The sequence below is a fragment of the Neomonachus schauinslandi genome, chromosome 6, assembly GCF_002201575.2.
Source record: "Neomonachus schauinslandi chromosome 6, ASM220157v2, whole genome shotgun sequence".
Taxonomy (NCBI): domain Eukaryota; kingdom Metazoa; phylum Chordata; class Mammalia; order Carnivora; family Phocidae; genus Neomonachus; species Neomonachus schauinslandi.
This window is the reverse complement of record NC_058408.1, coordinates 71,008,534-71,152,712: the sequence shown is the minus strand read 5'-3', so window position 1 is coordinate 71,152,712 and position 144,179 is coordinate 71,008,534. Positions and strand designations below refer to the sequence as shown.

Below are 144,179 nucleotides of genomic sequence, written 5' to 3'. Positions count from 1 at the left end.
GAGGGAAAATAACCTAGCATATATTCCTCAGACATTGTTGCTATGCAAAACTTACACAATCCTGTACTTAGCCATTGTCATAAACTTGATTATACTTATAAAATTTTATTTGGGAAATTAACTTTTCACAGAAATGCACATAAAGTTATCAATAATACTGTAAATTAACAACTGAAATTTAAAGTACCAGTAGAACAGGAAAGACAGGGGATTTTTCTTAAGTAATCAGGACATGTGCAGGTTTTTCCAGATCCAAGCTCTTTCTTATTTATACATTCCCCTCAACTAATGGGTCTGGGTTCATCATTATTTAAAAGCTAAATCTTCAGCTTGACACACACTGGAAAAGAAAAGTGAAACTGGGGGACAAATCTGACTCTGAAAATTGCTGACACGGCCATGCATTTGGTCAACGTGACGAATTAGGGAGATGATTTCCCAATGATTACCTTTTCCCTCTCACTGAAACCATATTGACATAGAAAACATTTTTTTTTCAAAATACATTTCAATTTTTTTTAAAGATTTTATTTATGTATTTAAGAGAGAGAGAGTGAGACAAGAGAGCACAAGAGCGGGGTGAGGGGCAGATGGAGAAGCAGACTCCCCGTGGAGCAGGGAGCCCAATGCGGGACTCGATCCCAGGACCCTGGCATCATGACCTGAGCCGAAGTCAGACGCTTAACCGACTGAGCCAACCAGGAGCCCCTACATTTCAATTTTAAATGAAAAATATGAAAAACTGTTTTTTGCCATTGTAAAAACTCTGAAAATCTTCTCTGTCACTGTACACATATCATTTGGTTGTATCAATTCACAACACTCTAAAAATACTTTTTCATATTCAGAGGGTTTTTTGTTTTTATATTCACAGCTCAATGCTTTCAAAATGAAAGCTTTAATTATTCTTTTTTTTTAAAGATTTTATTTATTTATTTGGGAGAGAGAATGAGAGAGAGAGAGCATGAGAGGGGGGAGGGTCAGAGGGAGAAGCAGACTCCCTGCCGAGCAGGGAGCCCAATGCGGGACTCGATCCTGGGACTCCAGGATCATGACCTGAGCTGAAGGCAGTCGCTTAACCAACTGAGCCACCCAGGCGCCCCAGGCTTTAATTATTCTTTACCAAGTGATGCACATAGAATAGAAGTCAGCCCAAGTATCTCACCTGCTCATCATTCATGTACTTTTTAAATAAATTCTAAACAAACTTAGGATCAATGAAGGTAAATTATATTGAGAAATAACAATTAATAAGCAACAGAAATAACTGAACATTTTTCAAAATAGACTGCCTGAGAATTCTGTTAAATGACATACACAGAAAAACACTCGTCACTGTTTCAAACACTGCTATTTCCCTACTTTTGTTTACTTATTTTTTAATTTTTATTTATTTAAATTCAAGTTAGTTAATGTATTATGTATTATTAGTTTCAGGAGTAGAATTTAGTCATTCATCAGTTGCATATAACACCTAGTGCTCATTCCATCACATGCTCTCCTTAATGTCCATCACCCAGTTACCCCATCCCCCACCCTCCTCCCCTCCAGCAACCCTCAGTTTGTTTTTTATGATTAAGAGTCTCTATGGTTTGTCTCCCTTTCTGATTTTATCTTATTTTTCCTTCACTTCCCCTATGTTCGTCTGCTTTCTTAAATTCCACATATGAGTGAAATCATATGGCATTTGTCTTGCTATTTCCCTTCTTGAACACAACTAATCAAATGAGATTTTTATTCTTAAGCTGTTGTAAAAAATTAAAAAGGAAAATTCGTATTTGGGATGAGATTCTGTTTCTTAACAGTCTTTTTAATATTAGGGTGTACTTTGAATTGTGTCACAAGTGCAAAATACACAGATTTTTAAAAATGCTTTCTGCCATGATCAATGTGGTTTCCTAAAATCCTGTAGGAAGGAGCACTTCTCCCTCTTTATGAAGAGGCTTCAGACACCTTTTTTGCTACTTAGGACACCAGGCTTCCAGGATAACAACTTTTTAAAACAGCACGAGTGTTTCCCTTTTGCAGGTGAAAATACGGGAGCACAGAAACAGGAAATTTACTGTTCCTGGTCATGCAGCTAAGGAAGAGGATCGGTCTCCAGTGCAATCTGGATGACTCCAGCGGCCAATCCTATCCTTGTTGCAAACCATGGAGTCAAATGCATATTAAATATAGTAGTAGGGAGTTAACAGAATTGTAGGAACCAAGTGAAAATAATACAGAGAATGGGGATATAAATGAGAAAAACAATGGAAATCAAGAGAGAAGGTTATGATAGTGTGCATCAGTATTTTTTTTGCCATGGATTCTATTTCTGGGACAGACCCTTATTTGGGTTTGGTGAACATTCCTCCCCAAATCTAGGGCCAAGTAGCTTTGTGTGAGCCAATTTCCATGTAAGGAATATGCGTAGCATCTTGACCCAGGACCCTGTCAGTCATATACCTCCTTCACTCAGATTTGGAGATCAGTGGGCTGATCAAAGCAAGGTAAAATGAACCTGGGAAAATCAAGTCTTTGTTGAAATGTTCACTTGCTTTTCCTGCCATATTTAGAACATATGTTGTGGAAAACTCTGGGCACCTTGCTGAGCCTCTGAAAACAGAATGAAAAGGCGGGGAACCAAGAGAGGGATCTCTGTGACACCACGTGACCTCCATTTCTGCCTGCGTGGAAATCCTGATTGACTTTTGGGTGTTTCAATTGTGGGAATGCTCTACTTTTTGTGAAAGTCATTTTGGATCTTTCCTATGTAAATGACGGCCAAAGCTTACATTTTGTTGATTCCCTCCATTTATATCTCAGAAACCGAGTCTCATTCAGGACAGTGAGATTCCAGGCAGCAATACTCCCTCATAGTCTATCCTCTGACTTTGTTTTCATCACCCCTACAATCACTCCCCATCCTGGTAGAAATACTGAAGGAGCTTAGATTAAAATCCACGTTGGGAGGAAGTCGCCGCTGACTAACTGCCGTGTGTGTCGCCTGTCAGATCTACCTGACATGCACACATACAGTTTTCTTAGGATTAGCAGACCATAAAGAAGTAGTATCTTCTCTGTTTCCAGTGTGGCTTTATGTCCTGGCTTGTTCAGGGCAGTTTTAATCTGCACTTGTTTTTCTTGAAAAATTGCTAATAGTGCCTCATCTTTCCCTCACAAGATGGTTCCTGGTTTCACGAGAAATTATGGACTCACACGATCACTGATAGTTCACTGCGACATTAAATCATTACACTATTAATGACAGCCATGTTTTAATTTCTGTCGGATATATGTATCTAAAGTTCACAACACTGCTTCCTCTTATGTGTATTACACATTGACACTCTCAGGATATTCTCTGTGGCAAAACTTTAGATTAATCTATTCATTCAAAATATCACAAAATTTTATCTTAATATAAAACTTCAAATATATTTCAACTTAAGTCAGATACAATTTTATTTTCTTTATTTTCAAATGCGGTGAATGTAAATAGTGTCACAAGTTTTTCAAGAACAGTGTGCAGTAAAATTTTGAGAAAATTATATTAAGATGATTTTTATTTTATAAGACGAACATTAGTCATCAAATGCCTCAGTTTCCAGTTAACAGAATCTAAGTCACAGGTCCACAGTGAGAAAACCAAGGAGCTGAAGAACTATTCCTCGGGATCACATTCCCAATCTCTCTCAGAATGTTGGGCCCAGCAATCCTGATATTCCAGACATGCGTGTGCACACACACACACACACACGTGTGCACACACACGAGTACACACATGCGTGGCTTTCCTAGAATTTTAGGAACTCCTAGGCAGCTATTCTGATTCATTAACTGCTGTTCTCTTTTAAACTCTCCAATGTATTTACAGGATGGCATGCTATGATGGACCACGTGGGTACTGCCAGTTCAGTCTTATACTACATTATGTATCAGAAATAAAACCACAGGTTAGGGGCCCCTGGGTGGCTCAGTGGGTTAAGCATCTGCCTTCGGCTCAGGTCATGATCCCAGAGTCCTGGGATCAAGCCCCACATTGGGCATCAGGCTCCCTGTTCAGCGGGGAGTCCGCTTCACCCTCTGCACCCACCCCATCCCGCCCCACCCCCCACTCATGCACACTCACTCTCTCTCTTGCAAAAATAAATAAAATCTTAAAAAAACAAAACAAAACAGGTTATTAGTTTTTCTCTTTATAGCTACTTACCACTAAGAGCCTGGCTCCTTGTGAAATCCCTCAAGCATACTGATCACACTCCTGGTGACTTATAACAATGGTGCCAAACAAGAAGCAACCATCTTACAGCTTCCCAAACCACAGAACTGTGTCCACAAACTCCCCCTGATCTGAACCAAAAGAGATAACAGTATCATTACATATTTTCTTCTCTTAATTTCAATGCAAAAGCCTTTCTCCCTCTCCTTCCCCCACCCCACTCTGTTTTTAAAACATTTTTCGTTTGTACAATTTATTTTTGTAGCATGAGATGGGGATCTAACCTCCTCCTCTTATTAAAAAAAATAGCCATGGGGCACCTGGGTGGCTCAGTCAGTTAAGCAGCTGCTTTTGACTTGGGTCGTGATCCCGGGGTCCTGGGATCGAGTCCTTCATTGGGCTCCCTGCTCAGCGGGGAGTCTGCTTCTCCCTCTCCCTCTGCACCTCCTCCCACTTGTTCTCTCCATCTCTCTGTCAAATAAATAAAATATTTTTAAAAAGTAGCTAGTTTTCCAAACATCTTTCACTAAATTATATATATTTCCTATGGATATGAAAACATTTTATATATATTTGACTTTGTGTCATCGTTCAGTTAGATACACATTTTTATATCTCAAAAGATGAGCATTTTTCCTTCAAATTTTGTTTTACATATTCCTCACTGAGTTTTACTTTTCTAAATAAAAATTTAGAATTTATGAATTATAAAAGAAATTCCATCTGGTATGAACAAAATATTCACAGTAGCAGCATAATTCACAACAGCGAAAAACTGGAAACCAGCCCATCAGCAAGAGATACATTCATATGATGTGATGTTTCTCATAGTATCAACACCTCAAAGAAACAAATCCCAAATACACTAGTGTATTTGTGAGTGAAAGAAACCAGACACAGATGTAGAGAGACAGAGTATACACACACTGGAAACAGTGTGTCCAAGAAAAGGCAAATTTCATCTATGGTGATAAATTCGGGATATTCAGAATGTGGTTGTCTCTAGGGCTAGGGGAGACAGTAAACAGAGGCAGGGGTGTGCTGGCAAAAGTTTAACTTTCAAAATATAAATACATGCACATGTATATAAGTTTACTTACTATTTTAGTGATATAAAAAGTGTAGCAACATTTACACATAATGAAATCTACAACGATCTCTGTTGTCATTTTTATGGAGCTGACCAAATGCTTTTGCTGATGTTTCTGAACTCCTGTACCTGTTGGTAACCTGCGATGGTCAGCCATGATTAGACAAATAGGGATGCATACTTATCTGCTCTTTTCCAATAAATGTATTGTCATCAAAGCTGATATGTGATGTGCTGTAAACCACTCCACCTTTGTGCTATATGTACTTATTAAGCCAGAACCTCATCAACTGCAGCACTAATGTCATGCTATTGATGAGCTGTTAACAGAATGTGTAGATGAGACACACCGTGACACACTGTATGTACTTCCAATAGATGTGAATCTCCCCAACACCATCAATAATGATTAGCAATCAACAAGTTTACACTAGTCCCTGTTTTTTTATTTCTTTTATTGTTATGTTAATCACCATACATTATATCGTTAGTTTTTGATGTAGTGTTCCATGATTCATTGTTTGTGCATAACACCCAGTGCTCCATGCAGAACGTGCCCTCTTTAATACCCATCACTGGGCTAACCCATCCCCCCACCCCCTCCCCTCTAGAACCCTCAGTTTGTTTCTCAGCGTCCATAGTCTCTCATGGTTCGTCTCCCCCTCCGATTTCCCCCCCTTCATTTTTCCCTTCCTACTATCTTCTTCTCTTTTTTTTTTCTTAATATATATTGCATTATTTGTTTCAGAGGTACAGGTCTGTGATTCAAGAGTCTTGCACAATTCACAGTGCTCACCATAGCACATACCCTCCCCAGTGTCTATCACCCAGCCACCCCATCCCTCCCACACCAACCCCCACTCCAGCAACCCTCAGTTTGTTTCCTACAATTAAGAATTCCTCATATCAGTGAGGTCATATGATACATGTCTTTCTCTGATTGACTTATTTCGCTCAGCATAACACCCTCCAGTTCCATCCACATCATTGCAAATGACAAGATCTCATTCCTTTTGATGGCTGCATAATATTCCATTGTATATATTTACCACATCTTCTTTATCTTCCTAGAAAAATCACCAAAGGCAAGGGAAGCAAGGGCAAAAATGAACTATTGGGACTTCATCAAGATAAAAAGCTTTTGTACAGCAAAAGAAACAGTCAACAAAACCAAAAGACAACCGACAGAATGGGAGAAGATATTTGCAAATGACATATCAGATAAAGGGCTAGTATCCAAAATCTATAAAGAACTTATCAAACTCAACACCCAAAGAACAAAGAATCCAATCAAGAAATGGGCAGAAGACATGAACAGACATTTTTCCAAAGAAGACATCCAAATGGCCAACAGACACATGAAAAAGTGCTCAACATCACTCGGCAACAGGGAAATCCAAATCAAAACCTCAATGAGATACCACCTCACACCAGTCAGAATGACTAAAATTAACAAGTCAGGAAATGACAGATGTTGGCGGGGATGCGGAGAAAGGGGAACCCTCCTACACTGTTGGTGGCAATGCAAGCTGGTGCAACCACTCTGGAAAACAGTATGGAGGTTCCTCAAAAAGTTGAAAATAGAGCTACCATATTCCCTATTTTTTTTAAGATTTTATTTATTTGAGAGAGAGAAAGAGTGCATGCATGGGGGGAGGGGCAGAGGGAGAAGCAGACTCTCCACTGAGCAGGGAGCCGGCCATGGGACTCGATTCCAGGACCTTGTGATCATGACCTGAGCTGAAGGCAGACACCTAACCCACTGAGCCACCCAGGTGCCCCTACACTATTCCCTTTAAAATACATAACTTACTTACTTACCACTTTATATAATTTAATATTTAATATTAGCCCTGTTTAACAACATGCTTGCAAAATTCCTGAAATGCGAACAATCGTCCGTGGTTCAGCCAAGACTAGCCGACTCCAGCTCACCACGGGCATGAGGGAATGGTATGCGGTTAGGTGGTCTAACCCATTATCAAGATCCATTCAGGTAAACACCTATAAAAACATGCACTGAGGTCTGTACTGGAATGGAGGTGAACATATATTATTGAAGGGGTGCAAGCAGGATCAGCACCTTTGGAATATTGAATGCGGTAATGTGGTTAATGTGACTGAGAGACTATAGTATCTCTTTTCATTTAATTACTTTACTTAAATAGCCACATCTGGCTAGTGGCCAGGCATTGTGTGTACCAAGAGGTTACTGTTAAAAAGTCACAAGCCATTTGAGGAGAGAGCTACAGTACATTCATCTCCAGCCTTCCCTGCCCTGCACTCAGCTTTACCATCACGGTGGTGTTTTTATGCCCTGGATGACCAGGATGCAGTCAAGACTTTCCTTTGGTCATTTTTCTTTTTCTGACCACCTACCAAACACTGCCAACATTCAAATACCTATTTTACTTAGAATGCCTGAGGTTTATGACTCCCTAGAAAGAGTTGTCAGAAATACCATCTTCTTTGCTCCCTCCTGGAAACGGAGCTAAACTGGCTAAAATGCCATAATTCATTTGCAACCTGATATATGAGAGGACTTCCTCCTAGTTTTAGAGCTGCAGATTTAGAAACATCTTTCTCTGGGCATAATGCAAACTCTGTTCCCTAATTTACACAAGCAAGTTATCAACTACAAGGCCTGCTCCACAAAACATCATTGCAAAGCCATATTTACAAGCACTGTAATTTATTGGGGAAATATATGGGCAGTTATCTGCTAAACTCTGGTCTTTAAAAACACAAGAAGATCTTGCCAAATACAGGTGGGTTGATGTCTTAGAATTGGAATGTATTAATTCTGATTAGCCTCCCCAAACTGAAAATGCCCTTCAGTTTACTCCATGTAGCATTAGGTCATGCTTCCTACATAATAAGTAAAACAAGCCAACAACAAAACAAAATAAATAAATACGGACTAAGGAATGTGCTCAGAATCTTTATTCCATCCTGTACCCATAGCTTTGCAAAGTGATTTTGTAAATCCTTCCATGAAGACAGAACATGTATTTCCCTCTATGTTTGAATCAGGGTGTAGGGGCCAAGATGGGCCACCCCGGCATGAAGATTATTTTGAGCTGAAGACAACTGAGACCCTGTGGGCACAAGAGAAACTTTTGTCCCTTCTTTACACAGAGGAATGTAATTGGGAGTCTTTCCCAGAATAAAAGTTGTTTGCTGAGATAAATGTTATGAGTGACCCATCTGTATGGTAGGGCAAACATCTAATTATCAAACATCTGTTCTTACCGCCCTGTGAAGAGCATCCCTTTCCTCTGAAGTCCCAGACCCCCATGCTCTTCTTAGTTCAGGATGACACAGAGACCTCATCGTGCCTGACTGTCTTAGGAATTTCCACGTCTGTGTGGATTCCCCATAGATGTGCCTATTAAATTTGGTGTTCTCCTATTAATCTGTCTCATGCGCATTTGATTCTCAGTCTGACCAGAAAGACCTTGAGAGGGACAGGAATTCTTGCTCCCGGATAAGAGCCAGCTCTGACTAGCTGACAGTGGCCAAGCGGACATAGTATCAGTTCTGAGCCTTTGCTTTGAAAGCAGCCTGCTGCTTCTGCATGTTCTCCCGGAGGCACAGGCTTGCTTCCTAGCACTTAGAGTGAGTGCCATTCTCTCACTCAATCCTCCAGCTAAATGTAGAATAAAATCCCAACACCACACTATGGTCTACAGGGTTCCATGATGAGGACCCCTTCCACCAGCTCACACCTCACCTCCTACCACTTTCAGCCAGGCCCATTTACCTCTCTCCAGAATGGCATGCCCAATCTCACTTCTGGTCTCTTTGCTGCTCGTTCACCCTGCACCATCACCTGTCAGAGCACCATGCTCACATCCTCATCAGGAATGTCAAAAAGGCCTTCCAGCAACATACCCACTGCAGCCACTCTTACTCAGCGATCTTCTTAATACTTATCCTTAATTGCAACAATCTTGTTTCTTATTCCCTTTACTGAGCGTTTGTATCCCCTTTTAGAATGAAAATTCACAGGAGGAGACTGTTTTTCGTAGAACAATTGTAAAACCTGCAGTTAGCACTCAGACCAGGAAAGGACACATAGTAAAACTAGTGTGTAACAGATGAATGAATGAATAGCATCTCGTGTCTCTAACTGAATGAAGAAGTGACATCCCATGTCCTTAATTAAGCATTTTGTCTACTAATTATTGCTGTAACTTGTTCCATCAAAGAATGCTCCTGTAACCTAAGCTTGGAAACTGACTACCTCCTAATTCTCCGTTAATATTTCTGTCAAGAAATGAAAGCAAAATCCTCTTCAGAGCAAGGTACAACTAGAACAGATGAGGGATATCAACTTAGTTTTGTATGATCAAAAGTGGATGGCCCAGCGCGAATGGCTTAAAAGAACCAAAAATAAATAAATAACTATAAAAATAGAAAAGAAAAAAGAAAAAGAAAAAAAATATCTGGCTGTTGCGTGGGAAGCCAGAAGAAAGGAAAACCAATTTGCACTGCAAAATCCCTTACAAGCTTCATAATTGTTGATGCCAGATGGCTTTGAAGGACTGTGTACTTTCAGGTGTGTGTGTGCGGGTGACAGAGAAGGAGGGAGCGACAAGAACAGGAGCATTGAGTGTCAGTGTGAAGTGTAAGGAGCAATTAGATCCCCAGATTTCCTCTCTGATCTCCTAGTTAGGGAATCCTTAACACTCTACTAACTAGGAAAAGGCAGAAAGTCTATCCTCTGCAAGTTGGAACAAAGATTCTGTGCACACTGGGAATAGCAGAGAATAAGAGTGACGTGCCCTATTTATTGATTAAAAGCACACACTCCACCCCCTTCCTCCCTGGCTTCTAGAATGCGGAGTTAGAATTCTGTCTCTAAGGCCAAACTAGAGTGGCTTTGGGGGAATCTGAACAGCCATAGAAAGAAAACAACATAAAAATATAAAAATGGACATCTGAAAGTTCCCCCAAGAAAGATGGGATTTCTCATCATATCAACATAAGCTGATGCCTGTCAGTCAATAAGGTTGGACAGAGTTTTTGTGTGTGTGTGTTTTTTTGTTTTGTTTTTTAAACGATTATTTTAGAGAGAGGGGGCAGGTGGGGAGGGGCATAGGGAGAGAGGAACTTTAGCAGACTTTGCTGAGTGGGGATCCCCACATGGGGCTCTATCCCAGGACCCTGTGATCATGACTTGAGCCAAAATCAAGAGTTGGCCTCTTAACCGACTGAGCCACCCAGGCGCCCCTGGACAGAGTTTCTAATCAGCTTTTTAGTGCTTCACACTTAAATACAAACTGGCAGCCAATAAAAGACATTTGAGAAAAATATCTAGTATATGAGGTCGATTAAACAAACAGAAGATTGATCTCAAAGGAAATAGTGATGAAGTAAGGACACCAATTTTTAAATTTCTATAATTATTTTCTTCAGATGGATATTGACAGGATAATTACCACAACAGGATTCTTAAAAAAAGAGAGAGGGTATATTCAGAGAATAGGCAGACCTTTTTATAATAAAATAATATAAATAATAATTAATAATAATAGTTGACAACAGAAATGAAAATGATTTTAAATTGTGGAATGTAGAATAGGAGAAGGTTCCCATAAAACAGAACAAAAAGAGAAAAGTAAATAAGAGAAAGGATAAAGCAGTGGAGAACCAAGTCAGGCAGTTGGCCATCCAGCTAATAGAAGTCACAAGACCGGAAACAGAATGGGGAAGGAGTGGAAGGGAATTACCCAAAAAAAAGAAAAAAAAAAGAAAATTAGAAAAGTTTCTAGTATCAAGAGACGTGAATTTTCAGATTTAAAAAGTGACCAAAATAAATGAAAACTAAGTGAACAAAAGTAATCAAATTGTGAAATTTCAAAACAATATAGAAAAGATCCTAAAAATTCTAAAAATGTAAAACAAAACAAAACAGGAGTAACAATGGTGTCAGACTTCTCAATAAAAACCCTGAAAACCAGAAGGAAATGGATACATATTTTCTTAATCCTTGGAACACATTTACACGAGTAGCCAAACTTTGAATAAAGCCAATTTGTACCCACTCGGGATCAGGAAATGCACCACCGATAGGCCTTTTTTTTTTTTTTTTTTTCCTGTCAGGGTCTCTTCCACCAAAATGAGGACATAAATCAGTTATAGACGCAGACATGGAATGCAGGCGGAAGAGAATCCAACACTAGAAGGAGGCAGGAAGACTCTAGGTAGTGCTGAAGAACTTCCAGGATGCAAGTGCTCTGCAGGGACCTCAGTGAGCTGTCAGCCAGAAGGAAGGGTGCTTCCTAACACACATCACCCTTGTGAGCAATGCTACAGAATTTGAATAAAAATGTGAGGCTTAAGTCATGGAAGCGCCACTGAAAGCTAGAAAATCAGAGGCGGCAGCGTTTATCGGGATGTGGTGAGACAAGAAGTGGACTCCCGGAGCCCCACTTTGTGCAGCTATCGGCCCGAGGAACCGATCTGCAGTAATAAGCCGCTCACAAGGCATTTGCTACTGTTACACTCAGGGGATGGGTGTGTGCGCGAGGAGGAAGGAGAGGAGGACAGCAAGCCATCCCCGCCTTACAGGCGTGGACATAAAACATGGGTGACTTTTATTTGACATTTCTACAGATTTGACCGACCCTTCTCCCTATCACTGGTCCTGGGGTATATGGCAAATGCGCAGACTTCTATAGTGCAAGTTAGTCAACGTCACATTCATCCGAGGCAAGGCGTCACGGAAGCACATGTGGAGGCCCAGGAGATACTGCTTTGTCCCGGTTCCTCGGACGAGCCGCCGCCGCACAGGGACGGCCGAGGGAGGTGCGGTGGCCACGGGCGGACGCGTGTGCCCCTGCCCAGGTTCCACAGAAATCGATGCACAGTGTGCTCCGTGCCCCTGCCCAGGTTCCACGAAAATCGATGCACAGTGTGCTCCGTGCCCCTGCCCAAGTTCCAAGCCCCATCGTCACCACATTCAAAAAGTCCGCATGTGATGTGTGATCTCAAAAAAATCAGAAATAGCTGCGTAAGAGAATTATTTAGGAAGAAGGCAGTGAAAACAAAGGGGATGTTTTATATGAAGAATCAGACTAGGAGTGGAATGGGGTGGTGTTAGTTTTTTAATAAGCCTGAAAAGGACTGTTTGCCTTTCAAAACCACGTACATATATTACTTTAATTAAATAAATATTAAAAAGCTAAAACGAAAACATTCATTTCTCTTTACAACTTAGCAATTCTTCTTCAATTGCATGTTAAATGTGTCTTTGTCCCTACGGAGAATCAGCAAATGTGTAACTGTTTGTTTCAATCTGATACGTTAATTCGGTATATTTTCATACTGTTGAAACTGAGGGAGCCTGCCAAGGCCATTGACCCTAGCCGTTATTTATACTTTTGAGACATCAGGTGATATCCTAAGCACCTCTCACATTTGTTATTCTACAAATTATGGTAAATAAAATCTTATAATTTGTCACAACCCGCACTTTTATCGCCTGGGATCTAATGGCCTCAATTCAACTGTATCTGTCACAGTTTCAAATTTTGCAAAATGACACTTACATTTACCACAATAACTTAATACATTATTTCTTGAATGCTTAGCAAAAATCTCAGAAGCATCAAATTTGAATTACATTATGATGTCCTAAAAGTGAATAAAAATGATTCATAATACAACATAAAATGATTCATAACAGAAGGAAAGGCACAAAGGGCAGTTCAGCAACACCACATTTTTTTCTCCAGTAGTGAGTTTATCATCTCTTCCAGGCCCTTTAGAGTTGTAATAGTGAACTAAAGTCTATAAAATAAAAAATTCCTTATTTTTTCCTAGAAAATCCATATAATGTTGAATTCTAAAATACTTTTAAAAGCACATAAATTTATAGTATGTATTAGACATGTGACTCTTTAGAGGGCAAAAGATAATCAAATATAAAATAGTACCTGAAAAATAATATGCCTAACAAAGTTTTTCCAAACAGAAAATTATAAATGATATGTAACTCCTAAAAGGAAATATAGCATTCAAAACTACACTAAAGTAGAGCCTTATAATCCACTGTGAAGATTTGTTGATATTTCTATTGAGATTTGTGATAAAACATATATTTTAATAAAATTCTACTAAAATATTTGCCCCTGAGGTATTTTTCATGTTAATTGTGAATTCCATATCATTTCACTTTATTATCATAATAATGGTAACAATAGAAAGAAAACGATTAGCACATACTTCATAATATTATGTGCCAGAAATTTTGTATATATGATTTTTATCATCACAACTCAATGAAATCCAGACAAACTTCCTTTGCCTTTTTTTTCTAACTTCATAATAAGTTACCAGTTGTAAATTTATTCTTTTATTTTCCCTTTATTTGCCAACTCTAGGCAAAATGGAATTATCTTCCAAACTACCTTTACAAAGCAATGGTTTGCCTCTTAATGACCCTTACTTGGTTACTCTTCCTAAAGTTCATACATCTTTTACCTGTAAGATCTAATTTAAAAAACTAAATTAATAATAGCAGATTATTATGTTCTCTTCCTTCCTAGCTGGTCAAAGGCCTTGATGATACCAGCCAACCATCATGCTGGCCTGGGGGCCATGATGAGCAGTGAGTCTCCCTCTGTTCAGGGATATATCACCTGCTCCATGATTCACTGTTACAGCAAGCTCTAACTTTGTCAGTAAATATTTTAAATCTGTGATGAAAAAACAAAATCTCTGCTGTCTCCTGACTAGAGGTAAATTTAAAATCAAAGTATAGATTTTCTTCTTTCTAAAACTGCTGACAGCCAAGGGTGATCAAGAGGAAAGAGGCCTGGGGGTCCCGTAGACCACAGTCTACCTTCTCCATTCTCTTGTCCTTTCTGGGCTTGGTTTTGCTTCATTTTGCTTTTACTTTCCTTCCATTTTCTTTTTTTTTCCCCCTTCTAATTTGAAAGGTTGGTATAGCCTTCAGAAGCACGTGCTGTGTCTGTAGATTTTAATGACGAGGATTTAAATGAAATGTTCAGTGCACATCCTGACACATATTAGCACTACTCTAGTTAACTAAGCACTTCCCTGCTTTGACTGTTCTGTAAAATGCCTTTTAAAAATTATTCAATTCAGACAAATTGGAAAGAACATTAGAATGATTATCTATCGAAACATTTCTTGGAATGTTGAGGGTAAACTGAGTAGAACAAGACATCTTTCCGACAATTCATCCACCTACACACTTCACCATTATAATACAAGTAGCTTAATTTCTAATTGCTCAGTTAATGAGGTGAGCAACAGAAAGTGTGCTTTTAATAAGAAATACTAATTTCCAAGTATTGAGCAATCTGTGCGCTATTAAACATTAATAGAAACGTCCATATTACTAATCAAAAGAAATATCATAAAAAGAAATCAAATTCCTTCACATTTAAGTTACCACTCTACATTTAAAAGGCAACATTAATTTCATATTTTGAAATAATACTGAACATTCAAAAAGTGATTTTTTCCTATTAAATGCATTTAACTTTTATATGAATAAAAAACTCATGTTTGACTGAAAATGTTAGCTACAAATGTACATGAATATTAAGGATATTCTATTTGTAGAATCAGTAAGCCATAGCACATTACTACTGGTTTTAAAATATATATTGTAATTGTAATAAATAAAACCAAATCAACTAAGAAAATCACTCAAGTAATTTAAGAAATTGTGGAGAAATCAATATTAGTAAAAAAAAATAGTATAATTATATTCAAAAGTCACATATACACATATCTGGATCACTTTTTAGTAGTGTTATAAGGAATTAGGGCTTATATGTAATATAATAGTAGCATGCGGAACGAGATTGCTTTCAGAAACTTGTAATGTGTATTAGTTGTACATGTGCAGAATAGAGCAATTAAAACACTTTCCTCGGTCAGGTTGGAAGATAGTGGCAGGGTAGGAGAACCCTAGGCTCACCTCATTCCATGAACACAACTAGATACCTATCAAATCATCCTAAATACCCCCAGAAACCCATCCAAAGATTGGCAGGACAAACTCCTCAACTAAAGGGAAAGAAGAGGTCACAGGGAAGAAGGTAGGAAGTTCAGAGACACAGTTTGGGAGAGAAATGGATGGTGGCTGCTGTGGTGGGGAAGGATCCAGGGTTGTGGGAAAGGGTAAGAAACAGACTAACATACAGGGAGCTCACAGGGAAAATGAATCCACATAGCAATTGGCTTGGAAAACCAACAGAGCCAAATTTTGTAGGTTCTTGGAAACAGCTGGGCCCAAATCCTAGAGTTTTAAAGGTCAGCGGGCTTGGCTGGGATAGAGCTTTCAGGGCACTGCACTGATCTTGGAGAGAAGGCAGGGAAACAACCATCAGACATACAGTGTGAAAACAACAATATGAAGAATACCTGCGGCACACAGAGGGAAAGTTACTCCCTCATCTTGGAGCACATTCCAGAGAGACAGCATTCATGGAGAACAGCTTCCTCTGGGGACAAAGGAACTAGCAGGTGCCATTACTGTCCCCCAAACCCTCACCATAAACACAGAGCCACCTGCAGGAACCTGTGTAGCACCCACATTTGCTACCAAACTTGCTTACACCAAGCCTCTCCCCTCCCACACTCTGGTGGAACTGCCCCCCCAAGTCACACCTGCTTCAGTTCCAGCACAGTGGGCCCCCTCCCCCAGAAGACTGGCTCAAACACCTGCACACACCATGTCTCCCCATGCTGGAGTTTTGTAGAGCCTCAGTTCTGGTGGCAGTGGCAATAGGTCTCATTTCACCAAGAAGCCAGAGCACACCTAACTAAAATGCACCACATTCAGGCCAGGGACCATACACTGCCCACAACACACAAAAGGAACCTCTGCAGATGACTGGCCTGAAGGATAAAGTAGCCAGGACAAAAGAGCAGAGCACACACAGCACACTTTGCAGATATTCCTGGAAGCACCAGGTCCTGGGAACCAGTGGACCCTCCACAGAAAGGCACTACAGGACCTCTTCTTCATAAGGCCATTACCCTCAAGAACAGGAGATGTAGCTGACTTTCCTAACACAAAGAACCAGATACAGAGACTTAGACAAAATGAGAAGACAGAAGAATTTACACCAAATGAAAGAACAGGACAAGTCCACAGCCAGAGATCTAAGCAAAACAGACATAAGGAACATGCCTGATAGAGAATTTAATGTAATGGTCATAAGGATACACACTGGACTTAAGAGTGAAGATATGAGTGAGAACCTTAACACAGAGATAGGGAATAACATAGCAGACATAAAGGGCTCAGTAAGTGAAATTAGAAACACACTTGATGCAAGGAACAGCAGGCTGGAAGAAGGAGAGAAATGGATAATGACCTAGGAGACAGAGTACTGGGAAGAAATCAAGCTGAACGAAAGAGAAAAAAAGAATTACACAAAATGAGAATAGACTTAGGGAATTCCGTGACTCCATCAAATGCAATAACATTCATAATATAGGAGTCCCAGAAGAAGAGAGAGAATGGGAGCAGAAATTTATTCGAAGAAATAAAGCCAAAAATTTCCCAAATCTGGGGAAGGAAACAGATATCTAGATCCAGGAGGCACAGAGAACTCCCATCAAAATCAACAAAAGCAGGGGTGCCTAGGTGGCTCAGTCGTTAAACATCTGCCTTCGGCTCAGGTCATGATCCCAAGGTCCTGGGATCGAGCCCCGCATTGGGCTCCCTGCTTGGCAGGAAGCCTGCTTCTCCGTCTCCCACTCTCCCTGCTTGTGTTTCCTCTCTTGTTGTGTCTCTCTCTGTCAAATAAATAAATAAAATCTTTTTTAAAAAATTTAAAAATCAACAAAAGCAGACCCACACCAAGACATATTGTAACTAAAGTGGCAAAATATAGTGATAAAGAAAAAAAATTTAGACGTAACAAGACAAAAGAAGACAGTTACTATAAGGGAAAACCCATAAGGCTAGCTGGAAATTTTTTAGCAGAATGTTTCCAAGCCAGAAGGGAGTGGCATGATATATTCAAAGTGCTGGATGGACAAAATCTGCAGCCAAGAATACTCTCTCCAGCAAGGCTATCATTCAGAATAGAAGGTGAGATAAAGAGTTTCCCAGACAAGCAAAATCCAAAGGAGTTCATGACTACTAAACTAGCCCTACAATAATATTAAAGGGGACACTCTGAATGAAAAGTAGAAACAAAAAGTGATGGTATAAAGGTAGGAAACACAAAAGCAGTGAAAATGAATATTTCTGTAAAAAATTCAGTCAAGGAACTCACAAAATAAAAGGATGTAAAATATGACAACATATACCTAAAATGTGGGGAGGAGAGGAGTAAAGAATGGGTTCAAACTTAAACAACCATCAACTTAATATAGAGTGCTATTTTCAAAAGAGATTATATACAAACCTAGTGGTAACCATATGTCAAAAACCACTAATAAACATGCAAAAAAATAAAGAGAAAGAAATCCAAATATATCACTAAAGAAAATCAGCAAACCATGAAAGAAAGGAACAGAGAAAATATCCAGAAACAACCACAAATCAAATAAAATGACAATAAATACATATCTATCAATAATTACTTTGAATGTAAGTGGACTAAACATTCCAATCAAAAATCACAGGTGACAAAATGAATAAAAAAAATTATGATGAATCATAGACCTGTACCTCTGAAACAAATAATACATTGTATGTTAAAAAAGAAGAAGAAGAAGATAGTAGGGAGGGAAAAAGAAGGGGGGGTGGAATCAGAGGGGGAGATGAACATGAAAGACTATGGTCTCTAGAAACAAACTGAGGGTTTTAGAGTGAAGAAGGGTGGGGGAATGGGTTAGCCCAGTGATGGGTATTAAGGAGGGCACATATTGAATGGAGCACTGGGTGTTATACGCAAACAATGAATCATGGAACACTACATCAAAAACTAATGATGTGGGGTGCCTGGGTGGCTCAGTCATTAAGCGTCTGCCTTCGGCTCAGGTCACAATCCCAGGGTCCTGGGATCGAGCCCCGCATCAGGCTCTCTGCTCTGCAGGAAGCCTGCTTCTCCCTCTCCCACTCCCCCTGCTTGTGTTCCCTCTCTCGCTGTGTCTCTCTCTGTCAAATAAATAAAACCTTAAAAAAAAAAAAGAGAGAAGAAAAATCTGAAATAAACAATCTGCCCTTATACCTGAAGAAGCTATAAAGTGAATAAATAAATCCAAAACCAGCAGAAAGAAGGAAATAAAGATTAGAGCAGACATAAATGAGAAATTAAAACAAAACAAAATAAAAACAAAAATAGATCAATGACACAAGGAGCTAGTTCTTTAGAAAAAATCAATTTATAAACCTCTAGCCAGACTAATCAAGAAAAAAAGGAGAAAGGACTCAAATAAATAAAATCACAAATGAAAGAGAAGTAACAACCAACACTACAGAATGACAGTTATAAGACAGTATTACAAAAAAAAAAAAAAAAAAAAAAAAAAAAAAAAAAAAAAAAAAAAAAAACTATATGCCAAAAAATTCAACAACCTAGAAGAAATGGATAAACTAGAAATATATAAACTACCAAAACTGAAAGAAATAAATAGAAAATTTGAACAGACCCATAACCAGCAAAGAAACTGAATCAGTAATCCAACTCCCAACAAACAGAAGTCCAGGACCAGATGGCTTCACAGGCAAATTATACCAAACATTTAAAGAACAGTTAATACCTATTCTTCTCAAACTATTCAAAAAAAAAAAATAGAAAAGGAAGGAAAACTTCCAAATTCATTCTATGAGGTCAACATGACCTAGATGCCAAAACCAGGTAAAGACACCACTGAAAAAGAGAACTACAGACCAATATCCCTGAAGAACACAGATGCAAAATCCTCAATAGAATACTAGCAAGCCAAATCCAACAAAATATTTAAAAAAATCATTCACCATGATCAAGTGAAATTTTATCCTCAGTTGCAAGGGTGGTTCAATATTGGAAATCAATCAACATGATGCATCGCATCAGTAAGAGAAAGGATAAGAACCATATGATCATTTCAGTAGATGCAGAAAAAACATTTGACAAAGTACAACATCTACTCTTTTTTTAAAATTATTTTTACAACATCCTGTTCTGATTTAAAAAAATACACCCTCAATAAAGTCGATTTAGAGGGAATTTTGTTTTCTAATGAACTGTCATTTGCAAAGAACACAGAAAGTTCTATAATCTGAGACTCTGAATTATTCCATTTTACAAATGTGAAAACTGTTTTGGAGGGGTTAAATGGTTTGGCCAAGATCACTCATCCTGTTAGGAGGACATCCAATAAGTTATCATTATTTTTGTTCAGTGCTATGATAATCTCATCTCAAACAGATTATTCTAAAAATCGATCATCTATAATTCTCTATATTTATAAATATGACTGCCTACCTAAATATCAAATGTAAATGATCACTGTTAGACAATCCTAGGGGGAACCAGATTGGATATGAAGACAAATCATGCTCCAATTACTTTCCGTAAAATGCTTATTTCAAACAATAAAAGTAGGAAGACCTTTGAAGACCGAATGCACTTAGTGTTTATTCAAGGAATAGGGTCAATATACTGGAACTTTAACAACAATGAAACACGATGAAAATTTATATAGACTATTTAATATTCCAATGATATTCAAGATACACAATGTTAAATTGGAAATCTGAACTCTCTTCCTAATTGAAACAAAAATGCTTAATAATTTAGCTTTATGATACCATTTTGAATATGTAAGAGATCATAAAAATTCAAGTCTTTCCATGATTTAAAATTAAATATGAAACCCTCAATGTGTCAAACTGATGAATTATATATAAGATGATCAACTTGATCTGTCTTAAGATTTAACTCACAAATATCACAAGCCACAATGCATTGACATCTCCTAAAGGACCATATCCAATATTGAGAAAATTAAATGCTACTTTGTTAAGAAAATGAAGTAATTTTCTGAACTAAAAGGTTTAGTTTAATGTTGAAATCACTGACCTTGAAATCACTCATGATCCTCTTTTACAAGAACCTGAAAGTCTCATTTATTAAATGAAGAGTACATTTCTAGATAACTTTGAGTAGGAAAAATTTTTGTTTCCATTTTACTTTTAACTTCCTGACTCTGTTCATTTAGTCAACATCACCAATTTGTACTTAATACACGAAGGAGTGTGAAACTTAGACACTCATCACTGGCTCCAAATATTCTTTGAATCTTATCACTTATTTTTATGTACTCAACTGTCCACCATCCACATCAACCAAGTCATTATCCATTAAAAGAAACCCAATTACGTTAGATCATATATGCATGGTAGAAGATAAATTACAACTATTATTTTCTTTTTTTTTTTTATTTTTTTTTTAAGATTTTATTTATTTGCGAGAGAGAGAGGATGAGAGACAGAGAGCATGAGAGGGGGGAGGGTCAGAGGGAGAAGCAGACTCCCCGCCGAGCAGGGAGCCCGATGCGGGACTCGATCCCGGGACTCCAGGATCATGACCTGAGCCGAAGGCAGTGGCTTAACCAACTGAGCCACCCAGGCGCCCACAACTATTATTTTCAAAATATTTAGCCTTGTAACTTCTTGACACTGTGAAATGCCTAAAAATAAAACATTTTTAGATACAATTGATCCTTCTACCAAGCTTAAATAATGCTAAGTGACATATCAATACAATAGATCTAAAATAACTTTGAAAGTATGAGTACATGCATTTTTACTGTTCTGCAAAATATTTTTTACAATGCTTCTTATAGAGCTTTCATGAAAGTGCTACAGCACCTTGCATTTTGTAACATTTCCTTCAATTTTCTATATTACTTTTTTACCTTTTTAAAATTTAAAATGATTATAAGCTCATGAGAAGTTGTAAAAAATAGTACAGACTGGCCCATGGTACCTATTACCAAGCTTCCCCTAATTGTTGTAACTTCAAAACTACAGTGCATTCTTAAAACCTAGAAATTGGCATAGTACGAACACAGAATTAAATTTCCATCCTTCTAAAGCTCTATAGTATGGCTTTTCATCAAAACCTATCATTGGTTTAAACATTTCTTATCCTTCCATGTATATCTATTTTTCTCATTAACCTACAAATATTGCTTTTTTATTATCATTATAATTAAAGTGTCTTAGGACCATTTTCTAAGTTTCTCTCATTTTAACTTTATTCTGTGCTAAATTTCCGAACTTCCCCATACTGTTATTTTGTCCATCACTGCAGCCTTCTATTTTATTTCCCTGTCACAACCCCATATCCCTTTTGCACCGTGTACTTTTCTATTCTGTACATCATCAGCAAGAAACTACTACTTATAAGAAACCCTGAAAGTTTGCTAGGTTAGAAGAAAACCCCAATATATTTAGGGCTTCTAAAACATGCCCTCAGTGTTTGCCTTGTGTATGAGAATGTCATTGTAAAAGGTCATGTGGTCCAAATTCTCCATTGGTTTATAGAGCAAACAAAGTAGATTTTGTTTGAGTAGTCAGGGTATCATGATTAAATATAAACTACATGTGCAAATGAACAGTGAGGTGGCAGAGTGACTACATGGAGTTCTATTCAACCTGATTAGAGTGTTATTTCTCCTCATTGTCCAACAATGGGGAGAGCTTCACTTCAACATGTCAATTTATGTAGGCAGTCCCCCAAGCAGAGCTCAGCTGAAAGTCATCTTTCTCTCTGTGCTTTCTCCTCCCTGCTGTGTAAGTGCAAAGGTTTTTGAAAACAAGTCAACTCTGGTCATCAGTGTGTATGTACTGTTTGAGTATAAATATCCAGTGTGACTACAAGTTGTTACAGCTCTGCTTTCAAACTTTGCATCTGTTAAATCAGAATTTTGGTGTCTAAATAAGAAAACACCCTTTCCCAGAATTATTTTGTTATTTAAGTATAGAGTATGCGTTTGTTTTCCCTCTTATTTGAAGCACTTGAGGGGCGCCTGGGTGGCTCAGTCGTTAAGCATCTGCCTTCGGCTCAGGTCACAATCCCAGGGTCCTGGGATCGAGCCCCGCATGGGGCTCCCTGCTCAGCTGGAAGCCTGCTTCTCCCTCTCCCACTCCCCCTGCTTGTGTTCCCTCTCTCGCTGTGTCTCTCTCTGTCAAATAAATAAATAAAAAATCTTTTAAAAAATAATAAAAAAAATAAAGCACTTGAGAACCACTCACTTGCCATTTATTAGTTAGGTATGCATCAAGTACTCTATGTAAGGATGAATTAAGTTTCAAAAGTCTTAAAAATCAGAATAAAAAAAAATTTAAAGACTGCTTTAAAATTCTATCCCATTCCCCACTCCTACTAGACTTTTTTAAAAGGTAGATTACTGTCAAGGCCTAGAATGCAGGATCAGTTCTCATTCTTTCACTTAAAAGTTTAAGTAGTTGTTTTAACAAACCTCTGTTCATCTCTCAGTTCCACCTGGCATGTAGAATTTTTTGTAATCAGCACAGAGAATCAGAGCCCCATGATTTCTAAAAGTTAAGGACCAAGAAGCTATGTAACATGAGATGCTGCCATTAGGTGCAGATATCCCCCCATGGCAAGTAACATCTGGAGTAATTGTTCATAATTGAGAGAACGCAGACATCTAAGAAGATATTCATCTCCTGCTGGGCAGGGGGACAACTCTTGTGATCAGTGGATACTGTGGACTGAATGTTTGTGTCCTCCCAAAATGTAGATGTTGAAATCCTAACCCCCAATGTAATGGTATTAAGAGGCGTGGCCTTTGGAGGTAGTAAGTCACTGAATGTGGAGTTTTAGTGGATGAGATCAGTGCCCTTGTAACAGTGGCATGTGATCTTGTTCTCTCCCTCTCTTTCTCCCTCACCCTTCCCTCCCTCTCCACCATGGTAGAATATAATGAGAAGATAGTCATCAGCAACCCAGAAAGAGAAACTTCAGCAAGAACCCAACCATGCTGGCACCCTGATCTCAGAATTCCAGCCTCCGGAACTGAGGGAAATAAATGTGTGTTGTTTAAGCCAGTCAGTCTGTAGTTATTTGTTGTAGCCTGAACTAAGACAGTGAGTCACAGTGGACTCCACTGATATTTACCCAACTTGTCAGATGGCTCTCTCCTATAGAATTTCGATTTTAACACTAAACAGCCCACTGCTTAGCCCAAGAACACAAAGTTCCAAATTACCTTGAATTCCCTTTGTCCGTTTCAGATCATCCTGACATCCCTGAGGAAGTCACAGTTGCTAGAAAAGGGTTCTAGCCATAACACAAACAAACTAGCTGTAAAAACCCAGATCTTGGAGCAAGTATGTGGTATACGTGACTGAAAATAGGTATAGATCACATATGACAAGGTGTCCTTACTTTTGAATATATCCACAGTAGTGAACTAGGTATCTGTGATAGTGAAAAGTATACTTCCAACCCTTAGATATTTACAGAAGCGATTTACATCTACTATTCTTGGTTAGATATCCAGCAGTAAATTCTCCTGAGTTTTTTCCCCCCAGTAATTCCTCCTCCTACTCAAGACTGAAAAATATGGTAAATTCTTCTTTCTTAGAGTTTCAATGTAGTTAACACTCAATGGGACAAATCACAGTGTACAGATATGACAAAATAGAAAATAATTAAATATACTTAATGTGACATTTCTGAAAAATCAAATAAATTTGGTGAGTGTAAATACATAGGACAGTTCTTCTGTCTTGGTTTATTTCTATTTGAATGATCTCTAAATAAACAGCAAAAAGATGGCTCTTAAAGAACAAATCTACAAATGATTTAGCAGACTGCAAAAGATAACACGATTACAAAATCTCCTTTTATTTTTTTAAATGCCTGCCTTGAGTATCTTTTTTAAGATTTTATTTATTTATTGAGAGGGAGCATAAGCAGGGGGAACAGCTGAGGGAGAAGCATGCTCTCCGCTGAGCAAGGAGCCCAATACGGGGCTCGATCCCAGGACCCCGGGATCATGACCTGAGCTGAAGGCAGTTGCTTAACCAACTGAGTCACCCAGGTGCCTCTACAAAATCTCCTTTTAAGAGAGAAATGATAGAGATAAATCAAGAATATCCACTTTACATTGGTAAAACATAGGTCCCTTTGCCTTTTATGTATTCCTAATTAAATATATCACTGTGACCCATCGTTTGCCTCATTAGCACTCATGCTGCCTCAAATGCAGATGTTTCCATCAGATGGTTTTGCTGGGCAATTGGCCAGGCTCAGTCTGTCACTAAATGATCATGCGTGCACACAGACTGCATCCGGGTCACTGATTCCTGGGTGAGGAATGGGGATTCTAAGAGTCTGTTCATCAGAAGGCTAATTACCTATGCAAAAAGACAGACACAGAGAGAAAATAATAAAACAGATGAAAAGATAACACTAAATGCTTTTTAATGATGTTATCTGTTTCTCTTTCTTAAATATGTTTTGAGGTTTTCAGGATATTTTTCTCAGAAATTAAAGAAATATATATATATATATATATATATATGAGATGCCATGGTTTTTCTAGCTTGCTTATGAATGGTGGAAAGCTCAAATGCCAAATCTAAGAACAATGAGGGTGTTCTGTACATATATTCAATTAAATATATTTTAATATATACTGTTCAATGTATAAAACAAATATAAAATACTGCTACATAGTAGACAATGTACAAAAAAGGCATAGTAAAGAACAGACCCAAACTACTACTATCAGGAGTAACAAAATGAGCGAAGAGATGGAATACTGCTTTTTCTTTTCCTCAGGGACATGGAACTTCTCACAGAATGACGGGATAGTTTCTCTAATATCACCTGTTGGCTATGGGATGGCTCACAATTTCCTGGGACAACAAAGAGTGAAGTCTGCGCCAGGCACTGTGCTATGTAATCTACACAAATACTGAATTTGATCCTATTAGACCGGGGCGGGGGGGGCGGCGGTGTGTGTGTGTGTGTGTGTAGCTAGCTGAGGCTGAAGGACTGTCGATAGCACACCCAGGTTATGTAGCTAAGAAAGGCTGAGCTGAAGTCAGGACCGAGGACTCTCTCCCTTCTAGATCCAAGCTGCTAAACTCTTAGCAGTGTTGTCTCATGAGGGCGTTGACAATTTTAGGGTTTCGCTTTTTTTTTTTAAGATTTTTTTTTTTTTTTTCGAGAGAGAATGAGATACAGAGAGCATGAGAGGGAAGAGGGTCAGAGGGAGAAGCAGACTCCCCGCCGAGCAGGGAGCCCGATGCAGGACTCGATCCCGGGACTCCAGGATCATGACCTGAGCCGAAGGCAGTCGCTTAACCAACTGAGCCACCCAGGTGCCCAAGGTTTCACTTAATTTATTTTTTTAGAGAGCTCGACTGCACGAGCAGGGTGGGGCGGGGCAGAGAGAGAATCTTTTTTTTTTTTTATTTTTTATTGTTATGTTAATCCCCATACATTACATCATTAGTTTTAGATGTAGTGTTCCATGATTCATTGTTTGTGCATAACACCCAGTGCTCCATGCAGAACGTGCCCTCCTCAATACCCATCACCAGGCTAACCCATCCTCCCACCCCCCTCCCCTCTAGAACCCTCAGTTTGTTTTTCAGAGTCCATCGTCGAGAGAGAGAGAATCTTAAGCAGACTTCGCACCCAGCACAGAGCCAATGTGGGGCTAAATCTCACAACCCTAAGATCATGACCTGAGCTGAGATCAAGAGTCAGACGCATAACCAACTGAGCCACCCAGGTGCCCCAAGGTTTTGCTTTTTTTAATTGAAAAGTTAGAGGAGAAGATGCTAGAAGGGAGGAAATCTTGGTCATAGAGCATTAAAGAATTTTCTGGAGAAGGGGGGGTCTAGAATACATATATAATAGCCCCAGACATTGAAAATATCCTTACAAAATAAAGCATTAGGCAAAGGTCCTGGTCTGACTTTTAGGAAGACAAAAGACCGGAGTCATTGTCACACACGAAACAGGAGAGGTTCCACAGTCAAAGTGTTTAAGGTCTGCTAGAATGTCATGAAGGAGATAAAATTACACTTGGTGAGCATGAGGTGATGGTAAGTTCTCAATTTAGGATAGGCTGAAGTAGTTAAAAACCAGAACGAGCATATCAGGAGAAAATCACATTTGGAACTGGAGTGGGAGAGAGTGCACAACTACTAGCGGATATTTTTCTGGGGAAACAGAATGGACAGGTTACAAAAAAGTTTGCTTATAGATCTTTTTTGAAACAACGTGCATTCATGGTAGAAAACAAAACAACTAAGAGTTGGTAACAGAACGCAGGGGTACATTGCCTGAAAGGGAAAGTTTATTTCCCTGGAGAGTCTATCAGTTAGCAGCTATGTTCATAACGAGTATAATACAGTGTATTTTCATATTCTATTGAACTCTGCACAGCTTCCCCAAACACACAAAAATGAATAAGAGCAGAACTCTAGGATTTTATTTAATTCAATATTGCATAAATATTAAATGCAGGCAGGGAATTGTAAATAGCAAAAGGAGACTCTGCTCAATCTAAATCGTGATGAAAATACCATGGGGAAATTGTGGTCCCAATTTGCAACTTAGGAAGATAATGTATGTGAATAACAATACCAGACTCTTCAAAAACCTCCATTTATTGGTTATCTACCCGATTTTGTTGTTAAAGTTTGCTGTTCAATCTCTTTACCTTTCTTAGGACGGTTCGTGTAGGTGTAGCTCATGACATAAGCCCTCATCCTATCCCAAAATGAAAACGATACATCCACTCAGTAGGAACTGTTGTTTTTCAAGCCATATTCTGTCCTGTCCAGAACAATGCTGGCATTCAATAAATATAAAAACGGATAATTAACTGGCAATAACAATCAACATTCTGGCTTTAAGAGGCTCCCTCAAACACAGGCTCTGCCTAAAGTGAGTTTTGAGTGTCTCATTTATTTCCAGATTCAAAACAGCTTTTACTCACATCACTGAACACTGGGCTCAAAGTACCTTCTGAGATGGATTCCTTTGTTCAAAAGAAATTGCCCATATCCTACTGCCTCTCTGAATGCTCAATGGTAATATTTCTTCTCACTTAGCCTCTCCTTTTCCTCCACAAAATCATTCAAATTCAGGTTAAAAGTGTTGCTTAAAAACCTGTGTCGCCTTGGATACACGTATGGACTTGAAACATGTCCATTAAATGTCGACAAAATGGAATATTCTGATAACTTGTCCTTAATTCTCTTTAGAGATGTGTGAGCCACACTGCTCTGGACCACAGTGCAGTGTGTTGTGGAAAATCACAGAGCCAGCCCCACATGAAGCAGCGTGCCTGGCCAGAGTGCCTTCCGTACGTTCCACCATTCTTCATCGTGACTGTTCACTTTACGACTACTTGCCACTGAACCTCTTTCACCTCAGCTCCTCCTTCGACTTTGTCCTGGTAGAGTGAATGATATGCCATCCTCTTCAGCATTAAGAAAGGTAAGCTATTGTACGTTAACAGGCATGGACCTGTACAGTCAACAGAAGGAAAGCGCTCCCACCCCTCACTGGACCATGTTTCTCTACACCACTGCGATACTGAGCCAACACACCGAGTCCTAAATCCCCCCTCAGGCCTATGGCTTCTGCATCTCTGGGACAAGAATGAGAAAATAGGCAAGTTTCAAGTTCTCTGGGTTAGTCTTTGTGCAACAATTGGAAAAAAAAAAACATAAAGTTTGCCATCATTCACCTGGGTTTTCTGTCTTCTCACATTCTGATATTCTTGGAAGCAAGTGAGATCAATGTGTGAAAATATAATCTCGATCTTCCAGTGGAATTCACTGCCCCAAGAAACAATGTTGGAATAAGGGAACCCATTAATTTTTAATGGGAAAATGATTTTATAGAATCTAGAATGTGCAGAAATGTAGGTGTTTATCTAAGCCAGGCAGCCATCACAATGGCAAAGTCTAAAAGAAATATGATCATTTTAGAAAGTATAGTAAATCAAATCTGTGCTCTGGACCAAAGGCCTTCCTTGGGGTGACTTTATTTTTGTCCCATTATTGTTTTCTTAAATAAATGATACAAATTTTCTTTCTGCCTCGGCAGGCTCCCCTTGTTCTGAAGTGTTGCACTCCTTGAAATTGGACCAGTGTTAGCAAGTCACTCATGCAAGAGATGAAAATCGAAGTAGTTTTGCATGAGTTTAAAGCACAAAGCTGGCTGTCAAAAAATCAATCACTCTTTAGAGTGTAACGTAATGTGTAAAGCATAAAGGTAGAAGTTATTGCTTTAGTTCTCTTCTCTAGGAGAAGAAAATAAGAGTTTAAAGATAAATTCTACTCACTTTTCCCCATCGAGAAACATACACTGTAATGGTTTTGAACCTAAGATCCTCAAGATAATGCAATAGGGAACTACTAATATGGATGTGGAAGTTATAAAAAATACAAAGCAATATAAATTAAAAATAACTGAAAAGCAGCTAAAAACTCAAAGCATCTGTATTACTGTATTATTTTCTTACACTTGAGTTATTCAAATCACATTTGAAGGTTGTGTGTGTATTTCTAGATTTTTATTCTCCTCTCAAACTACAGAAATTTAGTCTTCTTCAACGAGATTAAAATTCAAAATACCGGGTGTTCTCACTTTGAGCTGCTGTAAAGAAATACCAGAGATTGGTAGTTTCAACAACAAACAATTATTTCTCACGGTTCTGGAGGCTAAGAAGCGCAAGATCGAGGTGTCCGCAAATCCTGGGTCTGAGGAGAGCCCACCTCCTGGTTTCTCATTGTATCTGCACAAGGCAGAGAGCAGAGGACGGGTGAGCGAGCCCTCCTGTCTCTTCCTTCAAGGACACGAATCAGTCCCCTTCGTGAAGGCTCCACTCTCATGACCTAGTTGCCTCCTAAAGGCCCCACCTTCTCACACCATCTCAGCAGGAGTTAGGATTTCAACCTATGGATTTTGGAGGACACAAACATTTAGTCCACAATACCAGGTGATTCGTAGATCGTAATTCCTTCGATTTGTGTTTAAAAATCTTTCCTGTTTTAAAACACTTTCAGTGCGGCAATGTTGCTCCAAGAGAAAGACAGGCTATGGTAATGACTTCATAAATCTGAGTGTTCAACAAAAATTGTCTTTTATCTCAGGATAAATTTCAAAAGGGATGGCACTCCAGCAATTTGATCAATACCGTAAGATCCAATGCCTGACCTGGCTATAATATTTTTCTCTGGTATGCCATGATGGACAGCATAAAAAGAATTTGTGAAAATCAGTTTCCACTTTCCAAAAATAGTTTTCTTTGTTTGTTTGTTTGTTTTAATCAGAGCATGCATTAAATTTCGACTGAAGCCTCAAAAAATCTGAACCAGAACATATTCTCTGCTGGCAACCATGCTTAGAAGGCTGACCTTGGGCAGATGTGCAGTTGACAACCAGCACTCTTCACTGTCAGTTCCTGGCACCATGATGATGCCGACATCCTACACAGAGCAGAATCTGGAACATCAGGAAGGAAGCCCAAAGGTTGCATCAATGGCCCAGAAGTGTGTGTTTTTACCAGGATCTTACTGTTCCAGCAGGAAGTTGTCCACAGTGCTTTTCTCAATTAAGAGATAAGAGTCAGGACAAAGGAGCATTTTAGAAGGCTCACAGTAGATACCTGCCTGTGGATAAATATCACTGTAACCGAAACTTTATTTGCAGGTTATTTCCCTTACATGTCTGAATTCTAGACGTGCTTCCGCAGTCCTCCTAACAATATCCAATCAGACACGCAGGGACATATTAAATATTGCTACTCTGGGAATAAAGACAATATGGAAATAAATATGAGTTGTCATTGAGCAACAAGTATGAGAGGGAGTCTGAATGATTATAATTTTCTCAGCTAATTTTCCAGTCCCCAACTGAAGAAGACAGGCCCCAATTACAGAAGAATAATGTGTAACAAGAAAGCAGTCCGATTCAAATTAAAAGGCTCTCAGTTATAAGAATTCTTGGATTTATTACTTAAACAGAAATATAGTCCAGTTTAGGAAACTTTTGTTTCTAATCTGCTTTCAGTAGGAAAAGCAAACATTATTGGATCAAAGCAGAGAATTGGGGGAACCACAGCCTCTAATGAGAGGTATGTGCTCCTGGATATCAGAAGTTATGATGGTTTTACATCATTTTGCAAAATCATTTATTTTTGAACTTGTTGGATAGTGCAATAAATTGTCAGTGTTATGAAGACTTACCAGTTCTTGTTTGTTTTTTAGACTAATGTATTTTCCTTGTAAAATTTTAACCACAAATAGGAACATAGCGAAAAATATACAACGTTCCCTCTTGTCAACGCTTTCAACCCTATTTTTCTCCCCAGAGTAAATCGCTCATCATGTGTTTGACCTGGAAGTCTCTGGTCCTCTTTCTGTTCACGGATTAACACAGACGAGTGAAGCTCAGGTGCAGATATACACACACGTCCATTTTCAGACAGATGTGCATGTCCCTCCCAGGTAGGTATGCGTTTGACACAAATGAGGTCCTGTTTTCAAGCTGTTCTTCTGCTGTATCTTTCATCAACTGATCGTGCGTCTTGGAGTTTGTTCATGTCAGTTAAGGAGAGCCTATTTTATTCTTTTAAATGGCTACAATGCAGTCTTTAGTGCAGACTGGCAATATTTTATCTAAACACCCACATCTGTCAGCCCACGGAGAGCTCGTATTTTCATTATGGTGAAATAACACTGGTGTGGAAATCCTTCATTCATATACTGATGCAAAAGCAAAGATATTTCGTCAATGTGAATTCATAGAAGAACATGGTCTGGTGAAAGAGGATATGTTCATTTTCAACCTCAAAGACAGCCAAATTTACGTCTGTAAAGCTCTGCCTGTTTATAAACTTCAAGGAATGTATGAGAGTGCTAACCAGCATATTATTTAAGGATTATTTTTTTCATTTTGCTCAAGCTGATGAGTAAGTAGGAGCAGTGTAGTTCTTTATTTGTTTATGGCCATTATAATTCTACTTAATTTTTTTGGATTTGTAAGTTCTTTTCTTATTAAACTGGAATCTTGACTTTTTTGTAATTGATTATTATAGCCTTTCCTTATACTCAGTAATTATGTATTTATTTATATTTGTATATAAAATATGTGTCTATTCACTTTTACATACATTATTTATATATATACATACATATAAAAACTATATATGTAATAGTTTATTTCAATCTGTCATTTGCATTTAAATGTATTATTACAGAGATTCATTTTTATAATATTTTTAAAATATTTTTTTTAAAAATAAGGGAAAGTATTCCCTTTATTCTCTAACTGCATTGCATCACATTACTATCATATTATTTTATTTATTTATTTATTTATTTATTTATTTATTTATTTATTATTGAGCATGGAGCCCAATGTGGGCTTAAATTCACGACCCTGAGATCAAGATCTGAGCAGAGGTCAAGTATCTGATACTTAACCAACCGAGCCAGCTAGGTATACCCCTGTTTTTTTTTCTAATGTTTTAATCAGATTTGTCAATTTTTTATAAAAGCTTTTGGGTTTTGTGTCTATCTCAGAAGTATACCTTCAGTTCAAATATTATAAACATATCTGCTTGTTTTCTGCTGAAACTTATTTTACATTTATCTATTTAATCAATTTATAATGTGTTTTGAAGCATGGTGTGAAATAAAAGCTAACATGCATGAGATTATAAATGGAAAAGTAACTAATAATCATGGATAGGAAGATTTAATATTATGAAAATGTCAATTCTTAGGATGCCTGGATGGCTCAGTTGGTTGAGTGTCTGACTCTTGATTTTGGCTTGGGTCATGATCTCAGGTTGTGGGATCAAGCCCCTTGTCAGGCTTCCTGCTGGGTGTGGAGCCTACTTGGGATTCTGTCTGTTCCTCCCCCATGCCTCCTCATGTTCTCTCTCTCTCTCAAAATAGAAAAAAAAATGTCAATTCTTTCCAAAGTGTTCTCTATATTTAATGTAGTCCCATTCAAAAAGCCAACAGTATTACGCAAAAGAGTAAAACTGGACCACTTTTTTACACCATACACAAAAATAAATTCAAAGTGGATTAAAGACCTAAATGTGAGGCCTGAAACCATAAAACTCCTACAAGAGAACACAGGCAGTAAGTTCTTTGACACTGGCAGTGGAAACAATTTTTCTGGATATGTCTCCTGAGGCAAGGGAAACAAAAGCAAAAACAAACTATCGGGATTCCCTAAAAATAAAAGGTTTTTGCACAGCAAAAGAAACAATCAACAAAACAAAAAGGAAACCTACTGAATAAAATAATATATTTGCACATGATATATCTGATAAGGGGTAATTATTGGAAATATTTAAAGAATTTCTATAACTCAACACCCAGAAAATAAGTAATCTGATTAAAAATGGGCAGAGAACCTGAATAGACTTTTTCCAAAGAAGACATCCAGATGGCCAACAGACACATGAAATGATACTCAACATCACTCATCATCAGGGAAATACAAATCAAAACTACAATGAGATACCACCTCACACCTGTGAGAATGGCTAAAATCAACAACACAAGAAACAACAGGTGTTGGTGAGGATGCGGAGAAAGGGGAACCCTCTTACACTGTTGGTGGGAATGCAAACTGGTGCAGCCACTCTGGAAAACAGTATGGAGGTTCCTCAAAAAATTAAAAATCAAATCACCAAAAACCAAATTTCTGAGGAAACAAAACCTTAAGAAAGGGAAAGACAATACAAATTGAGAAGAGCTATCTGCAATACATAAGCCAGCAAATAATGACTATAAAATTCAAATCGATAAGGAAAAGACTTAACCACTCCAAGGTTGATAGAGTATCATTACTATCATATCCATGGACACCTGGATGGTAACAGCACAAACAAGTGAATACAACCAACCTTCCAGATCACAGGAGAATGGAAACGTAGGCAGGCATGTTTGTCATTCAGCTACACACCATAGTGAAAATGAATGAATTATACTTACATGTGGTAGAGTACAATTTTAAAATATTTTGCTGACAAGATGAAATATCAGAAAGATAACATATGGGACAAGACCCATTTTACACAGTTCAGAGTCAGGCAAAACCAAGCAAGATTTTGTTTCCTCAAACATATTTATGTGATTTTTTTTTTTTAAGAATAGCAGTTACTTTTCAAAGTGTTAAGAGGAAAATACAATGTAAAAATTCATAGAGAAGTGTACCTTTTAGTTAATGCTCAAGTTCTTGGGCTGGACAGTGATTCTATGGCGTTTACCATATTATTTTAAATTATTAAATAAAAATGGAACACATGAAATAGAGACAGCCCACGTATGATCAATGATAACAGCACTTCCTAAGTCAAATATTATGATTGATTTTATTCTGCTCCTCTGAAGCCCTAAAAATAATCTATTTATATGGTTATTTTTCTAAAAGAAAAAATGCACTGTCAAACAATATCTACTGAATATTCCATCTATAATAATTTTCATATAAATGCAGCATTCTGATTTTTGCATTATAGATGTGCCGCTCACAACTTCCTGACATAGTGGTAATACTGTGCCTATATTTCCATGTTAAATTTAAATGGAACAGGGCACCTGGGTGGCTCAGTTGGTTAAGCGACTGCCTTCGGCTCAGGTCAAGATCCTGGAGTCCCAGGATCAAGTCCCGCATCGGGCTCCCTGCTCGGCAGGGAGTCTGCTTCTCCCTCTGACCCTCCTCCCTCTCACGCTCTCTGTCTCTCATTGTCTCTCTCTCAAATAAATAAATAAAATCTTTAAAAAAAAATTAAATGGAACATACTGTGTCTTTGAGGAAACTCATGGAGATACTATGCTGTAATTCTAGATGTATTATATGCATAAATATAAGCCAATTAATCACCTACAGACATAATGGTCTTATTTTTTTTTCTTTTGATCATAATTTAAAAGAAATGCTGATATTTGACAGAAGGAAATTCTGGTTTATATTTGCTTTTCTACTTAATGCTTGAAACAAAAGATTCTGGGTATAATCTTAAATCTTTTTCTCCCTTCTTTTATTAGCTAACCCTAAGAATCTACTGCTGCAAGGATATATGGATAGCTTGTTATGATATCTCTAGAGTCTAAGGAAAAAATGAATGTGGATTTTAAAGATTTTTCTTACTCTCCTTAGAACAAGCACAATAATCTTATTAAAATCTTTTATAATCAAACACTTGTAAAGAAATAATGTAAATATCCAAAGGACCTCAGAAATTTAAGTAAATTCTTACAGGTGTGTTTTGCTACATGATCTGTTTTTATGCACATCAGAAATATTAAATTACCAATGTTACAAGTATATATTGCTCACTAGGCAATATTTATAATTCATAGGTTTGAAGTTATCTTATTTTTATTTTATTGGGATAATTTTATTGAGATAATCAAATATTCACATGCAGTTGTAAAAAATAATATAGACTCCTGTTTCCCCCAATGACAGAAACTGGCAAAACTTACAGTGAAATGTACACTAGCAATGTCTGCAATTCACAGATCTTGTTCAGATTTCCCTAGTTTTATTTGGAAAATTAATGTAATTAAGAATTACAGGTGGAGGAAAAGTCTCTCTTCCAAGACTTCTTTGCTAAAGCAGAGGAAAGTCTGGTACTGGTTCTTAAAACTTTTACCCAGAAACTGGGGTGTGTGGGTGGCACTGGGGGTTAAGCAGTGGACTCTTGGTTTCAGCTCAGGTTGTAACCTCAAGGTCATGAGATTGAGATCTGCATTAAGCCCCCCAGGAGACTCCTCGCTCAGCACGAAGTCTGCTTCAGATTCTCTCTCCCTCTCTCTCTGTCCCTCCCACTTGGGTGCTCTCTCTCTAAAATAAATAAATAAATCTAAAAAAACAAAACAAAACAAAACAAAAAACAAACAAAAACCTTTTACCCGGAAAGAACTTGGTATATTTCTGGTCATATGCATTGAGTAAGACGACAAAAAGAGGATGAAGAAGTTCTCAAAACAATATTTTTGATAACAAGGATCATTCACAAGCAACTAGACTTTTATTTGTTATATATTTTTTTCACTTTGTGAAATCATCCAAATGATATTTGTTCCACAAAGAAAGTCTAACTACCAGGTAACATTTCCTCTCCTTGGATTGGTAAGACTGTTTACAGAGAGTTTCAGTGCAATTCCCAACACAGCCAGATACCAACAAAGGTGCATTTTACCAGACAAGCATGTTACGACCTACACAAAAAGGAGTGCAAACAAAAAGCATTAACACATTAGAACACTCTTTGTTCAATAAATCAACAACTGCTACATCTCTTTGGCCTAGATTTAATTCTACCTTTGGAGAAAAAGGGGCTGGAAAAAAAAGGACTATTCACCTACTTCTTTCTTTTATAATATTTCATTCTTATTTACATTAACTTTTCAAAGTTATAAAATATTGGACCTAACAGTAGGACTTATATACTTCTACAACTTTAGTTTTTTCATTTGAAAGAAAAATATTTTTGTAGGTAAAAACAATTTTAAAAATATGATAATTCAGAAAAGGGGACATTAATTAGCTATTAAAAGTAACATGGAGGAGTCTAATATATCACTGGAGTGATAGTAAAACCAAGAACCAAGGGATATAAAGCTATAAGAATATACGGCAATTTAGCCTTAACATTTGAGGGAAAAATTTTCCCTATATTTTCGGAAGCAGTTAAAGCCATCTAAAAAGAAGAATAATTTAAAGTCAAAGGAACACACACACACTCAGATACATACAACTATAGAAATGAGTAGACTATTGAAGTTCAGTCACTAAAAAATTCTCTAAAATATTGTTAAAACTAGTTAAAATGAGTCTATTGAGAAATCAAACTTTTCTATATACCAAAGTCAGGAGACCTACTAATAATTTATAATTATCTTCAATAAGTTGTTTTTCATAATTTCCAGTGGCCTTCATAATTTTCAGTAAGTATATAATTTCAACCAATGTTCAGTGAAACAGGGAAGAAATCTATTAGAACACAAATGGATGTTTGCCAATTCATGCTTGGACAGAACAGAAAGTGTGAGAGAGGTATGAGGACATTTCATTTAATAAGGCAAAAAAGATTAAAGTATAAATATTGGGGACCATGACAGATGTTTGATTTTCAACTATCATGAAGTTTCAATTATTTATAGACTCATCTAACTTGTAGGTTGCATCTAAATGTGTTATAAACAATTCAATGGAAGGGAGAGACACAGAGAGAGTGGGGGGAGAGAGAGAGCATTTAATTAGAATTCACCCAAATCAATTATTTGGTAAAAAGAATTTTTTTTTCCAAACAGCCAAACTGGGTAACACCTATTCCCTGTTGTCATTTTTTTAACTATGTATTTTGACCCTCGTGTCTCCTAAAATGTCACTACCTAAGTCTTGAATTCATTCATGCATATAATTTCATTTGCATCAAATTACTAATTGATACAGGAATCGAGTTACATGGAGAATGTAGCTTTACCAGTAAATTCAGAGGTAACAACAAGGAAACAGGCTTTGCCAGTGAACCACTAAGGTATTTATTTTGTCTAGGAGAGTTTGCAGCTAAATCCCAGAAACATATAAAGCTATTCTTGTAAAGTATATGGCTCATTCAGCAATGAACATTAAAGTGAACCACTAAAGTTTGCTGATAGATCAATAAAGTCTGTGGCTCCATTTGTAGAATGTGCAAAAATTAAACCATTTCACTATTTGGTTCACTGAGTTAAGTACATAATGGCTCAAACAGTATATTATGTATTTGAAGTCAAGCAAATTGCACATTGCAATGTAGTCAACCATGAAAATATGCTATTTCAGTGATTAGCTAAGAATATTAAATTTGAAATAAAATTTGTAATTTGGACAGAAAATTACACAAAATACTAATTAGTCTGAATTTCTTTTATCTGTCATTATTTATAAACTTTTAATATCTAAGCATTGATTTTATACATGATTCTCCTTTGAAAGCAACATGCTTGTTAGTGCATACACAAAAATGTATTTATTACAGTTTTAAGACTTTACAATATATGAAAGAAATGCATAAACTCAATAAATAGGAATGTTTCACTAACTGAAATTAATCTTTAAAAATCTATTTATATGTGGTCCAGGACCAGTAGTTATTTCCCATACCAAGAAATGGTGCCTCCCAGGGTAGGTTTTTCCAGGAAGGATCAACCCTTTCCCCTGATTTTTTATGTGGTAATAGTTACAAAATTAATGTCGCTTTTAAGTGAGGGTTTTGGAAGATGCTCTTTTCTAGGGACTGTGGTTTAGAGAGTTCAGCGCTCCAATTCCAGCAGCATCTGGGAGCCTGGACCCATAGCATCATTTGGAAACCTTTGTAATAAGGGCAAGGTGTCTCATCTAGTAGCAAGCTGTCAGTGGAATGGTGAGTTACAGATTTAAGGCAAAGAGAATCAGTTCAATTGAACAGAGGTTTATAATCCTCTGCTACTTGGTCAACACTAGACATATAAGCAAAGTATAAAAGAAGATCTCTTCTCAAAGTATCTTTTGGAAAAACGTATTACATACAGAAACAAACCAACAAAAAAACAATATATGAGGAAATAATTATATGTCATAATACATGATAAAGAGAACCAAACCGGTTCTGTGACTTTTCATAAATAGGGAAAGCTTTGTGAAGTTTATGGGACTTGAACTCTCGATAGGCTTGTGCAAAAAATAAATGATATTTCTAGATCTTAATCTTGCTATATCAAGAACACTGTGAATAATAAAATTTCAAATTCAAGTTGTTTTAGAAACAGCATAGCCCATCCTACATCTCAGGCCCTGGGTACTGACCAGAGAAATTGAGCTAGACAGCTTGAAGCATCCCGATTCATCGTGTTGCCTGCAATACACCCCAGAGGTTAGCAGTTCCATTTGGAGAGGTAAAATATAACTGGATTTTGAGATAACTTGAGGATAGAATGGCTTAGATTTAATCTGTTCATCATCAGAATTTGCTATCGGTTATCAGGAAGGATCGGGATACGACAATCGTGGTATTTTAGAAAATTGGATTTGTTTCTACACAGAGTTTGAGGAAGAAATAGATTATGAGTTTATGGAAAACTGGAGCTAGATTAGTATTAGTAGAGAGAAGAGAGCAGAGTCTCAGTGTAAATGGGCCACAGACAGGACCAGATGGCAAAGGAAGGACAGAAGAGAATAGAGATTCTAATACGATTCTCAACACACAATTCTGGAAGATTCAATTTCTGAGATGTGTGCAGATAGTAAAGAAATGCTTTGAGAAATGCAGGAGTGGCGTATGAGGAAACAGCGGGAGACGCTGCATATGAGCCGTACCAACAAGGACGGAGTGCGTGCAGCCTTGGTCCTCGTGGGAGAGCCAGGGGCAGAAGCCTGAGACCTCACCTGCACGCTGCGGCCAGCTTGGGAGTGAGCACAGGAAGGGAGCAGGGACAGAATTAATAAGACTGAAAGATGTCAGGCCCAGAGGAAACAGAGCCAGGAGGATGCAATAGCATGAGCACCAAGAAAAATTATTTTTGAAGTAATTTTGAAACTTACCATGAAACCAAGAGTAGAAGAATTGGAAAAATTATGCCATAGGGCTTCATGGGAAAAACCATGGTCACTTTATAACTTCACATCAGAGGGCGCCTGGGTGGCTCAGTTGGTTAAGCGACTGCCTTCGGCTCAGGTCATGGTCCCGGGGTCCTGGGATCGAGTCCCGCATCGGACTCCCGGCTCGGCGGGAAGCCTGCTTCTCCCTCTCCCACTCCCCCTGCTTGTGTTCCTGCTCTCGCTGTCTCTGTCTCTGTCAAATAAATAAATAAAAATCTTTAAAAAAAAAAAAAATAACTTCACATCAGAATTTAACATTTCTTTTTTTTTTTAAGATTTTATTTATTTATTTGAGAGAGAGAGTGAGAGAGAGAGAGCACAAGAGGGGGGAGCGGGAGAGGGAGAAGCAGACTCCCTGCTGAGCAGGTAGCCCGATGCGGGACTTGATCCTGGGACTCCAGGATCATGACCTGAGCCGAAGGCAGTCGCTTAACCAACTGAGCCACCCAGGCGCCCTTCACATCAGAATTTAAAAGTTTTATATTTCCTACCCTTATAAATTTCCCTTGATATAAATGTATGCGTGCGTGTGTGCACGTGTGTGCACGTTTGCGTGCATAAGGGAATCAGGAAGTGTGTGAGATAAGGAAAAGGAAACAGCGAATATATAACTGATCAGTAACATCTGCCATTTAAAAAAAAAAAAAAAAGTGAGGGTGAGACTGAGTATGGCCGAACAGAGAATTGTTTAATGACTGGGAAACCTGATCACATTCTAAAATGAGGGGAAAGGGCCATTAATAAAATGACGTAACACCTAGTGTCTGAATGCCTATCATGTATCCTGAATAGTCATAATTGAGTAGGAAGATGGTGGTGAGCAAGACAGCGGGGTCATTGCCCTCAGGGAGCTTACATTCCAGGGGAGATTAGCAGTACATAATCAGGCAAAGAAATCCTATAATTCCATGTAGAACTAATGTTAGGTGGAAGGTGGAGGAGAGCAGCAGAATGAACTGCCCCAGGAGCCCCGTGTCCTTGAAGTCCTTGAAGGGGGGTGGCAGAGACAAGAGCTGGAGGCCAAGGTGGTGATAAATAGATCACACACTGGAAGCCTGGGGGCACAACATCCTGACCTCATGGCTTCAAGACCCCGGGGTTGACAGGTGTAGGGGCAGGTGCTCTGCCTTCCACCTCTGTCCCAGGGTAACCCCCAGACTCATCACAGTGCACGTGCATGGTGCGTACAGCCCCCCACTGTGGAGAAAGGTTGCCAGGACGGTTCTGGTACAAACCTTGTAAAGTCAAAACCTCCCCCTTCCAATCTGTGGGAGGGGTCCCCCAAAGGATCAGAAGTACCTCCATTAGAGACCACCCTCCTGCCCGTCACAGCTCCTCCCAGCCCAGAGAGACCCCATAATATCCAATCCCACAGCAGCCTAGGGCGGGCTCCACCCCCAGGAGCCCTCCCTCTCTCCCACCTTGAGATACACTGCTTTGCCCTTGCCACTTCCCTCTGGCTGTCTTTATTACAACCCAGACCCCCAAGTAAATCCCCTGGTGGGGGATCCAAGGACTGAGACCGCCGTTCACACAAGGCAGACTCCCACCCACTAGGAACAATGAGAACAGGAAAAAAAACCCCAAAAAACAAAAAACTATTCATTGGATGGGAATGGTATTTTTAATTATATTAACATAAAGAATCTCTTGGAGGAAATGACATTTGAGCAGGAATTTGAATGCGAAGGACTCATTAATTTCCAGTAGAGCAAATAGCAAATAAAAGCCCTTCATCAGGAACTACCAATTTTTCAGGAGTCTGGTATATGGTATAAGCGGGCAAGTGGTATGAAATGAAAGGGGTAGGTGGAGTCTATAGGACATGGGATCATGTGAAATTTTGTAAGAAATGTAGTCTAAAACTTAGAGCAGCCATTGTTTGGTTTTATGCATGGTAATGACAGAATCCGTTCCTTTTGTTTGCTTTATTTTGTTTTGAAAGGCTCACCTTTGGTATTTCATAGGCAACTGTTTACGTGAGTAGGAATGGAGATGGGGAAGTAGGGAAAATTATTGTAGTATCTGTGTGAGAGATGCTGGTGGCTGGAAATCAAAATTGCTGTGTACAACATGAACAACGGTACACAGTGGCCCTGATTAAACCTCAACAGTTTATAAGACCAAAAAAGTACAATGGCTAGATTCGGGGTATGTTTGAGAAGTAGATCCAATATGGGACTGGTAGATAAATAGGTTGCAGGGTATGAAATACACAGAAGAATTAGAGATGATTTCTAAGTCCTTGGTTTGTTTTTGGTTTGGTTTTTTTTTTTTAGATTTTATTTCTTTATTTGACAGAGAGAGACACAGCGAGAGAGGGAACACACGCAGGGGGAGTGGGAGAGGGAGAAGCAGGCTTCCCGCTGAGCAGGGAGCCCGATGCGGGGCTCGATCCCAGGACCCTGGGATCATGACCTGAGCCGAAGGCAGATGCTTAAGGACTGAGCCACCCAGGCGCCCCATAAGTCCTCGATTTGTGAGATAAACAATTGGGTGAATAATGCAGCAACAACTAGGTTGGAAAGACTTGGTGAGGCGAGGCTTGGTTTGGGCAGGAAGGGGAAATCTAGCATAATGATACAACGTAAGTTTGGTATAACTATTGAATATTCAAGAGGATAGATCAACCAAGAAGTGCAACGTAGGATGTGAACCTCTGGAGACCAGTCCGTATTTGGATTGTGAACACAGAAATAATAAACATATAGAAGCTGCTTAATACCTAGGACAACATCTATCCTAGCAAGTAATGCTGAAGAGAAAAGAGAAAGGTCAAGAATCAAATCCTGGGCTCAGAAGGAGAAAAGGAAAAGAGACTGCAGAGGTGTGTCAGAAGCTAGGAAAGCATCTCGAGGGACAGGGCGTGGTCAGCATAAGGTGACAGCTGCAGGGCAGTCACTTGATTTGGCAGATCAGGCACTTACACAACCTTAATTCCACCCGATGGTAGAAGCCTGGCTGGAGTAAATCGGGGATAGAAGGAGACCTAGGGCAGGGAGACAGCAAGTATACACCTTTTTTACTCAGTTGCTAGGAGGAAGAAAAGAGCTGCGTAAGAGCTAAAGAGGGATGTAATCAATTTTTAAAAGATGGTTACTAGTACTTATTTTTAGGCCAATGCAAACAATCCACCAATAGAAGGGGAGAAATGGAGGGTGCTGGAAAGCTAAGAAACCTTGGCAGGTGCGAACTTCCTGAGTGGGAGCACGGTGAGGTCCAAAGCACAAACGGAGCAATGCTGGCCCCGAGAGTAGAGGCAATATTGTGCCTCGGCCACATCTGAAGAGAAGCCAGAGGCTGCTACCAGTGCAGGTTTAGAGGAGCCCCTGTTCCCACGGGGCTAAAATAAGGGGTTGCAATCGGATTATTTCTACTTGCTCACTAAGTCAGCAAAGGTGATAGAGAAGAGAAGGAACGGGTGTAAGGAGGGCTAGAAAGGGGAGAGAGAGATGCTCATAAGCAAAGAAGGGATTGCCTCGTGAACAAAGACATGATCCCCACATTATTCTGGAGAAGAAATAAAATTGAAAAAAAATTACTGGCTAACATGTTTGACTAAAAGAAACAGAATTTTAAAGCATTAATGGATTGGTCAGACAAAATTTTCCTTCCCCCCACCTTTTTTTTAAATCAATGTTTCCATAGAGTTTAATGCATTAAGCCAATTTACACAGTCTTTTAAGATTAGTTTTTACTTGTAGCTGACTTCATTAAAATATTCTTCATACCCATTTGGAAGGCAAACCTCTAGGTAATATTGCAGGATGTTAAAGTCATTTAAATACAAATAACATATGCCATATTTGCATTTAACAAGTTAACTTGGATCCATCCTACCTGTAAGGCTTTTAAAATGGTACAGAAAGGACAGATAAGCAAAATCTTTTTAAGTACTGGGCTTCAAGTCTCAAAATGTAATGCGCAATGTGGAAGGACAATGCCTCTGCTTTGATCTCTGTAGGAAGTTTGGGCTGAAATCCACATTGCAACTGATGTGTGAACTGTGTCTTGTCTAATGAACAGATTCATGGTAAAATCCTTTGGGCTTGTTAGCTTTTCTTCTACTGAATAGGGATACCTCTGGGGTAACCTGATGCTTCACAAACAGTATCGCTAAAGATGAAATCTTTAGGTGGTTAAGAAACAAGAAAAAGCACAGTATACCCAGCTATGCCATTCCTTCCATGCAACTAATCACAATTCCTCAGGCTTTAATTAAGCAGCATGAGGCAGCCCAATTAATTCAACATATGCCCCAATAAGGCCTTGCCAAATTCATGGTTATGACACATGAAATGCAATTGGTAGGAATCAGAATGCCCTGGCCTCTCTCAGCCTTGCATACTAAGCCTACTGTTTCAAGGCTAACTTTTGGTCACAATGGCATCCCACCACTGAAGGACGAAGTTGTGCACATCGAGATAAATGGGCATAAGAAGGCTGGGTGCAGGCTGCATGCGTCACCATCCTCATACTGTTGTTTGTGGGTGTTAAAAAGCCTACTTACTGTGAAAACATCCAGCGTCCCCCTTGGACAGCCACCGATACCCCAAGAATCACCATGTTACACCCACCCTTTTGTAGGCATTTGGTCATTGCATCTGTGGAAGCCAGTATTAAAATGTGAGTGTGTTCATTGGCACACTGTTTCACAAATACACCCACTGATACTTAGCTAAGTTTGGAGGAAACGGGACAGCAAGGATCGTGATCTTGAGAATTATTCCTAGTAGTTTCCCGAAATGGCTTATACTACTTATAATTTTAAAACTTTTAACAAGCTTAGAAACCTCTGTCCTTGAAACATCAAAGCTGAGATGAATTATAAGTTTTTGTAAATTATATTAAAAAACAGGTAAATTTTAAACTGATATCCAAAAAGTATGTGTATGTTATCTCACTACTTGTGAGATAGGGACATTTAAAAATTCCATAAAATTCCGCTTTTGGCTCCTTTTCCTATTTTCTGTTTTTGCTAGGACCTACACTCCCACCTTACACATGTCTCATACTACAAATAATGTACGTCCTCCTTGTAAGGGACACGGAGGTAATGATTTCCTCAGAGTCTTCCAGCACAACAGATAACATCTAAGGAGTGACCAGACCTAACTACCATGTGCATAATCCAGGCCACCGATGCTAGACATCTCAGCTCCAAGACCCCTGGCTCCAGGGAATAAGTGACTTATGGAGGACCTGGACACTTGTCCTTGTTCTAACCGGTCCCTGGATGCCTGAGAGGACACATACACCAGACCACAATCCTCAATAAAATTCCCAGACCCTGAGAGCAAAGACAAGACTCTCTCTCTCTTCCTCAGTCTCCCAAACACTCTGTCTGTACCTGTTGTCTCTCTATACCTTCGATAAACTCTATTCTCATTCCTTCCTGGATTGCAGTTGATTTCTATCCTGCACATAGCCAGGGACCCTCTTGGCTGATCCAGTGGGACCCCCTCTGGGTCCTCAGACCCAGCCTGCCTGCATCACTTGCTGGAAGTCACTGATTAAAGATCATTTTTCATTGCATTGACAGCAAAAGAAAACTTGATCTACAGAAAGTCAAAGCCAAAATCAGACCATTTCTGGTTTCTGCACAGCTTCTCCTACAAATTCAATTTCACTGTTGGGAAAACAAAATATGATATATATATTTAACCCTGAAGATAAATCCTTAGATGGGTTGTTAAAATAATTTAAAGCAGTCTGAGAGAAATGACAAACAAGGTTTATGTAAAACTTCAAATTTTAAAAGAAAACAATTCTTTAGGATTGTCAATATAGAAAGAATAAATCTTTGTGATTTAGTTACAGTACTAGAAAAAATACTTCGTTTCCACCCTGATAAACCCAAAGATGAACCCATCTCATGCTATTCCTGGCTACACAAGTCACTCTTCAAATATTTCATCTCATCCAGGCCTGATACACCAAAAAATAGCTTTTCTCCTACTGAATAGGGATACCTCTGGGGTAACCTGATGGTCCACAAACACTGTCGCTGAAGATGAAATCTTTATAAATCTCTATATCTAAATAAAGGAGAAAACATCCATAACAATGAATTAACTTTTCACTGTAAATTTCATGAACACACGTCTATGGCTTTTTTGTTCCTATTTCCAGCCAAGTAAGACAGTAATTATCACTTACCATATTTGCTATACAATAGTTCTTGAATGAATGACTCCTTCATGTTGCACTTAATCCTCACAATAAAATTTTTCTCAAGAACAGAATGACAATTTTATATTTATGTCACTATAAAAACCTGAGTTCAGAGAAGCCGACAGCCACGATGAAGAAAGGATAGAGGCTCAGTTCTGATTCCAAGCCCTGTGTTTTCTACATCATGTCATAGCTGCCCATGACTCCTGGGTGACATTAACTGAGAACTCGCTCTGCTCCAACAACTTCTCTAAGGACATCCAATGTGCCCATTCACACAGATATTATTAAAACCTATATGTTGACACTATTCTTACACTATTTTATGATGGTGAGACTGACTACTGAGAAAATACATTACTTGTGGGGGGAAAAAACGTCATTTCTCCAGGATTCAAGCCTAGGCAATATGACATGTCACTGCCCTTTTAAGCTCCATATTATATATCGGCATGCCTAGTTCAATACTGATTCATTAAATAATCACTGAGTCAGAAAGTAGGGAATCAGGAGTGAAACACATTGTATCTACTCTGAAAAATCTAACCAACCAGGTAGATGGTCAATAAAGCACTTAAAGGATATGTTTCTATGTATCTAGAAAGTTATTTTCATTAGAGGCAGGATTTTCGTTTTGTACACTGCCTAAACACCAGCAATTTTTTATGTGTTAAAATAATTTAATTCTCCCTGTACATTTCTGTCCATGTGAGCCAAGAGAAATCAAGAATGTATACTTTACAATATGTACCTGTTTTGAGACATTCAAGTCAATTCAGATGGCAAAGTAGAATTCAATCACTAATGAAATGTTTAAAAAATATATATTAAACAAAAAAAATGTTTTTACAAGATAAAAATAATCTTCCACAATGCAATAAATTGCAGATCACCGAAATTTTAACTCTTTAGATGACTTCAGTTCAGTTTTTGGTTTCAAAATCTAGAGACAATCAAAAAGAAAAAGCGTTGGCAGAATTTCTGTTTTTATGTTTCCCTTTCTTGCTTCTACTACTTGTTACACTGTTTAAAGAACATGATGAAGGTGCTCTTGCATGACCTGTGGCCTTCAGATGGTCAAAAAGTTTATTCCGGGATGGAAACTCACTATGGCAGGTTGAATAGCTGATAAGAACATCACTCACTGTCTGTGGTTCAGCAGGTACTTTGACAGATTTTTTCATATCTTTGGCTTTTTTTCCTTTGGGTTTAGGAGCATTCTTAGCTTCATTTTTTGGATCATCACAGAGTTCAACAGTCTCAGTGAAAGTGATACTTTCTTGGGGACTCCCATCCAATTCTTTGGCACAGTCTTGATTTAAGTTGGTATCTTCTGATTCAAACTTTACTTCTTCTCCAGTTCCATTTTCATTGAAATTATCATCATAATTCTGCGCTGGTTTCTGTTTCTTTTTCTTCTGCCTTTTGGAAAGCTTTTGTTTTGGTGCATCTTCTATTTCTTCCTCAGAATTGGCATTTAATGGATTTTCATCAGTTTGAAGTCCTGAAAAATTTTCTTCCTCCTCCTCCAACTGTTGTTTTAACAAGGCAACCATTTCCCAATGCTTCTTTGATTTTTCATGATTCCTCATGGCCTTTTCCATCTTGAAAGATTTGTCACACACTGGGCAGGAAAGGTCATCATACAGCTCAGCATCCTCAGCCTCATCACTGTCTTTACCACCGTGCCGATCTTTGAGCTCAGATTCCTCTGTCCCATCTTTGGGCTCAGATTCCTCTGTCTCATCTTCATCTGATCCATCTCCAAACTCCTTCTCGTAGCCCACCTCCATTTCCTTGAGCTCCTTTCCCAGGTCGGCCATGGTCATCCAGCTCTGTCCCTTGTACTGCTCAGCCAGTTTGGCCTCCTTCAGCTTCTGCAGCCGCCTCATCTCCTCTGCCTTCCTGGCCTTCTCGGCATTCTGTTCCTCCATGAGCTTCGGATGCGCCTGCACTCTTCTGTCTCTCTTATGGATGAACGCGACCAGCTGGCGCACAAGCTCGTTCTCCTTCCTTGCTTTGTCATGAATCTTTTTTTTCTTTTTCCATGGCTCTTTCGCCCAGCCGTTTGAAGCTTGCCATGTATCATATTCTTACTTCCAAGGAAAGTTCTTCTGAGTGCAGAAACTGCCAACAGGCATAGAAAGGGTGGACTACCATATCATAGTCACTCTGGGAGTCTCCAAAAGTGGGGAAATCTTCCATCTCCTCTTCTAACATAGATTCTAGCTCTTCCTTCACAATCATTTCAAAAACGTTATGATAAACTGTATAAAAGCCCTTTTCATCATCTCTATAACCAGAGTAACAGGTCCTTGTTTGTTGTGAGCACTCAAGATTTATTAATGAATTAATCTATTGCTCTAATCTTCCATCCAATCAGAAGGTATTTGCCAGATGACTAAGTGGGAACAGGTACACAGGAAGCAAGAGGACAGTGGCTATTTACTTTGGAATCAGAGACCTAAATTAAAGTCTCTCTCATCTTAGATCCATGGACTTAGGATGTTTCCTCTCTCTGAATTAGGGCAACCGACATACACAGGAAAAGGTAAAATGAGACTCCAATGACATAATCAAGTAAATCTCAAACCAGTGTCTAGCATTCAGTTATCTGATGAATAATTAAATTAATGAATAGAATAAGAATGGAGAAATATGTCCTAGAATGAAGTGTTTTTTTCCATAGATTATTTAACAGTATCACCAGCCAGTCAAAATAACTAAATTCATTGGTGTAGCCACTATGGGAAACAATACAGAGGTTCCTCGAAAAATTAAAAGTATAGGGGTGCTTGGGTGGTGCATTTGGTTAAGCATCCAACTCTTGGCTTTTGGCTCAGGTCTTGGTCTCAGGGTCATGAGATTGAGCCCTGCGTCCGACTCCACCGTGGAGTCAGCTTCAGAATCTCTCTCTATCGCTCCCTCCACTTCCCCTGCTTATGTGCCCTTTCTCTAAAATAAATAAACGGGGGCACTTGGGTGGCTCAGAAGGTTAAGCATCTGCCTTCGGCTCAGGTCATCATCTCAGGGTCCTGGGATTGAGTCCCACATCCGGCTTCCTGCTCAACAGGGAGTCTGCTTCTCCCTCTGCCTCTCCCCCTGCTTGTGCTCTCTCTATGTCTCTCTCTCTCAAATAAAGAAATAAATCCTTGAAAAAATATCTTAAAAAATAAATCTTTTTAAAAAATTAAAAATAGAAACACATATCATCTAGTAATTCCACTTCTAAGTACTTATCCAAAGAAAATGAAAACACTAATTCAAAAAGACATATATACCACTGTGTTCATTGCACCATTATTTAAAATTGCCAAGATACAAAAGCAACCTGAATGTCCATTAATGGATATATGGATAAGGAAGAAGTAGAGTGTATATATATGTGTGTGTGTGTATTTATATAATATTTATATACTTTATATATAAATTTTACTATATATATTTTATATATAAATTTTATATATTTACATACAAAATATATTTATATATTTATTATATATATTTATTTGTATATTATATATATATATATATATATTTATACACACACATGGAATATTACTTAGCCATAAAGAATAGTGAAATTTTGCCATTTGTGACAACATGGATAGAGCTAGAGAATATTATGCTAAGTGAAATAAGTCAGACAGAGAACGACAAAACCATGACTTCACTTACATGTGTAATCTAAAAAACAATACCAGAAATGGAATAATGAACAAAATCTAAAAAATAATAACAGTGACAAACAAAACAAAACAAAACAGAAATAGACTCCAAGAGAACAAACTGATGGTTGCCGGGGGGAAATAGGTGATGGGGATGAAGAGGTACAGATTTCCATTTGTAATATGGTTGAGGCATGGGGATGGAAAGTGCAGCATAGGGAATATAGTCAATAAAACAGTTTTGTATGGAGAAAGATGGTAACTAGATTTACTGTGGTGACCATTTTGTAATGTATATAAATATCAAATCACTGTGTTGTACACCTGAAATTAATGTATTATTGTATGCCGATTATTCTTCAGTTAAAGAAAAGAAGCAGCACTATAAAGGTGTTTAGAATAATTTTTCCATTTTGCTGGCAGGTACTTTCACATTTAATTAGGAGGAAGGCTGAGGATAAACACAATTTGTACTTTATAGTCTTGGCAGTATTAAGTAAATATGGGGACAACCAAGAAGAAAATAGGTTGACTGGCAGGATCAGGCAGGTTGAAGCAGCGATCACCCCTGGTCTCATAGGCACATGCATTTTCCTACTTCCCCGCACATGATGGAAACCTGTCTCTGTGCTTCTGCTCCCCTCACTTATCCCCTCAACTATGCAACTTTTCTAATGCTCAGGCTCTCTCACCTCCATGCAACTTCCTAAGATCCGTCCTTCTGCATCCCACAAAACATCTGTTCCACAAGAGATGCAAGCTTTTTATTCACTAAGTTTGCAAATAGGAACTAAGTATTTTATATTTTAAAAAATTCTAAAAGAAAACACCAATGAAAACCCGTTATTTCCACAAGAGTGGTTTTGACAGGGTAGGTATGCCGAATCGATTCCATTTTATGTAACTCATGAAATCTTGGAGGCAGTGATATTATCAGGACTGCATCTCATCCTATTACAGGGTAATGATATCCACTATCTGAGAACAGAGAACAGGCATCAGCTATGAATTTGAGGAAATGAATACGGCTCTGTGCTTCTTGTGTAGCATTCCTTCCACAAAAGTAACATGTAAGAGAAATGAACAATCATCCCGAAGCTCATGTCAGTTAAGAGGACCAATTAAGTGGTTTTGTTTTGGTGCTCGCTTCGGCAGCACATATACTAAATGGTTTTGTTTTGTTTTTTAAACTTTCAATCTGTCAGCTAAGAGAACAGCAATGGGTGAAAACAAAACCACTCAGCGATAATTTTCTATGAATGTGGTGAAGTTGAAATAGACATCTTAAAAATTCTTGTGCTGCATTTCATGTTTTTCAAACAAGAATTTTTTCCCCATGTTTTCAGGCAAGAATTCAAACTCAACATCACAAGGCAGGATGAGGTTGGGTGGGCAAGAGCGTTAAGAAAAAGGAAGTTTTATACTCAACCACCTCTGCCCTTGAATGGACGGTCCTGCCGGCCATTCCTCCTCATCACAGTTGCTAACACAATAGACTCGGCAAGATTTAATTCCTTTAGATACTCCTAAGATACTCCAAGCATGTCTTTATCACGGTACTTAACAAAACTCTATTAAAACGGTCTGCTGTACCAAGTGGGATTTATCCCTGGACTGTAAGGTTGGTTCAACATCCACAAATCAATCAACATGATACAATACATTAACAAAAGAAAGAACAAGAATCATACGATCCTCTCAATAGATGCAGAAAAAGCATGTGACAAAGTACAGCATCCTTTCTTGATCAAAACTCTTCAGAGTATAGGGATAGAGGGTACATACCTCAATATCATAAAAGCCATCTATGAAAAACCTAGAGCGAATATCATTCTCAATGGAGAAAAACTGAGAGCTTTCCCCCTAAGGTCAGGAACATGGCAGGGATGTCCACTATCATCACTGCTATTCAACATAGTATTAGAAGTCCTAGCCACAGCAGTCAGACAACAAAAAGAAATCAAAGGCATCCAAATCGGCAAAGAAGAAGTCAAACTCTCACTCTTTGCAGATGAGATGATACTTTATGTGGAAAACCCAAAAGACTCCACCCCAAAACTGCTAGAACTCATACAGGAATTCAGTAAAGTGGTAGGATATAAAAACAATGCACAGAAATCAGTGGCATTCCTATACACCAACAACAAGACAGAAGAAAGAGAAATTAAGGAGTCAATCCCATTTACAACTGCACCCAAAACCATAAGATACCTAGGCATAAATCTAACCAAAGAGGCAAAAAATCTGTACTCAGAAAACTATTAAATACTCATGAAAGAAATTGAGGAAGACACAAAGAAATGGAAAAATGTTCCATGCTCATGGATTGGAAGAACAAATATTGTGAAGATGTCAGTGCTACATAGAGCAATCGACACATTCAATGCAATCGCCATCAAAATACCATCCACTTTTTTCAAAGAAATGGAACAAATAATCCTAAAATTTGTATGGAACCAGAAAAGACCCCGAATAGCCAGAAGAATGTTGAAAGAGAAAAGCAAAGCTGGCGGCATCACAATTCCGGACTTCCAGCTCTATTACAAAGCTGTCATCATCAAGACAAAAACAGACACATAGATCAATGGAACAGAATAGAGAGCCCAGAAATGGACCCTCAACTCTATGGTCAACTAATCTTTGACAAAGCAGGAAAGAATGTCCAATGGAACAAAGACAGTCTCTTCAACAAATGGTGTTGGGAAAATTGGACAGCCACATGCAGAAGAATGAAACTGGACCATTTCCTTACACCACACACAAAAATAGACTCCAAATGGTTGAAAGACCTCAATGTGAGACAGGAGTCCATCAACATCCTAAAGGAGAACACAGGCAGCAACCTCTTCGACCTCAGCTGCAGCAACTTCTTCCTAGAAACATCACCAAAGGCAAGGGAAGCAAGGGCAAAAATGAACTATTGGGACTTCAAGATAAAAAACTTTTGCACAGCAAAAGAAACAGTCAACAAAACCAAAAGACAACCGACAGAATGGGAGAAGATATTTGCAAATGACATATCAGATAAAGGGCTAGTATCCAAAATCTATAAAGAACTTATCAAACTCAACACCCAAAGAACAAAGAATCCAATCAAGAAATGGGCAGAAGGCATGAACAGACATTTTTCCAAAGAAGACATCCAAATGGCCACAGACACATGAAAAAGAGCTCAATATCGCTCGGCATCAGGGAAATCCAAATCAAAACCTCGATGAGATACCACCTCACACCAGTCAGAATGGCTAAAATTAACAAGTCAGGAAATGACAGATGTTGGTGGGGATGCGGAGAAAGGGGAACCCTCCTACATTGTTGGTGGGAATGCAAGCTGGTGCAACCACTCTGGAAAACAGTATGGAGGTTCCTCAAAAAGTTGAAAATAGAGCTACCATACAACCCAGCAATTGCACTACTGGGTATTTACCCCAAAGATACAAAAGTAGGGATCCGAAAGGGTACGTGCACCCCGATGTTTATAGCAGCAATGTCCACAATAGCCAAACTGTGGAAAGAGCCAAGATGTCCAACGACAGATGAATGGATAAAGAAGATGTGGTATATATACACAATGGAATATTATGCAGCCATCAAAAGGAATGAAATCTTGCCATTTGCAACGACGTGGATGGAACTGGAGGGTGTTATGCTGAGCGAAATAAGTCAATCAGAGAAAGACATGTATCAAATGACCTCACTGATATGAGGAATTCTTAATCGCAGGAAACAAACTGAGGGTTGCTAGAGTCGTGGGGGGTGGGAGGGATGGGGTAGCTGGGTGATAGGCATTGGGGAGGGTATGTGCTATGGTGAGCACTGTGAATTGTGGAAGACTGTTGAATCTCAGATTTGTACCTCTGAAACAAATAATGCAATATATATTAAGAAAAAAAAAAAAAGAAGATAGCAGGAGGGGAAGAATGAATGGGGGAAATGGGAGGGGGAGACGAACCATGAGAGATGATGGACTCTGAAAAACAAACTGAGGGTTCTAGAGGGGAGGGGGTGGGAGGATGGGTTAGCCTGGTGATGGGTATTAAGGAGGGCACGTTCTGCATGGAGCAATGGGTGTTATACACAAACAATGAATCGTGGAACACTACATCAAAAACTAATGATGTAATGTATGGTGATTAACATAACAATAAAAATAAAAAATCAAAAGACAAGCAAAAAATAAATAAATAAAAAGGTTCATTGATAAAAAAATCGGTCTGCTGTATTTCTGTCTCTATTAGATTATGTAGCTGTGAACACTGGAGAGAAATCTTGTGCTTTTTTTTTTTTCTTTTTAAGATTTTATTTATTTGTCAGAGAGAGAGAGCGAGCACAAGCAGGGGGAGCGGCCGAGGGAGAAGCAGACTCCCCTTGATTCCAGGATCTTGGGATCATGACCTGAGCCAAACGTTGCTGCCACCCAGGCATCCCGAAATCTTGTTGTTCATATTTAAAGTCCTAAGCAGAACACTGCACGGTGCCTGGTGATACTGTTTCTGATGATCAGTGGAAAACTATAAAATAACTTCCAGAGATTTTGCACATAGCACATTATATAAGTTCTTTTCAATCTAGGGTTCGATAGTATTTAACACTCTCATTTTTCAATTAGGAAAATTATGCTAAAATGAAACAATAAATTTATTTTTGTTTACAAAGCTGGTAAGTGGGGGATCAAAGATTCAAATTCTGGGCTACATCATTCAAAAAAAAATGCCATTCTATTACAACACTACATCCATAGCAAAGAAGGAAAAATGAAGAAATAACAACCTTTGAAGTAGACTGTGTTCAGACAAGGGTCATTTATTAATACTGGCTCCATTTGATTTGACAAGTGTCTTCATATAGGAGGAAATCAGGAGGTAATTAAAGATGCTTTGTCAATCCATCTATAAAGGTGCGAGCCTGGGTGAGTGGTAGAATCATGATGAAATCCACGAACAAGAAGGTGTGTGTGACAAGACAAATTACTTTACCCCCACTAAGTTATCATCGCTGCCTGGCAGAGGGAAATGTATGTAAATACAGGCTCCCAGTTAGAACTTGCCTATATCCCAGTCACCCATCATCATTTACCAGAGATGTGGAGAAGTTAACCCACTCCTCCAAGGAGAAGCGTGTGTTCTTATGCAGGAGAAAAGAAAGAATGGAAAGAGAATGTCACTAGTAAGCATACAAGCTATTCTATTTTTAGAAAATTCACATACACTTTGAAGCAGAGATGTAGGAAGTATAGGAATCTAGGCTCAATAGTGAATTAGTTCACTGCAAAAGTTAACACACTCACATAAATAGATACACACATAATACACAATATGTGTGTGTGCATTTATAGACAGTCCGAGTTATGTGGAATTACCTAGAAATTTCTTTTTGTGAGAAAACTTCCAAGAACATCTACTAGGCATGTCTACTGAGCCATAACTTACGTTTGTAATCAACCATGACAGGTGCTGAAATCTCAACTTGCCTCGACATCTGAAATAGGTCCCTTCCCCAGTAATGGTGATTTAAAGGACCCTAATAGGATCCAAGAATACAGACTGCAGATGTTCGTGATGCATGAAACTGGCAGAACACCTGACAATACTCTGCCTAAAGAGTGGACTTTCTGTCACTAAAACTAAGTAGAAAGAAAACCTGCTCTAGATACTTTCCCCATACATTTAATTCAAGAGGAAATGACAGATGTTCTCACTCTCACATTGGACTCTAATTTGTCTAAATATCCTTCCTGGTGGGAACTGAGCTCAGTAGGAAGTGTCAGCGGTCCCATTATCCAAGATTCCCAGCACCATCCTGCGACTCCCGGATCTTACTGATGGTGTGACCAGCAGGAAGACGCTTAGTCCTCTCTTGCCTCCGACCAGGTAACCTCACTCACCTGTCAGGTCGAGTGTGCTGGCAGCTTCTTTCTAACCTGTGTTCTATAACCTACTTAAAAAATACACAATCTTTCTTCTGCCCCCCTCCTTTTTAGGAATATTTCTATTGAATTACTGGTGTTCTTTAAGTTAATCCTTAGCCATTCTATTGTATTCTGGGTCCTTCCAAGAAGTTCCTGATAACATATTCTTGACCAACTTTTCTATTTGGTTAGTGGTATTTATCAAATTGTTTAATGCATAACATTTATATATTCTGGATGTTACTTTCAAATACCTTCTCCCTGCTTAGGACTTAGGTTTTTACTTTCATTTTGTTGTCTCTTGACAATTACAAGTTCTCAAAGCTAATGCTATTGCAATGGTCAATTATACCATGGGTGGTTTGTGCTCTCTGTTTTAAGATATCTATCCCAATATCATGTTATAAATATGTTAATATATTCTTCTATAGTGTCCTCTAGATGTGCTACAGGGTTTAATTTTTAGTAAGTTCTACACCCAATGTGGGGCTTGAACTCATGACCCCAAGATCAAGAGTCCCATGCTCTACCAGCTGAGCCAGCCAGGCGCCCCTAGATGTGCTATAGTTTTGTCTCTTCCATTACCATTGCAAGTCCACATGAAAGTGACTTTTTTTTTCACCCCAGCACTATTCTTCCCCTCTGATCTATATCCAAGCTCTATTCATCAATTTTTATGAGTGTTTTTTTCTGTGCATTACATTCTTTCTACTGAAATTTTTATTGATACATACAATTTCACTTAGATATATTCTTCTTTTATAATAAATCTTTATAATTTCTAATATTATAACATATACTTTATAATTACTTATTTCACCCCACAATTAGGTGTATGAGTATAAATACTTATGTCTTTGGTTGTTCAAGGAAGGTTTATAGTTTTTCATAAATGATATTTATTCCTAGGCACATCATAGTATTTTTGCTATGTCACATGATACCTATTTAAGTATAAATTCTAACTGTAGCTGGTAAAAACAAAAACAAAAACAAAAAAACAACCATAAAGGTTGTTATAAATAGATTTGCATCCAGTAACCTACCAAAACACATTAATTCTAAACCCCTGCCTATGGATTCTTCTGGGCTTTCTGTATAACATGCAAGTAATGAAAGTGTAATTTCTTGCTTTACAAAATTTACTTTTTTTTTTTTTTTACAAACTTGTAACATTCTCAAGTAAAGTGTAAAGTAGAAGTAGTGAGAGTGGGCATCCTTGATTTATTCTGGATTGTGAAGGAATGTTTTCAACATGTCACCATTAAGTATGGTATTATTAAAATGATTTTGTGTTTGGGAATACATGACCTTTAATTTTTTTTTAGTTTCCTGATATGGCTTAAATCATTAATGAGTATTTAAATTAACCAAAAACTTTTAAAAATTTACTGAGTTTATCATGTTTTCCTCTCCCTTCTTTTAATGCAGTGTATTACTTCAATCAATTTTCTAAAACTACACCAACTTTACATTCAGGGAATAAATACAAGTACACATTTTTAAAATTTCTGGATTCGATGTGTTTATATTCTCATTAGGAATTTTGCAAATAGGACTGCAGTTTTAGTTTCTTGCACTAGATTTGTTTGATAATTTATTAAGTTTATGTTTGCCTCATAAAGTATGTCAGAAAAAATTCATTATTTTAGTATCCTCAGGATTATTTGCTGTATCATTGGATTATTTACTTTTATATATACATAAATATATATTAATTGTATATAATATATAAACATATATATTAATATATATATATTATAATTTGTCTGCAAAGGTTTCTAGTCCTGACATTGTCTTGTAGGAAGACTTAACTACTGTCCTTAGCTGTTAAAGAAGAATCACTATGTTGTACACCTGAAAGTAATATAACATTGTATGTACACTATACTGGAATTAAAAAAAAAAAGAATACAGGTTTCTTTTGCTTCTTTAGTTAGGAAAATTGTATTTTTCTAGGAATCCATATTTTTCAATACATTGAAATAATGTTTTTCATAATAATCACTCATTTTTTTAGGATCTTTGGCTATATTCTCATTTTCATTTCTACTATAATTTATTTGTGCCTTCTCTCTTGCATACAATTCATATTTCTAGATTTTCCCAAATTTTTAATCACTTGGAATAACCTCCTTCAACATCTGCAATAATTATCTTTACTATAACTTTAATATTCATTTCATCATTTGTTTTTTATAGGTATTATTTATGCATTTATATTTTGGGAGTTACTCTGTTCTAAATTATCTTTTTTAAAGATTTTATTTATTTTAGAGCGAGAGAGAGCAGGAGTTGGAGGAGGGGCAGAGGGGGAGGGAGAGAGGTATGAGTTCCCCTTACAGCAGTACTGGGGTAAATTTCCTAAATGTCACATGATCATTCAACTTTTAAAAAAGGGATATGTGATAAAATCTCCCACAAATTCTTGTAGTTTTGGAAAGTCTTGCTTTATATTTTTGAGGCTATGTTGTTTATTATATTCAGACAAATGCAACATTGTTACATAAAATTTATAAATCTGCATGATTCGCTGGACAGATCTCAATATGTCTTTCAACTTTTCAACAATTCAGGGAAAACTATATTGCCTCTTCCCCATTTCCTGTTTCTTAAAAAAAAAAAATTAAAAAAAGTCAACTCTCTTTGAACATGACTTCTTGATGTCTCTTCCATAATTCTTATGTGGTGACATTTTATATTCTCCATAAATGATAAAGCAAATTAAAAATAAAACACACATTCTTACCAGTTTCTGGCTCTATCTCTTGTTCTTTTAGCTAATTTGCTGTTTAATGTGTCCCCTGAATTTTTTGTTTTTATTATTTTTGTAATTTTAAGAATATGTTTTTTAATTTGCTTTGTCATTATGCTGTCTTGTTCTCTACTAATATTTGCTAGCTTCTCATTCATATTTATGTCATTGTTACTTTGTTTTCTACCAACATTTTCTAATGTATTAAACCTGTGGGTCTTTTTTTGTTATATCTATTATTCACTCAGAGTGCTTTATTTTCTTAATTTTCTATAGTTTCACTATAAATTGTGGAATGTCAACTGCAGTTTTTCTATGGAAATTTTAATCTTGGGTTAAAGTTGAATTCATACATAGATAATTTATTTTGCTTCTATCAGACAAATGAGGACTTCATCAGACAGCATACATGTGAAATTATATGCCTGCCTGATTTTTTTTTCCAGAATACAGAGTATCATGACTGGGAGTCTGCTTATGAGCTGCTTGTGATTCTGAATTTTCAGGATAAACTTATGTTTCCTCTATCAAGCCCCACTGTGAAGACCAGCATTGCATTCTCTATTTCTGTAGAGAGGGATGCATTTCCTTTTCACTCTTCATATCTATAGCTCTTTGGTTCCCTAATTGTATTCATGTGCCTCCTCTCAACTACCCAGACTGGGAAGAGCCTAGCTAGGTCTTACTTCTAACATCCCTAGGGCTCTCAAAGCAGGGGTGCCAGATCTGAAGGTTTGGAAGAATCCTGCAGGAAGAGGGCTGACTTTAAAGCTCCCTTATTTGAGTGTTCCTCATTCTACTTTCTTTGGAGGATTTGCAGATTCCTTCATTTTATTTATTAGCTCACAGATTTGTTTTTAAAAATGTGTTTTTAGGGCACCTGGGTGGCTCAGTTGGTTAAGCGACTGCCTTCAGCTCGGGTCATGATCCTGGAGTCCCGGGATCGGGTCCCGCATTGGGCTCCCTGCTCGGCGGGGAGTCTGCTTCTCCCTCTGACCCTCCTCCCTCTCATGCTCTCTGTCTCTCATTCTCTCTCTCTCAAATAAATAAATAAAATCTTTAAAAAAAAATAAATAAAATAAATAAAAATGTGTTTTTAAAATATTTTATCCAGATACTTTTTTTTTCAGTTTGGAGAATCAGAGCATGTCATCTATCCTACTATCCCTTATCTACATTTTCCCTGATATTCTTGATATTTTCCAGTTTGACATGATCTTGATTTTAGGTTGGCCATCAATGAGCAAGAAATCTAAAAACTCCACTATAAGTTCCTTTGCAACCCAGTCTGTCTTAATTTAGGTAGCTTATAGTCTATTAGTATAAGATACTAGCTGCATTGGAAAAAGTCCTTTGAAAAATAGCCCTATGATGTGTTATATTTTGAAAAAGAGAAATTGTTCCAAAATGTGGATCTCTATCTACCCACATTTTTCAGTTTGGGCAAGGTAGACATTTTATATACTAGACACACCTATATTCTAGTAAATATATTTCTTTCTTTCTGGATATCCATTCATTCTGAAATATCTCACAGAGGGGATTTGAGAACGTGCGCACTACTGTGATAATTCGACCTGCTTTGTTGGAAACAAAAAGCTAGTATAATAATAGACTGCTAAAAACAGCTAATGATCCTAGTTTATTTTTCAAGACTTGCTGCAATGTGGAGCTTGTCACAGGGTATTTCTGAGATCATTTTTTTTCACCCTACTCAAGAACTAGAGTAATTATCTTCTGACTTTGCTTGTGCCTATAAGCACCATCTCCATTATGCTGCCACCATTAACAGAGTAATTAGGAAGGCTATCATGGCCTCAAAGTCTGCTAAGTGATGAGACTCCACCTCATAAAATGTTCATTAGAGGACAAATTACCATTTCTTAGAGAGAGCATCTTCTCAAAATATATCACTTCTGATCTTCTTTGCCAACATCTTGGGTTTGTTTACTACTGCTATTCATTATTACAGCCATTAGGACTAGGTACGTCCAGAAGTAACCATGTCCTAAATATAACCTATTGGGCAGTAACTCAATTTTAAAAATACCATTGTGCTATTTAAATAGTAAAAAACATACATCATAAATACATATCAATGCAGTCAATAGATAAGAGTAGATCAGTTAATATATTGTTGAGATTGCCCTTAACAAGCATTGTTATTGATCTCTGTGTACAGCTTTGCTACTTCACTGGAATGTAACAGAATAGATTATTGCTTTGTCATTGCTCTTGGTGGGCATGGATATGTATGTTTTCATGAAAATTAAAAGCATGTAAACAAAACCAAAAGCAGAAAGAGTCAAAAACCTAAAAAAGTTGTGGCTAGAAAGTTCATATATATATTAATTTAAAGCTTTAATCAATCACTAACCAATATATCATTTTTTTTGTCTTTCAGATCTGGTTATTTGCACATTTTGAACGAGACTGATGTGTTAAGACAATGATCATTCCCACCCATATCAACAACAAGACTGCCTCCCATAAATAAAGAGCTGCTTAACAAGTAAGATAATTAGTTTAGACCGAATCAAAGAGGATTTCTAATTTGGATGTTTCCATTTGAATATATAGATTTGTAAACTTTTAAAGGATGTTTATTAATAAATAGATTAATAAAATAATGGATAAATTAAAAATACATTTGAATCAGAGGGCTATGATGTTTTGAGGGTTTTGAATTGTTGCTTTCTCTTTCACTTTAAGATTTCTCAGACATGAGTCTGCAATTCCTGTCCACCTGAGAAGAACTCAGAGTCTGAGCTCTCCTGATAGTGGCTCGGAGCCCGAGGCAAACCCACACTCCAAAACAGGCCGCTGCAATTTTATACTCCATTTAACACTTCATTTTTATGCTCAAACTTCATTTTAGTCTGCAGTGTTAAACTCCCAGCATCTACCTGATGTGGGCCACAGGTTTTGATAAAATATTCATGAAAGACAGTTTGGGCAAGTCTAGGTTTCGAAGCCCCAAAGGAGTAAATAGTGAACATCTTACTTGATTTTTAAAACAAAAGGCCCTAAAACACAGAAAGGTAGCCTTACTTCAAAAGGAGCTACAAAATATATTCTGAAAATAGTGAGTTTCATCAGCAGATGGTCCACAGATCATCTAATGGATATGCAATGTCAAGAGGAGCTCTTGGGGGAAGAATGTATGTAGTAGATGCACATGGAAATCATATAGATGTTTAAATTCAGAAAAGTTTGGCGAGGATAAGAATGGTGAACTTCTTTTGGAGAGGACTGTGTTGTAAGAGATACATATGGAAGCTTTGTATTCAATTTCCTTTGGAATGGACTTTGAGATCCCGGCTTAGATTTCTCAGGACTGTTCAGATGTCTCATCATCAGGCTGATTTCATTGGCAAACTGTGCAGTTGCCCAGGATCCGCACTTAGAAGGGGACCACGCTTGGTTTAATCCTCTGCTGTTGCTGCCCTGAAATTCTTCAGAATTTTTGATCAAGAAGTCCTAACCTGTCATTTTGTACTGGATCTCAGAAATTATATAACAAGTCTTTCTTCTCCCATACTAGAAATGGGGTTAAATGGGGCGGAAAAAAGCAATTCACAAAACATCAGTTGGATGAGGCATCATTTCTCCTAGCTTGCAGATTGATAGCCATGGGAAGAGAGTAAGGACAGAGCCCATGAATAACCACGCCTGATTCTCAAGGCCTTTTAGGCTTATTAAAACAAAATGGCAAGCAGCTACTTTTCTTCCTTTTTAAAACCACAGTTTTGAATTTCTACAATAAACCCACTGTTTAGTTAGGAGGAGATGGTGTTATTTGTTAGGTGCTTTTTAAGTTCTGTTCTCTAAAAAATCAAGCACAATAAATATACAACAGCCTGTTATGGTTCCACATAAAATAAGCAAGATAGTTTATTGGTAGACATTTATCTTCTCAGAACAAAGACAACCAATAGAATCCATTTGCTATAAAAGATAAGCAAAGTGAAACGAACTAACAGAGGTAGCCCATTTGATAATGTTGAAATTTCATGACATGGATAAAGCCAATCAACCCCCCCTTTGAAAGAAATGAGGATTCAAGAATATATCTCAACATCTGTCAATTATTTACAAAGAGAGAGGCTAGAACATGTGCAAAAAAGATAGGATATTGCTGATTCTCCATAAGCCACATTTGTTGAACAACATTAAACAGGGAGATGTTGATTATTTCTCCATCACAGTAATAAAGATGTTCTACTTTTAATTGAATATGCTTTATAAGTAGATAGAGTCTAGTAAGCCACATTCACCTAGAATAACTAAAACTAAGATTTATTTTATCAGTCCCTGGTTAAATTCACATTTATAAATTGTCCTTTTCACAACCATCTCAGGGTTCTGCTTCAATTCAATATTAAACTATGTACCATCAAGTATTAATGAGAAAAGTCAGATCCATTTATATTTTATGCTGAAATATAGCCAATTCTTCCATAGTGATAATACAATTATGGAACTAATTTTGAAGCGCATAATGGATTTTCACAAGTTAACTTATCCATAATAGGCTGCAGCCAGGTGTTCAAGAAGATACTGAAGGGGAAAAAAAAAGACCCTAATACTGTAACGTATTAATAATCTAGTATAGGAATAACTGAGTTGGTATAATGCTATTGGACTACTAAATACATACTAAACATTAATTATTTTCTCCAACGTTTTTGTTTTCTCCACCTCCAACAGAGTCTCCTTTTTGATGCCTAGTAATTCACAGATGCAGAGGTCGTGTTTAGTGAGGGGCTCCGAGAGGGGACTAACAACATCAGGAGGGAAGAATTCCATGTGCCACCTGCCCTGCCTTCCCAGCCTTGCCCTTGCTTTGTTCTATGCAATCCCCCCATAATTCCATCAAAGCAATGCTTCCGAAGCTCTTTTATGACATCCACACAACTCCATGTAATGGTCTTTGGGTTTTCCCCCATCCTATCACCCCTAAGCACTGTATTTCTGACAACACACTTGCTTTCTCATGAAACTCTCACCTTTTCAGACACTACAAATTTTTTCCTTCCTGTGTCTCTGAGCCCTACTATTCATTTTCCTCAGCAAGTTCATCCTATTCTTTTATTAACTGAAATCTTTTTTTTAAAAGATTTTATTTAGGGCGCCTGGGTGGCTCGGTTGGTTGGGCGACTGCCTTCGGCTCAGGTCATGATCCTGGAGTCCTGGGATCGAGTCCCGCATCGGGCTCCCTGCTCAGCGGGGAGTCTGCTTCTCCCTCTGACCCTCCCCCCTCTCATGCTCTCTCTCTCTCAATCTCTCTCTCTCAAATAAATAAATAAAATCTTAAAAAAAAAAGATTTTATTTATTTGAGAGAGAGAGTGATGCACAAGCAGTGGGGAGGAACAGAGGGAGAAGCAGACTCCTGGCTGAGCAGGGAGCCCGAGGTGGGACTCGATCCCAGGACCCTAAGATCATGACATGAGCCAAAGGCAGATGCTTAACCAACTGAGCCACCCAGGGGCCCCTGGATAACTCATTTGGCCAAATACTTAGGAGTATAATCTCTGGATCATATAGTAAGTGTATTTTTGGCTTTGTAAAGGTTTTTTTTTTAATTTAATTTTATTTATTTGAGAGAGAGAGAGCACACAGGCAGAGGGAGATGCAGACTCCCTGTTGAGCAGGGAGCCCGATGTAAGACTCCATCCCAGGACCCTGAGATCATGACCTGAGCCGACGGCAGATGCTTAACCGACTGAGCCACCCAGGCACCTGATTAACTGAAATCTTATTCCTGGTCCTTTAACTGTTTCCCAGGAAATCTCACCCACGCCCAGTACTACGGCCACTGTGGATGTGACCACCATGCACGTGTCTCCACGTCAGTTCTCGTCTCTGTGAATCAAATCCACACCTGTGAAACCTGGAACTTAGATTTTTCAAAGTCCATAAAAACATATATGAAATAAAACTCATGATCATTGTTCCACTCCCTATTCCACCAAATGACACAAAAAGACAAGGATCCTGTTCCAGAATATTCTCTCTCAATCACGTCTATCTGTTCAATGACATAGGATTGAGATCTCAGATTCATTTCTAACACTTTTCTCCCCTGTACTTATTTCTAAAACTTTACCAATATGCTTTTCCCTCTCAAATATTTATGAAAATTATTCAGCAGTGAGTACCCCTGTCCATGCAGCCATCATTTCTCACGTGAACTGATGAAACAGCTTTATAAAGATTATGTACATGTCGACTAGTATGGACTCTGTTCTCCAGTCTTCAAGAAGAGCAATCATTAAAAATTCAAACCCAGTCATTTAACACCTCTGTTTAAACTATCAATGGCTACCTCTCATTCTTATGGCCCAGACCAAGATCCTTAACATGACTACCTAGGAGGCCCCTCAGTCCCCGGTGTCGGGCCACACTGCTTGATTTCTGTGTCATTTAAACACCAGGCTCTCTATACACTCTGAGCCACTGCACATGGGGTCTCTCCTTCCGAGTGCACATCCCCCTCCCCATCTCTGCTCTTCACCTAATTGCTTCCTTGCCTCCCAATCTCAGCTCAAGGACCACTCCTTCATAAAGACTTCCCTTCCTCGTTCACCCTACTCCAGACTAGAGCAAACCTGTGTATTCTGCACTGTCCTCGAGTTTGTAGCCCTGTTTCCCGATAGAATTCTGCACCAATTTTCAATGATTCTGTGATCTCTATCTACATATCTAGTATCTTAATAGATCAAGCTCCCCGAGAGTAAATTCAGCTGTAATCTTCTCTATGAAGACTTTATTCAACAATTATTGAATAAATCAATAATTTACTTGGAAGAATAAATTGATAAGTATATGAAAGCTAATTTACACAAACTATTGAGAAACATTTCAATAAGGCAAGGCAAGAGCTTTAGAGAGTTTCAAAAACAGATTACCTTTCTTTCCTCCCTTCCTATTTTCTTTACTCTTCTTTTATTCCTCCCTTCATTCCCACTTTTTTTCCCCCACTCACACCTGAGTATTAACACAGAGCTTTGTGTACCCTTAGAAGCTCAGTAAACTATGCAGAATGAAGTAGCGAATCAGAGTATTAAATTCTGTTTTTAAACTTTCTAGCTGTATAATTGGGCAAGGTTATTTATCCTCTATAATTCTCAGCTAGTGGCTTGTCAAACAGAATAAGAAATAGAAAACCTATTAAAAAGGCTGTTTTAAAAACTGGGAAAACAACTCACAGAAGTACTTTGTAAACTTAAAAGTTGATACAAACATATTCGTCATTATCATCATTATTTTTGAATGCCTATTGCTATAATTTGTTTTTTAAAATGTACAAATCAAAACAAAGTCCTATATGGGCTATGCATTTCAATCCCTAACAAAATGCCAGCAGCATTTTTCACAGAACAAATAATACTAAAATTTGTATGGAACCACAAGAGACCCTGAATAGCCAAAGCAACCTTGAGAAAGGAGAACAAAGCTGGAGGCAGATTTCAAGAAATACTACAAAGCTGTAGGAATCAAAACTGTGTGGTATTGACACAAAAACAAACACATAGAGCAATGGAGCAGAATAGAGAGCCCAGAAATAAACCCACACTTATGTGGTCAATTAATCTTTGACAAAGGAGGCAAGAATATACAAGGGGGGAAATACAGTCTCTTCAACAAATGGTGTCGGGAAAACTGGACAGCCACATGCAAAATAATGAAACTGGACCATATCCAAAAATAAACCAACATGACTTAAAGACCTGAATGTGACACCTGAACCCACAAAAATCACAGAAAGGAGCACAGGCATTAATCTCTCTGACACTGGCTGTAACAACATTTTTCTAGATATGAGTCCAGAGGCAAGGGAAACAAAAGCAAAAATACACCATCAGGACTACACCAAAATAAAAAGGGTTTGCACAGCAAAGAAACCTATCAACAAAATGAAAAGACAACCTACTGAATGGGAGAAGATATTTGCAAATGATATCTCTGATAAAGGGTTAGTATCCAAAATATATAAAGAACTTCTATGACTCAATGTCAATAACAAAAATAATCCAATACAAAATGGGCTGAAGACATGAACAGACATTTTTTCAAAGAACACATAGAGTGACCACCAGACACATGGAAAAATGCTCAGCATCATTTATCGTCAGGGAAATACAAATCAAAACCACAATGAGATATCACCTCACACCTGTCAGAATGGCTAAAATCAACAACACAAGAAACAACATGTGTTGGCAAGGATGTGAAGAAAGGGGAACTCTTGTGCAGTGTTGGTGGGAATGCAAGCTGGTGTGCCCACTGTGGAAAACAGGATGGAGGCTTCCCAAAAAATTAAAAATAGAAATACCATATCATCTAATAATTCCACCACTTGGTATCTACCCAAAGAAAACAAAAACACTAATTAGAAAATATACACGCACCCTTATGTTTATTGCAGCATTATTTACAATACACAAGACATGAAAACAGCCTGTATCCACTGACAGATGAACGGATAAAGAAGATGTGGTTATATACACACGGTGGAATATTACTTGGCCATAAAGAAAATGAGATCTTGCCATTTGTGACCACGTGGATGGAACTATAGGATGCTTTGCTAAGTGAAATGAGTCAGAGAGAAAGACAAATGCTGTATGATTTCACTTAGAATCTAAACCAAAAAAGCAGAAACAGACCAATAAATATGGAGGATAAAGTAATGGTTGTGGGGGGTGGGGGCAAAAGGGAGTGAAGGGGAGTGGGCGGTACGGACTTCCAGTTATGGAATGAGTAAGTCACAAGGATAAAGGGTAGACCCAAGAGAGTAGTCAGTGACACCGTAGCAGTGCTGTGTGGTGACAGACAGCACCTGCAGGCACGGTGAGCCCCACAAGCACACCGACAGATGGGCAACTGCCAGGTTGTACACCTGACACGAACGTCACGTTGTGTGTCAGCTACACTTCAATTAAGTAAAATAAACAAAATTGTAAAAAGTAAGCCCTGTATAAGAAATTACTTTGAGGGGCGTCTGTGTGGCTCAGTCATTAAGCATCTGCCTTCTGCTCAGGTCATGATCCCAGGGTCCTGGGATCGAGCCCCGCATCGGGCTCCCTGCTCAGCGGGAAGCCTGCTTCTCCCTCTCCCACTCCCCCTGCTGTGTTCCCTCTTCGCTGTGTCTCTCTCTGTCAAATAAATAAATATTTTTAAAAAAAGACTTGAATATCCTAATGTTTAAGATTTAATTGAATCCTAACTTTTAGGCCCCTTCCAAGAGTTCAAATCTGAAACCCTGAGGGATCGAGGGAATGTTCTAGTCCCCAGAAAACTCCGCATGAATCTCATGCACTACTCAAGGTTGTCTACAGTTTTCTAACCAGGACATGGGGCTCTTTTAGGAGTCGTGTGTACTTTACAGAGACCCTCAGAACCACAGGACTGAGGTTAAAGGTCTCCAGAGATCACTCTCAACCCTTTTTAGGGGGGCCGTTAACAAAGGCAGTGCCCTAATAAATCAGGGCAGGCCGGAGACTGGCAGTAAACTCAATTCCCCTTTGCTCTCAACTACACTGAAGGTAAATTCTCTGTGGGGAATTAAGATGAATTGCATGATGAGAAGTAGTTTTCTTAAAAGGAATAAAGAAAATGGAGTATATCATTCAGAATCTGTGCAGTTTTCCTCCAAAGAGTGAGTTATGGTCATAAAGGTAGAGTTTATGTAGAAACTCGAACAGAAGGGGCGCCTGGGTGGCTCAGTTGGTTAAGCGACTGCCTTCGGCTCAGGTCATGATCCTGGAGTCCCGGGATCGAGTCCCGCATCGGGCTCCCTGCTTGGCAGGGAGTCTGCTTCTCCCTCTGACCCTCCTCCTTCTCATGCTCTCTGTCTCTCATTCTCTCTCTCTCAAATAAATAAATAAAATCTTTAAAAAAAAAAAAAACTCGAACAGAAGATGATGTTACAACTCTGACCCTGTACTTGTCTCCTACTTTTTTTTTTTTTCTATTTCTCACAGGTATATACCAATAACTCACTCTAACCTGTCACCCAATCTGCTTTTATGATAGCAAAAATGTTAAGGTGTCTCTTTTGTACCATCCCAGCATTTAATTCCCAGTGTATTTGTTGACTTCAATACTCCTATATTACTTTTTAAAAAAATATTTATTTATTTATTCATTTATTTGAGAGAGACAGAGATAGTGAGAGAGAGCATGAACAGGAAGGAGAGCGAGAAGCAAATTCCCCGCTGAGCAGGGAGCCCACTGCAGGACTCGATCCCAAGGACCCTGAGATCATGAGCTGAGCTGAAGGCAGATGCTTAACCGACTGAGCCACCCAGGCATCCCTATATTACTTTTCATGTCCCCATATTCATGCTATTTGGCCAGGAAAACAAGAGACACAATTATCATGGGCAGTAACAACGGCATCAAAACAAATGCCGAAAGTTTCAGTATATATTTTTAGGGACACTAGATGGTTTGTGTAATGCTAATTTTTGGCTTCTTCTTAATATCCATTAGAAGTCAGAGTTCAGATAAAGAAAAGAAATGGTCAACAGGTGGTATAAACAACAGGAGGATCCTAAGTTTGGAGAAAGAAACAAGGAAACCGTGAACCCCTCAAATTCTAAACAGAATAAATTAAATATTAACTAGAGACCAATAGTTTTCTCAATTGCTCCAAATATATTGAGCTTCCAATGTATACTTCTACAATTCTCTTGTATCCTAAATATAGATTTGCAGTGGATTATATGTTCTCTGCGGACATGCAAAAGGCTAAAAAAACAAAACAAACAAACAAAAAACAATGAATTAAATTCTCTCATAACAACACCAATCAGAGATTAAAAACAAACAAACAAACATTTAATTCTTGTTTGGTATATATTTAAGAAGATACCATGTGCACATTTTATACTAATGTTACTTCACAACATCATTTTCAAGGCACAGTGACATTTAATTTGAAATGTATCTTTTAAGGTTAACCCCCACTCTGTTAAAAGTATAGGATGTTCAGGTTCTTGTTTCAATTCTGAAATGTTATAAAAATGAAATTCTACATTTTTAAGATTCACATGGCAATAACCTAGCCATAAACTCTCATATAACATCTACTGATGCTATTTTTTCCCCATTAAAAATATCCGAACTGGAAAGGAAAATCTGCCTTTGGAAACTTCACTTGTGGGCCCCTATCACACAGCAATAACTTTCTGCATTAAGGTGCTTCTCAGTGATAATTAGTTTCCAGAACAGCACTCGCTGTAGCTTGTTTTAGCTAATTACTGTCATACAACAGTTCTCATCTGCCTTCTCACTAAATATTTGAATGAGACCTTTGAAAGTTATGTTATTTATGTATATAACTATAAAGTTTGTGATGCAGAATATAATTTTATAAAAGAAAACTATCAGATTCGGTTATATCTGTACTTGCCATCTGAGTTTGCCTATAAGATGCTTTCTTTCCTTCATTCAACAAATACTCATTGAATACCACAGGTGACGGCCCTGCTCCGTGTACTAGGGATGCACAATGAATAAAGCACACAGAAGAGCCAACTTGGTTACAAAGTTCTATTTCAAAACTGGCCCTAGACTGAGACCTGAATGAGTCTCCTATTTGTCCCCACTTAACTGTACCCATCCAGTCACAGTCGGCCTCTATCTTGCATAATCATTTTTTATACTGAGAAGTGAGACTTATTCTATTTCCACCGTTCATGATGAAGGATATTTCTCTTTATATCCTTACACTTTCACATTTTATTATATATTTCTTTCCATGTATTAGTATGAACCAAGTACTGATTTAATGGACTTGCTATTTTAGGATCCATTCGTTAAACCTTCAATTTTCTTTTAAAGTCTCAAATCAGTTCCAGGATTTAAAACTAGCCTATTATTACTCACTTATTTTTGCCTAAAATAGTGCCTTATTTTATATTTAGAACTCAAAAGTGTTCTTCATTAATACAGATGCATGGTACTGATACATAAAAGCTATCGATTAGAATATGTTAACACTCACAATAAGAGAAAAGAACAGCAGTTTGGAGTTGTCACAGCATGAAAGAAAAGAGTGTTGTGTTGAGAGGAAGGTTCTACTCAAAAGTGGGCTCCAAGTTTAAAGTTTGATGAGTCTGTGACTTGTTTTGCTTAGAAGTCAAATTAAAATGCACATGCTAGGTGAAGTAAGTCAAGCAGAGAAAGTCAATTATCATATGGTTTCACTTACCTGTGGAACATAAGGAATAGCATGGAGGACATTAGGAGAAGGAAGGGAAAAATGAAGTGGGGGGAAATCGGAGGGGGAGATGAACCATGAGAGAGTATGGACTCCGGGAATCAAACTGAGGGTTTTAGAGGGGAGAGGGGTGGGGGAATGGGTTAGCCCAGTGATGGGTATTAAGGAGGGCACGTATTGCATGGAGCACTGGGTTTTATATGCAAACAATGAATCATGGACACTACATCAAAAACGATGTACTGTACAGTGACTAATAAAAATAAAATTTAAAAAAATAAAAAGGGATGAACTACTGATACACATCACAACACAGGATGAAGATAAAAGACAAAATTATACTGACCAAAGGAAGCACATATAAAAGGGTACATTCTGTATGGTTTCATATATATTAAGTCCAGGAACAGGAAAAGCTAAGCTATAGTGATAAAAATCAGACTAACGCCTGCCCTTGGGAGTTGGGAGATTGAGAGGAACAAGGCACTCCTAAGAAAACTTGGGGCTTTTGGAAATGTTTTATATCTTGTTTTGGATGGTGATTATGGGAGTGTATAGAGGTGTCAAAACTTGCTTGTAATATCTGTGCTATTATTGTATAAAATTGTACCTTGATACATATTACAGATTTATCTTTAAAAAAGAAAATATAATATTCCATTGTATATATATACCACATCTTCTTTATCTATTCTGGATGGAACTGGGGGGTATTATGTTGAGTGAAATAAGTCAAACAGAGAAAGACATGTATCATATGATCTCACTGATATGAGGAATTCTTAATTGTAGGAAACAAACTGAGGGTTGCTGGAGTGGGGGGTGGGGTGGGAGGGATGGCGTGACTGGGTGATAGACACTGGGGAGGGTATGTGCTCTGGTAAGTGCTGTGAATTGTGCAAGACTGTTGAATCTCAGATCTGTACCTCTGAAACAAATAATACAATATATGTTAAGAAAAAAAAAAGAAGAAGAAGGTAGCGGGAGGGGAAGAATGAAGCGGGGGAAATCGGAGGGGTAGACGAACCATGAGAGACGATGGACTCTGAAAAACAAACAGGGTTCTAGAGGGGAGGGGGGTGGGAGCATGGGTTAGCCTGGTGGTGGGGATTGAGGAGGGCACATTCTGCATGGAGCACTGGGTGTTATGCACAAACAATGAATCATGGAACACTTCATCTAAAACTAATGATGTAATGTATGGGGATTAACATAAGAATAAAAAATATATATATAATGAACATTAAAAATAATTTTAAAAATGCACATGCAAATTTGACAATAGACTGTGTTCTACCCACCTGGATAGCCCTTGTCCTGATTATAGTACCTAATTTTTAATAAACTGTAAATTTTAACAAAAGAACGAATGCATGGATAACTAACTGAAATAAACCAATAGTGCTTGGTAACCCAGCTGACATGATCATATAATGACTCTAAGCCACCGATTTGAAAGATTTTTTGAAAAATTACTTCCATAAAGGTACGCTTTTCTGCTTAATTATTACCAAAAAATAATAATAAGTAATTTGGCAAGTAGGTGGACTGTAGGCACTCCCTCAGTGGGCTTCAACACAAGAGAAGGAGGGACAGCGGGCGGTGAGCCCTGGGCCAGGAGCTGCCCGGAGAGCCCGTCAAAGGCAAGTCAGCTCTGACTGGAGGAACCCAGCTTAGTTACTGTGTGCGTGGTGTGTGTGCGCATGCGTGCGTGTGTGCGTGTCCTGTAGTCTTTGCTTTTTCTTTTTTTTGGCCCTGGGTGAGTCAGAGGAAACAAGGTACACATAAGATGGGAACACGCATTATAAACAACGATTAATTCTTAGGCTATGCAAGAGAAGTACTGAGATATGAACTTTCCAGAAACTACACATCATGCTTCCCACTCCTATTTCAGCCACACCAAATTATCATGAATCTTTAAACGATCTCATTAAAAACAATCTGACATCTTGTTTAGCAGCATGGAGTCTAGAACAAGACAGTTTCACTCAGCTAGGTCATTACTGATTGAGGTGCTGAGATAGGAAACTTAATTGTACCGCAACAGTCCCATCTGTAAAGTGGCATATACTCCATAGGGTGGTACTGAAGCTTAATTAAATTTGTATTTGTAAGGCTCTGAGACCAGTACTAGCACATAATTAGCCCCATATATATGCACTTAAATTTAAGATAGGATGGGTGACTAAATAAATACACATATGAATAATACGTTTTCCTCTATTTAGCAATATTCTTCTGTTTCTCATACTGTAAAGTGCTCCAATCCTTTCTGCTTTTATATCCCAACATGTAGAGTATTTGGCATGTATAGTTTCATTGAAAAAAAAAAAAAGTTGAGGCAACAAATCATGCTTGAAGATATAATTTTGCCCAAATTCAAGAGGAAATGTTTATGTTCAAAATGGACAGTATCATAGAAAGTAAGCCATTTTGTTTTGACAACAGAACAATTGAACAATCTCAACTAAGCAAGGTAAGTCAAATAAACCCATATATAAGTCTATCAGAATAAAAACTAAGACATTCAAAAAGGTACAAAGACAACCACATGGAGGAGACAGATGACCCAGACAGGCAACCATGACTCCAGGGCTCCTCAGCCTGACATCCCAGGAACCCCTAACAAGATGTGAATATATGAGTCTCTAAGTTTCCTAAAATGCTATGCAAAAGACATCAATTAATCAATTGGTCCATCTGTCTATCAACATAGTAAAATATATATTTTATACATGGATTTTATATAAGCTATGCATTCTTTTTTTTTTAAGATTTTATTTATTTATTTGAGAGAGAGAATGAGAGAGAGAGAGCACATGAGAGGGGGGAGGGTCAGAGGGAGAAGCAGGCTCCCTGCCGAGCAGGGAGCCCGATGCGGGACTTGATCCAGGGACTCCAGGATCATGACCTGAGTCAAAGGCAGTCACTTAACCAACTGAGCCACCCAGGCGCCCTAAGCTACGCATTCTTTTATGTACACACACGTGTCTGTTGAGGGATGAATGCATGAAGAAAATGTGTTTGTAGACATCTACACATACACACAGTGAAACAGTCCGCTGTAAAAAAGAAGGAAATGTCATTTTCAACAACACAGATGAGGTGGAGGACATTTTGCTCAATGAAATAAGCCAGATAGAGAAAGGCCAAAAAACCATGGTCTTGATGACGTGTGAACTCTGAAGGGGCCGGAGGATGGGGCAACCACTATGGAAAACGTTTCTTGTTCATGCACCAGTAATATTCTCCTTTTATAACTGTGATGTTTATTACTGTATGTCTTGTTCATTAAGGCTTGTTGACAGCAACTGGTCACCAAATCTCTGTGATGCTGGCTTCAGTGGTTTGTGGTTCACAAGAAGCCTAAGAAAATACTGACGTCCATTTTACTGACTCAGGAAAAGCTAATACTGAACTAATAACTAAGACTGAATTCAGGAACAGCTGACCTCAAGATATGATGTGTATTCTGAACCACGGTTGATGTACCTATACTAGCCAAGGCAATATCTGAAAGTTTTCCAAAATAAAAACAGCTTACAACTTTAGGTAGAAGAAAACAAAATCAAGATTAGTTTTCTTCCGCATTACACAGAACGTTTTTTCTGATCTTGTTAAAAGTAAAATGGTACTTTTCCTGAACTATTTTTGTTAAAATACTAGTACGAAATGTTTCACCTTTTTAAAAATAATGCTTCCCCTAAGAAAATAATTTTTACATCATCTGTTTCAAAGACTGAAGGTTTTTCTGGACCCTTTTCTTTCTAATGATGTTAGATAAACATGAGAGTGACTTTGTGTCAACATCTACTGAAAGAAACAAAATCACTTCTAATTTCTAACGTACGAGCCCTTTATGCAGAGTCTCAATTATACTTTCTCTTTCATTTCTACTTACTACTTCCATTTAATCTCTAAAACTGTTTCAAGCTTAAATGTACACTGGTCTGAAAGTATAGTTTCAGCATTAACCTTCACCGAGCATAGAGTCCTCCTTTCCCATGCTTTCTGCACGGCACGCATCCACAAGCCCATATGCACGTGAAGTCAGACTCGGGCAAGGATTTCTTTCAATTTGCAGATAGACACCAGCAATGTGATTAATAAAAATTATTTACAAAGTATAGAAAAACAAGATGTCCAGAAATACTGTGCTATAAAAACTTCCAATGTTCTCACCTCCTTTGTAGAAAAGGGAGAAAGGACCAGGGTTGCCTAAACATGGTCTTAGATGTACACATTCTCCCTCACGTCCTGAGACCATGGGTAAGAGACATGCTTCACCTCTTTTTTTTATATATCTTTTTATATATATCTCCAAAGAATATTATTTGAAGCACTTATACATTGATTTGCAGACTTGTTTTTGTGTGTGTGAATATGGACCTGATTTTTAATTTCTTTTTCAAAAGTTTTCAGATAGTAAAATTCATTTTTCATTTGTATGTATACAGTTCTATGACTTTTGACACATAATTATATAATGATCTCAATCAAGATATGGAACAATCTCATCACTCGTCCCTCCCTTTCCAAAAGTCACCTTATGCTGTCCTTTATAACTCTTCAAATTATAAAAACATTTTTAAAAAGATGTTTTTTTAAACATCTTCCCCTCTAGAACCCTCAGTTTGTTCTAACAAAGAACCATCTTTGGGTCTTTGACAGACAGCACAAGCAGGGGCAGAGGGGGAGGGAGAAGCAGACTCCCCGCTGAGCAAGAGCCTGATGCGGGACTCGATTCCAGGACCCTGAGATCATGACCTGAGCCGAAGGCAGACGCATCACTGATTGAGCCACCCAGGAACCCCCAAAACAAGTGTTTTTCAGGCCTCTTTTACTGTTTCTATTTTATAATTGTTTTGTATGATCCATTTTACTTTGTAAGAACATTTCTAGAAACAATCTGTTTATTTTCCACAAAGCTTAGTAACTGCTACTTACCAGGAACTAGATAAGAAGGCATGTGACACCTGAATGAACAAAATATCTCTGTCTTGTGCTGTATACATATTTCATTGGGGTCAGGTAGGGACCAAGCAGTTAACAATAAGCACGATAAATAAAAACATTATATATTACATTAGAAAAAAATGTCCTATAGAGTTTGGAAGTGGAGAGTTGCAGAAGGATGACTGAAAATTTTAATAAGATGATCACTGAGCAACTCATTCCATAAAGATTTGGGGAAGAATGAAGGGGGGGAAATCAGAGGGGGAGATGAACCATGAGAGAGTATGGACTCTGAGAAACAAACTGAAGGTTCTAGAGGGGAGGGGGGTGGGAGGATGGGTTAGCCTCGTGATAGGTATTAAAGAGGGCACGTTCTGCATGGAGCACTGGGTGTTATATGCAAACAATGAATCATGGAACACTACATCAAAAACTAATGATGTAATGTATGGTGACTAACATAAATAAATGAATGAATGAATGAATGAATTCTAAATCCCTAGAACTACCATATGACCCAGGAATTGCAGTACTGGGTATTTACCCCAAAGATACAAATGTAGGAATCCAAAGGGGTACGTGCTCCCTGATGTTTATAGCAGCAATGTCCACAACAGCCAAACTATGGAAAGAGCCAAGATGTCCATCGACAGATGAATGGATAAAGAAGATGTGGTAAATATATATACAATGGAATATTATGTAGCCATCAAAATGAATGAAATCTTGCCATTTGCAATGACATGGATGGAACTGGAAGGTATTATGCTGAGTGAAATAAGTCAAACAGAGAAAGACATGTATCATATGACCTCACTGATATGAGGAATTCTTAATCGCAGGAAACTGAGGGTTGCTGGAGTGGTGGGGGTGGGAGGGATGGGGTGGCTGGGTGATAGACACTGGGGAGGGTATGTGCTATGGTGAGCGCTGTGAATTGTGCAAGACTGTTGAATCACAGATCTGTACCTCTGAAACAAATAATACATTATATGTTAAAAAAAAAGGGGCACCTGGGTGGCTCAGTCGGTTAAGCGGCTGCTTTCGGCTCGGGTCATGATCCCAGGGTCCTGGGATCGAGCCCCACGGAGGGCTCCCTGCTCAGTGGAGACTCTGCTTCTCCCTCTCCCTCTGCTTGCCTCTCTGCCTACTTGGGCTCTCTCTCTATCTCTGTCAAATAAATTTAAAAAAAAAATCTTAAAAAAAAAAAGAAGATAGTAGGAAGGGAATAATGAAGGGAGGGAAATCAGAGGGGGAGACGAACTATGAGAGACTATGGACTCTGAGAAACAAACTGAGGGTTCTAGAGGGGAGGGGTGGGGGGATGGGTTAGCCTGGTGATGGGTATTAAGGAGGGCACGTTCTGCATGGAGCACTGGGTGTTATACACAAACAATGAATCATGGAACACTACATCAAAAACTAACGATGTAATGTATGGTGATTAACATAACAAAATAAAAATAAAAAATAAACAATTATACATTAAAAAAACAAAAAAATAAATCCCTATGTGACATTTAATCTGAAATTTTCACCTATTTTTAGTGGATTTACATAAAATGTGTTAAATTTAATGTCCTAAATATATCTTATCTTTGTATATAATATCTTTGATTCTACTTTTCTCTATATTGCATTGTTTTTGTTTGTTTTCAAAGATTTTATTTATTTATTTGACAGAGAGCACAAGTATGGGGAGCGGCAGTGGGAGAGGGAGAAGCAGACTCCCTGCTGAGCAAGGAGCCCGACATGGGGCTTAATCCCAGGACCCTGAGATCATGACCTGAGACGAAGGCAGACGCTTAACCAACTGAGCCACCCAGGTGCCCCTATATTGCATTGTTTTTATTTCTAATTAAATTCATCTCTTCCATATATATTTGAAAATTGCATAGGCAAGAAAGGTCTTAATATAAATTTGTATGACTGAAGTTTTTTTTTTTCATTTAGAAATATGTTGATTAGTGTTTAACCAGGTACAATTATAACCCCATCCTCTCATACCCAATTAGCACGACTTTAAGTGATTGAGAAAGTTATTAAACCTACATGTATGAGTGATGCCAACATACAAAGATAGAATAATGCATCCTAAGGTGGTGCCCAAATGAATCTGAGCTCCAAGACCCTAGATGCAGAATGAAAAGATCCCATAAAATAAAATATTTAATCTGAAATAGAAAATTAGAAAATCACAAAGAGTACAACACACTCACACACTCATACACAGATGCCTATGTGCACACTTCCCCAGCCCTTTTGTGATGTGGAAAATATAGAGATTTGGGACTCAGGAACAGAAGGTATAGACAGGAATGGACTTGAGTAAGGGGCTAGGGCAGGACTAAGAAGAGATGGAAATGCACAGACTAAATAGCTGGACAAATTAAACTATGATATTATCTAACTTCCACTCCAGAATCCTGCTCATCCACTGGCAACTGTAGGGCGGGTCCATCTCGAAGCAGGACACTGGGTGAGGATTCTCTGCTGCGAGCCTGACTGGGTGGTCGAGGAGCACAGACTTCCAGAACAAGAACATTTACTGGTTCCCAGAGACAGGTACACTTTCACTCTTGATTACTGGACAACAAACACTGCTGGCCCACCTAGCGCTTCCCAGCAGATTTTACTGTTTCCCTCTTCAACGTGAAATGATGGCCGGAAATCCAAAATGAGGAAAGCCTCCAAACAGGATTCTATCCAGAATGTACACATAAAGGAAAGGAGAAAATAGGACAAAGTAGAATGAAATTTTTGTTATTTACTAAGAATTAAAAAAGAAAGTTTTCTGATTTATTCCCAGAAATTTGGCATTAAGCTTAATATATAGTACTTACCCACTAAATTTTTGTGGGAAGTTACAACAAATTTGAGTGTACACATTAAATATATACATATGTACATATATATCTTAAATACCAATATGTAAAATATTGTATACCAATATAAAAATCCACATTTGTAGTATGCATTATATATAATTTAAATTGGAACAAAAATGTGTTTTGAGAAAAATGTACTTTTATGCTTAATAAGAAATAACAGGTAATAATTATTGGAGGTTTGCAAAATGCTGGACACAGTTCTATACTATTTACATAAACTAAATGAAATAATCACCAGACCAAATAATTTTCAGACTGAGACAGAAAGAGGTCAAGTGATTTATCCACATACAGAGAATAGGAAATTACAGAGCCAGCATTCAAACCCAGGATTTCTAACAAAGAATAAAAATCTTTAAGAACAAAGTAGTAAGAAAACATATTCTGAGTATCATAAAATTATAAATTCAGAGTCATTTAGTCACATGTGATTCTGAGGATCTTCATGATGTGGTTTGGAGTGTTACTGGGGTCCCGAGCCCACAGCCAAGAATGAATTCTTAAGGGCACCTGGGTGGCTCAGTCAGTTAAGCGTCTGCCTTTGGCTCAGGTCATGGTCTCAGGGTCCTGGGATCTAGTCCCTTATCGGGCTCCCTGCTCAGCGGGGAGCCTGCTTCTCCCTCTCCCTCTGCCCTTCCCCCTGCTTGTGCTCTCTCTCTCAAATAAATAAATAAAATCTTAAAAAAAAAAGAATGAATTCTTAAGACGTCTTTGGTGCAAAAAAGGTGGTTTTATTAAAGCACGGGGACAGGAACCACGGGCAGTATGAGGAGTGACTGGTTATATATTTGGGAGTTGGGGGAGGTAAGGATACAGGGGGGTGTCCAAGAGGACTCTGATATGCTAAAGAAGACTTCCAGGATACTGGAGGCCTGGCTTTTGTCAAGCTAAGGTTGTTTCCTCCTCTAGCAAAGCATTAACACGAAGACAGTTGGGAGCTTCCTGGAGAAATGTTACACTCTGCCTGCCTCAAGTATTTGTCAATGGACTGCAGGTTATAAGGATGTTTTACTTTATTTATAATGCCTTCTGCCTCTTTTTCCCCCACCACTAAGGAGGGGAGCGTGATGTTAGGGCTCCAGGAAATTGGGTCTGTGGGTCTCTGGAAGTCAGGTTATTGATAAGAATGCTTTTTCCTGGGGCGCCTGAGTGGCTCAGTTGGTTAAGTGACTCCCTTCGGCTCAGGTCATGATCCCAGGGTCCTGGGATCGAGTCCCACATTGGGCTCCCAGCTCATCGGGGAGCCTGCTTCTCCCTCTGACCCTCTCCCCTGCCATGCTGTTTCTCTCTCTAATAAAAAAATAAAATCTTTAAAAAAAAAAAAGAAAAAAGAATGCTTTTTCCTTGTAAATCACTAAGACATTGGTAAATGATGGAGACTCACATTCTGCAGGACTGTGATTTCTGTCAATGAACCATTTGCTTTTTCCTTCCCTTAGTTTTAGGGAAGGCAGGAGTGCAGATCCCAATGGACCCAGGGTGTCAGCTTGTGCTTTGCCCTCCGCCTACCTGCTGCTCCCTAGTCATTCAGGTGCAAAAATACTCCTTAACCAAGAAGAGACAAACTCAAGGTTTTCCTTAGGTAAATCCTAAAGCGTCTGGGCATGTAGTTGAACAGTTGTGAGTTAAAGACCACTGAACTCTGCAAACATGAAAAATAAACCTTTTGATTTGGGGTACAATCAATGGTAGAGGAGAAAATAGCATCAGGGACTTTATTGCAGGATACCAATTAGACAGTGTTGATGAGACATGTAGGTCCAATGCCCTGAGCAGCTTCTGTAATATTCCCCTAAGGATTAAACACCACGTATCTAGAATGTCCTCCCTGCAAGTTTGTCTGTGAGAGCAATGAGATGGCCATTTATGGGATGGTATGCTAACAGCTAATCGTTAAACATTATTATTTCACTATACATCTGGAATCTAAAATCCTTCTTTAACGTAACCAATGTAAATGGATAACCTATGTTCAGTCCTGGGTTGGTCCCTTTTTATGATTTATTCCTGACTCTACAGAAGACAGCCCCTTCTTCCTGGTAGCTCAGACCTCTGGTAGCCTCACCTGAGGGAGCAGTGGAAATGGGATGAAAACTGTAAATCTTTCCATCATTTAAGTGGCAATTTAGAGCCCAGCAAATTCAAAGTGTTGTGGCTCTTAATTAAAGGTGTTACTTATCAACCCATAGATGAGAAATGCTATGACATCACTCCCCTTGCAGAAGGAGGGACACCTTGGGTCCTACCTGTGAAGAGTATATAAAGAAACCTCATTTACAATGGAGTCAGGAAGCCTTGGGGCGATTCGCACTCGGGTCACCTGCTGCAGCCTGCACCACCAGCAGAAGGCAGAAGAACTCTCTTAACCAGGAAGAACACTCTTCACATAGGAATTTCATCTCCTGTTTTTAAGAAAAAGATCTCTCCCTGCCCAGCACTAACCACTGCTTGCAACCAATGAGAAACTGCCACCGGCTTGAACTCTTGTTCTTCCCCCAATGAACTTTGGTTTAAAACAACTCTTCTAAAACCTAAGAAAAGCTGGCCTTCCCTTTGTCTCTGGAGACTTGCCTTTGGCTTACCATTGTTTGCCATTCTTCTGCCATTCCCAGTTCCCAAATTACCTCTTTTATGCTAGGAAAATAATTACTTTGAGGTCGACATACTGTATAACCCTATTTCTATACCTTATGACGCTCTTTGTATAAATTAGATGTATCACAAAATGATGTCCTTCTTTCCATACAGCAAAGTGCTGAACTCCTGGCAAGCGATGAATAAACAATTAGGAAAAGGATCTGAAATCAGAGGACTCTTGTTGCCAAACTCAGGCAAAAATTTTATCTGGCTTTAATTGGTCTTTAATTAGTAAATTCATACTTTTCATAATTAAATGTCTTTGAGATTCTTTACTATTCTCAGAAAAAGAATTTTCCTGCCAGGAGGACAGACCGTCATTCAAATGCCAACATTCAGAATCCAATCCCAAGGTCAACAGTCAAGAGCCTAGGTTACTTGATGCTGATGCACGTCTTCACTAATGGTTGAACCAGATGGCACCTGGCGAGGGGGGGTTGGACTTTTTTGAAGGCAGAAACCCAGTGTTCCATTGTTTATATACAAATAGAGTTGGGTTTACACTGAATGATTAAAGAAGAGATGCATGCAGCTTGTCCCTTGAAGAATACAGAATTACATAACTTAGAAATATCTAAATGCATCCCTGATTTAATTTCACACCAATAAATACAATAGCATATGTTGCTAGCAAATTTTATTACACAACTCTACAAGTCTTAGCTACTTTAAAAAATACTCCATATGGTCTCTTTCTAGAGAGACCTGAGATTATATTTTTACCACCTCCACTCGGAAGCCAGAGTTTAATCTCCATTCACCTCTGAAATATCTTCTTGTTGTCCACTGAAATTGCAACCCAAATTTACCCTCCATCCATCACTGACATTTCTCTTTGAGGCCATGGCTGAAGAGAGAGTGCTTCTTTCCAGCAGATACAAGCAGCATCTAAAGGGCCTGCTAGGTAATTCTAGCCCTCACCGGAGAGTGACACGTTGACGAGCATGCTAGCAAAGACGCATTATGCAAGACGCATTCACCAAAGAGATACAGTGTGTAGACACAGTGAAATCCAAAACAGGGACAGAGGGATTCTGAAAACCCTGTGTCATGTCTCCCATCAGGTAATATACCTCTCCGCATGTCACATTGAGAGTGTGGCTTAGGAAGGCACATTCCCTTAAACAGACACAAAATACACTGTTTGTTTTTTTAAATGGATATGTGCTCAGTATTTAAATCAGGACGTGAATGTTTTTATCTAAATAGGGATTTCCCTTAGTGGTCTTTAAAAACTGAGCTCACATATTGCATTTAAATTTGATTCAATTTAGGTAAAATATTGTTTATAAGAAGTTTGAGTTTCCATTATCACCTGTTATAACAGTAGTGATTAGAGCCAACCTGATTTTTTTTCTAATGTGTTAAGCTGTTTTTAACTAAAATTTTGAGATAATTGTAGCTTTACACGTTGTTTTAAGTAACAACACAGAAGGATTCTGCCCGCCTTTCCCCCAGTCACTACCAATGGTAACATGTTGGAAAATCAAGTGACAATATCACAACCTGCATATTGACCTTCACACAGGCAGGAATCAGAATATTTTCATCACTGCAAAGATCCCTCATCTTGACCCCTTCCAGTCGTGCCCACTTGCCTCCTGCCCTTACCCTTCCTTTACTCCTAGCTCTAGAGCCCGCTTTCAGGCCAGCAGTCTTGAGGAATGGAATGTAGAAATGGCCATAAACCCACCTCAGAGTATCCACAGGCCCTCACTGACCTGTGGGCTCCTTACAACCAGGCACAGTTCCCCAAAAAAGGAGAATCCATAGTCGCCATACCTCCTCATCTACCTCCTTACCAGCAGCCTCCTTGCTGACAGCCTCTCCCCTGCAGTCCTGCCCCCACTCCCTTACAGTGTATTCCATAAACTTCTACTCCTTTGTTCGGCCTCAGGTGAATTCTGTCACCTCCCGTGTGCCACGGGCTTCTGCCCGATCACTGCCCCACATTTGGGGTCCCCATCCGATCAGGAATCACACCCCATGTGGACACCACCCCGACCACCAAGCATCTGCTCTCCATGTTTATGGCTTTGCCATTCCAAGAAAGCTGTATCAGTCATACAGTAGGTCCCCGCTGGGTTTGGCTGCTCCCACCTGTTATTCTCTGGAGACGGATCCAGGCTGTTGCACGCACCCACAGCTCATTCCTTTCTCTTGCTGAGTAGTATTTCACAACATCAATGTACCATCCGTTGTTTAATCCTTCACTCACTGAAGGACATCAGGATGGTTCCCAGTGTGGAGCTGACACAAAGGTTTGAGAGTAGGTTTTTGTGTGAACTTTTTCTTTTATCTAGGATAAAGGCCCGGAGTACAATTGTGTGTCATACTGGAGCTGCTTATTTAGTTTTGCAAGAAACCATCAAAATGTTTCCCAGAGTAGTTGTGCAATGTTACATTCCCACCAGCAATACACAGTCAGCTGGTGTCTACTTCCTTACCAGGATTTGGTGGGGTAATGGTTACTCATGTTAGTCACTCTAACAGGTGTGCAGTGATACCTGATTATGGTTTTAACATGCATTTCCTTAATGGCTATGATGTTAAACATCTTTTCACGGGCTGCTTTGTCTAGATCTTTTGTAAAATATCTATTACTGTCTTTTGCTCATTTTCTACTTGATTTGTTTTTATTGTTGTGTATTGAGTTGCTTTTATATTCTAGATGTGAGTCTTTGATATGCAGTTTGCAATGCTTTTCTCCCAATCTGAAACATCCCTTCCCATCCCCTTAGAAGGATCTTCTGCAAAGCAAAGGTTTTCATCTTGATGAAGCCCACTTTCTCACCTTCCTTTAATGGATCAGACTTTCTGAGGTCAAGTCTAAGAACTCTTTGCTCTACTTTAGATCTGAAAGATTTTTCCTAAGTTTTTACCTTAACAGTTCTATAATTTTATCTTTTGTATTTTAGTCCATGATCCAGTTAATTTTTATGTAAGGTGTGAGAATCCTGTCAAGATGCATTCTTTTGTATGTGGATGCTCAATCGCTCCAGCAGAGATTGTTGAAAAGCCCATCTTTACTACACTTGGCTCAAGCAAGCACCTCAGATTGTCGTGATTCTTGGCATGTGGGGCTGACCCAAACCTTCATTCACACAGGGTCTGGGTCATTAGTAGTGCTGCCTGAATTAGGCTGTGGCAGTTTTCCATTGACTTAATTAGAGGGCCTGACACTACTAAGAGATCTCATACACTGCAGACATACTCCTCTTTGCATCCATCCACTGTGGCACAGCCGTTGACTTATCCCTTTGTACTCAGCACCAACCACTCAGGAGCACAGTGACTCCCTTCTCTGCCTCTTGGTTCTGAGCTATGGGTCCAAAGTGGCCCAGCAGTGGTCTTTACTCCCAGTGTAATACTTTGACCAGTTATGGGGCCATTCAGATGAACAATTTCCTATCAGGTAAATTCTGATATTCATTGCTTTCAGAGAAATTGGTGTATTGTATGTTAAGTTTTCTAAGTTAGGTCAGAGAATTGTTGGTAGCATTCCCTTACCTTTTGGATATCTGCAGAGTCTGATCTGATATTCCTGACTTGTGTCCCTCTCTTTGTCAGCCTGCCAAAAGGCTTGCCAATTTTATGGATTGTTTCAGGTAAAACACTTTGCTTCATTGACTTTCCTATGGCTTATGGATTCCCTTTTGTTCTCTATTTCATTGATTTCTGATCCTATCTTTATCATCTCCTCCCTTCTTGCTCTGGATTTATTTTGCTTTTCATTTTCCACATTCTTGAAGAGGGAGCTTGCATGACTGATTTGGGTTTTCCTCTTTTCTAATGCATGTGTTTAATGCTATCTATACATTTCCCTCTGACCACTGCTTTACTCGTGTATTACTAAGGCTGATACGTTTGGGGCACACGGTTACCAATGTGGCAAGGAGGCTCCTCCTTTGGCTTTTGCTGCCCTGGGTGGGAGGGACCCCAGTTTTTTCTGTGGTGTTTGCTACAAGTTTTTTGTCTTGCTAGACTTCCTCCATATTGGTACTTGGGATGGAAAGAGCAAACTTTCAAGGGAGAATTTTTTTTTTTTTAATCTGAACCCATTAGGCATTTCCAGGTTGTCTTCTCCAGCACACACTTTTGATATAGGAGGCACAGAGAAAACCCAGGGAAATCGTAACAGTGACTTTCTTCAGGTTCCAAAGTCCCTGCCCGTGTGCCTTATTTTCTCTTTCAGAGTCTTCTTTATCTATCTATCTATCTATCTATCTATCTATCTATCTATCTATCTACCTACCTACCTACCTACCTATATACCTACCTACCTACCTATCACATATAAGCAACATAGGGAAGATATTACACATGTAAGAAAAAACATACAATAAGGAAAAATATATGTCTACTCCATCTTCCTTCCAACCTGTTTTTGATGGACTCCAAATCGCTTTCACAAATCTCCCACACAAGAAAAAAGAAAAGAAAGTATTACTTTCCACCCTATATAACACTGTAATGGCATAAAAATTCTAAAATAATTGGCAAAAGAGTGAAGTGCTTATCTGCACTCAACTACTCAGTTGTTTGAGGTAGCTTCCATTATTCATGGGTCCTGGCTTCTGTGCTGACTTATAAAACAAGGTTAATTATAGGTTACATGCTGTAGCCCACAGTCCCAACCTGCTTAGCGATATCTAAAAATTCTTTGTGCTTGCATGTTGTAAAGCTCTCTTATATCTTACTTAGGAAGAGAGATATCAAATTCTAATATACAATGTAATAGTTTAATGTATTGAACTATTTCTCTCAAATAGACAGTATTTTCATAGTATCTCAAACACAGATGGTTTTGAAGACTCATAAAACCAAAGGGCTTGTGCCTATGGTTTTACAGAAGAAAGTAAAGCTGTGAAAAATGTAACTAAAACAGGCACTGCTTCCCTAGTCCATCCAGAACACAAAAGTAAGCGTCAAATTGGCTTATTTCTCAAATGGCCAGTGCAACTGCATAAAAGGCATATGGTGTCAGCACTGCCAGAAATGGAAGAATGAACCAAACCTGTACCTAGAGGTCTAGTTCACGACCCACTGGGTGAACCAAGTTTGCCTGGCTTCACAATTTAACTTTAATTGCAATCTTTGGCTCAAACAAAGCATATGAATTGAGGGGGTATCACCCAGAGGCAGAGATGAAATGTTTTAGAATCTCTTACCACCAACTACCATCTCCCTGCCAGGCAGGAACATCTGTTGCACAGACTGCGAGGAGCAGTGTGGCATTGCCCTGACACCAGAGGGAAGACCCACAGCCGCTGGGCCTCCTGGCACCATCTGCCCTCACGGCACAGAGCTGCCACGCCCTCAGGGGAGAAGGAAACACAATGAAGGGAAAACTAAAGGAGTCCTGTGATTTATTTCTGCATCCTCTGGAACTATCACCATGTCTGGTGCAAACAGGAACTGCAAACTTTTACAACAAGAATGAACTAAACTGATTTCAACTCCCTTTGCTTGCTTTGCAACACTGGGGAAGGCAAGAGCATCCATAGAAACACTAGTTTTCATCTTTGTGAGATAGGTAAGGAAATCACATGAAATCGTTAAAAGGGCAAAATTTGACGACACTTATAAATATACCTTGTGAACTTTAAAGTCCTATGACAACATAAGGGGGATGGAATGCATCAACTACGTCCACATTCTCCTATGACAACCAGATGTGAACACTAGTGACAAAAATATCATGCCATTATTCTATTTAATACATAATTTAACTTTCAATAATCCCACATGAACTATCGTAAAGTAGTATTTTTAAATTTAGACACAATTTTAGCTTGCAATTGATTTTTCTACTGGATCTGCAAAAAGGTATTTAAAAATTGGCAAACCTATATATCTTAAAATGGTGATTTGTAGGGCGCCTGGGTGGCTCAGTTGGTTAAGCGACTGCCTTCGGCTCAGGTCATGATCCTGGAGTCCCTGGATCGAGTCCCGCATCGGGCTCCCTGCTCGGCAGGGAGTCTGCTTTGCCCTCTGACCCTATCCCCTCTCATGTGTTCTCTCTCATTCTCTCTCTCTCAAAATAAATAAATAAAATCTTTAAAAAAAAAAAATGGTGATTTGTAGACCCACCCAAACTATCACTAAAATCATGAAAATATTGATAATCTGTCAATTATATCAATCTATCAAGATAGATAATCTACCCAACTGAAAGTTTAGAGAAAGGCCACTGATTCAAGGTTGTTTTTTTCTTTCCCCTCCAATTTCCTCTAATAGAAATAGAAGTTTTGAATCAACCAAAATATCTTATAACCCTAGAGGGTTTTAAGGTCAAATATTTCCTCCTACACAGTCCCTAGTAGTACTTCAGTTTCTGTATTTATTCTGAATCCAGAACTTCTAGGAAACAGAGGTGCATTTGGTAAGAATGAAAATCATGGCATGTTCCCTTCTTGGAGAGCCCAGTCCTCAGGAAATAAGTTTTGAAACTAGAGCAGTGGCAGCAGAAGCGGATAGGAGAGCATCCTCAGGATGGCAGAGTTTTACATATTCCATAAATTCAAAGTGTCAAGAGAGCCTGGAAGTAATGGTAAGAGAAGCTGACATTAAATTTAATAGAGGCAGCATAGATTTAATAAAATCTCCAGACACTAAGTATTGGAACTCATATAGAAGATCATATTGATTGCCAGAGTGCACAAGTCAAATCTCACGCCATGCACGCTGCAATTCTCAGAATGGAAGGTTCAGATAAATTTTATTTATTTGTTTATTTTTAAAGATTTTATTTATTCATTCGAGACACAGAGATACAGAGACAGAGAGCATGAGCAGGGGGAGAGGCAGAGGGAGAGGGAGAAGCAGGCTCTCTGCTGAGCCAAGAGCCAGATGTGGGGCTCGATCCCAGGACCTGGGATCATGACCTGAGCTGAAGGCAGATGCCCAACCATCTGAGCCACCCAGGTGCCCCAGTTCAGATAAATTTTAATGTGAACATGTCGATATTCACGTTCACATTCAAAGGTGATAGTACAGAAGAAAAGAAATGGCGAATGTCCAATGGCAAAATATAACACGGCAAAATGAAGGAAAACCATACCTCCTTGAAGATGCTGACAAAGTGCACATTATAAAATACCTGCTGGAGAAATTTTCAATAACATGAAAAAGATTTGTTCCAACTATGATTAGAAATATGTATATGAACTATGGTCTTAAAAGAAGGGGCATCCCCTCACCTCTGCCTTCAGCTCAGGTCATGATCTCAGGCCCTGGGATCAAGCCCCACATCAGGCTCCCTGCTCAGTGGGGAGTCTGCTTCTCCCTCTGCCTCTGCCCCTCCCCCCTGCTTGTGCACTCTCTCTCTCAAATCAATAAATAAAATCTTAAAACAAACAAACTTCCTAAATAAGGCACAATTGTGTCTCAATTTAGAACAGTGAGTATATTTTACTCCTATTAAAAAGAATGTTATCATTATATAATGAATACAGTTGAGCCTTGAACAATGTGAAAACTGGGGGCATCAACCCCCTCCCATGCAGTCAAAAATCCATGTGTAATTTTCACTCCCCCAGAACTTAACTACTAATCATCTCCTGTTGACTAGAAGCCCTACTGATAACAAACAGTCAATTAACACATATTTTGTATGTTACATGTATTATATTCTGTATTCCTACCATTTAATAAGCTGGGAAAGAGAAAATGTTAAAATCATATGAAAGAGAAAATACATTTACAGTGCTGTACTTTATGTATAAGAAAATGCATATAAGTGCACCCATCCAATTCAAACCTATGTTGTTCAAGAGTCAGGTGCATATAAAATATATATGTTATAAATAAGATATATAACACATTTTAAAATATTTTTCTGGTATGTAACATATATTTTATATATATTTTTTTGTATTTCTCTCTGATCATCTTGGAAAAATCAGATTATCCTTAAATTACATAGGAGGTATTTTATGATATTTCAAATCCCTTGCTCCCTTCTAGAGATTCACATTTTCATTCACGAAATCAAAGTTAATCTTAAATCAATCTTATAAAATGGTACATCTTATCTCTTTTCTTTCCTTCCCTCCGTCCTTTCAATTGCTTCCCATTTTTATATAAATACGAGCTTTTTGGCATCTACTGCCCATCTTATATTCCTCTTGATCCAACTTGCCCTCCACAATTACAATGATTTGCTTATATATTTTTACTCAGAGATTATAGAAACCATACTTCTTGATAATAATTCTAGATATCTATCCAAGCAGTCATTTTTTATTCTATGAATATGGAAAATATAGAGAACTATAGAAAAAAAAACAACACTGTAAATGTAATATTTACAACTATTTTATTTGAAATAAAACTTTGTGATTGGTTCATATTAGATTAAAATATAATTTTAATAGAAACTTTGGAAATTTTATTTATTTATTTATTTTTTTTTAAGATTTTATTTATTTGCGAGAGAGACAATGAGAGCCAGAGAGCATGAGAGGGAGGAGGGTCAAAGGGAGAAGCAGACTCCCCGCTGAGCAGGGAGCCCGATGTGGGACTCGATCCCGGGACTCCAGGATCATGACCTGAGCCGAAGGCAGTCGCTTAACCAACTGAGCCACCCAGGCGCCCCGAAACTTTGGAAATTTTATATTCAATGATTGCATCACCCAACCCTGAGGGAGACAGATTAATTAAGGTCACACTAACACCTATTCCTATTTGCTAAGCACAATTATCATTGAAAATAATTTAAGAACTAGGATTATTTTAATGGGTCAGCATGAACTGTATAGAATACATTTTGATATATTGAACAAGTTTCACTAAGTAAGATAAATAGTTGTGCAGATTATAAGGAGACCTAATCAACTTGATTGAATTCAAAAAAGAAGTAAGCAATAAGATTCTCTCCTGGGCGCTTGGTTGTGATAGGTGTGTTCCTATGAGAGGTGATCAAATACTTAGACTTCCTCTCTCAGAATGGACTCAGGAGTGGAAGAAAAAAAAATTAAATACAGGAAAGATGAGTGCACTTTGGTAGGCACTAAACTCGATTCTCTCCAAATGATACCCTGAGACCATTTCCACTCCTCTGCCTTCTGGATTGGAGAATGGCAGGGCAGTAACAGCTGTTGAACAGGGACCCCCAGGAAGAGCCACTAAGTGCCCTTTCTATTGTAAATCCCACTATTCTGAATGGGAAAATGCCTTATCTTTAAACATCTGCTATCTGGGGGCATTTCACAGTCCGGAGGTCAGAACATAACAATGGGAAGCAAGGAAAAGTATCTGTTAAAAATATAAAATAAATAGAAAATTAGATACTTCAAATCTACTTCTATCTTAGCTGTCTCTGTGTTCCCCTCACATAGATTAAAAATCACCTCTTTGTGCTGCTTCATTTTGGGTATAGAGAAATGCAACAAATTTCTGTATATTGATTTTGTATTCTGTGACTTTACTGAATTCATTTATCAGTTCTAGTGGTTTTTTGGTAGAGTCTTTAGTGTTTTCTACATAGAGTATCATGTCACCTGCAAATAGTGAAAAGTTTCACTTCTTCCTTACCAATGTGGATGCCTTTTGTTTCTTTTTCTTGTCTCCTTGCTGTGGCTAGGACCTCTAGTACTATGCTGAATGCAAGTACTGAGAGTGGAGATCCTTGCCTTATTCCTGATCTTAGAGGAAAAGGTCTGTTTTTCACCATCAAATACGATGTTAGCTGTGGGTTTTTCATATATGGCCTTTATTATGTTGAGGTATGTTCCCTCTAAATTTACTTTGTTGAGGATTTTTATCATGAATCGATGTTGTACTTTGTCAAATGCTTTTTCTGCATTGATTGAAATGATCATATGGTTTTTTTCTTCTTTCTCTTGTTGACTGTTGGTGGAAATGGAAACTGGTGCAGCCACTGTGGAAAACAGTATGGAGGTTGCTCAAAAAATTAAAAATAGAATTACCATACGATCCACTAATTTCACTACTGGGTATTTACTCAAAGAATATGAAAACACTAATTCAAAAAGACTTATGCACCCCATGTTAATTACAGCATTACTTACAATAGCCAAGATATAGAAGAAACTCAACTGTCCATCCATAGATGGATGGATAAAGATGTGAGATATTATATATATATATATATATATATATATATATATGGAATGGTACACAGCCATAAGAAAGAATGAAATCTTGCCATACATAACAACATGGAGGATATAATTAAGTGAAATAAGTCAATCAAAAAAAGACAAATACCATTTGATTTCACTTACATGTAGAATTTAAGAACATTTCAAACAAGCAATGAAAAAAGAGACAAACTAAAAAACAGACTTTTCACTATAGAGAACAAACCAGAGAGGAGGTGGGTAGGGGGATAGGTGAAATAGGTGAAGGGGATTGAATACACTTATCATGATGAGCACTGAGCAATGTATGGAACTGCTGAATAATTATACTATATACCTGAAACTAATATAACACTGTATATTAACTACACTGGAACTTAAAATTAAAAAAAAAAAATCACCTCTTACCACTTTCTTCAGTGATAATAGGGAGCAACTATTCCCAGAAGACTAAGCCATACTGATATCTAATTTTCTGTTAAACAGCAAAATCCTCAATCTCAGTTTTAGCAAAGCAAAACCACACTGCTAGAGTTTTGTGGCTATTTATATAGGATTATAATACAGTTACAAAGGTAAGCAAAATACAAAAATATCAGTCCTAGCTCTTTTGAACTTGTAGCCATGCTTTATTTGGAAGTCATTTTAAGTGGAAAGCAATATATTTACTTTTTTTTTTTTTAATATCCGCATCTTGAATGTGAATCGCAAAGCAATACAGATGGGACCATAAGAAACAGTCTAAGACAAAAACTGCTTAGCTTGAAGAAATAAGCTAAAAGACCCAATATATTTTAATGTTATAAGAATACTACAACTCAGGCATATTTCATTTTTCTGCATAAAAGCCAATAGTCATAATTTAAACATCTCTTTAAATGGCTGCTCTTTTAGCTATTTTTTTTGCAAATCTCAATTTTAATATATTCAGGTTATATACTATTCTCTATCCATGATGATACACAAATTAAAAGATGTGTCATTTCGACATGGTGTTTGTATTAAACCTCGTATTTTTCAAGAACCAGAAAACTCACTGAACTAGGAAAAATATATAATATATGACCCACAGGAAAATTATAACAGGAAAATCAAAGTTCCTTATGCAACATGTAGCAGAAAATCTATAGAGGAAAAAACTCAGGCCATGACAACAGCTTCCCAAGAAAGGTTCCACTCTTGCCCCTATAGCCCATTTTCTCCACAGTAGAGTATCCTACAAAGGGGCACACTGGGCCATGTCCAACATGGCTTCAAATTTTGTAACTGCTGCCTTTACATGAGATAATCCTGACCCACTACTATGGCTGGAGGGGCTTTGCTTGGTCTTTGCATTGCCTGTTTTTCAGCCCATTTGTGACTTTCTGGCTCCTTCTCCTTGCCTATGAGTAACTTTGCTTCCCTGGTCCCTTTCCTACATCAAGATTTTGTTCACATTTCTTCCCATGCTGGAAATCTCACTTTCCCTGTGTTTGTGGGTACATCCATTTATTTTCTCTCTCAGGGCTTAGCTTAAATACCTTCTAAGGGATTTTTAACCCCTGTAAATGCATCTCTCATTATTTACTTTAAAATCCCCATTTGTTATGGGGCACCTGGGTGACTCAGTCATTAAGCATCTGCCTTTGGCTCAGGTCATGATCCCAGGGTCCTGGGATCGAGCCCCGCATCGGGCTCCCTGCTCAGCAGGAAGCCTGCTTCTCCCTCTCCCACTTCTCCTGCTTGTGTTCCCTCTCTGTGTCTCTCTCTGTCAAATAAATAAATATAATCTTTAAAAAGAATAAAAAAATATAAAATCCCCATTTGTATTTATTATCACATTAACAATCTATAATTAACCCATTTCTTAATCTTTTATAAATCAGCCTCCCCCACCAGCATATAAATACCTCAAAAGCAGGAAACCTACCCATTTTGCTCACTGCTATGTCCCCAGCATCTGTCTGGCACATAATAAGTTCCTAAAATTTTTTGTAATTATTCCATTCATTTAGGAGTATTTTTGAATAAAGAGTAGATACACCATGAAAGTAAAATGGAATGAATTTGATCACCCAGAAAACTATCATAATCCTTTCTCTTACAGAATGTCATTGTTAATTTATCTCTTTTGAAATCCAACCCAGATTAGCTTTATATTTAGAGATTTTTATTCTGAACTGGTGACATCACTAATACAGTCAGCTTTCACTGTCCTTTAAAGAAAGGAATTAAAAACATACATGCACAGCCATACATATGCACACACGATTTTATTACACATGTTCTTCACAGCATGTATCACAAAGTTGGAAATTAACCAGTGAATCTGAGATGGGTAGACCATTTGTTTACATAATTCCATGTAAATAATGCCAGAGGTTTGTGATCTGTACAAGTCAAATGCAATATAATATTGTAAATGTATTACATTATGGTGTGTTCTATGAGTTGCCTTCCACAGAAGGTGGCTTTAGTCCACTCATTCATATACTGTCTACTAAAAAATCAGTTTTGTTAGGTTTCACAGTACATTTCCTAGTAACAGAAAATCTGGTAATCCATGCTGAAGTCTATTTTGCTTTTAAAATATTCTGATTGGTCAGCTTCTCTAGGTGTTTTTCCATCCTAAGAATGGAAGGGCATCAGAGTGAGTGATTAAGTTTGAATCCATGAGCTTGGTAATAAGGAATGCCCTTAAAGCAGGAAGTCCTACAACTGTATTCAGAGTGAAGTTCCTGTCTTGCACTAACTACTAGTCAGGTGACCTCAGTACAATAATTGTATCTTATTTACTTATGTTTCCCTCCTGTCTAACACAGTGTTTGGCATTTATGAGGGCTTCATAAATGTTTACTGAAGGCATTTAACCCGATGCATTAGCCAGAGCCTATCAGCATTCTTGAAAATTTATGAAACAGGTAACAATCTCACTTTATTCACTCTAATGAAATAAACTTTCCTGAAAAAACTGGGAAATAAGAGTTTTGAAGATTGGGCAGACTGACAAACTACAGAGTCACAAATGAAGGTTCAGTAGAAGTATGTTCTGGATTATCACCTGGGATCCTCTCTTCTGTGTAGCAAAATGATGCTGGAGAACACAAGTCAAAATCTAGGCTTTAGCCCAAGCTACAGCTAAGTCATAATGAGCCCATGAAATGAGAAATGTGGACTAGATGTCTACCAATATTGGCTGAAGAGCAAAAAGTTATGATTCTGAAATGTTCATTCTTGTATGTGAAAATAGACTGTTTTCAATATTTATGCACTCAATCTATTAGGTGACATTTGGTGATCAAGCCATGAATCATTTAACTCTACTAATGCAGGTCTCCCCACAACTACAAAGGGCCTCTGGTGTTTACCTACTGTGAATCAAGGGAGAAACACTCTATTAAAAGAGGTTGTAATATGGGGATTGTGAATTTCAGCGGCTGCGAGTCACTGTTATGGTAAACTTTTGTATTAATTGTCTTTTCATGTTGCTCCAGGCAAGTGGCTGAGAGGAGATTATTGTAAATAAGCCATGAGTATAAAAACCCATTCTTGCCACATCGAGAAAAAAAAAAAAAAAGAATCAAAGGAAGCTATTAACTTTGCTTTGCCAGGGAGCTATCCAACTCATGCATCCGAGTGTTTTTCTGTTGTAGTTAAAGGTAAGAAATGCCATAAGAAGCCAGTGGTAAAGTGAATCAGCTGTAAGAATAAGCAAGAAACATGGAAGGGAGGGAGGGAGGGAGGAATTGCACTGCCTAGAAATCCTGAAACCTTAGGAAATGAGAGCAGGCACATCCACCTGTAAGGATGAAGGTCCTAAGGTCCCATCGCATAGATGGCAACCTGCAGCACGCACCGAGAGACAGGTGAGGACTACTGTGGCCTTGAATTTTTAAAACCAGGCAAAATGTGAGTTTCCTATGATGTTTTTATTGACCGTCTAAAAGGACCATGAGCATGGATTCTTCATCATGGACCCTGAATGTTCTAAGGAATATAGAACAGAAATGCTTTACAGTTTTATGAGGAGCCCCTTCTGCTGTGTTTAATACAGAACTGCGGGCCAGCACCTCGACTAGATTTCTTATGTTCATGATCACTATTTTTAGCACGAAAATAATAGCAGGATAATAGAAGGATGGATGTAGGATGTATCACTGGCTTCATAAAAAAAGACAATTAAAAATTATTCACATAAATTATAATAAAATAATTCCACGGACATTTTTTGGATACTGACTAGCCACAGGGGCTGCATCAGAGAACAAGAGAAAAACTCCCTGCCTTCCTAGAACATAACCTCACGCCACTAAGGACTATTAATTCCAAACACCATGAGAACAGCCCTTCAACCATGGAGGCTCCCTTCTTCACTGCAGTGGTTTGACAAAGGGGGAATTCACAAAAAATAAGGTTCTTCTTCGTCTTTTTTTTTTTTAAACCCAAAATTCCAATAAAATCTCTTAGAAAATTATTTTAAAATTAAACTATGGGAAAAATGAAACTATGGAGAACTGACATCTTAACAGATGATTTTGTCCACAGGTTTCCCCGTGGGGTGTCAGAACAGATGTTTAAAACCTAGAACAGTCAAAATATAAGGTTCTGTTTTTTTTTTTCTTTTTAAAGTTTTGAAGTTGACCCCACCACTGTCCAGCATGTATGGCAATTAATCTTTGAATTAATATTCAGATACAAAGTTCCAAATGGCTTTTGAATAAATTGTAAGTGGATTTCACTCACATTTTGCCTGGTTTTAAAAAGTGGATTTCTCTTCACATATTTCTGTAGGTTATCCACTATATGTTGATTTATAACATTGTACACGCTGATGTAAAGTGTTATATTGTAAGGCTACTGTGTTCTATAGGAAAGTGAAATGGAATCATTTACAAAGGCTAATTAAATTTTAGGAACCTGAATAAAATTACTGGACCAATTATGTTGAAAAACAGACCACAGAAGTGAATTAGAGTAAAATAAAATACACATCCCCATAAGATATAAGGTATCTGTACTATGTGAAGGAAATGACCGTCTATATGGGATGTAGATGGTATAGGGGAGCAGCGAGGGGAAGGTCAGAGTCACTTGCAGAAATTTCTCACAATACACCTGTCCAGCTGGTAATCACCCTTCCCCTGGCCTGACTATCTTGTTTCCAGCCACAGGCAATTAAACACCCTGTGTAGAGTATTATGCTAAATACACAGTCCACAGTTATCTCATGTTATCCTTAAAACATTTTCATAAATTAGGAACATCATCTTCCAGTTAGAGTAGAAAAATTGAGGCTTACTAGATTAAAATTATTGAATTAATGATGCACAACCAGTTCATGACATAGATTTGAACCCAGGTTTATCCTGTCTCCAAATTCTATGTTCTTAACAACCTCACTGTATGTAGGAGTACTTTGATATTAGAATAGACAGCACATCACTGTACATGCTCACGCTAGGAAGTCCCTCTTTCTGTAGTGTTATATATTATAACCACCTTTCCTTTGATATGGTTTTCTCTAAGATAGACTAAGATAAAACTCAGCGTTGGATTCCTTAAAAACTAAACAAAATAGGGCGCCTGGGTGGCTCAGTTGGCTAAGCAACTGCCTTCGGCTCAGGTCATGATCCTGGAGTCCCGGGATCGAGTCCCACATCGGGCTCCCTGCTCGGGGGAGAGCCTGCTTCTCCCTCTGACCCTCCCCCCTCTCATGTACTCTCTTTCATTCTTGCTCTCTCAAATAAATAAATAAAATCTTTAAAAAAAAAAACTAAACAAAATAAAGCACAGCAAACACAATGTAATTGTACCTTCATGTATTCTTATCTTAAATAGCTCAGTTATGTTATCCACACTCAAGTTTTAGTTTCCATACATATCTCTTGAAAATTATCTACACAAAATATGGGAGAGACATTTGATATTATTAAAAACACACTGTTTAGGGGTGCTTGGGTGGCTCAGTTGTTAAGCGTCTGCCTTCGGCTCAGGTCATGGTCCCAGGGTCCTGGGATCGAGCCCCGCATCGGGCTCCCTGCTCGGCAGGGAGTCTGCTTCTCCCTCTGACCCTCCTCCCTCTCATGCTCTCTGTATCTCATTCTCTCTGTCTCAAATAAATAGGTAAAATCTTTAAAAAAAAAAAAAAAAAAAGAAATGTAAATCCAAATTGACAAAAAAAAAATTTGAATAGTCCTGTAACTACTGAAAAATTGAGTAAGTAATTAGAAATCCTGTCCCTCAAAATACTTTGAAGCCCATATATTATTATGGGTGAATTATAGCAAACACTTCATGAAAACAACTGTACTCTTACACAATTTTTTCAGCATACACTTAAAAGGAGCTTTATTAGGCCAGTGTAACCTTGATATCAAAAGCCGATGAGGAAATCAGGTGATTTTCATCCAACTTTTCTCATGAATACTGATGCAAAAATTATAAACAAACCAGTTCCGATTATAGCAAATCAGTTACACGCCAGTGTTTTTAGAATGCATAATATTTGTTAACCAAGTTGGATGTATTCAGGAGTGCAAGTTTCATGTAGTATTTTGAGATGAACTGACATTTTCACCATAATGACAACAACGAGACATATCACCAATGAATAGATTTAGAAAAAAATATTTTATACAATTCATCATCTGTGACTAAATTACATTTAAAAATCCTACAAACTAGATAGTGCATGAAACAAGTTTGTTGTTGTTGTTGTGTTGTTTCTGTTTTTTTCCCCAAGTTTTTATTTAAATTCAAGTTAGTTAACATGTAGTGTAGTATTTGTTTCAGAAGTAGAATTCAATGATTCATCCCTTACATACAATACCCAGTGATCATCACAACTAGCACCCTCCTTAATGCCCATCACCCATCCAACCCATCCTGCACCCACCTCCCTCCATCAACCCTAAGTTCTCTTAAGTATAGAGTCTCTTATGGTTTACCTCTCTCTGTTTTTATCTTACTTTATTTGTCCTTCCCTACCCCTATGTTCATCTGTTTTGTTTCTTAAATTGAAACATCTTTAATCTTACACAGGTATTTGCAAAATTACCAATAGCAAACATTGCATATCATAAGATAATATTGGATATTTTTTCCTTTCAGTTTAGGAATGAGAAAAATCCCTGTCATCATTGCTTTTATTCAACATTGACTGGGGATCCTACTCTGTGCATGAAGAAAGGAAAATAATTTTAGGATATAGGATTGGTGAAAAAAATTATTAGTTCTATGTAGTCTTTTAGCACATGTAAAAAATCCAAAATAATCTATTAAAAATTTAATGAATTTAGCAAGATTGTTGTAGCAATATACAAAAATTAATTGCAGTTCTATATGCCAGGCATAACTTAAAAAGCAAAAGAAACAAAACTGCTTATTATAGAATAATAAATATCAAATGTGTAAGAACAATTCTAAAAAAGATGGTAATTATCCATAATCCAGTTTTCTATTTGGAAAAATGAGAATCCTTATGGAAAAACTAAAAACGTAAATAAATGCAAAGATGTATATTAATGGGTCTGAAACATGCAATATTATGATGTCATATATGATGACACCTACAGTCAAAAAAAAAAAAAACCCTCAACACAATTATTTGTGGAAATACACAAGCTGATAGTAAAATTTATGTGAGAATTCAATGACAGAGACTAGTCAGGAAACTCTTTAAAAAGAAAAACAATGGAGGACTTTTTTATCAGATATAATGTAATATGCATGCATATATTCCAGATGCTTATAATACTTATATGAATACCTCAAATACATACAAATACAATATTGTGAAAAGATGAACAGAATAGAGGCCTCAGAATCAGAGCTACTCACACAGGGGCATTTGATGTAAGGCAAGGTTTGTCCTACAGACAAGTGAAGAGATTAAAAGTTTTGAAAAATTAATACTAGGTTAATTATACAAATATATGTATATCTATGTATATGTATGTTAAAAAAAAAAGTAATACCCTGCCTAAAACTATGCACATAAATCAACTGCAGATAAATTACAGATCTAAATGTGAAGTGCAAAGCAACAAAGCTTTTAGAAGTTATACTAAGATAATATATTTTTGACCTTAGGGCAGGGAAAGAATTTTTAAACAGTTCAAGAAAAAGTACTAACCATGCAGTATTAAACCTAAGAATCCTTTTCTTCAAAAGATACCATTAAGAGAGTTGAAAAGAAAACCACAAAGTTGAAAAATAAGATCTGTAATACATGTAACCAGCACATATCTTGTTTCAAGTGTATATTTAAAATTTTTTAAATCAATAAGAAAAAGATAAGAGCAAATAGGCCAGTTAGTTGAAAGAGCACAACACAGCTATAATAGTTGTATTCAATAAATATATGAAAAATGCTCTAACATTAATAACCAAGGAAATAAAATCAAAACCATAGTTAAACATCACTACACACATACCAGAAGATCTAAAATTAGTTAATATCAAGGGTGACAATTGTATGGAGCAACTAAAGTCTCATTTGTTGCCTCTGGACATTTTAAGTTATTATAACCACTTCAGAAAAAAATCATTATCCAGGGAAGTTAGATATAGGCATTGTCTGTGACTCAGTAATTCTACTCCAAAGTGTGTGTGTGTGTGTGTGTGTGTGTGTTTGTGTGTGCAGATATATATATATATATCTGTGTGCTCAGGTACACCAAGAAAAATATAGAAGAATGGGGCTCCTGGATGGCTCAGTGGTTAAGCATCTGCTTTTGGTTCAGGTCATGATCCCAGGGTCCCGGGATTGAGCCCCATATTGGGCTCCCTGCTCAGCGGGAAGCCTGCTTCTCCCTCTCCCACTCCCGCTGTTTGTGTTCCTGCTCTCGCTGTGTCTCTCTGTGTCAAATAAATAAATAATCTCTTAAAATAAAATACAGGAGAATGATCACAACAGTTGAATTCATATAACTGCAAAATGAAACAACCCAACTGTTGATCAAAAGTAGAATGAATTGTGATGTATTCATATAATTGAAAGATATGTAGCAATACACATTTCAAAGAAACAATTATCTACAATAAGGATAAATATCACAAATATATGGGCATGAAAGAAAAAGACACAAAAGAATATATTCTATATATTTATGGAAAGTCAAAAAAAAAAAAAAGGTAAAACTAAGCCATACTCTTTAGGAATGCATACTAAGTTTGTCATGGAAAAACATGCACAGAGGAGGCATTTCCATAGAATTCAGGAAAGTAGTGTGTTTTGTGGGAACAAGGAGGAATGCTGAGAGGCAGGCAACACGGTCCTTCCTGGTGTGAACCCTTGTTACAGAGCTGCATTCTCTGTGATAAAGCACCAACGTGGAAATACTGGGCTTGCACATATTTATATATATGCTATATATTAAAAAGAGGAAACACATAAAAATAAAATGTACTATTATTTAATGTAGCAAGAAATGTTATCTCAATTTCAAGTCAAATTTAATTGTATTCACTAAACTAAAGGAGGATTTTTTTTTTTTTAAAGATTGTATTTATTTGAGAGAGATTGAGAACGAGCATGAGCCAGGGGGTGAGAAAGAAGCAGACTCCTCGCTGAGCAGGGAGCCCGATGGGGACTTGATCCCAGGACCCTGAGATCATGACCTAAGCCAAAGGCAGACGCTCAACCAACTGAGCACCTCCTAAAGCGAGATTTTGAGTGTCAACTTTTTTCACTTCAATTGCTTTACTCCATAATAATTTTAGGGACTGCTAAAAAACAAAAACAAAAACAAAACAAAAATGTAATAAAGTGGTGATTGCAGTTTTATTTGATACTTGGCCTCAAGACTGAAACAAGGTAATGGCTGGTAAATATTTAAGAGGAAACTTAACCATCTCAAATTTCTGTCCAATTTGTTCTATGCTCAGAGATCATGTTGATATGGGGTTAGAGAGGACATGTCTAAATGCCACCGAGCCACTGTTTTTTCTTTTGATTTCTTCGAGATAGTGTGTGAGAATAGTTTATATTGAAGGATGAACTGAAGAAGAGCACAGAGAGTGAAGACGTGGACAATAGCTGTTCGGATTAAGGAAGAAGAGGACACCAGTACAGCTAATGGAGAGCTTCACCTGTCTTCATGATCTTGGGAAAGGCTAGTGTGTAGAGGACATGGTGTCAAGATGAGCTGGTGGATGTAGGGCTGTAGCAACCAGGAATCAAGCCTCATTAAAAAAGCTGTGTTCCCCAAGTACTGTGGAGAAACAGCCGTGATCCCGCACATGAAGGATCTCTTCCTGTTGAGACCACAGTAATCAGGGATCTCTAGAAATACTTGAACCGAGACATAACTTTAACACCCATGTGTACCAATAAAAAGTATATATATATATATGTATATGTATACATACAACTACGTGTATGGTATATAGTATATACAGTATAAAACTACAGAGTTCCATTCATATAGAAAATAATGAGGAAATTTAGCTAAATATGTAATGATTCTAAGGCATAATTTGTTGAATGATTTTGTGATACACTAATATGGATAATACATTGATTCATCCAACAAATACTGACCAAGAGTTTACCATGAGTTAATGATTTTACTGGGTTCTGGAAACAAAGTTAAATAATATATGCTCCATGGAAACAAGAACCATGGAGCAGAGGAGACAAGTGAAACAATTGTGACAGAGAATAGTTCCAAAAATGAGTTTTGGGGGACCTGGGGTCCCCAAGGCCCTTTCATGGGACCTGAGAACCTAACTCAAGTCCATATACTTGTGGTGCATCGTCTACCATCTTCAGCGTCTGTTCCTCATGAGGACCACAGGGTTTTCAGGAGGTTGTATGTGCTGTGACGGCATCATTGCTCTTGTGTCTAGTAGAATATGTGTTTGTGTGTTCTTGTGTTCAAAATGGTTTCTCGGTACAAAGGCTCTGTGGGGTCCTCAATAATTTTAAGAGTGTAAAGGGATCCTGCAACCAAAAAAGGTTGAGAACCACTTGTATACACAAGTGTCATTTCTATGTATGTTAATTCTATGAAGAAATGACAAGGTGTTTGGGGAAGTAAGGAAAAAATTACTGAGAAAAATCCAGGGATTAAGGGAGATCAAGAGGAGGGACTCCTCAATTAGACTGGATTATCCCTGAAAACTTACTCTGGTTTATTCAACCTCATCACCCAACGACATAGAAACCTACAGAGAATGCAAAGGTTTCAAAAGAAGGGAGGGATTTATAGGCAATGATGGGAAACCACCACAATATATTTTTTAAGAATACAGACTTACGGTAAATACGGGCTTATCATAGAGAGTTTTCACTACGACAAGGCCACCAAAGAATTAGTTGTACTTTCTTCTATTCAAAAGACAAATGGAGACATGGTTACCTTACAAATACCTTCCCAATAGAGCAATGTGGGTACCTCAGAATGCAACTACCATACGGTAATAAACGACCGTTTCCCTCATTCACATTGCTTCCTTTCACTGTAAATGAGATACCTCGAATATCCTGAAGTATAATAAAACCCTTGATAAAAAACATCAAATTTCCTTACAAAATTTATGTTACCTACTGCAGGGATTAAACTTCTTTTAATAGTTGAGTTAAAACATACAATTTCACCTGTTTAGTATCTAGGTATTTGAGGCTTTCACACATGATTCTCAGTTCATCAGATTTTTAAAGGGCTAAAAACAAGCTTTACTTGCCCAAGAAATATTTGCTCTGCACTTGTCATTATTATAAAGATGGTGCTGATGAAGCGATACATACATACAAAACCCAACTGAACAAATGAAAGGAACATTATTAGTAAAAAACCACCATCATAAAGTATTATATATTATATAAAGTATTTCAGATTCAGTGGCAATGATTTTTTTTCTTTTCCGAAAGAATAAAATGTTCTTTTTAATTGCCTTCTGTGTTTTTTACATGCATTTCTATTAGTATAAATATACAGGGTTGTCAAGTCCTCATGCATTATTTGCAAATTATAGCTGTTATTTTAAACACAAATTAAGCAGCCCCATGTATTTTACATGGCAGGTTTACAATTGTTCATAGAGAATCATATAGGACCTTTATAAAAATTGCCCATGTGTGACTCATCATATTATTACAGTGCTCATGTAAAATTAACACCAGAAAAGTTTAGCTTTTTGTTCCCAATGCCAAGGGATTCTGCATTATGAATGGAAATAAGTGAAGCTGGTTGATTTTACTTTCCCCCTTTTTTTTTTTTAATTGAGTACAGTCAAGACACAGCGTTACGTTAGTAGGTGCATAAAACAGTGATTAAGCTTCTAAGTTCTGCTGCGCTCACAAGTGTAAGCTCCCATCTGTCCCCATACGACACTATTACAGTATCATTGATGGCATTCCCTGCACCATGCCCTTCATCCCTGTGGCTTCCTCATTCCATAGCTGGAAGCCTGGGTCTCTGGCTCCCCTTCACCCATTTTCCCCATTCCCCACCCACCTCCCTTCTGGTGACCATCAGCTTGTTATAAGTCTGATTCTGTTTTGATTATTCACTTGCTTTGTTTTTTAGATCCCACATGTGAGTGAAATCATAGGGTATTTGTCTTTTCCAGTCTGATTTACTTTGCTTAGCATAACCTCTAGGTCCAGCCATGTTGTCACAAATGGCAAGATTTCTTTTTTTTTTTTTTTTTTCTGGTTAAGGAATGTTTTATTGTGTGTGTGTATACACAAACACACACCCACATCTTCTTTATCTATTCCTTGATCAATGGAAACTGGAACTGCTTCCATTTCTTGGTACTGAAAATAATGCTTCTGTAAACATAGGGATGCATGTATGTTTTAAAATTAGTGTTGTTTCCTTTCAGTAAATAGCCAGTATTGGAATTATTGGATCATCTGGTAATTCTATTTTTAGTTTTTTTTTGATAATCTTACATACTGTTTTCCACGGTACCTGTATACTCTCAGCTTTAGTCTAGCTGTTAGTGTTAATTTTGTACTCTCAAAAATGCTGTGTGGACTCAGGAAATCTTGAAAGATGAGGCTTCTCCATTGCACTGCCTGACGTCATTTAGTGTAGTTACTCCTGACATTTTGCCCCTCACTTAGTATTTAAGAAATTCTCTTCTCTAGAGGAAAATGATGCTATCAGAAGTCATTTCTCTTTTTTTCCCCAGAGATATTTCCAGAACTTCTCTTTCTAGAAACAAGGCACAATCACTGTTACCATTTGAATAGCATGTATTCTGCAAAAGTAGATTACACAATTCAGAATTGTAATTGTTAAAAACCATGAGTCATACTGTAGGTGACATGTGCTGGATACTGTTTCACCAACATAACCTTCATATGTACTTTAGATAACTTCTATCCTCCCAGAATTGTTATTCATGTAGTTAATATTCTAGAGATTGCTATATATATATTTTTTTTAGTTTGGGAATAATAATTTTTTAAAAGATTTATGTATTTATTTTAAGAGAGAGAGTGCGGGGGTGGGGGGCAGGCAGAGGTAGAGGGAGAGAATCTCAAGCGGGCACCCTGCTGAGTGTGGAGCCCAGTGCAGAGCCTGACACGGGCTCGATCCCATGACCTGAGCCGAAATCAAGACCTGACGGATTAACTGAGCCACCCAGCCGCCCCAATAATAAATTTTTTTAAGCAAGGAAAGCTATATGTATTTATTCCAAGAAATTAAGCCCTTCCCACTGAGTGTCTCTGGAGAGCCTAAAGCAAGGAGCCCTAAGAAACCAGAAAGTTTAACAAAGTAGTTGGAGGCGAGAGTCCACAAAGGCGCAGTTCTGAGCACACGGATGAGGACACCCTTTGCAATAAAACAGAGCCCCGCGGCTCTCGCTGCGCAAACTAGCAGGACGGGTCTCTAGAAAGACATGGGGGTCCCATCACTACCGCCCTCTGCAGCTTGCACAAGGTCTGAAAGACTGACCTCTACCAAGGGCAAGGCCGCCGCTTTTTTTTTTTTTTAAGATTTTATTTATTTGACAAAAAGAGCACAAGCAGAGGGAGCAGCACGCAGAGGCAGAGGGAGCAGCAGGCCCCCGCCCAGCAGGGAGCCTGATGTGGGGCTCGATCCCAGGACCCCGGGATCATGACCTGAGCCAAAGGCAGACGCTTAACTGACTGAGCAAGGCACCCTTTTAACAAACATTCTGGGCTCCGGATTTGAAAGTTGGACAGATAGTGGGACCTAAGAGACGGTAAAACACGCCCGCATATAGAGTCACTGGCACTTACCACAGTGTAATTTGCATAGTGACCATCACAGTATCCCATGACGATGGAGGGGAAGGCAAAAAGCGGAAAGTGATGATGGCATGCAAAATACACAACACAGCATTCATGACGTGGGGGTTGACCTTAACACTGGCTTCCCCTTACAATCACTCCGAAGGAAGTGTAGAAGTTTGGCCGCAAGAATAGAACCAAGTGACAGGAGAGGTCTTTCTGCACGTGACTGTCAATTACTTGGGAATAATTCATTTATTCATTTATTCATTCACTGATTCATTTACTCTCATTAAGGTTTTAGGAGATATGTTAACTTTTATTTCAAAATTAAATATGATACTGTTGCGATTCATTACATGTTTTCTAGGTCTCACATATGAGGCAGATAACGGGCATTTGATACTATTGAAGAATCGAGCCAAAAACTAGATACCAAAGAAAACTACCTGACTCAAGGGGCCCTGACTGGCCAATGAGGAGGAAGTCTGGACATTAGTAACAATAAGGCTGCAAGAGATTAAATGAGATGAGGTCATGACTTCAGGCTGATACTAAAATCCTATCTTAATGGTCACATGTGGAAGATGCTAGAAAGCCAAATCATTAATCACAAAAATAATATAGGTAAAGAATAAAAATCCTGTTTTGCCTTGAGATAAAATGTATCTTGAAATAATAGTTGATGAGAGAAAATTATTTCTCGAAAAAATGTATTCTTGCTAATAAAGGAGGGATAAGACAATTAGAATATCACCAAATTTAATCAAAAATGAAATAAAACAATAAGAAACATAATGCAAAAACGTGGAACTTCATAATAAATCATGCTAGTAGCAACTGAATGCATTTGTAATTTTAACATCACAGTAAGACAACCCAGAATTTATGTGACTCCCAACGCAAGTTACCAATACCACAGAAGACAGATTCCTGCAAACAAAAAAATAAAAACTCTGAATCAGAACCACATTTCACTAATTTAGAGGAAATACAGGGGAGTATATAATCAGAAAAACAGCATGCAAGAAACTCTACAGGACAAATCACTCAGTTCCCCCACACCCAAATAAATTCCAAGTAGTTGAACTGCTAGATGTGTGCCTTTGATAAAGGCTCCCTCTTCCATTTCCCTGAAATTTTGTGATTCTTCTGTCTGCATTATATTTCACTGTTTCCTTTTCTGCAAGGAGTAATGACACTCCACCTGGGGTTCTGAATGCCTAATTTTCCCCAAAATATATGAAAAACCTGGCATTTGAATACTAAAAAGTAGCTAAATTATTTATTTCTTTTGTAATAATTTTAATTTGGTGTGAAAGCATTTTTAAAACATGGTTCTATGGAGAGGATAACATTAATGGTGCTAAAAGTGTAGAAAGTAATTTATGTACAGAATGCTGAATACGTTGAAATGCACTCAAAGATTACACATCATCATATGTGGTCATTGTAACCAGCACTGGTTATGGATACTATCATTAATAAACACCTGCAATAAAGTTAATTTCTATTTAGACATCTTAACCTTCAGGAAGTGGATTTCCATCTGCTACTGGGTCCCCGAACTTGTTGCTCCTATGGCCAAGAACCCTTAGTCCTTTTTTGCCATTTGCTCTGATTCCCAAGAAGGACAAAAGCAAGTACTGTTTGCTCCATTTCTTCTCCCTCTCAACAGACAGATATTATGGTCAATGATCTCCCCTTAGGTCTGCCTCCAGGTGAGGTCTGGGGTTGGTACCACTGTCTTACTAAAAGCTGGGGAAAGAAACTGTAAAGTGTGTGCATGAGGGTGGGCCAGAGACACAAAACCAAAGTGACTTTAGAGGAATCAGAACATCACTGTTGTGTTCCCTGAGTGAAAGATTAGTAGGGGATGGAAAGGGAAGAAAATTGTGTGGTATCCCAAAATCTGTGAAAGATTTTCTCTTTCCTGGTGATTCACACCCTGATGGCTATTAGAGGTTGGCATTGCATGGTGATAATTGATAGTAATTTGCTTGTGGTAATCAAGTAATTTTAAAGAGATATTTATAGATAAATCAAGAGTAAAGCATTAATAGTAGTTTTGAAAAAAATGGAGAGATCAGAGATGACAGGAAATAAACAGTTTGTTATTACAGTTATCTGGGCCAACTACCAAAGGAAATTATGAAGTACAAACATATTTTTCTCTAAATCTGAGGGAAAAAAAATTAGAAGATGAATTATGCTCCAAATGCAGCCTTTCTCATGCTGAGAAGGAAAGTAATGGATAGCACCTCACAGTGTAGCTTGCAATCTGCAGCAGGGTTAAGAATCTGTGCAGAAGGGATGCCTGGGTGGCTCAGTCGGTTAAGCGTCTGCCTTCAGCTCAGGTCATGATCCTGGGGTCCTGGGACTGAGTCCCGCGCTGGGCTCCCTGCTCAACAGGGAGTCCTCTTCTCCCTCTCCCTCTGCCTTTCCCCCCTGCTCATGCTCTCTCTTTCTCTCAAATAAATAAATTAATAATAAAAAAAAAGAATCAGTGCAGAAGTCTCTTAAAAAGCAGATTTCATGCCTCCATGCCCACCCTAATATTATGATTCAATGACGACTGGGTGGGGCTCAAATTTGTTGATCTGTGCACCAAAATTTTAGAAATACTTTTATATTCTCTACAACTGGGTTTCTTAACCTCAGCAGTATTGACATTTTCACCCAGATAATTGTTTGCTGCAGGCAGGTGTCCTGTGCCCTGTAGGACATTCAGTGGCATCACCAGCTCCTACGCACTAGGTGCTAGGAGCCAGCCCCACTCTCATGCTTTGTAACAGCTAAAAACCTATCCACACATGGCCGTATATCCCCTGGGGGTGGAATTTTACAACTGAGAATCTCAAAAAAGAAAAAAAAAAGTTTTAGGACAGAATGTGTTATTACAGAAAAAATAAGAAACACATAGAGTCTCAAAAATAAAATTAAAATCTCAGGAGATAAAATGGAAAATAGAAAAGTAGAGTGAGTTGAAAGAAAACTATGGCTCCACTAGAGACTGATAGTCAATGCCATTTTACTCCTAGAGAAAATTATTTAGGCATGAAAAGTAACCCCATGGAACAGAGGAATGAAAACCAGAGTCAAGAACACAACTGCTTTGCTGGCCTCACACTTCATCCAAATGCCTATGTTCTCTCTGACTCTGTTCCCAAAGTCCAGTTTCATTAAACTAGGGGAGTCACCTCACCCAATCAGACCCATTAGCAGACTTTCTACATTTTCTCTTTTTCTCTCTTCATCTCTCCCTCTCCACTCCAGTCCCTCACCAACCGCATAAGTGGAAAAAAAAAATATATATATATATATACCTCTCCTATGGTTTAAACTGTAGAAAATAAAATTAACAAGTAGAGGTTGCAGGCAATCATATTTCTCACAGGGAAGAACACCATTCTCTAGTGAATGAGAGAAGAAAGCCCCTAAGAACATAAAACAAACCAATATGGAATCAGAGAGGTAGAGAGTTGGATAGCTTTAGCTCCTGGCACCACTTGATTAAGAGGCCAAGCTGTATCCTTACTCACTCTGAAATTGTGGTCTTTAACACCACCTTGCATTCTAAGATCCAAATTATTCCATTTATCCCAAGCTAGTTCAGAATACATTGAGATGAAATGCATTTCTGAAGACAAATGACAAATATTATAGAATGTACATGTTTTGAGAGCAGATGCTATAGCATATTGAGGAGGAAAACAAGAAAGTCAGCATAAAATAGAATCTGGTACTTACACAGTGAAAAGGAGTGAGTTTTTTTTTTTATTCTTATGTTAATCCCCATACATTACATCATTAGTTTTAGATGAAGTGTTCCATGATTCATTGTTTGTACATAACACCCAGTGCTCCATGCAGAATGTGCCCTCCTCAATACCCACCACCAGGATAACCCATCCTCCCACCCCCCGCCCCTCTAGAACCCTGTTTATTTTTCAGAGTCCATCGTCTCTCATGGTTCGTCTACCCCTCCGATTTCCCCCGCTTCATTCTTCCCCTCCCGCTACATTCTTCTTCTTCTTTTTTTTATCTTAACATATATTGCATTATTTGTTTCAGAGGTACAGATCTGAGATTCAACAGTCTTTCACAATTCACAGCTCTTACCAGAGCACATACCTTCCCCAGTGTCTATCACCCAGTCACCCCATCCTTCCCACCCCACCCCCCACTCCAGCAAACCTGTTTGTTTCCTGCGATTAAGAATTCCTCATATCAGTGAGATCATATGATACATGTCTATCTCTGTTTGACTTATTTCGCTCAACATAATACCCTCCAGTTCCATCCACGTCGTTGCAAATGGCAAGATCTCATTCCTTTTGATGGCTGCTTAATATTCCATTGTATATATATACCACCTCTTCTTGATCCATTCATCTGTCGATGGACATCTGGGCTCTTTCCACAGTTTGGCTATTGTGGACATTGCTGCTATAAACATCGGGGTGCACGTACCCCTTCGGATCCCTACTTCTGTATCTTTGGGGTAAATACCCACTAGTGCAATTGCTGGATCATATGGTAGCTCTATTTTCAACTTTTTGAGGAACCTCCATACAGTTTTCCAGAGTGGCTGCACCAGCTTGCATTCCCACCAACAGTGTAGGAGGGTTCCCCTTTCTCCGCATCCCCGCCAACATCTGTCATTTCCTGACTTGTTAATTTTAGCCATTCTGACTGGTGTGAGGTGGTATCTCATTGAGGTTTTGATTTGGATTTCCCTGATGCCGAGCGATATTGAGCACTTTTTCATGTGTCTGTTGGCCATTTGGATGTCTTCTTTGGAAAAATGTCTGTTCATGTCTTCTGCCCATTTCTTGATTGGATTCTTTGTTCTTTGGGTGTTGAGTTTGATGAGTTCTTTACAGATTTTGGATACTAGCCCTTTATCTGATATGTCATTTGCAAATATCTTCTCCCATTCTGTCGGTTGTCTTTTGGTTTTGTTCACTGTTTCCTTCACTTTGCAAAATCTTTTTATCTTGATGAAGTCCCAATAGTTCATTTTTGCCCTTGCCTCCCTTGACTTTGGCGATGTTTCTAGGAAGAAGTTGCTTCGGCTGAGGTCAAAGAGGTTACTGCCTGTGTTCTCCTTTAGGATTTGGATGGACTCCTGTCTCACATTGAGGTCTTTCAACCATTTGGAGTCTATTTTTGTGTGTGGTGTAAGGAAATGGTCCAGTTTCATTCTTCTGCATGTGGCTATCCAATTTTCGCAACACCATTTGTTAAAGAGACCGTCTTTGTTCCATTGGACATTCTTTCCTGCTTTGTCAAAGATGAGTTGACCATAGAGTTGAGGGTCCATTTCTGGGCTCTCTATTCTGTTCCATTGATCTATGTGTCTGTTTTTGTGCCAGTACCATGCTGTCTTAATGATGACAGCTTTGTAATAGAGCTGGAAGTCCGGAATTGTGATGCCGCCGGCTTTGCTTTTCTTTTTCAACATTCCTCTGGCTATGCGGGGTCTTTTCTGGTTCCATACAAATTTTAGGATGATTTGTTCCATTTCTTTGAAAAAAGTGGATGGTATTTTGATGGGGATTGCATTGAATGTGTAGATTGCTCTACGTAGCATTGACATCTTCACAATATTTGTTCTTCCAATCCATGAGCATGGAACGTTTTTCCATTTCTTTGTGTCTTCCTCAATTTCGTTCATGAGTATTTTATAGTTTTCTGAGTACAGATCCTTTGCCTCTTTGGTTAGATTTATTCCTAGGTATCTTATGGTTTTGGGTGCAATTGTAAATGCGATCGACTCCTTAATTTCTCTTTCTTCTGTCTTGTTGGTGGTGTATAGGAATGCCACGGACTTCTGTGCATTGATTTTATATCCTGCCACTTGCCTGAATTCCTGTATGAGTTCTAGCAGTTTTGGGGTGGAGTCTTTGGGGTTTTCCACATAAAGTATCATATCATCTACAAAGAGTGAGAGTTTGACTTCTTCCTTGCCAATTTGGATGCCTTTGATTTCTTTTTGTTGTCTGATTGCTGTGGCTAGGACTTCCAATACTATGTTGAATAGCAGTGGTGATAGTGGATATCCCTGCTGCGTTCCTGACCCTAGGGGGAAAGCTCTCAGTTTTTCCCCATTGAGAATGATATTCGCTGTAGGTTTTTCATAGATGGCTTTTATGATATTGAGGTATGTACCCTCTATCCCTATACTCTGAAGAGTTTTGATCAAGAAAGGATGCTGTACTTTGTCACATGCTTTTCCTGCATCTATTGAGAGGATCATATGATTCTTGTTCTTTCTTTTGTTAATGTATTGTATCACATTGATTGATTTGCGGATGTTGAACCAACCTTGCAGCCCAGGGATAAATCCCACTTGGTCATCCTTTTAATGTACTGTTGGATCCTACTGGCTAGTATTTTGGTGAGAATTTTTGCATCCATGTTCATCAGGGATATTGGTCTGTAATTCTCCTTTTTGATGGGGTCTTTGTCTGGTTTTGGGATCAAGGTAATGCTGGCCTCAAAAAATGAGTTTGGAAGTTTTCCTTCCATTTCTATTTTTTGGAACAGTTTCAGAAGAATAGGTATTAATTCTTCTTTAAATGTTTGGTAGAATTCCCCTGGGAAGCCATCTGGCCCTGGGCTTTTGTTTTTTGGGAGATTTTTGATCACTGCTTCAATTTCCTTAGTAATTATAGGTCTGCTCAGTTTTTCTATTTCTTCCTGGTTCAGTTTTGGTAGTTGGTACATCTCTAGGAATGCATCCATTTCTTCCAGGTTATTTAATTTGCTGGCATAGAGTTGCTCATAATATGTTCTTATAATTGTTTGTATTTCTTTGGTGTTGGTTGTGATCTCTCCTCTTTCATTCATGATTTTGTTGATTTGGGTCATTTCTCTTCTCTTTTTGATAAGTCTGGCCTGGGGTTTATCAATCTTGTTAATTCTTTCAAAGAACCAGCTCCTAGTTTCGTTGATCTGTTCTACTGTTCTTTTAGTTTCTATTTCATTGATTTCTGCTCTGATCTTTATGATTTCTCTTCTCCTGCTGGGTTTAGGCTTTATTTGCTGTTCTTTCTCCAGCTCCTTTAGGTGGAGGGTTAGGTTGTGTACTTGAGACCTTTCTTGCTTCTTGAGAAAGGCTTGTATTGCTATATACTTTCCTCTTAGCACTGCCTTTGCTGCATCCCAAAGATTTTGAATAGTTGTGTTTTCATTTTCATTGGTTTCCATGTATTTTTTTAATTCTTCTTTAATTTCCTGGTTGACCCATTCGTTCTTCAGTAGGATGCTCTTTAGCCTCCATGTATTTGAGTTCTTTCTGACTTTTGTCTTGTGATTGAGCTCTAGTTTCAAAGCATTGTGGTCTGAAAATAGGCAGGGAATGATTCCAATCTTTTGGTACCAGTTGAGACCTGATTTATGACCTAGGATGTGATCTATTCTGGAGAATGTTCCATGGGCACTAGAGAAGAATGTGTATTCTGTTGCTTTGGGGTGGAATGTTCTGAATATGTCTGTAAAGTCCTTTTGGTCCAGTGTGTAATTTAAAGTCTTTATTTCCTTGTTGATCTTTTGCTTAGACGATCTGTCCATTTCAGCGAGGGGGGTGTTAAAGTCCCCCACTATTATTGTATTGTTGTCGATGTGTTTCTTTTCTTTTGTTATTAATTGCCTTATATAATTGGCTACTCCCATGTTAGGGGCATAGATATTTACAATTGTTAGATCTTCTTGTTGGATAGATCCTTTAAGTATGATATAGTGTCCTTCCTCATCTCTTATTACAGTCTTTGGTTTAAAATCTAATTTGTCTGATATAAGGATTGCCACCCCAGCTTTCTTTTGGTGTCCATTACCATGGTAAATGGTTTTCCACCCCCTCACTTTCAATCTGGGGGTGTCTTTGGTTCTAAAATGAGTCTCTTGCAGACAGCATATCGATGGGTCTTGTTTATTAATCCAGTCTGATAGCCTGTGTCTTTTGATTGGGGCATTGAGCCCATTGACATTCAGGGTAACTATTGAAAGATAGGAATTTAGTGCCATTGTATTGCCTGTAAGGTGACTCTTGCTGTGTATTGTCTGTGTTCCTTTCTGGTCTATGTTGCTTTTAGGCTCTCTCTTTGCTTAGAGGACCCGTTTCAAGATTTCCTGTAGGGCTGGTTTTGTGTTTGCAAATTCCTTTAGTTTTTGTTTGTCCTGGAAGCTTTTTATCTCTCCTTCAATTTTCAATGACAGCCTAGCTGGATAGAGTATTCTTGGCTGCATATTTTTCTCATTTAGTGCTCTGAAGATATCCTGCCAGTCCTTTCTGGCCTGCCAGGTCTCTGTGGATAGGTCTGTTGCCAATCTAATGTTTCTACCCTTGTAGGTTACATATCTCTTCTCCCGAGCTGCTTTCAGGATTTTCTCTTTGTCTATGAGACTCGTAAGTTTTACTATTAGATGTCGGGGTGTTGACCTATTTTTATTGATTTTGAGACGGGTTCTCTGTGCTTCCTGGATTTTCATGCCTGTTTCCTTCCCAAATTAGGGAAGTTCTCTGCTATAATTTGCTCCATTATACCTTCTGCCCCCCTCTCTCTTTCTTCTTCTTCTGGGATCCCAATTATTCTAATGTTGTTTCGTCTTATGGTATCGCTTATCTCTCGAATTCTGCCCTCGTGATCCAGTAGTTGTTTATCTCTCTTTTTCTCAGCTTCTTTATTTTCCATCATTTCATCTTCTATATTACTGATTCTCTCTTCTGCCTCATTTATTCTAGCAGTTAGCACCCCCATTTTTGATTGCACCTCATTAATAGCCTTTTTGATTTCTACTTGGTTGGATTTTAGTTCTTTTACTTCTCCAGAAAGGGTTTCTCTAATAACTTCCATATTTTTTTCAAGCCCAGCTAGTATCTTTAAAGTGATGATTCTGAACTCTAGATCTGACATCGTACTAATGTCCGTATTGAGTAGGTCCCTGGCAGTCGGTACTGCCTCTTGTTCTTTTTGTTGAGGTGATTTTTTCCGTCTTGTCATTTTGTGCAGAGGAGAATAGATTAATGAGAGAACAAAATGCTAGCAGAGTAACAACGTCCCCAGAAAATATACTCTAAACAAATCAGAAAAAACCTGAAGCAGTGGGAAAAGAAAGGGAAAGAGAGAAAAAAGAAAAAGAAAAAAAAAGAAAAAGATAAAGATAAAAACAAAAACAAACAAAACAAAACAATAACAACAAAAAAACCAGAATGTGATCAAATATGATCAGGTTGGTATATAGATCAGTGCCACACACTAGATTTGGGGTGTATTTTGGTCTTTTAGAAGAAAGTGCCTCCCAAAATTTTAAAAAAGAAAAACTTATATATGTACAAAAATAAGGATTGATATGATGAAGGGATGGAATATGACTGTAAAGATGGAAATTATAAAAAATTTTATAAAAGGAATTGATAAGAAGTTGTTTGAAAAAAAGAAAGAAGAGGATTTAAAAAAAGAAAAAAAAAACGGAGAGGATGTGATCAGGCAGGGGAATAGAAAACACCGTATACTAGAGATTTAGGGTATATTTTGATCTGTTAGAAGAAACTATCTCAAAATTTTAAAGAGAGAAGAACTTATATATATAAGCCAAAAATACGGGTAACTACTATGAAGGGATAGAATATGACTCTAAAAATGAAAAATAAAAATGTTTTTTTTTTTTAAAAAAGGGATTGATAAGATGTTGGTTGAAAAAGGGAAAAAGAAAAATTCAAAAAGAAAAAAAAAAGAAAAAAAGACAGTTAAAAAAAATTAACTTTGAAAGACTACAGAATCATGGTAAAAAAGCCATGAATTCTATGTGCAGTAGTCCCCTAGAGCTGGAGTTCTGCCGTTCTCATTGATCGGTAAACTTGGTCTTGGCTGGCTGTTCTCGCTGATCTTCTGGGGAGGGGCCTGTTGCCGTGGTTTCCAAATGTCTTTGCCAGAGGCAGAATTGCCCCGCCCTTGCCCCCTCCCAGCTAAGTAATCTGCTCAGGTTTGCTCTCCAGGGCTTTTGTTCCCTGCGAGCTTTCCGTACAGCTTTGGAGGCGGAGAGTGAAAATGGCGGCCTCCCAATCTCCGCCGCGGAGGAGCCGAGAACTCGGGGCCCCGCTTCTCAGTGAACCCCCAGAGAAAAGCCGTCTGTCACTCCCGTCTCCCCGGTCTCCGGCCGCACTCCGTGCTCACCCGGCCTGTGACCGCGCGTTTCTATCTCTGGCACCCGACCCCGGGTGGAGTCTCCAAACCCAGCAGATCCCTGCGGTGCACTCCTGCGCGGCTCCTCCCAGGGGAGGAAGGTGAGTCTCCCCGGATCTGCCACTTGTTGGGTCCCTGCTGGAGGAGCAGGGGCCCGACTGTGCCGTGGATCTCGGTTTATGGCAACCCCGAGCTGAGAGCCCGCGTCTGGGCTCCGCCTCTGCAGCCGGCTTCCCTGCTCCGTTACCTGGGAGCTCTGCCACCCTCAGGCACCCCCGGTCTTTCTGTGACCCCGAGGGTCCTGAGACCACACTGTCCCGGAGGGTTGCACCCTCCGCTTCGCCACCAGAGTGACGTCCCTCAGTGGAGCAGACTTTTAAAAGTTCCGATTTTGTGTTCCGCGGCTCTATCACTTGCTAGAAGCGGCCGCCGGAGGCCCCTCCCCCACCGTCTATCCTCCCGAATATCGCCTCGGTCACTTCTCCGCACGTCCTACCTTCCAGAAAGTGGTCGCTTTTCTGATGAGAGAGTTGTTGCTCTTCTTTTCTTCGATCTCCTGTTGAGTTTGTAGGTGTTCAGAATGGTTTGATCCCTATCCAGCTGAATTCCTGAGACCAGACGAAATCCAGGTCTCCTACTCCTCCGCCATCTTGCTCCGCCCCTCAGGAGTGAGTTTTGATATTTAGTGACTCATTGTTTAGTGATACTAAAGCGTTGGTATGGAAATGACCTCTGAGCACAGAACTGAAGAACACTGGAGTACTTATGGCCCATTCATTCATTCCTCCAGTTTGTAACTGCAACGTGAGAAAGGATGATCTAAGAGGACTGGATATTAATTACAGTGACATACAAGAATGACAGGTCCTTGGCAAGAGATACATGTATACATCTTGTATGAGCCTATTGAATCTGGCAACACACACCTTAAACAGGGTGAAAAATGCATCCAAAGGCATTTATTGATACTTAGATAGCCCAGGGATAGGTTTCTAGTTCTATGTTAGGTGGCTTGTAAGACTTGATCCTTTTAGCATTTATCAGTGGCTTTGATAAAGATGTAGAAGGTACATTAATCACATTTTCTAGGTCCGTGAGGTTGAAGAGATAGTTATGGCAGATTCGAAATACCCTAAGATCATAAACAGAAGAATGTGACGAGGATTCACCACATCCTACATTTGGGTCAAGGAGCCAGCCACCGTGAGCACTGGAGGGTGAATTGTAGCTCTATACATCAGAACATGTACATACAAGACTCAAGGTTTAATTAACTTGAAACAATGTATTTCAGTAGCATGATGGGCAAACCAAAATGTTAATGCAATTTTAGTTGTCTTTATGTATAAATAAAGGAGGTGACCAATCTTTCTGCACTAATCAGATCACATCAAGGGTGTTCTAATAGTTCTAGGTCAGGTATGAAAAATAACATTGATAGGGCGCCTGGGTGGCTCAGTCGTTAAGCGTCTGCCTTCGGCTCAGGTCATGATCCCGGGGTCCTGGGATCCAGGCCTGCATCGGGCTCCCTGCTCCGCGGGAAGCCTGCTTCTCCCTCTCCCACTCCCCCGGCTTGCGTTCCCTCTCTTGCTATCTCTCTGTCAAATAAATAAATTTTTTTAAAAAATCTTTAAAAAAAAAAGAAAAAGAACATTGATAAACTAAAACTCACCCAGAGCACTATAAACAAAACCCCAAACTGTTTTTGAAGTCATTTTATATAAGGAACGGTTGACAGTCTGAAGTAAAAAATAGAAATTTGGGACTTGTCAGCTTCTAGTTTATGAAGTGATTTTCCACTTGTATTGATTTTACCTAGAGGTGATGAGAGAAACTTGAGTACATGGAAAAAACTATAAAGAGGAATCTGCACGAAGCCAAGTATCGTGTAACTGCCCCCCCCAAGTTTGGCTATGGAGGGAGCTCTTTCTACCAGTACAGTGTTACCCAGAAAATATAAATAAGACAACAAATATAGTTCTCTTTTGTGAAAGGGACAGATGAAAGGACTGCCCCCATTCACACAATAGAGCATTGTACAGAAGCAACTCATAACTTGAATTATCTTTATTCTTCCATTTAGTATTAAGAAACAAACATCTAAGCAATAAAAAGGGAAGTATAGTGTCCATGTGTACACATATATGTGCATATATATGCATGCAATATAATATGTATTTGTCATCGTGTATACTAATAGACAGACTATATATGTTTCATATACTTTATATATTTTATAGATGGCATTTTTACACCTATTGGCAGAATGGCCATAAGACATGTAGCCCGGTTTACATGGGACAATATAGGTTTATGCTTTGTAGCACTGGTATAATTGTTTTCATATCTCCTACACTCCCTAAATTATCCTGGTTTAGATGATAAAGTATATGGTTACCTTCGGATGGGAAGCTAATCATTTCCTAATTGTCTCTTCTCAGTTGGTATTTTGTTATGTTTCAGGGTATATGCCATATGCTCATATAAGACTTCATGGTTTTCATGCAAAACTTCCTCTGCATGGCACAAATAGCATAAAGGTAAGAAGACATCATGAACATCAATATAATACATCTGTATATAACAAATCTCATGTCTATTATTTTTCTTTCCAAGAAACAAGAATATCATTAATAGTTAATTTAACCAGAATATCAAGAATCTTATTCTCCCAAGTATAGGAAAATAAAAATGGACAGATTTTATATATTTTATGGACAATAATGTGAAATGTGATGATCTATGGAATTTTGTTTCAAGCAAATGTTGATAAACATTTATGTAATTTTTTTCTGTGCCTACTAATATTTCTGTGCCTGATAAGTTCAGCAAATCAATGATTTTCAAATACACTTTATAATTCATATATATGTAGACTACAGCTTTTTAAATACCCCAGTATTTCAAAATTTATGCACTTTGTAATCTCATTTTCTTCTTTGTTTTGTTTTTCTATATGGTAGAGCTTTATTGGTCTTATATTCATCCTTAACTCCTTTTATCACATCAAGGTTTTTAATAATAAGCTTAACTAGCCAAATAGTGAAGATTTATTGCTTTAATAATACATGTTGGGATATCATACCCTCGGTACAAAATCAAGTTCTTACGTTTATTTTTAAAGACCTTCTTACCTTTTACGTGTGTAAAGACTACTTTAACTCTCTACTACCCTGTGATCCATAGTATCTATCTATCAAATGTACTGACTGTGAAATTAAAATACCATCCTGTCCATAAAAAAATTGGCTGCACCTACAACATTAAGAAAATCATTGTTATACTCAATGAGAATTGGAATGATAAGAAATGAAGATTTTTAATGAGAATATGTTTATCAAACTAATATCATAGTAAAAGCATTTACTGAATATTTTCCATTTTAATAAATAACTATTCTAAGTGCTTTGCATGTATCAACTTGTATACTTTTCACAATCTTCTTCAAGGTTAGTACTATTATTATTTACATTTTGTAGATGAGCAACTGGTTTTGTTTGGACTGAGGTAATGTTTATTAGCAACTGGATTTGAATTGGATTAGAAGATTAGTAGTATAGATACTAACAGCAGCCAAGGGAGAAAATAAGTATGTCAAGAAAGTCAAACTTGCACTTTAATATATATACATATCTTCTTAATGTCAAAGGCAAACTATTTTCTGAGTCAATTTTATTCGTATCTTCAATGGCTTGTTTCCACCATTCTTGCTTTGTGAATGACCTACAAGGCAAAATCCATTTTTTTTCAAATTTGTTTATGGTTATTTATGGGATTAATAAAATTGATGATTGTTTAAATTATCTGAATAAACTATACAGTATGTAAGAGCACATAAAAATATAAAGTATTTAGTTTAAAAAATAATTTGTCTTTTGCTTTATCTGTTTTCAAAAAATTGAAAAAAAAAATGGAGAGGGGCACCTGGGTGGCTCAGTCATTAAGCGTCTGCCTTCGGCTCAGGTCATGATCCCAGGGTCCTGGGATCGAGCCCCACATCAGGCTCCCTGCTCCACAGGAAGCCTGCTTCTCCCTCTTCCACTCCCCCTGCTTGTGTTCCCTCTCTCGCTGTGTCTCTGTCAAATAAATAAATAAATAAATCTTAAAAAAAAATGGAGAAATTGTGTAAGACCACAGAATTTACCAAAAACACCTATATGACAAAACCTACAGACTCCGTAAGTCAGACTCACTTGCGCAGTCATATTAATTTTTGTGTGTTTTAAACAGCCAGCCAGGCTTTGTGACTTCTTGCCACAGGGATTCTAGCAGGACAGGAAACAGAAGCAGCTTTTCTCCTGGTCTTGCAACATGATGGACCCAATAATGAGATTACCCCAGGGAGCCACAGATGCTTCCTGTCCCAGCAGCAGCAAGGACTTGGACACTGCTTCCATGCAGGGAGGTGGTGGGACCTCGGAGCTGCAGGTGGCTTCTAGGAAGCAGAGTCCTTGTCCCACGCCTGGTCTCACATTCCAGTTTCCCGAGCTCCCAGTGTGGCACAGCAGGGCCAAGGCCGAGTGGACGGAGCAAACTTCCTCCCCACCCCGGGGAACAGCCCCAGCAGAGCAGGCAGAGGTGGGGGCACAGGGACGAGAACCCAAACTTCAGTTCACAGCCAGCTTGCAGGGAGAAATCAGGAATTAAGAAGTCTTCAGCTCAGGCAGGCTGAAATGCAGGCCCTTGAAGACTGTGAGAAGGAGAGATATTTCCACTACAGCAAGCAAAATGTTTTACTCCAATGTTAACTGGGGACAGAAACTGGAGTTGAAGTGGTAACTTCTTTAGAGACCAGCATTGATCTCCTCAGGCTTTCCTCTGTCTGTTCCATGCTCCTTCCTCTGACAAATACTTTTTCTCTTTACTTGAGGCTTCTTTTTCCCTCTGGCCCATTATCTCTTCCCATAGCCCCTCTTCTGTTCTCTTTAGATAATGACCTTCGTGGCTTTCTTGCCAAATATAACTGGCCAGATTCTTGCAGTTCTCAGTTCAAATTGCTGAAAAAAGAGATCTGTGTGATTCAGCTCATCTTGAGAGAAATCAAGCACCTAAAGTTTTTGGTCACTATAGTCTGGGAATCGGCTGGTGTCAAGGCAGATGCACGACACTCCTCAATTTGCATTGGCAGGAGAGAGAAGTAAAGGACTTACATGGTTCAAACATTTATTCATTCATTCAAGCAAGCAAATATCATGACCCACTCATGTTCCATGCACACTTACTAAAACGGCAAAACCAGATAAAACTCCCTGCCCTCACAAAGCTTCCATCAGAAACAAAAATAACCATACATAATAAATTAAATGTATCAAATGTTATATGGTTGGGGTTACAGAGAAAAATAAAGCACTGGCGGGTGATAAAGAAGAGGGGTTTAGTTTTGACCAGGGTGGACAGGGAGATATTTATGGAAAAGTAACACCGAGTAAACATGTAACAGAAGGGAGCAAACAAGCCATAGGCAGAAAAGCTTCCCAGCAAGAGGGAGAGTTAAGTGGGTGAGGGTTCAGATGAAGTTTGTCTGGAAAAGCTCAAGGAATAGCAAGAAGGCCGTTGGGTCCGAATGGGGTGAGTCTGACCTCGATGGCAGAGGATGAGGAGGTCCCACTGTGGTTATCTCGGTTTTTGTCCAGAGTGATAGAGACGGACACTGGAGGGTCTCACACAAAGGAGTGACATGATTTTACTTGTGTTTTAACATGTTTCCACTGTACACACCGTGTTGTGGATAAAATGCAGGAGTTTGGGGGAAAGCAGACATGAATTAGGAGTGGGCTGAAATAATTTGCAGGAGAGCTGGTGATGAGTAGGGCCAGGCTGAGGGGACAGGGTTGAAGGTACTCTGGAGATAGAATTGATAAGATCTGATGGGCTGCACGGGATTTCTGGCAGAGAGAAGGCTCTGGCCGTGCCACCAGGGGGACAGAGTTGCTACAACCTGGGTGGGAAGACACGAGTGGCAAATGCAAAGAGAGATCCATCAGAAGAAGCTCAGTTTCCTTGAGACTTTGAGATACACAGGCAGAGAGGTCCCTAGGCAACTGCGTGCAGACTTGTTGGGATGGGTCCATGCTGAAGAAAGAAATTTGGGAGTGACGATGGTACAGACGGGGTGTAAAGTTCTCAGACTGGGGGAGGACATCAGGGGATACGCACACAGTCCAGAGCTCCTGTCCACACTGCACACGGGGACCCTGAACAGAGGGCAGCTCAGCCTGGAAGGTGACAGGGGCAGGGTGACCTCACACAGTGACAATGAGTGAGAGCAGTGTGACGCTCTAGTAACCCTCACTTCCTATCTCTGAAGGACTTTGCACAAATGCTTCCTGGATCATCGCTTACCTCACGCAGAATTCTGGGAACAGGTAGTATTTTTAAGAATTCCTCTCATATATCTACCCTGCATCTTACTCAGTTGATTCATGCTATTTCATGGTGTTTCACCCAAAGGACACCTCTCCAGCAATCATATATCCCACAGATTCTCCAACCTGCAGGTTCCATTCTTCCTTTCTGTGCTGCCTGAGAAGTAGATTCTGTAGCTTTTATTCCCAACATGTTTGTCTTTACTCAAGTAGCCTTTCTAACTACCCCCAAGTGCTTCATGAGCAGGGCTGGATGATTTGCCCTGATCTTCAGGACTAGCCTCCCTTCTGAAGGACTACGCTTCTCATCCTGTCCACTGCCCCTGCTTTCCCATATTTCATTCTCATATGTCTCCCTATTTCCTTGTATTTTTTTAAAGATTTATTTGAGAGAGAGAGGGTGAAGGGCAAGTGGGGGAGGGGCAGAGAGAGAAGGAGACAAGCAGACTCCTGCTGAGCATGGAGACGGACCCCAGGACCCTGCAATCATGACCTGAGCTGAAACCATGAGCCACCTAGGTGCCCCATGTCTCCCTATTTCTTTTTAATCAAATAATCTCTATTTTGCACCCCAATATTATTAACACGGTAACACGAGATTGATAGTTATGCCTATAGCATAACAAAACATTCCAAGCCCAGCTGATTCATCTGTGGTGCCCAGTAGCGGACTGCTATTTAAACGCTGGAAGCAGATCCCAGTGTTTGGGGCTGCCACATACCACTTTATTCAAGGCTCCCCAAGTGCCATTCATCACCATGCTCTATAAAATGGAAGGTGAACTATTTTACTGTGAGAATAACGGTATAACACCACTTCAAAGCCCTAAGCCAGAGTTGAACTATGGCAATTCCCACACCTTCTTGTCAGTCCCGCACTCTATAAATCAAAGTTAAATCATTTCAGAGAACATCCAGCTATAATTTACACTACCTTCAAAGCTCACAGGTGGAAAGACAAAATTTTTTTCCAATTCTCAATTTATTTGCAATGGTAAACTGTGTACAATGCTCCTGTTTTCTTGTTCTATGATATACTTTGTTTTTCCTTTTGTTGAAGATACTGGTGTTTTCTATAATAGCTTAGTTTGCCTTTATATTTTATTATTTTCTTATATAGTCTGGTGGAAAAGCATCTAAAATTCAGAAAAGATGTTTCTTTTCAGAGAATACATAAATCCAGGTCAAAATAACTATTTTTGTTAAATTGTGGGTTTTTTGTTATACTAATACAAAAATAGTTTACAGTGATGTTTGTTCTGTCTCCTGCAGATGACATTGATAGGCACAGGAGGGCATGCCATGATTAACCCATGAGTAGATGCTGATCTAAGCAAGCAGAGTACTCTAACACCAGACCAAAGATGATTTCAAAAAGAATCCCTACAGGAAAACAAAACAAAACTAAAAAAGCCACACCAACCCCCCCCCCCCCAAAAAAAACAATAACAGCTATGATGCCAGATTAACAAACCTTGACTAAAATAACAACCTGCTATTGTTTGACACTTAACACTACATCACACCTCATTTGTCATCTAACCCACACAAAGGAAACCTATAAATACTTATATGGTAAATAATACCATATCAAATAATACCATATCAAAGATCTAAACAGTTGTGGACATGAAAAAGTATCAAAGATAAATGAGCAGATCTGGTGGTTCCATATAGAGAAGTGCTATGTTTTATGCATCTTGCTACCAGCTTGTGTCCGAACCATTCTCTCATAGTGTGGGGACCCACTGCAGTCAGGAATAGAGGGGGTAGAAATTCAGTTCTGTAGTTGACCGTGCAGGCTTTCTTCCTAGGATGAACATTTCCTTTCATCCTTTCTAACAGACTCCAATTTAAATTTAAGGTACGTGTGGATCCAGGAGAGTTTATCCCATTCCTTACTGCAAGGTTCAAGCAGGTTCCACAGATGTAACCACTTGCATGCCACTGAATAACTCAGAACTGAACATGTGGTCAAATGGAAAGCTTTGAATTTCAGGACCTTTCAGGGAGGGGAGGGGAGGAAGGAAGCCAGACTTCTGAACCCCTGTGGCATGCATGAAACCAGGCCCAGTTATCCCCATTGTGGATTTCTTTATATTAACCCTGGCGTCAGTGTGAGTCAGCGTAAGTCATAGGTTATCTTTCTTGCAGACAAAAACATCTTAACCGATGTAGGTCTACCCTGGCTATGTAGGGTCTTCTGAGCTGAAACTGTAGGTGACAGAGAAGGGAGACCCAAGGACAAGCTAGTAAATTGGAGAGACTGATAGGTTATTAGAACCTACAAGGAGAATGAAAAGGATATAGTGGAAGTATTTCTTTTTAGGTTAAGTTGAAGGAGGTTTACCTGAGAAAATGCAAAGCTATACAATATATGGGAAGTAGCCTTACAAAGTAGACCAAGGACAAATGGACTGTTAGTTTTTACTTCAGAGACAATTACCCCTAGCCAGTGCAGTTACTGAACATATAGTCTCCTGAAACAGAAAAATACAAGTTACCATTGATAGCTTAAGCAATTCTAAATTATGCACATTATTACATACACACAGAAGGTTCTGTTGTATGTTATACTCTTTTTAGGACAAAATCAGTGGATTAGTCCCACATGTGTGCTTCAACAATAGGATGCACTGCATTTCCAGTTCATATAAATCCATTATCCTTGGGTTGTAAGGATTACCTTGCATCACATTGTTATAAATAATAGCTTCATTGGAAATTCTTGTACACCAAACACGTTTAACCTGTATCTGATTATTTCACTGGCAAATTTATAGACCTGGAATTAAGTAAATGAACCATTTAATTTTAAATAAATCCATTCAAAGATCTGCCAACACTATAAATGTTTAAAAAATGTTTTGAAAATTTGGAATATCAGGGAGCCTGGGTGGCTCAGTCAGTTAAGCGTCTGCCTTCGGCTCCAGTCATGCTCTCGGGGTCCTGGGATGGAGTCCCATATCGGGCTCCCTGCTCAGCGGGGAGTCTGCTTCTCCCTCTCCCTCTGCCCTCCCCGCCCCCCTGCTCATAAACTCTCTCCCTCTCAACTAAATAAAACCTTGAAAAAAAATTTGGAAGATCAAAATTTATCTTTTTTCATTTTCATGTTCATTAATCAAAAAGAAAAAAAAAAAAGAAGAGAGAGCGAGCATGCACAAGCAGGGGGAGTGTGAGAAGCAGACTCCCCACTGGGCAGGGAGCCCAACGTGGGACTCGATCGCAGGACTCTGGGATCCTGACCTGAGCCAAAGGCAGATGCTTAACTGACTGAGCTACCCAGGCATCCCATAAATTGAAAATTTTGATAATGAATAACACCAGAGCACTCATTTTGAGCAATACAAAAATTCCAAGGGGAATTTTTAAAAACTGTGATCATACAATGACTATTTGGGTCGACATGAGCTGTGTAGTCCCGCATCGGACTCCTCCCGATGGGGAGGGAACGGTAGGTAAGCACAAAGGTGTAAGGCAGGATTCTCCCTACTGTGGGTCAGGGAAGAGCGATACACCCGTTTGACTGAAGGGACAGAGTGATACAGGGGCCAGATTATGTCCATGCTTGTCTTCAGAGTCCTACTCAGGACTCTGGATTACACACAGAGATTACACACAGAGATGTCACTGGAGGGTTTGAGTGTGGGGTTAAGCAGGATAGGATTTATTGTTTGACAGCATACTCTGTTGTGTGGAGGACTGAACATGGTGGGTGTAGGCAGGAATGAGCAGGAAATCGAGAGCTAACTGGAGAGGCTGCTAGGTAACAGGTGGTGCTGACAGGGACCAATATGGGAGCATCGGAAGTCCAGAGAAACGAAGACTTAAGATAAGTGCGTATTTTCTATCTTGATTAGGTCTCCTGTGTGTCTACTCTAGTTCTGGGCCACCAACAAAGTGTTTGAGGCTTACATTATGCACGGTTATTATCTCTGCTGAGCTGCAGTCCCAGGGCTCTGGATTCTGACTCATGACCGGTACGGAAAGACCTTGCTTGCTCTCAGAGACACTGGGCTACACATGGTCATTTAAAACCTACGTTCGCAGCTTCACAATCATTAACAGTTTCAAGAAAACAACAGTTTTCATGGCTTTTCTCATGAGGAGCATTTTCTAGTCACATTGAGACACACCTCTTCATACCCTTTAGCTTAATGGTCATTTTTCTTCTGCCAATCACAAAGTGACCGCTTCTTGGTGCTCTTGGTTTTCAAAGGTAAGGGCCACCTCAGATGCATCAGATACTGTGTGTTCTACTCTTCAGTTTTCTTCCTGTTTCCTCTTTTCATAGCACGTCACAGATTGCTTGGTAACAGTGGATTCGATCAGAAGTCAAATAATCAAGAAAGTGACTACGAAATATTTCATTAACAGAACGTTTGAGCAAATATGCAGTTTTAAATGGTCAAAGAATCTTAATTTTTTGTTAGTAATCTGGAAGTTAACCTAACTCAACTAGATCGATTCTACCACCTGGCTATTCATCAATTGTTTAAAAATAGATCATGACATACCTAATTTAATCCATTTTTAAATTGCGTGGTCCTCATCGTATTTTTTTTACTGTTTTACTTGTATCAGACAAATTTAAGTCTATTTAGATAGTGGCTTTTCTTGCTGAGTTCCTTCCTAATGGTGTTTTGTATGTTCCAAACCGTTCCTACATTTGAAACAGCTCCTACTTTTTTTTTCCTTCATAAACTCCCTCTTTTTTCATGACTCCCATATGCATTCTTTCCAATGACAATTTTCTGTTTGATACTCACTTCAGAGGATGGAAAAAAATAATGTCCTCTTTCTCATACTTGTATTCAGTATAAAACACATGCCTTTTATCTATGGATTCCATCCCTACTCATCTTGCAAGGACATAAACTGTGCTGTTGTTGCTCAAATAATCCAAAACATAAGACGACAATAAGTAAGCCTTCTCTATGGATTTAACAGTAATCCCCTTTCTACTCTATTATATTGAAATTTCATCCCTAAAATCCCTCTTCTGTCTCAAATTCAAACCTGTCACTTCAAGTCTTTTTATTGACATCACTTATTTTGTCTGTTGACCACAAACTGTTTATCTCTTTGACGAACTTTTATATCCTCTCTCTTTCAGTCAGTTATTTTTACACTGATCATCCTGTCATACTCTTTTCCCACATCTGTGCTACTTATGTTTGCCTTTCAAGGAATAAACATTTCCAAATGACATCGATGCTGTGCTCTTACATGATTTAATCTCCTCTCAAGACCTCAGTGCCCAAGTATCTCTGCATCTTCCTGGGTGCAGAGTCTCATGCTCCATCTTAAAGAGGTTCATTTTATAAATACTGTACTAATTACAAGTAAAATAAGTTATACATATTGAGAGGCCTCTATGGGCCAGACATGGTACTAATATTAATTCTGCTCTTTCCCCCCCCAAATCTTTGATTTCTCTCCCTACTATCCAGAAGAGAAATGGGGGCAAATAAATGTAATTGCTCAAGTTTAGAGAGCTACCAACCTGCTCTCTGATAAAGCAAATCATCTATATATATATATATATGATTTTAAAAATAAGAAAAACCTATCTGCATGAAAGGCCTCTCCAAGAATAAGGAAACTGTATTTGTAACAGCCAAACCATACAAATAATGTAAATGTCCATCAACTGGAGAACAAGAAAACCATGTTACATTCATAAAATATTCTTCAGCAATATGGAGGAATGCATCAGTGATATACCCAAAAGCATGGATGAATTTCATAAAAGGCATGTTGAGTGAAAGAAGTCAGAAACAAAGCGTATAAATTTTAATGTTCCATTTTATATGAGTTTCTTTTAATTTTATTTTAATTCAATTAACATATAGTGCATTATTAGTTTTGAGGTATAGGTCTGTGACTCATCAGTCTTATATAATACCCAGTGCTCATTCCATCAAGTGCTCTTCCTAATGCCCATCACTCAGTTACCCCAATCCTCCACCTCCCTTTCCCTCCAGCAACCCTCAATTTGTTTCCTATAGTTAAGAGCCTCTTACAGTTTGTCTCCCTCTCTGATTTCATCTTGCTTTATTTTTTCCTCCTTTCCCCTATGATCCTCTGTTTTGTTTCTTAAATTCCACATATCAGTGAAATCATATAATTGTCTTTCTCTGACTTATTTCACTTAGCATAATACCCTCCAATTCCATCCACATCATTGCAAAAGATTTCATTTTTTGATGGCTGAGTAATATTCCATTGCCACTTCATATGAATTTCAATAAAAGGCTAATCTATTGTAATAGAGAACAGAAGTTACTGACTGCTGGGGGTAGGGATAACCAGAAAGATATGATGAACATGTTATATACCTGGATTGCTATGGCAGTAAAATGGGTATATTAATTCATACAAACATATGAATTTGACATTTAAAATCTGTATTTAACAGTGTTTTAATTTTACCTAATAAAAAGTATTACAAGTATTATTTTATTCACTTAAAAATGCAACTGAGCTCTACTACTTAGGATTGATCATAGAATTGAATAAGTAGGCCATAATTCTAGTAATAAGGATAAATGAGCATGATAATACTGAACATGTATTATCAAAGAACATAAAAGATTCCTACCTAATATTGAATGCACTTAAAGTTGAAAAAAGAGGAATTAGAATACAAATATATTCTTTCATCTTTATATTTTAATGAACTATTTTTGTAACAGTTTTTCTTAGTTGGTGGGTTTCCATTTATTTTTGTTTATTTACCAGAAAATAATTCAACCTCCAATAAGCTGCAGAAAGTCTGAGATTCCAAAGATCATCTTGCTATCAATTCATTTTTGCAACATTAGTGCTTAATTTGTGCTAGATGAAGGAAAATCTTTTCATCAAAAATGAGTATTTCTTCCAAAGAAGAAATCACATGAAAGCATCTGATTCTACTTTCAAAAGGTCCTTCAAGCAGAAGCTTCAGTGCACAAAACCTGAAGAAATTTGAACAAAGGTCTGCCAGCACACTATAAACTTAAGCTTTTGATAATCTATAAGCAACTTCTCAATCTTTATATCTTTATATGTGACTATTTAACAGATGTAAATATAACCAATAAATTCAATTGCATTTATAATATTTTTAAAATTAAAACACAGTATGCAGGGGTGCCTGGGTGCCTCAGTCGGTTAAGCGTCTGCCTTCAGCTCAGGTCATGATTCCAGGGTCCTGGGATCGAGCCCTGCATCGGGCTCCCTGCTTGGCAGGAAGCCTGCTTCTCCCTCTCCCTCTGCCTGCCTGTCTGCCTACTTGTGATCTCTCTCTCTCTCTGTCAAATAAATAAAATTTTTTTTAAAATAAAATAAAACATAGTATGCAAATACCTAGAAGGTTTAACGTTTCAATAGTATAGCAAACTGTCTCAGTCTAATTCTTAAAATATTTCATTAAGTCCTACAAAGATTAAAAGAAATTCTAACACAAATGTCTCTATTTAAAATAATGGAATTGGGGCACCTGGGTGGCTTAGCTCAAGATCTCAGGATCGTGAGATTGAGCCCCGCATCAGGCTCCACACTCAGCACAGAGTTTGCTTAAGGCTCTTTCTCCCTCTGCTCTTCCATCTCTCACTCTTGTTCTCTCTCAAATAAATCTTTAAAAAGTATATAAAATAATGGAATCAATTCAAATTTCTGCTTTCTTCATGAACACTCAATTTTGTACATTTCACCTGAGTGACTTTTACAGAGGATTCTATAGTTTGAAGCACAAGGAACTTTGAATTTTGGGCACTAATAACTTTTCAATGCAGGGTACACATTTCAATAGAATAATTCAATAATCTGAATGTCATTTTCTTCTTGGTCTGTGTATCTGTCTGGAGATAATTATAAGTCCATTATCTATTTTCAATTAAATAAATTGTAATCTTAGTCTCTAATATAGCAAACCAAATACCTGCTCAGAGCACTATTCATATCTACCTTAATATTTATAACACTTGATATGAAGACAGCGCCATGTTTGAGTGAGGATAAATCTATGGACACAGACATTCTTGCTTCCTGTTACTTGGCCATCAATTATATGGGATGATGCAAACCAAGATGTGAATAAAGTATAATCCCAAAGCTAATGATTCAGATTTTTATTTCTTATCTCTTCAATAATCTTATCTCTAAACTGAAAGATAAATATTAGAAAATTGTTTCTCTGACGTATAGTACTCAGCACTTAAACATAAAAGCCCAACACAATAACAGAATATGTGTGGCAACAAACAAACAAAATACCCTCATAAATATGCCACAACTTTGGGAAATGCCCATAAAAGCAACAAGCCTTCTGGAGCCTCAGGATCAACTATATATAAAAGTTCACAATAAACTTTGAATCTCAAGTATATAGACAAGGAGAAATGGACTTTAGGTTAAAAAGTGTATGACTAAAAACTGGTAAAAAAAAAAAAAACATCCAATTTTCCTCAGAGTATAGTATTACTGCTTTGGATTCCCAACTTTCAGAAGTTTTGTTTTTCCATATTATTTGCTGATTATTTTTAATTCATGTCACTTGTCAAATATTTTTTGAGTTGACTTGAATACATTTATCTTTGTAGTGGATGTATCAGCAACCCCATTAAAATGTAGAAAGGTCCACAATGAAATAGCTCTACAATTCTAGTAGTTGATACAAATCCTTAAACGACTCTACTCTTCTCCTGTGTTCTGACAAGCACTAGCAGGCTCGGAGGTGTGGACTGCTAACCCTTGGTTTGAACAGATGTCTCTTATTTAAAAGCCTTGCATTTGTATTGGTATAAATAATATGATAGGTACCATTACTTCCCTTACAGATTTCTTAAATTCATATTACCACAATTCCGAAGCCTATGGAATTTCCAGTATATAGGAAAATGATGATCAGGTTCACAAATTCTACACCATCATCACTCTCACTTGATGAGCACCTAGTTTCTCTTCAATACTTTCAATATTAAGCCTCATCGCATCTGACTTGTTGGGGTTTTTGTTTCGTTATTCAAATGACATATGAAAACAACCTTTTAACAATTTCAAACAATTCAAAGATACATGTAACAATGATTGAAAGTCTTCTTTCCCTACAACCATATTAATAGTTTATTGTGCATCTTTCCAGACTTTGTGTTTTCCTTATTTACATGAACATATGTTAACATGAGATCTTTTTTCACATAAACTGAATCTAACTATATGTATTCTTATGAAGTTCCTCAAATATTGTTTAATGGCCACACAAATTTCCATGAATGCATATTCAAACTGAGTATATCATTTGATATATAACTAATTTTTAGGTCTTTGCTTGAGGGGGAAAAAAGCTGCAATTTTGTATGGGCTAATCTTTGTGCAAATGCAAGCAATTTTGTAGAAGAGATTTCCAGAAGTGTTATTTTTCAATTAATGTCTGAATTTGTATCTGAAATTCTTCCAAGCAGAGGAGTGCTTTGACTTTCAGTTTTGATCATCAAATCACTGTAAATGTTATATGAATAATTTAAATAAACTACACAGTTTAAAAACAGAAATCATATCCTATAGTTAAAACTGTGACAAAATATCAGAAATGCTTACTTTTACGACCTCTCTTTTTCCCTATCCCTCTTCTATCACTACTAATAAATATATTTCCAACCAATTGTATTAATTTAGAAGATCATTTTTTATGAAAAATACAGATAGCTCTTGAAATAGGACTTAGCAAATATGAACTTAATATATTGGGTCAGATGCTCCATCAGCATGACATCAGTTAAACAGCCATTTATAACTTGCTGGAAAACATAGCAATGTAGTTAATGTCTTAAGAACAGGCAATACAGGTGGGTTCTGGGAAGATGGAGTAGGAAGCACCCAGAATCTGTTTCCCCACCTATACAACCATTGCACGAGAAGAAGGAATGTGTTGCAAGGATGCTGGAATTCTGGAATTTATGGAAGGCTTGGAACATCCAGGGGAAATATACTTGGACAGTAAACTGAGTTAATTTCAATCCATTTCCGCTCTTAGCTTAGTAGCAGTCACGCACCCCCACCCTTCAACCCATGGCAGACAGTGCACCTGTTTTCCTGGAGCACCTTTCACACAGCCTGTGAGAGTCAAGGAGAGCAGACAAGGACCCTAGTCTCTAAATATTAGGGATCTGTGATGATTGCTGCTTCTAAGCTCAGAGTTACAAAGAGATGGATGGCTACTCACTGTCCTTGCAAATCTCTCCATCTCCCCCTAAAGTGACTTCCAGAGGATTTAAAGGGCCAATTCCTTTTCCTGCTATATATTTTGTACATTTTTCTTTTTTCCTCCTGGGAGCCAGACATTAAGGACTAGGACATTCACAAACAACTATGCATACAGGGGAAATTAGGAAGTCGCTGTGCAAGACCAGAAAAAGGTGCATGCTTGGAAAAAAGACTGGGACAGCCTGCAGATGACACCACAGACTGATCTGGACAGAGTGCCTACAACAAACGAAAAACAAATATAATAAAGAAAACAGCAAACCCTGGTGAAGGAGGAAGATCTGGCTTCCATATTTACCATGTTATTAGATTCAAATGTCCAGTTTTTCAGCAACAACAAAAATCAAAATGTATACAACAAAAGAACAGGAAAGTATGGCCCATTCAAAGAAAAAAACAATAAATCTGTCCCTGAAGGAGATCTGATGGTGGATCAGTGAGACAAAGACTTTAAAACAATGGTCTTAAGGGTGCTGGAAGAACTGAAGATGTGGAGAAAGACAAGCAAATGATGTGTGAACAAAATGGAAATATAGAGACAGAAAACCTACAAAGAAATCAAAGAGAAACTTTGGAGCTCAAAGGCACAATAACCGAAATGAAAACTTTATTAGAAGGATTCAAAGGCAGATTTGAGCATTCAAAAGACTCCACTAACCTGAAGTTAAAACAATGGAAATTATCAAGGTTGAGGAACAGAATTAGAAAAGACTGAAAAACAAAAACTAAACAAAACAAAACCAACAACATAAACAGAACCAAAGGGGCCTGTGAGATACCATCAAATAGCCCAACATACACACTGTGGGGATGCGAGAAGGAAAACAGGTAAGGGCGGAGGGAATATGTGAAGAAGTAATGACTGAAACATTCTAAAGTTTTATGAAAGGCATGAATATAAATATCTAAGAAGCTCAAGAAACTCCAAGTGAGATGAACTCAAAGAGATGCACAATGACATGCATTATACTCACTTCTTTGTTTTGTTTTTTGGAGAAAGAGAGAGATCAAGCAAGCCTATGGGGGGTTGAGGGGGAGTGCAGAAGGGGAGGAAGAGAGAGAATCCTAAGCAGACTCCATCCTCAGAGCAGAGCCCAATGGGCTTGATCTCACAACCCTGAGATCACGACCTGAGCTGAAATCAAGAGTTAGACTCTCAACCGACTGAGCCACCCAGGTGCCCTTCATTGTACTCACTTTTAAAAACCAAGAACAAATAATCTTGAAAGAAATAAGAGACAAGCAATCATATACAAAATATCCTCAATACAATCATCACATTTCTCATCAGCAAGTTTGGAGACCAGAAGGTAATATGCTAATGTATTCAAAGTGCTGAAATAGATAGACAGACAAAACTGTCATCCAAGAATCCCCTCTCTGGCAAAACTGTCCTTCACGGGTGAGGGAGAAATGAAGACATTACAGGATAAAAAAAAAAAAGCTCATGGAAAGTATTACCACTGGATCTGCCTAGTATGAAATGCTACAGCAAGTCCAGGAGGTTGAGATGAAAGGTTACTAGACAGTAACTCAAAGCCATAAAAACAAATGAACATCTCAGTAAACGTGAGGACCCAGGTAAGTATAAAAGCCTGTGTTATTGCAAGTTTTAACTCCTTTTTTTGTTTTACACAATTTAAGAGACCGACACATTTAAAATAAAACAGTAACAGTATTATTGTAACTTTGGTTTGTAACTCCAGTTTTCTCCATTGTTTCAGAGGCTCACATGATTAAAAGAATTGTGTTTTGGGACACATGATGCATAAACATTTTTGTGATGGAAATACTGAAGGAGGTGCTGACAGAGCTTCGTAGGTTATCAAAGTTAAGCTGGTATAAATTTGAATGTTATAATTTTAGGATGTTAAATGTAATTCTCATGAAACCACAAAAATACAGCTATAGATTTTACACAAAAGCAATTGGAAGGGAATTTAAACCTTTATTTACAAAACAACAACAACAACAACAACTAAATACAAAAGATGATAGTAATTCAAGAAATAAATGACCAAAGGGGGCTGGGGGAAGCAATAAGGATCACAAGAAACATAACAAAATGATACAAGTTGTTCCTTATCAGTGATTGCGCTGATGAAAATAGATTAACTCTGATCAAAAGTCAGAGATTGGCCAAATGGATAAAAAAACAAAAATTAAAACCAAAAAGGATGACCCACCCATGTGTTGTCTATGAAACACTCAAATTAGATCCAATGACACACACAGACCAAAAATAAAAGGACAGAAATGAAATAAAATAGAAAGAGATAGTTCACACAAATAGTAACAAGAAGAGAGTATGGTAGCCATACTAACATCAGTCAAAATAGACTATCTCAAAAATGTTGTAAGAGACCAATTATATATTAACAGAAGTTCCAATGCAGCAAGAAGATAGAACAATTATAAGCACTGACTTAATAATAAGCCCTAAAAATAAATATAAAAAAGCAAAAAATTGCCTGAATTGAGATGGGAAGTAGACACTTGCACAATAATCGTGGGAGATTTCAATATTCCACTCTCAATATCGGACCAGATAAAGAGAAGGAAATAAACGACGTGAGTACTACAATAAGCCAACTAGATTTAACATATGCAAAGCACTCTATGCCAAAACAACAGAATACAAACTAAAGTGCACATGGGACATTTTGCAGGTTAGGGCATATGTTCGGCCCAAAAGGAAGTCTCAATAGAGTAAATGGAAATATGAAATATCAGGAAAATTCAAAAACTGGTGGAAAGTAAACAATACTTTTTGTATTATTGTGTTTCTCAATTCCTTTATTTCCTTATTTCTCTTTTTATCTGGTTGTTCTATCCATTAGTAAGAGTGGGATATTGAACCAGTAGATCAAAGAATAAATCGAAAGGGAAGTTAGAAATCATTTAAATGAAAACAGAAATACAGTATGCCAAAACCAAAGGACACAGCAAAAATGGTGCTAAGGGAAAAATGTATAGCTATAAGTGCTTAGATTAAAAAGCAAGAATGATTAGGGCACCTGGGTGGCTCAGCTGGTTAAGTGTCCAACTCTTAATTTTGGCTCAGGTCATGATCTCAGGGTTGAGAGATCAAATCCCACATCGGGCTCCCTGCTTGTCGTAGAGTCTGCTTGAGAATCTCTCTCTCCCTCTGCACCACCCCCGCCGCCACTCATGCTCCCTCTCCCTACACCCCTCCCCCCTGCTCTCTCATCTAAGATAAATCATAAAAAAAGAAACAAGAATTATCTCAAAACCACCCAACTTTATAACTTAAAATGATAAAGAGCAAACTAAAGCCAAAGCTAACAGAAGGAAATGATAGATTAGAACAGAGATAAATAAAATGGAGAATAGAAAGATACAGAAAAATCAATAAAACCAACCTGGTTCTTTGAAAAGATCTTTTTTTTTTTTTTTTATTTCTATTTGAGAGAGCGAGTGAGTGAGCACAAGCAGGGGGAGGGGCAGAGGGAGAAGCAGACTCCCCGCTGAGCAGGGAGCCCAACTCTGGGCTGGATCCCAGGACCACACTGAGAATTACTGTTCTTGCTTTCTTGTATTATGCAGATCAGACCGAAAATCAGATTAAAAATTCAGAAGCTTTCTTCACAAAAATATAATTAAGAAATGCATGCAAACTTTTGCATGTAAACATCCAGGGCGTCCTGTATCTCCGTAAGAGTTAAGGTACCTGAGATTAAGAATCATTGCATAAAACTAATCGAATAATGATGGTAGTTTTTTTAAGAATGTTGCTTTTCTCAGAAACCATATTTATTCTTTTAATAATATCCTGACTCCATCGTGATGGTCAAAATTTCATCAAGGGTATCTGACGAGAGAGAGGTTTTGGGAAGGAAATGGCTGTAATTTAGTGTAGTTTACTACTGAACTGAGATTAAAGTTTGTAACATAGGTCTTCACCTAAACCATCTAGGTTTTCTCACGTATTAATGAAGTGATTTCATTCTTCTTGAGGGCATATTTCAGCAATACTTTCCTGTGATACAACTCTAACCAGACACCCCACAGAGCATCACAGGTAATTTGTGATTTCTGGGTCTCCATGAACCATCTGTGTCGTGGGGATCAGAGGACAAGTGTCCTGGATGGTGTCCCTCAGCTGTGAGTCTATCACCCTCTCTAGGCTTACGCTACTCACTTTGGAGTGCTGTTGTGACAATTCTATGAGGTGCTTGAACACACTGTTTAAGTTCAAACAATATTTAATGATAATGAATATCACCACTTACATATTGTGTAGTGTGTTCTATGCCCCCAAATGTGTTTTGCATACTTTTTTTCCATTTGACCTTCAGAAATGCCTTATGAGATAGTGTGGAAATCACCATTTTACAAGGAAAATTATGAGCGCCAGAGAGATCGAGGTGCACTGTTGATGAATTACAGAAGTGGGACTTGAGCTAATATCAATATCCTTTCACTATTCACTTTAAGATATTATTGGCACAATCCTATAAAGAAATATAGAAAATGAGATTCTATTTTTAAAAGTAGAATCAAACCCCAGAGCCTTTAAGACATTGTCTCTACATTATAATATTAGTAATTTTGAGTCACAATTAGGTAAGTGGGATATGGTGAAAAAATGTTTCTGTTCTATCAATTTGAACGTAACATTTGAAAACTTTCTTAAACTAATTAAAGTTCTTCCAACAAGATGATTTGTGACTTTAAACAGTGCTCAAGATTTTTTGAATAGCTCATTAGTAAGTTCTTTCTAATTTGCTTCTAAATGATATCTCACAGAGCAGGTTTATGAAGTCAAGTGTTTGGTTTTGTACCACGGCCCAAGGCAAAATTCTCACTCTTGGCCAATAGGGCACAGATGGCCAGCTAGGACATCACTCGTGTACCCCTTCCATGGCATGGAGTGAAGGCTAGAAAATGGTCCTGCCGTTCGAGAGGACACCTCAGGCAGTAGGCCTGAGCGCTAAATGCACACACCCAAGAGCCTGCTGCCCCAGGAAAAGTAAGTTTCTACTGCATCGAGACACCGAAGTCTTGATGTTTGCTGCAGCAGGTAATATGATTTATCAAAGACAACTGTTCAACTCTTAAAATTATATTCTAATTTTCAAAAAAAAGCAAACTATTCAAAATGTTCACTAACAAAATCTGTCTTGCAAATGCACCTCTGGATAGTAACATGGCCCACTTTCCACATTTAAAAGGAAGTACTAGAAAAATAAATACATATCAATATCTCTTTAAAAATTATGGCATTTAAGCCCATGCAGAACAGGAAAAGATAGACCAAAAAATGGAACCAAACAGAAAATGCAGAGACTCACACGTAGACAGTCACCCGATTAATGACAGTACAGTTGAAAAGAACGTGTTTTTTTCCCCCAGTTAATTGTGTTGGATCTTTTTGTTATCCCTATGGAAATCTTTAAGAAATGGTTCTTGACTCCTATATTGTGCCATATACAAAAAAAATATCCCAGGTACATTATAGAAATAAATGTGACAAGATTTATATATATATATATATATATATAAAACATATGCATATAAGTAAAAATATATATATATATATATAACATATATTATTATATAATATATAGTCTATAATATAAACATAAAACAAATTTATAAATAGTAATATAAAATATATATGCATATAACATATACAAATATTTATATACAATATGTTTAAAATATAAGAATATCTTCATGACCCCTGACTTCAGGATAAGCAAATATTTCTTAGAACATAAAAAGCACTGGGCGCCTGGGTGGCTCAGTTGGTTAAGTGGCTGCCTTCGGCTCAGGTCATGATCCTGGAGTCACAGGATCGAGTCCCGCGTCAGGCTCCCTGCTCGGCAGGGCGTCTGCTTCTCCCTCTGACCCTCCTCCCTCTCATGCTGTCTCTCATTCTCTCTCTCTCAAATAAATAAATAAAACCTTAAAAAAAAAACATAAAAAGCACTAATGAAGAGGAAAACTAGTTAATTGCAGTTCACTATAAACAAAACACCATTAAGATAGTGAAAGGACACAGGACAGAAGAAGATATTTGAATCATCTGGAGAATATACACAACAGAAAGATAATAGGAAAACAGGGGAATGTGAACATGTACTCTATATAAGAGGATATCCAAATGGCTAATAATCATGTAATGGTGCTCAATTTGATTAATCATCACAACCATGCAAATTAAAACCATAACAGGATATCCCTAAGTGCTCCCCACAAAAGCTTAAGGGAAGCAGCAGGAATATCTGATGACCGGATCTCTTTCAGAGAATGTATAGATTGGTACAGTCACTCTGGATAACGTTTTGACGGTTAACCTAAACTGAACCCACACATTGCCTAGGACCCAGCATTTCCTTCCCTTGTATACACCACACACAAATGCATAGATAAGCTCACGAAAAGACACACATAAGGATGTTCATAAAAACACTCTTTAAAATACCTCAAACCAGAAACATCCTAAGTGGGTAGCAATAGTAAAAAGGATGAACGAAATGTGGAATTCACAGCATACTGCACGGCAATAAAATGAATGTACTACAAATATAGCCAAGAACACGAAGGAATTCCAAAACCATGTTGAATGAAGTAAGCCATTCACAAAATAGGACACTGTGTGATTTTCTTAAAGTTCAAAAATAGAGCTATTCTAGGGTGTTAGAAGTCTGAGCAATGGCTACACTCGGTGTGGTAAGGTAAACTGAGACAAGATACAGCTTAAGGGTGCTCCCAGGTGACATTGTTTCTTTTATCTGCTGTGGCTGGTTACCTATGTTTACTTTATAAATTCTCATTGGCGTGTACCTTTGCGTTCTTTTATTAAACAAAAAGTATTAATAGTCAAACGTTACCCAAAAAAATCAGTTAGCCAGGATTTTGCTCTGTGGTTTCATATAAATTTGTAATCTGTAATATTCATATTCTAAGTACAAAGTTCAGAAATTTGATAAGCCTCTTCTAAATTTGATAAGCCTCTTCTAACACTATTTTTATTACAAACAATCTCATTGTTCAATGTGCTATGATTTGATTTAGAAAGTTTCAAAATAACCTAAGATAAAGGGATATTTGATAGTAGCCAACCATAGAAAGTAGTTTCAAATATATGAGCAATAATGTCTCTGTAAAGGAAATAGAAGAGATAAAACAGTATAGGGAGTATGTGTACCTCATCAATATAACATTATCTAAACTATTGAATGTGAAGGAGATCTTTAATTTTTTTTTTAATCTTTATTTAACTCTCAGTATAGGACCAGTGGGAGCGGAGGAAGGGATATTTTATCATGGATGAATAGTGATATTCAAGCAAGCCAGCGAACTCCAGGCCTAGTGGATGATGGTCCAGGGAGGCCAAAGGCGAGACCTGGACACAGCAATGGAGGCTTAGGCTTTTTGGGGAAGCTGATGGACAGGGAGTCCAGGAGCGGCTGACTGGACGGACATCCGCAGCTGGGATGCACCTGCAGCAAGCTCTCAGATCCCAGCAACTGAGTGCAGCAACGGCTCTGAGTACTCACGTCCCTCCTTGCACAGCCCAACTTCCCAGGGTGTCAGGGCCTGCCATACAGACACTCGTTGTTATAAAGAGGATGCTGTGGGTTGACGTCCCCAGAGCCTCCAACCTTGAACACTGAACGTGTTCTGCACATTCTGCTCGACGGGAATGTGGAGGGAGGACAGGATGGCTATGTTCTCAAGACAGTGATTAACAGAGCTGCTCAGGGCATGCTTGCACATGGTAGCTAGCCAGCACATACCATACAACAGTGTTATATTGAATACATGCTTGTTTTTATTATTCTTAAAAAGAATACTAAGACCAGGTAATGAAATTTGTTTTTGAAGTGAGAGCAATAGTCATAATTTGCATACTACATTTACCACGCACCTCCTCTAGGCTAGCTCTGAAAGTAAGTACCTCCTCTTGGATGAAGAATTACGTTGGGAGAGCCATGCCTCTGTCTCCCTTTGCACACCTTAATAGAAATTATGTGCTCATTAGAAGAAACTGTATCAAGATTCTAACACCTAAAATTTGACATTTCTCTTTAAAATAATTTTTCAATAAATGGGTCTCTAGAGGCCTAAGAAATTCCTCAGAGTACATTTTTTTTAATTAGTGGCATCTCACTCTTTCATGTATTCATTCATTGCAGAAATATTTATCAAGCGCCTATCAGGTGCTGGGCACAAGATGAGGTTCTGGGAATACAAAAGCAGATAGGACACCATGGCCTTCCTCAATAAACTCACACATCAGGGAGAAGGTGAGACTTATAAACAATATGGTATACTGAGTCATAGAGCAGAAGATGGTGCCAGCTCTCAGGGAGAAATGGTCTCCTCTGTACCTGCTCTACATAAGCCTAAATAGAAAAAATGGAACTTGATGTGTTCAGATGTGTTTGCACCCACACTCCCCCAGCGGTGAGATCTTGTATGAACACAGCACAATACCACAGTCAGTAGACCAAAGTAGACGTCATCATGGACCCATTCAGATTCACCATTTTACATTACCCCATGCGTGTGACGGGTGTTTAGGTCTGTGCAATTTTCTCACATGTGTCCATGCAGGTGATCACAACCACAGTCAAGGCACAGAATATCAGCACAAGGATTGCCCATGATGCCCTTTTATACCACGGCTTCCTCCTTGCCCCCACCCCCCTCTTTCTAATCCCTGGAAACCAGGAACCTGTTCTCTAGCTCTGCCATTTTGTCATCTAAAAATTGTTATGTAAGTGGAGTCACACACACTGTTAAGTATTCGAGATACATTTTCCTCTCACCCAGCATAATTTCCTAGAGACCCATCCCCACACCTGCATGGGCCAATGTATCAATAGTTCCTTCCTCTTCATTGCTTAGTATTTGACAGTGGGAACGCACCATGGATGGTTTAACCCTTCACCCATGACAGACACCTGGCTTTGTTTTCCCTGTTTAACTGTTATAAAGTTGCTATGAACATTCATGTGCAGTTTTTTGTGTGGATGTAAATTTTCATTTCTCTGGTATAAATGCCTGAGAATGCAGCTCCTAGATCACAGTGCATGCATGTATAGTTTTATTAGATACTGACAATTCTTTGAGAGCTTGTGCCATTTTATATTCCTATCAGTGATGTAGGAGTGTTCCAGTTTCTATCCATGCTCATTGTATATATAAATGTATATGCGGTTTTCATTGTTAACAATTTCCTAGCTGTGTTGGAGTCAGACCAAAAGTCTCTCCTTCACTGTGGTTTTAATGTGCATCTAGTAGTAAATAACATCCAATCTTCATCTCTTTCAACTGGTGTGTTTAACTATTTATATTTAATTATGGATACATTTGGATTTGGACACATCATTTTTGGGGGGTGTGCATCATTTTATGATATTTTCTGTTTGGCTCTTTTTATTTCTTCTGTTTCTCATTTTCTATCTCTTGAAATTTGATTTTTTTAGTATTTTAAATTTATATATTGACTGTATAGTTTTTATGTAATTTTTTCAGGGATAATATATGTGCTTAACATTTCATAGTCTACTTAGTATTTTTACCACTTCAAGTAAATTTAGAAATGTAGAAACTACACCAATATAAATGTATCATCTCATGGCTATCCCTCTTTTTGTTTGCAAATATTGTATTATGTGAAAATGTTACCAGATGGTTATAACTTTTACATTCAACTATTGCATACATTTTTACAAACTTAGGAGAAAAAAGTTCATCACATTTACTCACAAATCTGCAATTGATGTTGCACATTTTTTTCATTTTTCTATCCCATAGGGGCTCCCTTCCCCACCCCCCACCCCATGATTAGGCAAAAGTTGGGTGAAGAGTGCTTCTTCTATCTTTACTGCAAATGAATACAACATTTTTTGATTGTTTTTAATGATGGGGTGACAGTTACAATAATAGACACACAAAATAAAACATAAGTAATTCTAACACTACTGATTCATTTTATATTTGTAAGATAATTATAAACATTATAGACAATTGCTTTAAAACTAGTGTAACATTTTAATGAAACCATTCACATTCCTGTCCCTGATAATAAAGTGCTTTTGTTTTCCTTTCTAGATAGGAGAGAAAGCACGGTGTGTACACCGTCGTCAGACATCTCACACACACCTAAGAGATTTTTCTTAGCAATCTTCAATAAGCTGTCACACTCTTGTAAGCTAACTATAATAAGCTGAAAGTATTTCAGAACAGGAGCTAATATATCCTTTTTCCTGCTGCATAAGCACTGTGAACTCAGGAGGTTTATTAGATTCTGACATAATGATCCTTAATAACAACACCGATCTCAGAAGTTCCGTGTTGCCATCTTTCTACTCATGTGGCTCAGATACCAACCCTAGTCTCTAGCGGCACCTCAGCAGTTGGTGCAGCAGTGGAGACCTCCATGCAGAATTCACCACTTAGAAAAAATCCAATATATATTCACCCTCTTCAAAGGGTTTTGCTACGGCTGTTTTTGGTGTCTGTTGGTATGCCTTTTGTTTGATTCTATAAAAATGTCATAGGGGAGTTTGAGGTGGGGTGCTTACTTTCGACACTGCACACTTCTATTTGTCCCCCTGCCGCCGCCCCACTGGTCAGGAATCAGGAGGACCTCGGGAATGGATACTGTCTGTGTCTCTCTGTCACAGACTATTGGGTTTCTTACGTTTTCCCTACCACACCCCTCCCCGCTTTGGTCATTTGGAACTTTAATATTCTTAACCTCCTAAGTGAAGTTTAATAGTGTTCACCTATCTACTTATTTCTTCCAAATACAGGGTTTCCTAAATAATAATTCAAGTATAAATATTCTTGCCATCCTGTTACACATACATTTTTCTCTTGATACATAAAGATTAAATCCACTTAGGGTTCCTGGGTGGCTCAGTGGGTTAAGCATCTGCCTTCGGTTCAGGTCATGATCCCAGGGTCCTGGGATTGAGTCCCACATTGGACTCCCTGCTCAGCAGGGAGTCTGCTTCTCCCTCTGCCCCTACCCCCTGCTCATGCTCTGTCTCTCTCTCTCTCTCAAATAAATAAAATCTTAAAAAAAAATGGGTTTTGAGGGAAATTTGAGTGTGCATTTGTGTACATGTCTTTCAAAGCATGAACATTTTCTTCAGGTTCTTCTGGTTGTGGTCATGCTTCTTTGTGAGCTACATGTTGCCATAAATTTCAATTATTCAAGAAAAACTAGAAAGATAAATTCAAAGTGAAATATCCTGTTTTAAAATTGGCCTAACTGGGGCACTTGTGTGGCTCAGTCAGTAAAGTGTCTGCCTTAGGCCCCAGGACATAGGATCAAGTCCTGCATCGGGCTCCCTGCTCAGTGGGGAGCCTGCTTCTCCTTCTCCCTCTGCCCCTCACCCTGGCTTGTGCTCACTCACTCTCTCACACAAATAAAATCTTAAAAAAAAAAAAAAGATTAAGTCTACTTAATGTCTTTGTCTTCTGTGTTAGTTATGACTTATAACTGGATATTCCAGATAAAAAGTTTATTTGATATAGAGCAAAATACCTTAGAAATGATATCATGAGCAATAAATACAAAAGTCACTCCTTCTCTCCTTTGGTGCATAGATACCATTTTTGTCAACAGTTCTACATAATCAACAATAGCAAGGGATACATTTTAAAAGTTCAGATCACATCATTTTATGTTAAATTTAAAAAAATTCAATAGTATTGTCCTAACATATGTGTGTGCACATACATAAGCCACAAACACAAGCAACCCCCCCCCTCCCGGTTAGGCATATTTATAAATCAAAAATGACTACCTTTAAGAAGTTCTGCACTGAATTTCCTTAGAAATCACCTTAAAAAACTCTGGAAGCCTAAGAAACTCTAAAACTCTGTGTGATCTTAAAATACTTCAGCATTTAGTATTGATTGCTCTATTTGCAGAACAGATAGCTCTCAGAATCACTCAGAAAGGCCTATGCCTGCTAGAGTACCCAGTCTGAATTCTGAAAGGTATTTGCCATTATTTATAATTTGTGGAATGGATAGCTAATAATATCTGTAATCTTGGTAGTTCTAAGAATAATACTATAGTCTGCACAGTAAGACTTAATCAGGATTGGCTGAAAGCCCTGTAAATACGTATAATGTGCCCTTTCCACGGCTATGAATAACTAAGAAAATGTCACTATTTCACATTTGGATCAGGTGTAGTTCTTGCTGAATGCTTTATTGAAACCGTATGGATGTCTTATTTATATGTAGGCAACTACAGGCAGCTGAAAGAGGATGTGTGTTGAAATCATTAATGGGGAAGGCAGACAGATGTTGTTATCCCTGGTAGTTTATAAAACTACCATTTATGAGTTGTGATAGAGCTTGGATGGGACCTCCACTCATTTCTGAGAGAAGGAAACGTCGCAGGAACATCACAGGCATGCCTGTGGTCTGAAGGTCACTCCTTTCTCTTCATCCCAGGGTCATTCTCGCAGCCTGTGTCACAGCCCCGATCTCTGTGTATCCACGGTGCTTTTCGATAATTATTGACGTAACCTCATCAATGCAAGCAAGTGGAAGACGTTGACACAGAGACTTCTCAATGCCTGGTAAACTCCCCAGGAGGAGACCCAGCTCTTCAACTAACACATGAAATTGTTTGTAATGCAGGTACCTGGCTCTCCACTCACCTGAAGGGGCAATTTCACCTCTGTCGAGCTGTTGGCTCTCTCCACCCACTGATTCCAGGAAAAGGAAAAGATGGCGGAGGTCTCTGTAAGTAACAGAGCCGCGTCACACATGAAAATCAGTAAGGCATCTATGGAATACCTACAGTAGGCGAGACCTGATGGTATTAGTCCAATACCAAAAAATACACTGGGTGACGCCTAAGAGAGCATTTCTCTAACAGGACGTGAAGCATATTAAATTGTGTTGTACTTTGCACTGTATCCAATAGCCTACAACAGACCACATAAACGCA

The 144,179-nt window shown here is 38.3% G+C and overlaps 1 protein-coding gene across 1 annotated transcript; it reads right to left on the bottom strand.

Annotated features, from left to right (window-relative positions):
* Positions 1-46,017: 46,017 nt before the first annotated feature.
* LOC110571352 (dnaJ homolog subfamily C member 21-like) lies at positions 46,018-104,531 on the bottom strand. The gene is given in 3 exon segments (XM_044916205.1): positions 46,018-47,191; positions 47,193-47,378; positions 104,425-104,531. Coding segments are annotated over 3 exon segments (1,467 nt in total).
* Between the last annotated feature and the right edge of the window lie 39,648 nt (positions 104,532-144,179).